General features: G+C 44.0%; 1 protein-coding gene across 1 annotated transcript; it reads left to right on the top strand.

The window, feature by feature from the left end:
* Nucleotides 1–15,149: 15,149 nt before the first annotated feature.
* On the top strand, nucleotides 15,150–104,249 carry LOC122919706 (mucin-5AC-like; the record flags this gene model as incomplete). The annotated part of the gene is made up of 6 exons (XM_044268889.1): nucleotides 15,150–16,404; nucleotides 24,527–24,584; nucleotides 26,747–27,531; nucleotides 30,864–30,955; nucleotides 32,125–32,230; nucleotides 103,198–104,249. Coding segments are annotated over 6 exons (3,348 nt in total), but the record flags the coding sequence as incomplete, so codon positions are not given.
* Nucleotides 104,250–144,179: the final 39,930 nt, after the last annotated feature.

The raw sequence follows: 144,179 nt of genomic DNA on the forward strand, positions 1-144,179 counted from the left end.
CCACGCTACAAAGACAATGTGCCCACCTTACTTCCTGCACTGGAGCGTGATAGGAAGATGCGCGAGTACAAGCGCACGTTGGTAGACGCGCTACTGAGAGCATTCCCAAATGTCACAGGGGAACAAGTGGAAGCCCAAGGCCAAGGCAGAGGAGGAGCAAGAGGTCGCCAAGGCAGCTGTGTCACGGCCAGCTCCTCTGAGGGCAGGGTTAGCATGGCAGAGATGTGGAAAACTTTTGTCAACACGCCACAGCTAACTGCACCACCACCTGATACGCAACGTGTTAGCAGGAGGCAACATTTCACTAACATGGTGGAACAGTACGTGTGCACACCCCTCCACGTACTGACTGATGGTTCGGCCCCATTCAACTTCTGGGTCTCTAAATTGTCCACGTGGCCAGAGCTAGCCTTTTATGCCTTGGAGGTGCTGGCCTGCCCGGCAGCCAGCGTTTTGTCTGAACGTGTATTCAGCACGGCAGGGGGCGTCATTACAGACAAACGCAGCCGCCTGTCTACAGCCAATGTGGACAAGCTGACGTTCATAAAAATGAACCAGGCATGGATCCCACAGGACCTGTCCGTCCCTTGTCCAGATTAGACATTAACTACCTCCCCATAACCATATATTATTGGACTCCAGGGCACTTCCTCATTCAATCCTATTTTTATTTTCATTTTACCATTATATTGCGATGCTACCCAAAGTTGAATGAACCTCTCCTCTGCCTGTGTGCTAGGCCTAAATATATGCCAATGGACTGTTGCAGTGGTGGCTGACATGAAGCCTGATTCTCTGCTATGACATGCAGACTAATTCTCTGCTGACATGAAGCCAGATTGTCTGTTACGGGACCTCTCTCCTCTGCCTGGGTGCTGGGCCTAAATTTATGACCATGGACTGTTGCAGTGGTGGCTGACGTGAAGCCTGATTCTCTGCTATGACATGCAGACTGATTCTCTGCTGACATGAAGCCAGATCGTCTGTTACGGGACCTCTCTGCTCTGCCTGTGTGCTAGGCCTAAATATATGCCAATGGACTGTTGCAGTGGTGGGTGACGTGAAGCCTCATTCTCTGCTATGACATGCAGACTGATTCTCTGCTGACATGAAGCCAGATTGTCTGTTACGGGACCTCTCTGCTCTGCCTGTGTGCTAGGCCTAAATATATGCCAATGGACTGTTGCAGTGGTGGGTGACGTGAAGCCTCATTCTCTGCTATGACATGCAGACTGATTCTCTGCTGTCATGAAGCCAGATTGTCTGTTACGGGACCTCTCTGCTCTGCCTGTGTGCTAGGCCTAAATATATGCCAATGGACTGTTGCAGTGGTGGGTGACGTGAAGCCTCATTCTCTGCTATGACATGCAGACTGATTCTCTGCTGTCATGAAGCCAGATTGTCTGTTACGGGACCTCTCTGCTCTGCCTGTGTGCTAGGCCTAAATATATGCCAATGGACTGTTGCAGTGGTGGGTGACGTGAAGCCTCATTCTCTGCTATGACATGCAGACTGATTCTCTGCTGACATGAAGCCAGATTGTCTGTTACGGGACCTCTCTGCTCTGCCTGTGTGCTAGGCCTAAATATATGCCAATGGACTGTTGCAGTGGTGGGTGACGTGAAGCCTCATTCTCTGCTATGACATGCAGACTGATTCTCTGCTGTCATGAAGCCAGATTGTCTGTTACGGGACCTCTCTGCTCTGCCTGTGTGCTAGGCCTAAATATATGCCAATGGACTGTTGCAGTGGTGGGTGACGTGAAGCCTCATTCTCTGCTATGACATGCAGACTGATTCTCTGCTGACATGAAGCCAGATTGTCTGTTACGGGACCTCTCTGCTCTGCCTGTGTGCTAGGCCTAAATATATGCCAATGGACTGTTGCAGTGGTGGGTGACGTGAAGCCTCATTCTCTGCTATGACATGCAGACTGATTCTCTGCTGTCATGAAGCCAGATTGTCTGTTACGGGACCTCTCTGCTCTGCCTGTGTGCTAGGCCTAAATATATGCCAATGGACTGTTGCAGTGGTGGGTGACGTGAAGCCTCATTCTCTGCTATGACATGCAGACTGATTCTCTGCTGACATGAAGCCAGATTGTCTGTTACGGGACCTCTCTGCTCTGCCTGTGTGCTAGGCCTAAATATATGCCAATGGACTGTTGCAGTGGTGGGTGACGTGAAGCCTCATTCTCTGCTATGACATGCAGACTGATTCTCTGCTGACATGAAGCCAGATCCTCTGTTACGGGAGCTCTCTCCTCTGCCTGGGTGCTGGGCCTAAATTTATGACAATTGACTGTTGCAGTGGTGGGTGACGTGAAGCCTGATTCTCTGCTATGATATGAAGACTGATTCTCTGCTGACATGAAGCCAGATTGTCTGTTACGGGACCTTTCTCCTCTGCCTGGGTTCTGGGCCTAAATTTATGAAAATTGACTCTTACAGTGGTGGGTGACGTGAAGCCTGATTCTAGGCTATGATATGAAGACTGATTCTCTGCTGACATGAAGCCAGATTGTCTGTTACGGGACCTTTCTCCTCTGCCTGGGTTCTGGGCCTAAATTTATGAAAATTGACTCTTACAGTGGTGGGTGACGTGAAGCCTGATTCTCTGCTATGATATGAAGACTGATTCTCTGCTGACATGAAGCCAGATTCTCTGTTACGGGACCTCTCTCCTCTGCCTGGGTGCTGGGCCTAAATTTATGACAATGGACTGTTGCAGTGGTGGCTGACGTGAAGCCTGATTCTCTGCTATGACATGCAGACTGATTCTCTGCTGTCATGAAGCCAGATTGTCTGTTACGGGACCTCTCTGCTCTGCCTGTGTGCTAGGCCTAAATATATGCCAATGGACTGTTGCAGTGGTGGCTGACGTGAAGCCTCATTCTCTGCTATGACATGCAGACTAATTCTCTGCTGACATGAAGCCAGATTGTCTGTTACGGGACCTCTCTCCTCTGCCTGGGTGCTGGGCCTAAATTTATGACAATGGACTGTTGCAGTGGTGGCTGACGTGAAGCCTGATTCTCTGCTATGACATGCAGACTAATTCTCTGCTGACATGAAGCCAGATTGTCTGTTACGGGACCTCTCTCCTCTGCCTGGGTGCTGGGCCTAAATATATGCCAATGGACTGTTGCAGTGGTGGCTGACGTGAAGCCTCATTCTCTGCTATGACATGCAGACTAATTCTCTGCTGTCATGAAGCCAGATTGTCTGTTACGGGACCTCTCTGCTCTGCCTGTGTGCTAGGCCTAAATATATGCCAATGGACTGTTGCAGTGGTGGGTGACGTGAAGCCTGATTCTCTGCTATGACATGCAGACTGATTCTCTGCTGACATGAAGCCAGATTGTCTGTTACGGGACCTCTCTGCTCTGCCTGTGTGCTAGGCCTAAATATATGCCAATGGACTGTTGCAGTGGTGGGTGACGTGAAGCCTCATTCTCTGCTATGACATGCAGACTGATTCTCTGCTGACATGAAGCCAGATTCTCTGTTACGGGACCTCTCTCCTCTGCCTGTGTGTGTGCTGGGCCTAAATATATGCCAATGGACTGTTGCAGTGGTGGCTGACGTGAAGCCTCATTCTCTGCTATGACATGCAGACTAATTCTCTGCTGACATGAAGACAGATTCTCTGTTACGGGACCTCCCTCCTCTGCCTGGGTGCTGGGCCTAAATATATGCCAATGGACTGTTGCAGTGGTGGCTGACGTGAAGCCTCATTCTCTGCTATGACATGCAGACTGATTCTCTGCTGACATGAAGCCAGATTCTCTGTTACGGGACCTCTCTCCTCTGCCTGTGTGTGTGCTGGGCCTAAATATATGCCAATGGACTGTTGCAGTGGTGGCTGACGTGAAGCCTCATTCTCTGCTATGACATGCAGACTGATTCTCTGCTGACATGAAGCCAGATTCTCTGTTACGGGACCTCTCTCCTCTGCCTGTGTGTGTGCTGGGCCTAAATATATGCCAATGGACTGTTGCAGTGGTGGCTGACGTGAAGCCTCATTCTCTGCTATGACATGCAGACTAATTCTCTGCTGACATGAAGACAGATTCTCTGTTACGGGACCTCCCTCCTCTGCCTGGGTGCTGGGCCTAAATATATGCCAATGGACTGTTGCAGTGGTGGCTGACGTGAAGCCTCATTCTCTGCTATGACATGCAGACTAATTCTCTGCTGACATGAAGACAGATTCTCTGTTACGGGACCTCTCTCCTCTGCCTGGGTGCCGGGGCCTAAATATCTGAGAATGGACTGTTCCAGTGGTGGGTGACGGGAAGCCAGATTCTCTGCTATGGAACCTCTCTCCAATTGATTTTGGTTAATTTTTATTTATTTAATTTTTATTTTAATTCATTTCCCTATCCACATTTGTTTGCAGGGGATTTACCTACATGTTGCTGCCTTTTGCAGCCCTCTAGCTCTTTCCTGGGCTGTTTTACAGCCTTTTTAGTGCCGAAAAGTTCGGGTCCCCATTGACTTCAATGGGGTTCGGGTTCGGGACGAAGTTCGGATCGGGTTCGGATCCCGAACCCGAACATTTCCGGGATGTTCGGCCGAACTTCTCGAACCCGAACATCCAGGTGTTCGCTCAACTCTAGTAAGGAGTATTGTTCATTATTAATTACACAATATTATTTTTTTTATATATAAATCCTACCGATCTTTTCATAGTGTGTAAAGTTTTAGGAATTCAAGTGGGACTATAACTTACAATATATATATATATATATATATATATATATATATATATGTATATAGCCAAAAAAAGATGAAAAATGTATTATGCATTTTGTAAAAATATTGGAACAAACCCCTTAACTAAGACACTTGTATTGATTGGGCTTAAAATTATTAACATTTTACCATGTAAATGTAGCCTAAGCCAAAAAAATACAGTACAGACCAAAAGCTTGAACACACCTTCTCATTCAAAGAGTTTTCTTTATTTTCATGACTATGAAACTTGTACACTGAAGGCATCAAAACTATGAATTAACACATGTGGAATTATATACATAACAAAAAAGTGTGAAACAACAGAAAATATGTCATATTCTAGGTTCTTCAAAGTAGCCACCTTTTGCTTTGATTACTGATTTGCACACTCTTGGCATTCTCTTCATGAGCTTCAAGAGGTAGTCACCTGAAATGGTCTTCCAACAGTCTTGAAGGAGTTCTCAGAGATTGCTTAGCACTTGTTAGCCCTTTTGCCTTCACTCTGCGGTCCAGCTCACCCCAAACCATCTCGATTGGGTTCAGGTCCGGTGACTGTGGAGGCCAGGTCATCTGGCGCAGCACCCCATCACTCTCCTTCATGGTCAAATAGCCCTTACACAGCCTGGAGGTGTGTTTGGGGTCATTGTCCTGTTGAAAAATAAATGATGGTCCAACTAAACGCAATCCGGATGGAATAGCATGTCGCTGCAAGATGCTGTGGTAGCCATGCTGGTTCAGTATGCCTTCAATTTTGAATAAATCCCCAACAGTGTCACCAGCAAAGCACCCCCACACCATCACACCACCTCCTCCATGCTTGGTGGTTGGAACCAAAGATCTCAAATTTGGACTCATCAGACCAAAGCACATATTTCCACTGGTCTAATGTCCATTCCTTGTGTTATTTAGCCCAAACAAGTCTCTTCTGCTTGTTGCCTGTCCTTAGCAGTGGTTTCCTAGCAGATATTCTACCATGAAGGCCTGATTTACACAGTCTCCTCTTAACAGTTGTTCTAGAGATGTGTCTGCTGCTAGAACTCTGTGTGGCATTGACCTGGTCTCTAATCTGAGTTGCTGTTAACCTGCGATTTCTGAGGCTGGTGACTCGGATGAACTTATCCTCCGCAGCAGAGGTGACTCTTGGTCTTCCTTTCCTGGGGCGGTCCACATGTGAGCCAGTTTCTTTGTAGCGCTTGATGGTTTTTGTGACTGCACTTGGGGACACTTTCAAAGTTTTCCCAATTTTTCGGACTGACTGACCTTCATTTCTTAAAGTAATGATGGCCACTCGTTTTTCTTTACTTAGCTGCTTTTTTTTTGCCATAATACAAATTCTAACAGTCTATTCAGTAGGACTATCAGCTGTGTATCCACCTGACTTCTCCACAACGCAACTGATGGTCCCAACCCCATTTATAAGGAAAGAAATCCCACTTATTAAACCTGTCAGGGCACATCTGTGAAGTGAAAACCATTTCAGGTGACTATCTCTTGAAGCTCATCAGGAGAATGCCAAGAGCGTGCAAAGCAGTAATCAAAGCAAAAGGTGGCTACTTTGAAGAACCTAGAATATGACATATTTTAAGTTGTTTCACTTTTTTATTATGTATATAATTCCACATGTGTTAATTCATAGTTTTGATGCCTTCAGTGTGAATCTACAATTTTCATAGTCATGAAAATAAAGAAAACTCTTTGAATGAGAAGGTGTGTCCAAACTTTTGGTCTGTACTGTATACCAGTAGTTTTTTTTAAATTGATGCAACTTATGGATATCATGATACAAAAAGTTGGCCCAAATTTTTGGAAAAATAAGAATTTATGGAGCGTTTTAGGACCAAACAATGGGGATGCAACTGACAACTTAGGCTACTTTCACACTTGCGTTCGGGGTTTCACTTGTGAGTTCCGTTTGAAGGCTCTCACAAGCGGCCCCGAACGCATTCATACAGCCCCAATGCTCCGTTCAGAATGCCTCAGTCTGGCACCGTTTGGCCTCCGCTCAGCTGAGCAGGCGGACACCTGAACGCTGCTTGCAGCATTCGGGTGTCCGCCTGGCCATGCAGAGCCAAACGGATCTGTCCAGACTTACAATGTAAGTCAATGGGGACGGATCCGTTTGAAGTTGACACAATATGGCTCAATTTCAAACGGATCCGTCCCCCATTGACTTTCAATGTAAAGTCTGGACGGATCCGTCTGACTAACTTTCAGACTTAGAATTTTTTCTGAAATATAATGCAGACAGATCCGTTCTGAACGGATTCCATCATCTGCATTATAGGAGCGGATCCGTCTGTGCAGACACCAGACGTATCCGCTCTGAACGCAAGTGTGAAAGTAGCCTTATAGTCATTTCAGTTCCATTTGAGTGGCTTAAGATAATGAAAATGAAAGTTAATCAAAAAAGTTAATTACAATAAAGTTAATTAATTAGTTAATTCACCACTTAGTTATTAAAAAATAAAGTAAATTAACGTAATTGAGTTATTATGAGTTGTCCCTAATACTAAGTACTAAGCTTCTAAATTAAATCCATCTTATTTTGAAAATATGTCTTAAGCAAGTAACCTCTCCGCCAATTAAATTCAAAATGAGCAAAGGATAAACAGTAGCCATATATATATATATGTAAAAATAAACTGATATCACTTACTATAATTTATGTATATTCCTTTTATATAAGGCTTCAATATTGAAGAACTTACATTTAAGAATAATTGGCCACTACAAGGTGTTGGTCTTAAAAATAGTTTTATGCATTAAACACTGGAGTCATAAATTTAAAAAAAGTTATCTGACTGCATATATAATGTAAGAGGACAAGAAAAGTAGATATCTCCTTGAATTCCATGGGTTTTTCTTATCAACAAACCTAGTTGACATTGTCTTTTCCAAGAAGAACTTCTGTGGATCAGTTTATGGTCACAATCAAATTTCCATTTCTTGTAAAAAAAACTCAATAAGAAATTCTAGCAACTGTCCAATGAATGTTGAAAATTAGTTGAATTTCCACAATATTGAACTGTAGAAGATCAAAGTTGACTAAAACAACAGACTTCCTTCCAGATAAAGCAAGGCACAGAGCTTGTCTGCTCTCTGTTCACCAGTATGACTTTCAGTATTTTAGTTACCAACAATGCTTATGTTCAGATAAGATACACCTAGTTTTACAGACCTGAGTCATGTGCTCTAGTTACAATAATTAGATGTAATTTAGCTTCCCACATCTAAAAATTGCATATAGTCTGCAGAATGCAGAGAAGGTACCTGAGTATTATTATCTGAAAAAAGGCTGCAATATGGTTGAAACACTAAGATTTATTTATATTAGTATACTTACTATAGACTTGTATGCATGCACTTAGCTTTCCTCTCATACAATTACTCTGTATGAGAGGAAAGTATATTTACTATAGACTTGTATGCCTGTCAGAAAAATAGGTAAACAACTGGTTCCCAAGTTGTAATGATTCGGATTGTTGCCAGATGTTGAATCCCTGCTACTGTAATATAACATTTCTAAGATACCCCGAAGAATGCGATTAAGAAGTTACGTCTTGTAGTTACACGTTTCTAAATATTTGTTTTTCCTATTTCAGAGGCACAAAGCGATACCCAGCCAACCACAACAACCACAAGCATTGTAGCCACAAAATCAGCCACAACATCACCAGCTATAACATCAGACACAACACCAGCCACAACACCACCAGCTATAACATCAGACACAAAACCAGCCACAACACCAACAGCTATAACATCAGACACAAAACCAGCCACAACACCAACAGCTATAACATCAGACACAAAACCAGCCACAACACCACCAGCTATAACATCAGACACAAAACCAGCCACCACTCCATCAGCTATAACATCAGACACAAATCCAGCCACAACACCACCAGCTATAACATCGGACACAAAACCAGCCACAACACCACCAGCTATAACATCGGACACAAAACCAGCCACAACCCCACCAGCTATAACATCAGACACAACACCAGCCACAACACCACCAGCGATAACATCAGACACAAAACCAGCCACAACACCACCAGCTATAACATCAGCCACAAAACCACCCACAACATCACCAGCTATAACATCAGACACAACACCAGCCACAACACCACCAGCTATAACATCAGACACAAAACCAGCCACAACACCACCAGCTATAACATCAGACACAATACCAGCCACAACACCAACAGCTATAACATCAGACACAAAACCAGCCACAACACCAACAGCTATAACATCAGACACAAAACCAGCCACAACACCACCAGCTATAACATCAGACACAATACCAGCCACAACATCACCAGCTATTACATCAGACACAAAACCAGCCACAACACCAACAGCTATAACATCAGACACAAAACCAGCCACAACACCAACAGCTATAACATCAGACACAAAACCAGCCACAACACCACCAGCTATAACATCGGATACAAAACCAGCCACAACCCCACCAGCTATAACATCTGACACAAAACCAGCCACAACACCACCAGCTATAACATCAGACACAAAACCAGCCACAACATCACCAGCTATAACATCAGCCACAAAACCAGCCACAACATCACCAGCTATAACATCAGACACAACACCAGCCACAACACCACCAGCTATAACATCAGACACAAAACCAGCCACAACACCACAAGCTATAACATCGGACACAAAACCAGCCACAACACCACCAGCTATAACATCAGAAACAAAACCAGCCACAAAACCACCAGCTATAACATCAGACACAAAACCAGCCACCACTCCACCAGCTATAACATCAGACACAAAACCAGCCACAACACCAACAGCTATAACATCGGACACAAAACCAGCCACAACTCCACCAGCTATAACATCGGACACAAAACCAGCCACAACCCCACCAGCTATAACATCAGACACAACACCAGCCACTACACCACCAGCTATAACATTAGACACAAAACCAGCCACAACACCACCAGCTATAACATCAGCCACAAAACCAGCCACAACATCACCAGCTATAACATCAGACACAACACTAGCCACAACACCACCAGCTATAACATCAGACACAAAACCAGCCACAACACCACCAGCTATAACATCAGACACAATAACAGCCACAACACCACCAGCTATAACATCAGACACAAAACCAGCCACAACACCAACAGCTATAACATCAGACACAAAACCAGCCACAACACCAACAGCTATAACATCAGACACAAAACCAGCCACCACTCCACCAGCTATAACATCAGCCACAAAACCAGCCACAACACCAACAGCTATAACATCAGCCACAAAACCAGCCACAACATCACCAGCTATAACAACAGACACAACACCAGCCACATCACCACCAGCTATAACATCAGCCACAAAACCAGCCACAACACCAACAGCTATAACATCAGACACAAAACCAGCCACAACACCACCAGCTATAACATCAGACACAAAACCAGCCACAACACCACAAGCTATAACATCGGACACAAAACCAGCCACAACACCACCAGCTATAACATCAGACACAAAACCAGCCACCACTCCACCAGCTATAACATCAGACACAAAACCAGCCACAACACCAACAGCTATAACATCGGACACAAAACCAGCCACAACTCCACCAGCTATAACATCGGACACAAAACCAGCCACAACCCCACCAGCTATAACATCAGACACAACACCAGCCACTACACCACCAGCTATAACATTAGACACAAAACCAGCCACAACACCACCAGCTATAACATCAGCCACAAAACCAGCCACAACATCACCAGCTATAACATCAGACACAACACTAGCCACAACACCACCAGCTATAACATCAGACACAAAACCAGCCACAACACCACCAGCTATAACATCAGACACAATACCAGCCACAACACCACCAGCTATAACATCAGACACAAAACCAGCCACAACACCAACAGCTATAACATCAGACACAAAACCAGCCACAACACCAACAGCTATAACATCAGACACAAAACCAGCCACCACTCCACCAGCTATAACATCAGCCACAAAACCAGCCACAACACCAACAGCTATAACATCAGCCACAAAACCAGCCACAACATCACCAGCTATAACAACAGACACAACACCAGCCACATCACCACCAGCTATAACATCAGCCACAAAACCAGCCACAACACCACCAGCTATAACATCGGACACAAAACCAGCCACAACACTACCAGCTATAACATCAGACACAAAACCAGCCACCACTCCACCAGCTATAACATCAGACACAAATCCAGCCACAACACCAACAGCTATAACATCGGACACAAAACCAGCCACAACACCACCAGCTATAACATCAGACACAAAACCAGCCACACCACCAGCTATAACATCAGCCACAAAACCAGCCACAACATCACCAGCTATAACATCAGACACAACACCAGCCACAACACCACCAGCTATAACATCAGACACAAAACCAGCCACCACTCCACCAGCTATAACATCAGACACAAATCCAGCCACAACACCAACAGCTATAACATCGGACACAAAACCAGCCACAACACCACCAGCTATAACATCAGACACAAAACCAGCCACACCACCAGCTATAACATCAGCCACAAAACCAGCCACAACATCACCAGCTATAACATCAGACACAACACCAGCCACAACACCACCAGCTATAACATCAGACACAAAACCAGCCACAACACCACCAGCTATAACATCAGACACAATACCAGCCACAACACCAACAGCTATAACATCAGACACAAAACCAGCCACAACACCAACAGCTATATCATCAGACACAAAACCAGCCACAACACCACCAGCTATAATATCAGACACAAAACCAGCCACAACACCACCAGCTATAACATCAGACACAATACCAGCCACAACACCACCAGCTATAACATCAGACACAATACCAGCCACAACATCACCAGCTATAACATCAGACACAAAACCAGCCACAACCCCACCAGCTATAACATCAGCCACAAAACCAGCCACAACACCACCAGCTATAACATCAGACACAAAACCAGCCACAACACCACCAGCTATAACATCAGACACAATACCAGCCACAACACCAACAGCTATAACATCAGACACAAAACCAGCCACAACACCAACAGCTATAACATCAGACACAAAACCAGCCACAACACCACCAGCTATAACATCAGACACAATACCAGCCACAACATCACCAGCTATTACATCAGACACAAAACCAGCCACAACACCAACAGCTATAACATCAGCCACAAAACCAGCCACAACACCAACAGCTATAACATCAGACACAAAACCAGCCACAACACCACCAGCTATAACATCGGACACAAAACCAGCCACAACCCCACCAGCTATAACATCAGCCACAAAACCAGCCACAACATCACCAGCTATAACATCAGACACAAAACCAGCCACCACTCCACCAGCTATAACATCAGCCACAAAACCAGCCACAACACCAACAGCTATAACATCAGCCACAAAACCAGCCACAACATCACCAGCTATAACAACAGACACAACACCAGCCACATCACCACCAGCTATAACATCAGCCACAAAACCAGCCACAACACCAACAGCTATAACATCAGACACAAAACCAGCCACAACACCACCAGCTATAACATCAGACACAAAACCAGCCACAACACCACAAGCTATAACATCGGACACAAAACCAGCCACAACACCACCAGCTATAACATCAGAAACAAAACCAGCCACAACACCACCAGCTATAACATCAGACACAAAACCAGCCACCACTCCACCAGCTATAACATCAGACACAAAACCAGCCACAACACCAACAGCTATAACATCGGACACAAAACCAGCCACAACTCCACCAGCTATAACATCGGACACAAAACCAGCCACAACCCCACCAGCTATAACATCAGACACAACACCAGCCACTACACCACCAGCTATAACATTAGACACAAAACCAGCCACAACACCACCAGCTATAACATCAGCCACAAAACCAGCCACAACATCACCAGCTATAACATCAGACACAACACTAGCCACAACACCACCAGCTATAACATCAGACACAAAACCAGCCACAACACCACCAGCTATAACATCAGACACAATACCAGCCACAACACCACCAGCTATAACATCAGACACAAAACCAGCCACAACACCAACAGCTATAACATCAGACACAAAACCAGCCACAACACCAACAGCTATAACATCAGACACAAAACCAGCCACCACTCCACCAGCTATAACATCAGCCACAAAACCAGCCACAACACCAACAGCTATAACATCAGCCACAAAACCAGCCACAACATCACCAGCTATAACAACAGACACAACACCAGCCACATCACCACCAGCTATAACATCAGCCACAAAACCAGCCACAACACCAACAGCTATAACATCAGACACAAAACCAGCCACAACACCAACAGCTATAACATCAGACACAAAACCAGCCACCACTCCACCAGCTATAACATCAGCCACAAAACCAGCCACAACACCAACAGCTATAACATCAGCCACAAAACCAGCCACAACATCACCAGCTATAACAACAGACACAACACCAGCCACATCACCACCAGCTATAACATCAGCCACAAAACCAGCCACAACACCACCAGCTATAACATCGGACACAAAACCAGCCACAACACTACCAGCTATAACATCAGACACAAAACCAGCCACCACTCCACCAGCTATAACATCAGACACAAATCCAGCCACAACACCAACAGCTATAACATCGGACACAAAACCAGCCACAACACCACCAGCTATAACATCAGACACAAAACCAGCCACACCACCAGCTATAACATCAGCCACAAAACCAGCCACAACATCAACAGCTATAACATCAGACACAACACCAGCCACAACACCACCAGCTATAACATCAGACACAAAACCAGCCACAACACCACCAGCTATAACATCAGACACAATACCAGCCACAACACCAACAGCTATAACATCAGACACAAAACCAGCCACAACACCAACAGCTATATCATCAGACACAAAACCAGCCACAACACCACCAGCTATAATATCAGACACAAAACCAGCCACAACACCACCAGCTATAACATCAGACACAATACCAGCCACAACACCACCAGCTATAACATCAGACACAATACCAGCCACAACATCACCAGCTATAACATCAGACACAAAACCAGCCACAACCCCACCAGCTATAACATCAGCCACAAAACCAGCCACAACACCACCAGCTATAACATCAGACACAAAACCAGCCACAACAGCACCAGCTATAACATCAGACACAATACCAGCCACAACACCAACAGCTATAACATCAGACACAAAACCAGCCACAACACCAACAGCTATAACATCAGACACAAAACCAGCCACAACACCACCAGCTATAACATCAGACACAATACCAGCCACAACATCACCAGCTATTACATCAGACACAAAACCAGCCACAACACCAACAGCTATAACATCAGCCACAAACCAGCCACAAACACCAACAGCTATAACATCAGACACAAAACCAGCCACAACACCACCAGCTATAACATCGGACACAAAACCAGCCACAACCCCACCAGCTATAACATCAGCCACAAAACCAGCCACAACATCACCAGCTATAACATCAGACACAACACCAGCCACAACACCACCAGCTATAACATCAGACACAAAACCAGCCACAACACCACCAGCTATAACATCAGACACAATACCAGCCACAACATCACCAGCTATTACATCAGACACAGAACCAGCCACAACACCAACAGCTATAACATCAGCCACAAAACCAGCCACAACACCAACAGCTATAACATCAGACACAAAACCAGCCACAACACCACCAGCTATAACATCGGATACAAAACCAGCCACAACCCCACCAGCTATAACATCTGACACAAAACCAGCCACAACACCACCAGCTATAACATCAGCCACAAAACCAGCCACAACATCACCAGCTATAACATCAGACACAACACCAGCCACAACACCACCAGCTATAACATCAGACACAAAACCAGCCACAACACCACCAGCTATAACATCAGACACAATACCAGCCACAACATCACCAGCTATTACATCAGACACAAAACCAGCCACAACACCAACAGCTATAACATCAGCCACAAAACCAGCCACAACACCAACAGCTATAACATCAGACACAAAACCAGCCACAACACCACCAGCTATAACATCGGATACAAAACCAGCCACAACCCCACCAGCTATAACATCTGACACAAAACCAGCCACAACACCACCAGCTATAACATCAGACACAAAACCAGCCACAACATCACCACCAGCTATAACATCAGACACAAAACCAGCCACAACCCCACCAGCTATAACATCAGACACAAAACCAGCCACAACACCACCAGCTATAACATCAGACACAAAACCAGCAACAACACCACCAGCTATAACATCAGACACAAAACCAGCCACAACACCAACAGCTATAACATCAGACACAAAACCAGCCACAACACCACCAGCTATAACATCAGACACAAAACCAGCAACAACACCACCAGCTATAACATCAGACACAAAACCAGCCACAACACCAACAGCTATAACATCAGACACAAAACCAGCCACAACACCAACAGCTATAACATCAGACACAAAACCAGCCACAACACCACCAGCTATAACATCGGACACAAAACCAGCCACAACACCACCAGCTATAACATCAGACACAAAACCAGCCACAACACCACCAGCTATAACATCAGACACAAAACCAGCAACAACACCACCAGCTATAACATCAGACACAAAACCAGCCACAACACCAACAGCTATAACATCAGACACAAAACCAGCCACAACACCAACAGCTATAACATCAGACACAAAACCAGCCACAACACCAACAGCTATAACATCAGACACAAAACCAGCCACAACACTACCAGCTATAACATCGGACACAAAACCAGCCACAACACCACCAGCTATAACATCAGACACAAAACCAGCCACAACACCACCAGCTATAACATCAGACACAAAACCAGCCACAACCCCACCAGCTATAACATCAGACACAAAACCAGCCATAACATCACCAGCTATAACATCAGACACAAAACCAGCCACAACACCACCAGATAAAACATCAGCCACAAATCCAGGCACAACAACACCAGCTATAACATCAGCCACAAAACCAGCCACAACACCACCAGCTATAACATCAGCCACAAATCCAGCCACTACACCACCAGCTATAACATTAGCCACAAAACCAGCCACAACACCACCAGCTATAACATCAGCCACAAAACCAGCCACAACACCACCAGCTATAACATTAGCCACAAAACCAGCCACAGGAACAAGTCCAGGTACAACAGGTACAGCCACACTGGCAACAACATCTTCAAGCACTGCAAAAACAGGAAGTACTAGTCCTTTCACTGGTAACCCCTCTGCGAACACTGGAAGCACTAGTATCTTTACCGGAAGTACATCTACAGGAAGGACTACTGATGTGAATGTTTTAGCAGAACAAAATACACAGAATGCAATTAACGTTGGTAAGTAAAAAAAAAATCTAAGCAGTTATTTGAAATTATATGCTTTTTTTATAGTAACACTAGCAGAAGAACTTGGCTTTGCACGGGTATATTTAATGTATTTCATTTAATGAATGTTCTGTGTGTCGTTAAAAGATATCGACAGTATGCTCCATAACAGTGACCTCTACAGCACCCCGCCCCCTAAACAGTGAACTCCTCTGCCCCTAACTCCTTAACACTGACCCTCCCAAAAGTGCAGCGCTTTCTTACAATGGGTCGTCTATAGCAGCCCGTGCCCTTAACTTTGAGCTTAACAGCAGCCCACCCCTTTAACAGTGAGTTTCACAGCATTTCACTCTCTTGACATTGACCTTCTCAGGGGCATGCCCCCTTAACAGTGACCTATACAGTACCCTGCCCCATTAACAGTGACCTCCACAGTGTCTGCCCTTTTAATAGTGACTTCCTCAGTGTCCGTCCCTTTCTCAGTGACCTCCACAGTATCCATGCATTTCTCAGTGACTTTCACAGTGTCTGTCCCTTTAACAGTGACCTCCACAGTGCCTGCCCCTTTAAGTGACCTCCACAGAGCACGTCCCCTTAACAGTGACCTTTACAGTACCCATCCCTTTAACTGTGACCTCCACAGTGCCTGCTTCTTTAACAGTGAGCTCCACAGTGCCCGCCCCTTTAACAGTGAGCTCCACATAGCCCTTCCCTTTAACAGTGGCCTCCACAGTGCCCGCCCCTTTGACAGTGACCTTAACAGTGCCCACCTCTTTAATTGACCCAGACACTGCCTGCCCCTTTATGTGACCTTCACAGTACCAGCCCCTTTAACAGTGACCTGCACAGTGCCAGCCCCTTTAACAGTGACCTACATGGTGGCCGTCCCTTTAACAGTGACCTCCACAGTGCCCGCCCCTTTAACATTGACTTCCACGGTGCCCACCCCTTTAACAGTGACCTCCACAATGCCTGCCCCTTTGACAGTGACCTCCACAGTGCCCGCCCCTTTAACAGTGACCTACACGGTGCCCCCGCATTTAACAGTGACCTCCACAGTGCCTGCCCCTTTAAGTGACCTCCTCAGAGCACGTCCCCTTAACAGTGACCTTTGCAGTACCCATCCCTTTAACTGTGACCTCCACAGTGCCCGCCCCTTTAACAGTGAGCTCCACAGAGCCCTTCCCTTTAACAGTGGCCTCCACAGTGCCCGCCCCTTTGACAGTGACCTTCACAGTGCCCACCTCTTTAAGTGACCCAGACATTGACTGCCCCTTTATGTGACCTTCACAGTACCAGCCCCTTTAACAGTGACCTGCACAGTGCCAGCCCCTTTAACAGTGACCTACATGGTGGCCGTCCCTTTAACAGTGACCTCCACAGTGCCCGCCCCTTTAACATTGACTTCCACGGTGCCCACCCCTTTAACAGTGACCTCCACAGTACCAGCCCCTTTAACAGTGACCTGCACAGTGCCAGCCCCTTTAACAGTGACCTACATGGTGGCCGTCCCTTTAACAGTGACCTCCACAGTGCCCGCCCCTTTAACATTGACTTCCACGGTGCCCACCCCTTTAACAGTGACCTCCACAATGCCTGTCCCTTTGACAGTGACCTCCACAGTGCCCGCCCCTTTAACAGTGACCTACACGGTGCCCCCGCATTTAACAGTGACCTCCACAGTGCCCGCCCCTTTAACAGTGACCTACACGGTGCCTGCCCATTAACAGTGATCTCCACAGTGCCCGCCCATTAACAGTGACCTCCATAACGCCCTGCCCCTTTAAGGCTAGGGCTACACAATGACATGTGTTGTGCGACATTTTGTCTCAACAATTTTTATAATGATAGGCTATGGTGTCGCACCGAGACATGCTGCGATTGAAGCACGACAGTCGCAAAAAATCCATCCAAGATGGATGCATGTAGCAGTGTAGATATGCCCTATGTGTCGTGCGATTTGGGTTGGCTGGGTTGTTATGGAAACCTAGAATAAAGCTGTGTATGTGGAGACTAAGGGCCTGCGAGCTACTATTGGCTGATAAGGGACATGTGACCGTGTGTATGGCAGTTGGCATATAAATAGAAAGACAATCAGTCTTGTATTGGCTAATGCAGGTCATTTTTTAGGAATATCTCAGGAACGTCCTAGAGAGCTGAGACCCCCACAAGATTTCTTTCCAGGTAGCAAGGGATGTGTATACCAAGTTTCGGTGAAATCGAAGGTTGCGTTTTTGAGTGATCGGGGAACATATACACATACAGTACATACATACACACATATATGCATGCATATGTCCTTTTTTATATATATAGAAGATTATGGTGTGCACAGCAATGATTATGGCCCGATTATAAATTAAAGCCAAATAGCCAGGAGCAAAGGCTGAAAAGGGTTAAGAAAACGTATTAAAACATGAGCAAACAAACAGCAGATGTAGAATACAGTCACACCCTGAACACGCTTATTATGGAGATCTCTATTTGTTAATAGACATGTTGATCATGTGACGTTGGTCTTCAGATCCCCAGAAATTTCATTACAGTGTCTCCAAATCTTCAAATATTATATTACTGTGCATATATACAGTATTTTTTTTGGTCACTGACCTTAAATTGATTGTTCTAAGTGTACTAAACCTGTTAATAGGTCCTGTGACATACATCTTTAGTAAAACAACATAGGTAAAATACTAAATATAGGGACATCCACCCAGGGGAGCACCGAGGAATTTTGTCTAGGGGGATATGAGGAGAAACAATTTTTGACCCCGCCCATTATTATAAGCCCTCCCATGAATTAAAATGTGGCGCGCCACACATAAAAATGTTGGCCCCACTCATTGCTATAAGCCCCTCCTACAAACTATTCTTACCCCTCTGTGACTGGAATCACCACCAATTTCTGTTTCAAACACTGCCCCCCACGTAGCTCCGTGGCAGGAGCTATACCAATTTGCACATCCTCCCTCCTATTCCTGAAGTCCCGAAGAGGAGTGGAAGAGGAGCTGCATGATATTTAAGGTGTGTAGGCCCGGGTGGCCTGGCTCAACACATTATACGGAGAGGGGAGGGTCTGCCCTGGCTGCACTGCCTGCTTCACATTATATACAGTTGCAAGAAAAAGTATGTGAACCCTTTGGAATGATATGGATTTCTGCACAAATTGGTCATAAAATGTGATCTGATCTTCATCTAAGTCACGACAACAGACAATCACAGTCTGCTTAAACACACAAATAATTAAATGTTACCATGTTTTTATTGAACACACCATATAAATATTCACAGTGCAGGTGGAAAAAGTATGTGAACCCCTAGACTAATGACATCTCCAAGAGATAATTGGAGTGAGGTGTCAACCAACTGGAGTCCAACCAATGAGATGAGATTGGAGGTGTTGGTTACAGCTGCCTTGCTCTATAAAAAACACACACCAGTTCTGGGTTTGCTTTTGATAAGAAGCTTTTCCTGATGTGAATGATGCCTCGCACAAAAGAGCTCTCAGAAGGCGTACGATTAAGAATTGTTGACTTGCATAAAGCTGGAAAGGGTTATAAGTATCTCCAAAAGCCTTGCTGTTCATCAGTCCATAGTAAGAAAAACTGTCTATAAATGGAGAAAGTTCAGCACTGCTGCTACTCTCCTTAGGAGTGGCCATCCTTTAAAGATGACTGCAAGAGCACAGCGCAGACTGCTCAATGAGGTGAAGAAGAATCCTAGAGTGTCAGCAAAAGACTTACAAACGTCTCTGACATATGCTAACATCGCTGTTAGCGAATCTACGATACATAAAACACTAAACAAGAATGGATTTCATGGGAGGATAACACAGAGGAAGCCACTGCTGTCCAAAAAAACATTGCTGCACGTTTACAGTTTGCACAAGAGCACCTGCATGTTCTACAGCAGTACTGGCAAAATATTCTGTGGACAGATGAAACCAAATTTGAGTTGTTAGGAAGAAACACACAACACTATATGTGGAGAAAAAGAGGGACAGCACACCAACATCAAAACCTCATCCTAACTGTGAAGTATGGTGGTGGGGGCATCATGGTTTGGGGCTACTTTGCTGCATCAGGGCCTGGACGGATTGCTATCATCGAAGGAAAAATGAATTTCCAAGTTTATCAAGACATTTTGCAGAACTTAAGGCCATCAGTCCACCAGCTGAAGCTCAACAGAAGATGGGTGTTGCAACAGGACAACGACCCAAAGCATAGAAGTAAATCAACAACAGAGTGGCTTAAACAGAAGAAAATATGCCTGATCTCAACACGATTCAGATGCTGTGGCATGACCTCAAGAAAGCGATTCACACCAGACATCCCAAGAATATTGCTGAACTGAAACAGTTCTGTAAAGAGGAACGGTGAAGAATTACTCCTGACCGTTGTGCACGTCTGATCTGCAACTACAGGAAACGTTTGGTTGAAGTTATTGCTGCCAAAGGAGGTTCAACCAGTTATTAAATCCAAGGGTTCACATACTTTTTCCACCTGCACTGTGAATGTTTACATGGTGTGTTCAATAAAAACATGGTAACATTTAATTCTTTGTGTGTTATTAGTTTAAGCAGACTGTGATTGTCTATTGTTGTGACTTAGATGAAGATCAGATCACATTTTATGACCAATTTGTGCAGAAATCCATATTATTCCAAAGGGTTCACATACTTTTCCTTACAACTGTAATAGATAACAGCAGGCTACAGCCAGGAATCTCCACCCCGGATCCTGCTCGAAACCTATGGTTCCCTCCCATCCACCATCCACCCGTGGCCTGCTGCCCCCCTCGACTGCCCCCCCCCTCGACTGCCCTCACCAGGCTGAAGCCCCCTGCTCCATTTGCAGCCACCACCATGCTTTTAGCTACCCAGCTCTGAATCCTCCTTCTGCAAATGGCAGGGGGAGGAGCCGGAGAATCTCCTCTGCTACATAGTGCCACATACCTCTTACATCCAGTGATGTCACCTTTGATGTAGATGTTTCTCATCTTCTCCATTCAGTCTCTGCAGAGATTGACACACAGACATTAGTATCCCATCATCCTCATATCTTCTGAACATCCCATTCTGCCACCCCCAATACTGTGCTCCCCAATACTATACTGCAGAAACAGTCCCCCTAAAAGTACTTGTACCACAGAGATAGTGCCCCTTTCAATAATTATTGGCACACAATGCTCTCAAAAAAATAAAAGCACCCAGTAAATAGTGTACTGGACACTAATAGTATAAACATAATGTCCACAAAAAAAATATTGTTCTAAGCTGATACTGTGCCAGGGTGCCCACCAAAGTAATAGTGCTCCCCAAAATCCCACCGATAGAAATAATTAATCGCCAAAGCACACTTAGTAGCAATAATGCCCCAATAGTGCCCATACTAGTAATCAGGTTACAGAGTAGTAGTACAGCCCACCATAATGCCCCCTAGTAGTAATAATTCTCCTTATAATATAACAGTACAGAAAATACTCCCTCAGTTGAGCTAATGTCCCCATAATGTATGCCAGTATAAAATACCCCTATATAGTGCCCCAATAAATGCCCCCATAGTGCTCCTCTCCCCCTTCCCCATAGTGCCCCCTATAATATACCAGTACAAAAATGTCCCTTCTGAGTGCCCCCAGCAGATGCCCCTATAGTGCCCCCATAATGCGGCAGTAAAAAGTCCCCCTTCTTAGTGCCACCAGATGCCCCCATAATTCTCCTCTCACCCATAATGCCCCATAATGTGCCAGTAAAAATGCCCCTATTGTGCCACCAGATGCCCCATAGTGTTGCTCTCCTCTATAGTGCCTCCCATAATGTGCCAGTAAAAATGCCCCTTTAGTGCCACCAGATGCCCCCATAGTGCTCCTCTCCAGCCTAGTGCCCCCCATAATTTGCTAGTAAAAAATGCCCCTTTAGTGCCACACGATGCCCCCATAGTGTTTCTCTCCAGCATAGTGACCTCCATTATGTGCCAGTAAAAAATGTTCCTATAGTGTCACCGGATGACCCATTGTGCCGCTCTCCCCCATAGTGCCTCCCATAATGTGCCAGTAAATAATGCCCCTTTATTGCCACCAGATGCCCCATAGTGGTGCTTTCCCCTATAGTGCCTCCCATAATGTACCATTAAAAGAATGCCCCCTTAGTGCCACCAAATGCCATAGTGCCCCCTATAATGTGCCAGTAAAAAAGGCTCCTTTAGAGCCACAAGATGCCCCCATTGTGCTCCTCTCCCCCATAGTGCCCCCAAATAATGCCCCTATATTGCCACCAGATGCCCCATAGTGCTGCTCTTCCTTATAGTGCCTACCATAAAGTGCCAGTAAAAATGCCTCTTAGTGCCTCTCCCCCATAGCCCCCCTGTAATGTGCTAGTAAGAAATGCCCCCAGATGCCCCCATAATGTGCCAGTAAGAAATGCCTCCATAGTGCCCCCATAATGTGCCAATTAAGAAATGCCCCCAGATGCCCCCATAGTGCCCCCCCAAATGGGCCAGTAGGAAATGCGGTACCAGAGCGATCCGCTGATCCTCCCCTATGACTGCTTTTTTACAGGAGTTGCCTCTCATGAGGTTCTAAATAATATATGTGTGAAGGCTTTGGCCTGGATTTGTGGGAGGGGCTGAGGTCCGCCTCCAGCCATTTAGGGCACCCCTCTACCTGACTCCTGCACCGTCCGAGGTCTGAACTTTGAAGGAGGAAGTCGCTGGTGGAGTTACTGGAGAGTTACCTGCGAGTTGCTGAGTCTTGGAAGTTTTGCCCGGTATACTATGAGTCATCCATACGGTGCAGCTGGGGCCTCACGGTTGCCCCCTGTACCGGCTCATTTCATTTCACCAAACTTTGCACTCATGTCACAAATTCTCGTTACAAGTCACTATCATTTCATGTCTGCGGTACAGCACAGGGCCTCACGGTTGCCCCTGTACCAGCTCGTTCATTTCACTTTTTCCTTGTCAAACCATGTCACAGTTTCACTCCTGTCACGGTTTCATGTTGCTACGTTTTCCGATCATGCATGCACACGGTCACCACACCACATCCCCACTCCCAGCGCTGCCAAACACGTTGTACCAGATCCCCATGGCAGCCACCAACGCCGTTCCCCTCCTCACCATCATCCCACACTTTCCTTCCCCTCACACACAAATATATATATGCATCAGGCTGTCACGTGCATGGACCATTCTGTTACTTTGTTGGGCAAGTTGTTCCCCTCGCCCAGCTCAGCGGCACGCCCGCACTCTCACAAGTCACCAGTTGCTCACCGCAACCCGACCGCTCCACGCTCCCTCTCCACACACCACACCAGTGCCACGGTCCCTCTCTTCCCCGCGTCTCCGTCCTCCTGCCGCGCTGCCAATGGCGTCCGCCGCGTCCCGACGCCCGGTTTGCGCATGCGCGGCGGGGGCGCGGCGCGTGCACGGCCACGGCGCATGCGCAGTGACCGGCGGCCGGCCGGGTGCCGCGCGCGTGCGCTGTGCGGGGGGGAGGGGGAGCCGAGGGGTGCCTGCACATACACCCCTGCACCACGCACCTCAAGATTTCGGCTACCGCTCCCCTCCATCAGCCAGCACATTCAGGAGGGGGGCGCCACATCCATGTTACCAAATCCACTGCAATAAAAACCAAAACGCTTCACACAAAACCACCAGAACAACCCGCATTGGGAAATAGTAAAAAAAAAAAATATATATATAAACCCGCCATATTGAAAAACAGGGAAACCCGCCACGGAAAAAAAAAAAAAAAAAAAAAACCCCGCCATATGGAAAACAGAAAAACCCGCCAAAAAAAAAAAAAAAAACCCGCCATATGAAAAAAAAAAAAACACCCCCGCCACATGACAAAAAAAAAAAAAAAAAACCCGCATATGGGAAAACAAACAACCCGCCACAAAAAAAAATAAAAAAAATAAAAAAATAAAAATAAAACCCGCCATATGGATAATAAAAAAAAAAAAAAAAAAAAAAGAATGATCAAAACAAACTACCCCCGGTTCATTTCTACATTTCACACTACATCCACCATACCGGGTCACCATTGCAACTCATGGCGCAATCCCTCAGGTCATGCTAACATCCAGACCGCTGTCAAACTCTCGTCATAACACTTCTGTCTACCCCTCTTTCAGGCGGTCAAGCTCATTCTTATTTACGCTGCACGTATCCTGTGATTTTTCTTGCTACCAGGTACGTACACCTGCTCAATCGTCTATTTTTTCCTACATTTCACTCCATCCCGTTAGGGTCAGCGTGCTGGCATTAGGGGCGTCGGAATCCCACTAGAGTATCCCCCTCTCGGCTCCGCCATCAGTCAGTGGTCCGCGAGGCCAACACCCCGCCTCACACGCTCGGAGGCAGCCGCCCATCGCGCCACTCGTTAGTAAGCCGCCTCGCTGTTGCATAGAGAGGGCCTCACCTGTCACTCCCTTTCCCTAGTCCTGTCTTACAAGTCACCGAGAGGCCTCACACTCCTGCCACCACGTCAGTGGCCTCATCAACCCCTCGCGCCAACTCATAGATAGTGCCTCTCAAGCCGCTCGGCAATTAGCAGGGCCTCACCTGTCACCATCTTAGGCTTAATTATTTCGCCATCCGGCATAGCTAGTAGTGATGAGCGGGAGGTGCCATATTCGATTTCGCGATATTTCGCGAATATTCGAATGAATATTCGTGTTATATTCGTCGAAATCGAATATTCGTAATTATTCCAATTATCGCGAATAATATACGAATTTTTTTTCGCGTATTGCGATTATTTATCTTGATAGTATAAGGCAACGTTCCTATGCTAATTGACTATGGCTAGGCTAATATGTGTATTTTACGAAATTTCGTGATTTGCTCTAACTTCGTCTCTTAGAATATTACGAATATTCTAAAAGACGAAGTTAGAGCAATATTACGAAATTTCGTAAAATACACATATAGATTGTAATTTAGCTAATATACTGCTATAATCCCTTTTTTTGCCTCTAATTTTTTTTTTGCCTCTTCTGAACTTAAGTTTTGTAAAATAAGTACACTATTAAAAAATAATACTATAGCAGTATATTAGCTTAAATACAATCTATGTGTATTTTACGAAATTTCGTAATATTGCTCTAACTTCGTCTTTTAGAATATTCGTAATATTCTAAAAGACGAAGTTAGAGCAATATTAAGAACATTTGCAAAAGCCGAAATTGCGATGCGAGTAATATAATACGAAATAGTCGCATGAAGATTTCAACTTAGCACTGCTATATTCCATATTCTAGCCTAATATGGAATATAGCAGTGCTAAGTTAGCACTGCTATATTCCATACTAGGCTAGAATATGGAATATAGCAGTGCTAAGTTGAAATCTTCATGCGATTATTTCGTATTATATTACTCGCATCGCAATTTCGGCTTTTGCAAATGTTCTTAATATTGCTCTAACTTCGTCTTTTAGAATATTACGAATATTCTAAAAGACGAAGTTAGAGCAATATTACGAAATTTCTAAAAGACGAAGTTAGAGCAATATTACGAAATTTCGTAAAATACACATAGATTGTATTTAAGCTAATATACTGCTATAGTAATATTTTTTAACAGTGTACATATTTTACAAAACTTAAGTTCAGAAGAGGCAAAAAAAATTAGAGGAAAAAAAAAGGGATTATAGCACTATATAAGCTAAATTACAATCTATATGTGTATTTTACGAAATTTCGTAATATTGCTCTAACTTCGTCTTTTAGAATATTCGTAATATTCTAAAAGACGAAGTTAGAGCAATATTAAGAACATTTGCAAATTTCGCAAGTTGCGATGCGAGTAATATAACACGAAATAATCGCATGAAGATTTCAACTTAGCACTGCTATATTCCATATTCTAGCCTAGTATGGAATACAGCAGTGCTAACTTAGCACAGCTATATTCCATATTAGGCTAGAATATGGAATATAGCAGTGCTAAATTGAAATCTTCATGCGATTATTTCGTGTTATATTACTCGCATCGCAACTTGCGAAATTTCGTAAAATACACATATAGATTAGATTGTAATTTAGCTAATATGGAATATAGCAGTAAGTTGAAAACGCCACTGACTGGAGCAGCCAGGAAGCCAGGAATCCAAAGGACAGGTAAGAACAACTTTAGAGAAGTGGGAAAGAAAAAAAATATTATAATAAAAAAAAAAAAATACGAATATTCGAATTCGCGAATATATAGAACGATATTCTAAATATTCGCGAAATCTCGAAATTGCGATATTCGAGAAAAAAATTCGTAATTCGAATATTCGCGCTCAACACTAATAGCTAGCTTGCCAGCACGATCCTGTGTTTCCCCACACTAACAAACTATTCTGTTTTAGCATGTCTCTGGAAGGAAGTGAGAACTTTTCCCTTCCTGGCACTCCGGCCAGATCCATCACCTTAGCCCAGGGAGACGATCTTTCTAGCCCAGCATCCATCAGATCCTGGACAGTTCCGCGTATCACGACAGAATTGAGGAGACGGCAGATTCCCTTCCCCGCCACGGCAAGGAAAGCGGAGCTTTTCCGTCTACTGCGCACGTCAGCCAGTAACGCGGAGGCAGGGGAAGGACCCAGCCAGTCCAGCACGGGGGACATACACGCCATGCTGGCCTCTTTGATGACGTCCATGTACAGGGTCAACGACAGGTTAGAGAAGCTGGAGTCGGTCACCACATCCCTCTCCTTGGCAGTGCCACCACCGGCGGCGCCACCGGCACCAGCCGGATTGCCAGTGGCCGTGCCATCCATCAACCCAGATGACCAAGAAGTCAGCCCGGCGCACATGATACCGGAGCACTTGAGAAGTTACATTCTGGAAGCATTCATGTCTCAGCACCCATCCAGACATCTCACGGATTTCCTTGTGGCGGGTCTGACCGAAGGCTTCCACACGGGCATCCTGCACAGGCCGACAGGTACCCTGGAATGTCCAAATCTCCTATCCGCCCAAGGCAACCCCACCGCAATTGACGCCCTCATAGCCCTGGAAGTCGCAGAGGGCTTCGTGCTAGGACCATTCAAGACACCCCCATTCACCACATGGCGCACCAATCCCATTGGCATCGTCACCGGGAAGTCTTCCCAGAAACAGAGGCTAATCATCGATTTATCAGCACCACACGGTTCAGCCGACCCCAGTCTAAACTCCCTCATTCCATCGGAAGAATTCTCACTCCAATACACCACCATAGATCACGCCATCACCGCCATCAAGCAAGCAGGGGTCGGAGCATGGCTCAGCAAAACCGACATCGCCAATGCGTTCAAATTGCTACCAATCCACCCGTCACTGTGGCACCTTCATGGCATCAAGTGGTCCGGAAACTATTATTTTTCTCCCGGTTGACCTTCGGATCCAAGAGTAGCCCGGCCATTTTTGTCACATTCGCGGAGGCACCATGCTGGTTGCTCTTGAACGTAGCAAGATGCCCGATGGTCTTGCATTACCTTGATGACTTTCTACTCGTGGAGGAGAACACCTCCCCTCCCGCCAGCCTCAGGGCCACCATCAAGCTGTTCGGGGAACTTGGGGTACCCATCTCCTCCAAGAAAACAGAAGGGCCGGACACATTCATCACCTTCTTGGGCATTCAGTTGGATTCGGCCTCCATGCAAGCCAGTTTGCCACTCGGGAAGATCCAGGTTATTCTCAACCACATAGACAATTACCTTCAACTCGGCAACTGCAATCGCAAGGAGTTACAGTCCCTATTGGGGTCCCTGAACTTTGCCATGCGCATCATTCCCCAGGGTCGCTCGTTCATTTCACTGCTTCTGCACCTTTTCCCCCTTTTTCTTCACGACTCTCACAGGCTGCCCCTGGATGCCCACGCCACTGCAGATCTGGGTATGTGGAGGAGATTTCTGTCCGCCTGGAACGGCAGGAGCATGTTCCTCCCTCAGCTATCGGACTCTTCCCCATCTGTCTGGTCGGATGCGGCATCCACCACAGGCTTCGCGGCCATTTTTGGGAACAATTGGCTGTGGGGTAGCTGGCCTCCTGCGGTCCAGGGTTTGGAAGGATTCTCCACTACCTCGGCTCTGTTCGAGATCTACCCTATCGTGGCGGCCGCCGTGGCGTGGGGTCATTCATGGGCAAACAGGTCGGTCCGATGCTACTCAGACAACCAGGCAACCTGCCAGATCATTAACAAGGGTCGGTCCAAATCCCTCACAATCAGGAGGTTCCTGCGCAAGCTTACTTGGTTGACAGCTTGCAACAATTTCTTCATACACTGCTTCCACGTCCCGGGAAGGTGCAATACGGCAGCTGACAATCTGTCTCGTTTCCAATTTCAGGCGTTTCATCAGGCTCTCCCGTCAGCGTCACCCACGGCCTCCATCACCCCGTCATTTCACCAGCTCATTCTGGATTAGATGTCATCATGCGCCATAGCCAGTCATTATCCCACTCTGCACTATCAGACAACACACGCAGGTCATACAACAGAGCATTCGCACTGTTTAACAAATTCCGGTTGGAACACAGCATCACGCACCCATTTGTCATGACTTCCCGGCTAGGATTTGCTTCTTTTTGCCACCTCAAGCTCAAACTGTCATACAACACCATCAAGCTCTATCTCACCGGTATCCAACATCACATGCTAATCATACACCCCAACAACATCAGTTTCATGGCCTCACACCAGATCAAAACCATACTCAAGGGCATTCAGAAGACAGAACCCGCACGGCCGACACAGAGACTGCCCATTAACAGTCACTTTGTCAAAGCACTATCCGACTTATTAGACTCCAGTCCTTTTGAAGCTGATACCAACTCCATCATCAAAACAGCGATGTACCTGGCCTTCTACGGATTCCTGAGGCCCGGGGAATTCACCACGACCTCGGCGACCCAAACTACACATTGTCTGCTAGCCTCCCACTTGACGAAACACGGGGATCATTATATCCTAACCTTACCTCACTCCAAAAGCAGTCAGCTCTCACCCGTGAACATTCCATACTACCCTACGCAGAACAGATGGTGCCCAGTCGGGGTTCTGGACGCATACAAACAGCATCACAAGTTCCTACCCTGTCAGCCACTACTTCAACTGCGTGGGTCTGTACTTACCACCACCACCTTCATGACCTATGTCAGGTCATCCCTCACTCAACTAGGCCTCAACGCATCCAACTACTCTGGGCACTCCTTTCGGATCGGGGCCGCGTCCACGGCCCCCAGTGCCAACATCCCGGCTCATGTCATTAAGAGATTGGGGCGCTGGAAGTCGTCCGCTTTCGCACGTTACATCCCCAATCCAACACGGGAGTTAAGGAATGCTTTCCAAAACATGTCGGGTTGAGTTTTCCTGTATATCGAATACAATAAACGGTTTATCTCATTTTTGCCCTCTTCTTTCTCAGGCCTACCTCATCCTCGGTTTCGGCACACCACAACCGACTACGCTTATTCCCTGATTTCCTAGGTTCTTCACTGTACTACCGTAAGTGCCTCACACAAGTGTGAAGGCTTTGGCCTGGATTTGTGGGAGGGGCTGAGGTCCGCCTCCAGCCATTTAGGGCACCCCTCTACCTGACTCCTGCACCGTCCGAGGTCTGAACTTTGACCCTCCCACCACTCCACTCATTTAACAAACTCATTTCTTCCACATCTCTTTCCTTGGGTGGGCCCTCTTCTTTCTCAGGCCTACCTCATCCTCGGTTTCGGCACACCACAACCGACTACGCTTATTCCCTGATTTCCTAGGTTCTTCACTGTACTACCGTAAGTGCCTCACACAAATATATAGATATTGTAGAAAAGCACAAGGGACCATCATAGATGGAAGATATGTGTCACCGAGGTTCCCGGCCTCGGTGAAGTAGGAGCCAGTAGTGTATATGTCTGCAGCAGTTGCTGATGGACACTTTGATAGTTAGCATAGCTGTGAAAAGCTAATCCGGGCCGGCTCTTACTGGGAGCAGCCAAAGTGCAGGGGGGGTTGGCTGTTCCCCATGGTACAGGCCGGGTTTTGACGGGCTTATAAAAAGTCAGCCAGCAGGGTCAGGGGTGATTACCTGGCTGATGGTGGAGCTCTGTGTAGCTGTGTGTTTTTGGAGCCGAGTAAAAACCAGAGGGTCTCTGCCGAGAGACAAAGGACAAAGCAAGGTCCCCATCCACTCCGTGGGGAGTACGGTACTGTGCCCTAAAACTTTCTATGTGATTTTTCAGATTCAAGACTGAATAGTTTTTCTTTAAGTGTCACCTGAAGTAAGCTGATCCCTGCCGCCTGTTGAATTGTGGTGTGCCAACAATAAAAGACATTTATTACTTTGATTTCCACCACTAAAAGGCTACTGTGTATTTATCTGAAGGCTACCATTTGGGAAACACCTACTCTCTCTCTCTCTCTCTCTATATATATATATATATATATATATATATAAATTTTATACTTCTACCAATGTTTTGACTACTATTGACACCATTCTCTTGCTCCAGATCCTCAAAATTATATTGCATCCTGGAAGGTTATTCTTATAAGCCTTGGCGCGGTAGCAGCATTTTCCTTAATTGTGTTTCTTGCTTTTAAGGTAAGTTCTCTTCCAAGATGGTGCCATCTTGTAACATGTACGGTTGTTTCGCTTCATTTATTCTATAATACTATGTAATACCTTTTTCATCCACTGCCCTAAAATCCAAATCTAGTTCATCACAATGTTGTCACAACTTCTTTAGCTTTCCAAAAAGCAGTCTACTGTAATAGGGTGGATGTTAGATGTCAGGAAAAGGGGAGGCATCCGCAGTTCTTCATCCAGCTCTGGGTTTGTGAAACTGCGTACAGTATGAGAGAGGTGCTGCCCTACAATCCAAATCTGATTTGCCACAATGATTTTATGTCCCAATAGAGTTTCAGCAATTTCTTTAGTTTTCAAAAATAGTCTTCTACAATAGAGTTGATATTAAGCTGGGAGGAGGGGGATGTAGCTGCAGTTTTACATCTAGCTGTGCTTCTGTGGCTCATGTGTGAGATATTATGTGTCACAGCATAATGTGAGAGGGGAAAGAGAACAGAAGTGGGAAGACTACTGTACACTATGGGATGTGAAGCCAAAGCTTAACTATATCAAAAAAGGGCAAACATTCCAGCAAAAAGAGTTTTATTAGTTAAAAAAAAATGACTCAAAATATATGGGTAGAAGCACTACTACACCCAACAGCCATATATGTGTTAAAAATATTGTGTATGTTAGCAATAACTCAATGGGGTTGTCCAGCTTTTTTATTTATTTACATTTTTAAACCTAGCCTGCTGTTCCTGTGGAAAAAAAAAAAAAACATACTAGCCAGCTCCCTTCTGCTCCATTGTTGGCTCCTCGCTCCCTTCTCTGGTCTTCTGGATCTCATCTATCAACCTCCTCACATGGTTTGCACGTACTCTTGCAGTATTGATTGGCCTCAGTGGTAATGTGTCCCCAAGTGGCATTTTATTGCTGGGTCACGCTTTGGGGTGCATCACTGCTGAAGCCAGTTGTTGGCTGCAGCGACACACATGATCCTGTCCACCAGGAACTTTACTGACAGTGAAGGAAGCCAGGGAGCAGGAATGAAGTGGCGGGGAACAGAGTCATTTATTATTATTTTTTTTCTTTTTACAGAAGTACAGCAGACTGGTGTAAAAAAATTCTAATATTAAAAACAAAACCGAACATCCTCTTTAGATCAATGGGAACTTCTAACAATTCATTTTTGTCTCCTGCAGTTCTTGGGACCCTATTTCAGGTTTACCACAACAAACCCATCATCTTCATACTCTCCACATCGTCCTTACTCCACCAATGTAGAAATGAATGACATGGAAGGTCCACGTGTGGTCCGGTGCCACAGTTAATAGGAGTTTATATTTTGATACATTTTCATGGGTCTATTCTTTTAATTTTTTTACTGTGTTTTATAAGAAATGCAATCATCTGGGCAGCCCTGTGAGATTGGCAACTGAATTGAAAAAAATCAATATGCCTATCCTGTCAATCAATTAGCCTCATCATTCAAAGCTTTGGATGTTCACTAGGGTAATGGAGATGTTGCTTTGCCATAAATGGTACTACAGAACAAAAGAGTAAATGTTATATCGGGGATAGTATTTATTTCTAGTGTTGAGCGCAAATTTTCAAATAGCGAATTTTAATCTCGAATATCGGCACTTTGAAAATTTGCAAATATTTAGAATATAGTGCTATATATTCGTAATAATGACAAATATTCGTCAATTTTTTCCATCTGAAGTCATGATTCCTCCCTGCTTGAGTTGACTAATTGGCCCACAAGCAAGAAGCAGGGAGGAATCATGTGTTCAGATGGAAAAAATATTCTAAAAACAAATATATAGCCCTATATTCTATAGTGCTATATATTCATTTTTGACCCATGCCTCTATTGAGCGTGCAATATTCGCATATTACCCAATCATTACCTTGCCGATTGTGTAAAAAAAATAAGAATGTCGAATATAACAAATATAGGAATTCTTGAATATATGACGAATATGCTTCTAAATTTTCGCAAAATATCACAAATTCGAATATGACCCCTGCCGCTCATTACTATTTATTTCCTATCAGTATCAATGTCATTGAGGGCATACACAAAGGACTAGAACCCAAAAATATAGCAAGTTTATGGTCCCAACACTGCCCCCCAAAAAATGCATAGTAAACAACTGAGCTCACACTGTGAAAGCTTCTCCCCCGAGCACAAACATTTGGGCAATTATTAAACCTCTTAATTTCTTTTACTTATATAATGTCCTCTTGGTTTGACTGCCTTAGATTACCAATTCATTTGGGCAGATATTAGGAAAGGAATCACAGAATTCCTTCCTATCCTGTGTGATATTGTCTGCTGAGCCATGTATCTAATCCTATCCTGTGTGATACTGTCTGCTGAGCCATGTATCTAATCCTATCCTGTGTAATACTGTCTGCTGAGCCATGTATCTAATCCTATCCTGTGTGATACTGTCTGCTGAGCTGTGTATCTAATATCCTATCCTGTGTGATACTGTCTGCTGAGCTGTGTATCTAATCCTATCCTGTGTGATACTGTCTGCTGAGCTGTGTATCTAATATCCTATCCTGTGTGATACTGTCTGCTGAGCCATGTATATAATCCTATCCTGTGTGATACTGTCTGCTGAGCTGTGTATCTAATCCTATCATGTGTGATACTGTCTGCTGTGTATCTAAGTCTATTGTGTCATACTGTCTGCTGGGCTGTGCATGTCATCGTGTAGCCCTAGCCTAAAGCTGACTTATAGCAGTGAAGAAAAATGTCTGGGTTGTTATGGAAACCTGGAGCAAAACTGTGTATAAGTGGAGACTAAGGGCCTGCAAGCTTCTATTGGCTGATAAGGGACATGTGACAGTGTGCCTGGCAGTTGGGGGCTTGTATTGGCTAATGCAGGTCATTATTTGGTAATATCTCAGAAACGGTACGTCCTGGAGAGCTGAGACCCTCTCTAAAACCTTCCCGGACACCTGATGTACCTGTATGCCGAATTTGGTGAAGATCGGTTCAGTCGTTTGGTTGCGCATAAAGAACAGACAGACAGACAGACGCCCAGACAGACGTCCAGACAGGCAGAAACTATTTATATATACATATATATATATATATATATATATATATATATATGAGATATAATGTCATTTATTTATGTATGTAAAGTGAATTTTATTTTTTGTATTTATTATATTATAACTAACCATTGCAATTTTAATAAACTATTAAAAAATATGTTAAAGCTTCGAAATTCCTATTTTTTTTTTTTTATTATGATTTCTTCAAAAACATCATCAATGCTTGAATGAGAATGTTACTTTTGGGGTTAGCTTTGCTAAAAGATGTGGAGTAAGAAAATATCCTCCCCCCCCCCCCCCCCCAGCCTATTAGACCTGTCGGACCATCTGAAAGGCAGGAGAAAATACCATCTCCTAGCCTTGTAGCATCTTTGGATAGCTCCACTTCTAGCCAAGTTTATTTATACATTACATATGTCCAAAACTGCCTGTGAAAGTGCTTTCTGTATTCACTAAATCAGGGTCAAAGCATCCTGCTACGTAAGGATTATAAGTACTAGTATTATAAATTGCACATAGTAGGTAGGGACCCTGATGCTAATTTTGCATTAGGTCCTGGAAGCTTCAAGTTACTCCTCTGACCTCTATGGTGAGTATATATAAGCAGCCTTAGGTGAATAGAGAAATCACCATGTTTCTTTTTATGCACTGCAAACCATACATGATATAAAGAATAAAATCTTCCAGAAGATCAGGTATCCACCATTTATTTACCCACTACCTCAAAAATCCTCAAATCATTCCTGACGATGTATTTTCATGATGAATGATATATTTTATATTTCTTCATGCACGGTTGAATTCTACCAAAATAGAGACCCTACAGTTCAGTATAGCACCAAGAACACTGCCAATTTATGACCTTCAACGTTCCATCTTTGGGTCATGAAGCCAGTGATTTCAGTGATTTAGAATAAATGTTTATGGAATTCCCAAAATATCACCAACACTAGAAATGAGTCAACTTCTTGAGATTCACTTTGTGTCTGATTCAGCGAATAAAAAAAAAAATTCAGATCACTGAATTGATCTGTTACAATTTGAAGTTGCTCCAATTGACCTATAAAAATGCTATAAAACACCCTCTAGTCTCCTAGGGCTCAGCTTTTTATGAAAAGATTGGATCTCTGTTAATTTTTTTATGAATTTTCACTCTTTTTCTCCTTCCTCCCCACCTTTTAAGCTCTTGAATGCAATGACAGAAATAGCAAATAGGGTAAACGCCTGTCACCAACTTACCTGTCCGAGGTCCAGTGCCACGGTATGGAGCTCGGGCACGGCAGCACTGTGTCAGACATGCTAACAGGCCGTGCTTTCCGTGATTCGCCGCCTGGGCCATGCCTCCAGGTGATGCGTCACTTAGACCACGTCCCTCGTGCTGTCCCACTTAAGCCAGGCCCCCTGGTGATGTGAGCGCACATGCTTGCTGGGGGAGATATGTTTGTGATGCAGGCTGAGTGACTGCTCAGCCTGCTTATCTCAGGACTGCTTGTATTCTGGTCCAGTGGGGCACTGAGTCTCTGGACCTATTATGTTCTGTTCCAGGGACTCGGTGCTCTATTTAAACCCCCTGCTGGGTGTCTTGGATGTTTGCTATTGGATCTGACTTCGGCTTGCCTCTAACCTCTCTCTGCCTAGTGATTTTGTACCCTGTTTCCTGTCCGGTTTTGTCTCTTGGCTATTTTTGACTACTCTCCGTTCTGTGATTTGGTACTGTATTGATCTCCTGGTTTTGACCTATTTCTGTACGACCCTTCTCTGCGTGTTTGTTTGTTTAGGGTTCTGGCTGTGTGAACAGGTTCCTGCAGTTTTTACCATGGGGTGCTTGGTTTGCCTCCTTGCACTTACCATCATAGGGACAGTCAACCAGCTGCGGACTTGCTGCTTAGGACTTGCTATGCAAGTAGGCAGAAACAGGGGGTTGGTTTCAAGTTAGGTCTCACCGTGTGAGTGTGTTTCCCTGTCTACAGTTGTGACAGTGTCAGGGAAAGGCCACAGTTATTTACAAAATAACTGGACAGAAATACATATTGGTGAAGATGCGAAAATGTGCCACTATGGAACTATGGACACATGACCAAAAGTCTCAGTGATGAAATTTGGCAAAAATTGTGGCAGATTGCGTAGAGAAGTATACAATTTTACAGAAGTATAAAATTTTGGTGAAAGTGTGGAATCCTGACACTATGAACACCTGACCAAAACTCTCACTGGAATTTGCCAATGTAGATGTAAAATATATAAGAAAAAAAACTGGATCGCACATCCGCCATATTATGCTTTTATCTAATAACTGCTTTTCAGCATAATTTACATTGCTTCTTAGCACAATATATCGTATACTTACCCCTATGCTGCATGCTATACATGAGGCATTAGTATACAATTTGATCAAAAAGCGTAGGCCCACTCACCACAACAAAATTGCCTCTTTAAAATGGGACCCTATTCTAAATTTGGCGCAGCGCTGCACGGTGACCACCAATACCGCAGCACCACACCAGCGGGACCCAGCAGTAAAACAGCGCCCCTGCTGTCTGGCAAAGCCACCCTGGCACTGGGCCCCACCAACCCACCAGCACAGCACTGAAGCAACAATGGCCGCCGAGCAGTACTGCACCATGTGAACAGGTGTAAAACTCACCCTATCACATACTCTAACCATGTGAATAGGCGTGGCACTCACCCCATCACATACTCTCAGGAACTCCAACTGAGAGGTAGGAATTTATACCCTTATGCAGACTCCTGCCAATTAAAAACACCTGGGCCGAATGGGGAGGAGTGCTGATACCAGGAGGGAAAAGAGCATAGACTGTACGGTACATGTAAAATATATAAGAAAAACAGTGTCATGTATATGTATACCAAATCTTTATTGCTGAAACAGTATTTCACAACAAACAGAACATAGAATAAAACTCGTTCAAATGTGTCACAGGTCAGATGTCTGCCGTTTCAAGCAGAGGGGTTTCCCATCAAATGGGAGGTGAAGATGGCATAACGTCTATCCATGCCTTCCATTGCGCCACATATCTAGTTATGGTCTTTAAAGGCTAAAAGCTTTTCGTATTGGCAAGTGGTGTTAACTCATGATATTACCTCAGACATGGTTGGGATGTCTGTACTCTTCCAGTTCTTGGTGATAGCCAATTTTATTGACAGAAATAGATGTGCTACAGGAATGCGGTGGGATATTGGTATAGACCTTGTGTTCATAAAGAACAATGCCCATAGTGGCGATTTGGCAAAAGGAGTACCGCAAAATCCACAGTGTCTCCAAGCATGGGCATGACTAAAATTCATGGAGCAGAGTACCTTTTGACCCACAGTTTCTCCAACAGCAATGGGATGAGCATGGATATATAATACTCAGTCTCTCTGCGGTGAAGTACCATCTCAGGCAAGTTTTTATAGCTGCCTAATAGTGAGTGACGCAGTAGAAGGTGGAAGACATGAAACGAAGTGAGAGGGGCCATTCGTTGGCTGGGATGACCATTTGTAATTCTTTGTCTGAGGCCAAAAAGGGGGCAGACTTGCAAAAGATGTATTTTGAGACCAGAGTCCTGTATAATGGACATCTACCTCATAATGCCTTTGGTATGTTCGGATTGGACCAGAGTACCAGGAGATCTTTATGGGCTTTTACTAGACAAGTATCGGCATGAGACAAGAGGTGTCTGATTTACAAGTATTTGTAAAAGTCTTCCTTCGGAATGTGAAAGTCTGATTGTAAGGCCTGAAAAGGTTTGAGTCTAGCATGATCAAATAGTTGAGAGATAGATATAAAACCTTTATTTCGCCACCCACTAAGGTCCAGACCTGGTATCTTAAGCTCCAACACTTGAGTGGGGGCAATATGAGATAACGACATTGTGCTTCCAGTAATGTAGCGACGACGCCACCAAATATGGCAGGGAAGAGGCTCTGATGGGATCAATACTCAAGCCATTAATCAGAAGGGCCTGTGAATTGTTTGAAGGGGGAATGGCCTTTTCAATGTTAAACCACTGGGCCTGCCTGTGTCACGGACGGTGTACAGGAAACAAGACAGTGCAACATGCATATATGACTCACTGGATCCAAAGCTAAGGAACCAAAAGGGAGACCCCTGCACAAGACCTGGCACTTTCCCTGGCTGCTCAGCCTATGCAAAAATCCCAAAGTTGGATGGTTGCATATCCACGTACCTCGACTATATAACACCTGAACACCCTACAATAGTGAGGGGACACGACCACCGGCTCCCTACACCAGACACGGAGGGAGTCAGGGTCACCTGGGATCCAGCAAACAGAAAATAACAGATAAATGTACAGCACTTAACTTAGTAGCAGACTGGGAAATAGGATCAGAATGCACACACACTCCAGGAAGAAGTATAAGCCGCCCAGTAATGCATTATGGGGAGGAATTTAAAGGGAAGCAATCAGTCCAACTACATGACAGCTGAGAGAGGCTAACGAGATGAGGAACTGAACACCACAACAAAGAAAACTCAAGGAGGAGGTTCTGAAAGGCTTCTGTCAGAGCTTCTCAGCTGTCTGGTTGTGACAGCCTGCTACTCATCCACCACTCTTACAATTGCTGAATTTGGGTAGCAAGAAGGTAGTCTGATATATTGGGGAGGCTCAATTCACCCACTCCGTTATGTCTGGTAAGGCTGGAGGAAGCAATGTACGATTTTCAACCTGGCCACACAAAGGAGATTACAATTTCTTGGGCTTTCTGCAGAAATATCTGAGGAACCCTTATGGCGACTGTCCTAAACAGGAAAAGTAGTTTGGGTAGCAGTAGGGTTTTGAAGGCCGCTATGCAGCCAAACATGTTGCCTCCTGCCTGCCATATAGGAGTGCATCCCACCTCAGAGCATCCAAGGTAGAGATGTACAGTCATGTGAAAAAATTAGGACACCCTTTGAAAGCATGTGGTTTTTTGTAACATTTTTAATAAAAGGTTATTTCATCTCCGTTTCAACAATACAGAGAGATTAAAGTAATCCGACTAAACAAAGAAAACTGAAGAAAAGTCTTTTCAAGATCTTCTGTAAATGTCATTCTACAAAAATGCCTATTCTAACTGAGGAAAAAGATAGGACACCCTTGCCCCTAATAGCGAGTGTTACCTCCTTTGGCTGAAATAACTGCAGTGAGACGGTTCTTGTAGCCATCTACCAGTCTTCGACATCGGTCTGAGGAAATTTTACCCCACTCCTCAATGCAGAACTTTTTCAGCTGTGAGATGTTTGAGGGGTTTCTTGCACGTACAGCCCTTTTCAAGTCACCCCACAGCATCTCAATGGGATTCAAATCTGGACTTTGACTTGGCCATTCCAGGACTCTCCATTTCTTCTTTTTCAGCCAATCTTTGGTTGATTTACTAGTATGTTTTGGGTCATTGTCATGTTGCATGGTCCAGTTCCGCTTCAGCTTTAATTTTCTAACTGATGGTCTCACATGTTCTTCAAGCACCTTCTGATACACAGTAGAATTCATCGTGGATTCTATGATGGTGAGCTGACCAGGTCCTGCTGCAGCAAAGCAGCCCCAAACCATGACACTTCCACCTCCATGCTTCACAGTTGGTATGAGGTTCTTTTCTTGGAATGCTGTGTTTGGTTTACGCCAAACATGTCCTCTGCTGTTGTGTCCAAATAATTCAATTTTGGACTCATCTGTCCAAAGAACATTATTCCAGAAGTCCTGGTCTTTGTCAACTTTATCTCTGGCAAATGTCAGTCTGGCCTCGATGTTTCTCTTGGAAAGCAAAGGTTTCCTCCTTGCACACCTCCCATGCAAGTTAAACTTGTACAGTCTCTTTCTGATTGTAGAGGCATGTACTTCTACATCAACAGTAGCCAGAGCCTGCTGTAGTTCTCGAGATGACACTTTAGGGTTTTTGGAGACCTCTTTTAGCATCTTGCGGTCTGCTCTTGGGGTGAACTTGCTGGGGCGACCAGTCCTGGGCATGTTGGCAGTTGTTTTGAAAGCCCTCCACTTGTAGACTATCTTCCGGACAGTGGAATGGCTGATTTCAAAATCTTTTGAGATCTTTTTAAATCCCTTCCCAGACTCATAGGCTGCTACAATCTTTTTTCTGAAGTCCTCTGACAGCTCTTTTGCTCTCACCATGGTGCTCACTCTCACTTCAACAGTCAGGAGCACACCAAACTAAATGTCTGAGGTTTAAATAGGGCAAGCCTCATTCAACATGCAGAGTAACGATCTACTAATTATGTGCACCTGGTGTGATATACCTGTGTGAGATCTGAGCCAATTTAAGAGGGAATACATGTGAAGGTGTCCTATCTTTTTCCTCAGTTAGAATAGGCATTTTTGTAGAATGACATTTACAGAAGATCTGGAAAAGACTTTTCTTCAGTTTTCTTTGTTTAGTTGGATTACTTTAATCTCTCTGTATTGTTGAAACGGAGATGAAATAACCTTTTATTAAAAATGTTACAAAAAACCACATGCTTTCAAAGGGTGTCCTAATTTTTTCACATGACTGTAGTTATATTTGTATGCAAGTGTAACTGAGGTAGGTATATGTATGCCTAAATATTTGATGCAAGACCCTTGCCAGTCCAAAGAAAAAGATGACTTTAACCTATTTATAGATGTAGATGGCAGATTAAAAGGCAAGGCTTGAGACTTAATCTTGTTAATCTTATAATATGATAGTTTGCCAAATTCCTCTATCAAGGATAGAGCTTTGTCCAGGTAATCTGCAAGTATTAGGATGATATCATTCGCATATAATGAAACACAATGTTGTGGGGAGCCAATTTGTATGCCCACGTACTTCAGGGTGATTTCTGAAGGCTTAAGCCAACAGCTCTATAGCCAGAATGAAGATTAGTGGTGAGAGGGGACACCCCTGTCGGGTGCCATTGGTGATTGTCAATGGAGCAGTGTCTGGAGAATTCACTAACACCTTAACTGTCGTGTTAGAATACAAGGCTTTGATTGCCAATATAAAAAGGTCGCCAACACCGAGAAGGCGTACGACTAGTTCAAACGGTCAAATGCCTTCTCGGCGTCAAGTATTACCATCAAGGCCCTGGTGTGTGATCTCTAGTGATGAGCGGCATAGGCAATATTCGTTTTCGCTACACTATATCACTATCTAACCTACACTGACTATCTCCCACTAACTATCTGTATTTTATATATGAGCTAACTAACTATCTAATGTAATTGGATAAGGAATAGGATCCAGATGAAAGCACAGCAATGACACTGCAGTCTCTCTCAGAACTGCAAAAGAAAACTAGAAAATGGCTGCTGGGGTGTTTCTTATATAGTAAGGGGTAGGCAACTTTCCTATTGGTTGCTAGGGATTTTGCTAAGCTCTGACAAAGATATTGCAGCCTTATCATTGGCCCACAAGCAAGAAGGAAGGTTACTGATGAAAAAAATAATATCTAGAATATTTGCTATTACAAATATATAGCACTATATTCTACATCTTCGTGAATTCTCGAAGTGCCGATATTCGCAAACAATAGTGATCTCTCCAGGAAGTCACCAATTTTGAGGATCCTCCTAGTATTGTCGGTTATTTGCCTCCCCTTAATGAAGCCTGCTTGATCCGCACCAATCAGAGAAGGCAAAACCATAGAAAGTCTGTTAGCTAAAGCTTTGACATAGATCTTTAGGTCTGTATTCAGTAAAGATATGGACCTAAAGTTATGTGGACAGACTGGGTTTCTTTCTGGTTTAGGTAAGGCAACTATAGTGGCCTCCTGCATTTCTTTGGGGAGTGCGCCCTCGTGGAATGCCTTATTTAGTACCGCCAGGAGGTGGGGCACAAGGATGGTTTGGAAAGTTTTATAATTGGAGTTCAAGAGTCCATCAGGACCTGGAGACTTTTGCATAGGGAGGAATTGGATTATTTTGACTAGCTCAGAGTTGGACAATGAGGATGACAACACCCCTCTCTGCACTGAAGATAAAGATGGGAGCTGTAATTTGGAGAGATAACTCTGTATGGATTTCAATGGAGCCAGATAAGTCTCTGGGGATTGATTTAGGTTATACAAAGATGCATAGTAGTTAGTGTTGAGTGAACGCAAACTGTAAAGTTCGGGTCCGTACCGAACTTTGCAGGTTCATGTACCCAGACTGATGGCATGGCTGTGATTGGCCGGTGCATCACGTGACCCAGCTTCTATAAAAGCTGGATCACATGTAGCACCACCCATCAGCTCTGAGTATTGCAGGGACAGGAAGCAGGCAGCTGAACTGAGGGAGAGAGTTAGGAATCCGTCTATTTGTTTTGTGGGTGACCTACAGTATAAAGATTTTTTGTGGGTTCAATACACAAGCTTTGCACCCCTGACACAGAAATATAATACTAAATCTGTCTGTTAATTCTGTGGGTGACCTATAGCGATCTTTTGTGGGTGCAATGCACCATCTTTGCACCCCTTACACAGAAATATAATAATTAATTTGACTGTTAATTCTGTGGGTGACCTATAGAGATTTTTTTTGTGGGTGCAATGCACCATCTTTCTACCCCTGAAAATATAATAGTTAATCTGTCTGTTAGTTCGGTGGGTGACTGTGAGGAATATGGATTAATATTTTATGTCCGACATGTTCCCACACCAGCCATCAGCTGAAAGGTAGCAGAGGTAGTGAGCTCCACAGGGGGGCCCTGCTTCAAAGCCAGCAGATGACAGAGACCTCTAGCAGTCCACCAGTGTTTACAACCTTTCACACTTCCATTCAGCCAGCCAGGTACCCAGCTAATGAAACAGGAAAAGCGTCCCTGCAGGGGGTTTAAGCCATTCTTCAGTTTAATCAAATCTAGCAGACAGCATGAAACCAGAGATTTATAAGGAATTATGAATCGCCCAGCCATCAGAGGCGCAAACTGGATATATATTTGTGTCCCTGTGGTCACAATGAACAGGCCCTTGGTCATAGTCTGGCGGTGGGATGCCAGGGAAGGGAGATATACATATCTCCCCACAGAAACGAAATAACAGTACCATGCTTGGACTCTACTTGTTGCCAGAACCCAGGCGGGTCTGTTGGTCCCAGAACCATATCCCTGTGGCCTTCTGGTCTGGAGATATGAACCCTAAAGGGTTTTGTGGGTCATTGAGCTGCCAGGATCAGCAGGGAGGGGGGGAGGCCCTTCCCAGAGGCGGGAAGAGGAGGGGTCAGCTACAGTTTAAAAAGCTTGTGCCAGCAAGCAGGTGTGTCTTTCTCTGAAGGAGGGTCACATCATGCCATGTTGTCACGGCTGAGGATGGGGAAAAGCCTCAGCCGTGCGATGCCAGAAGATGTTACGCGCTGCTTGACCAGGACGACAGTATTAGGGAGCAGGTCACCTCCTATCGCGTCCCTAAACTGACCCTGGCTCCTATCCATATGAGTCAACCCTGAAGGTGGGAGGACTCATACACCGGATGCCTTGGGGTCCCTACTAGCCCTCAGGATTGCCCTGGAACAAGGAGCAGGGTAAGACGGCCTGTTCCTTCTGGACACAGAGGAACAGGGGTCTCACTGGCCAAGCTGCAGGGAAAGGAACATAAACAGCCTATGGATATGGCAGGAGGCTGAAAAGCACTTCCACACCTACCTGCCACAGACACACAGACTGGATCCCGTGCAAGAGAGCAAGTGTCCACACCCAAACACAAATGGACACAGTACACACATAAACACACAGGAACCCAGATCCATAGGTGTATGACATAACAAAGGAAAACATCAAATGGACATCAACATAAACTTAAGAGTCACAGTTAGTTTATGACCACAAGGGTGGCCCCCACTGGCAGATAGAATGCACAGGAGGCTGCTCCAGCTAAGCATGGCTGAAGCAACCCACTGAGGCATGCCAAACACAGAGGCTTTATAGGCCTAAGTGGCCACACCCACACAGACACACCCAGTGTCTCACACACACAGAAAGAGAGTTAACCCTTCCACCACAGGGAAGGGAAAACACCACTTAAGGGGAAATGCACACAATACATAAAACCAAGTGCACACATAAACATATATCACACGCAACCGCATGCACAACATAGCAAGCTGCAATGACACAACTCAGACCGCTATGCTGCCACATACACACTCTTGCCAGCGGCAAACACAGGTGAGGCAAATACCACAGCCCTCACCTCTGATTGACAACCAAACCAAAGACCGCTGACAACCGCATGCGGTTCAGGAGTCACAACCATAACCATGGCCGTGACACATGTGTTTAGAGGGACCTGCTTACATCACTTCCCTCCATGTGACTACAGCAAAGAACTCATCAAAACCAAAACGACTGATCCATCTGGTAATCTGACTTTTGCTCTGTTTAATCCTGTTTGTACCATACCACCTGTATTTGTAACCTCAGACCACTGTATATATTCTTGTGTGTATAGTGTACTGTCTAGTGAGCCCTTAAGCGAATAAATATAACTTTTAATCTTGTGCTGTCTGGTATCTTGATCACAAATCCCCACGTCCGTGTTTCGACCTAGCAATACACTACCGCGGGTTGGTTTCTTACCCTATATAATCCCGTTAGCAGACCGGGCTTATATCAAACAAGAAACTGGTGGCAGTCTTCCCTGGCTGAGAACGCGCTGTTTCACTGGGGCAGTGAAAAGGCTCTCTCAGCTTGTTGCCTCACTGTGCCCGTGTGGACAGAAGGAGTCTGTGAAAACTGTACCAAGACTGACCTTACACGCTCCTCTAGGGTGTGTAACGTCACGCCTTGGTAACCAGTGACCATACCGTATCTCGTGAGCTAGACGTACGGTAGTTGACGTCCAGCGTCAGTCGGGGCACGAGGGGTACGGTATTTGTCACAATGACATATACCCATTTATTGTGTGAAGTAAACCTGCACTGCATACGTGACTGTGAAATTTATATAGTTAAACAGTTTGTTAGTTCGGCGTGTGACATATACCCATATTTTTGGTGAGGTACACCTGCATTGCATACGTGATAATGAAATTGATATTGTTAATTTGTCTGTTAGTTCGGTGGGTAAAATATACCCATTTTTTGTGTGAGGTACACGTGCACTGCATACATGACAGGGGAAGTAATATAGTTAATCTGTCTGTTAGTTCGGTGGGTGACATATACTCATTTTTTGTGTGAGGTACACCTACACTGCATACGTGGCAGGGAAATTAATATAGTTAATCCGTCTGTTAGTTCGTTGGGTGACCTCAAAGAATGAGAAGAGCATCAAATAAGGGACATGGCCATGGTTGTGGTGCTGCTGGTGTTGGTGGAGCTCCTGATGCAGGGAGAGGACGTGGTCGATCTGTGCCAGCTACACGTCCAAATGATACACCTTCCTCAAGTGAACGTAGATGACAATAACTTCCGAATGCTGGTGTACGAATGGTAAGGCCAGAATAAGTAGAGGCGGTAGTAGATTCAGTGGCTGACAGTGCCTCCAGTTCCTTCACATTGTCTCCCACCCGGTCCCCTGCTGAAAACGCAGAATTGGCACCTGCAGCCCATGGGCATCTGTCTTTCAGCTCATCCCCTTGCAAATCAGCCAAGCAGTCTGAGCCCGAAGTCATGCAGCAGTCTGTTATGCTTTTTGATTACTCTGCTGGCAGGGTTTCTATGGGCTATCCACCTAGCCCTGCGCCAGAAGTGGAAGAGATTTCAGTGCCCTGCCCCAGAAGTGAAAGAGATTCCTCCTGCTCCCTCTTCTGCTGCAGTCTCGGCCTCTTCCTCCCCCTCTGGAGTGACAGTGGCACCTGCCACCCAGCAAACTGAGGATGTGGCAGCAACGCCACCACCTCCGTCACCATGCATCTCCACAATGTCCAATGGAAGCGTTCAGCTGTCCATCTCCGAAACACTAGAGAGAAAGAGGAAGTACCCCCCTACCCACCCGTGATCCCTGGCCCTGAATGCCAGAATTTCAAAAATCCTGGCCTTTTAAATGCTATCATTCTGTCTGGTGGAGACAGAGACTTTTAAAACCTTTATGGCGGTGGCTGTCCCTCAGTACGTGGTTCCCAGCCGCCATTACTTTTCCTGGCGAGCCATCACTGCCCTGCACAACCTAGTGGGGGACACAATTAGGTGTGTACTGCGCAACGCCATCTGTAGCAAGGTCCACATAACTACCGATACGTGGACCAGTAAGCACGGGAAGGGACGTTATATCTCCTTAACTGCACACTGGGTAAATGTAGTGGCGGCTGGGCCTGAGGCGGATAGCAGTCTGGCGCATGTCCTTCCGCCACCGATGATTGCAGGATGTTTTTCTTTGCCTCCTGTTGCCTCCTCCTCCTGCTCCACTTCTTCCTCTACCACCTCCTCATCCGGTCAGCGTAAGACTTCTGGTTCTCCAAATTGGGCACATGGCCTGAGCTTGCCCTTTTCGCCTTGGAGATGCTGGCCTGCCCTGCGGCCAGTGTATTCTCCGAACGTGTGTTTAGCACAGCTGGAGGGGGGGGGGGTGATCACAGACAAGCGCAGCCGCCTGTCCACAGTCAATGTGGACAAGCTCACGTTTATTAAAATGAACCAGGCATGGATCCCACAGGACTTGTCCATACCTTGTGCTGAGTAGACAAGTATACCGGCAGCACCTAGCCATTGTTATACTCCAGCGCACTTTCTCTTTGCATTCTCTTTTCTATTTCTCAATGTTTTGGGGTCTTCCTAAATTTATAAAAAAATAAAAATTAGAAAACAACAGAAGAAAAACAACAAAAACAGTGTTGGCTACCTCCTCCTCCACCGCCGCTTCCACCTACACCACCACGTCCACCGCCTTCTCAACCTCCTACTCCACTTTGACCTCCTAGTTTAAGATGATTTATTTTTTATATTTTTTTAAAGTAATTTCCCTATCCACATTTGTTTGCAGGGCGATTGTCCTGCTCTTACCCCCATTTTGATTCCTTTTGCAGCCCTCTAGCCCTTACTATGTCTATTTTACAGGCATTTTAGTGCCCCAAAGTTCAGGTCCTAGGGTGACCACATTTCCTAACTGCCATTCAGGGACACTTACTTTCACAAGTGCATTTCATCAAACTGAGTGCAGGTCTCAACTAGCACACGCAAGTAAATGTACAAAAACCAAGTACCATATAAAACCAGATTTAAAGCATAGATGGCAAGGCGGATTACTGCATACTGTACATAAAATGTACCCCCATATACCCCGCATCCCCTGACGAAGCCACAGCTGGTGGCGAAACATGTCGGGAGGGGTGGTATAGGGCGACTTTTAACACAGTGAACAGTGTTAGGGAAACTGTCAACAATATGCTGCAGTTAGCAGCTGAATAGATAAGGGGAAAGTGTGAGGCTAAAGTAATGTAGATTGTAGCGGCTACTCATTAAGTCAGTAATAGAGGACGCAGTGCAGTGTCAGCAGAGTTTAGAGAGGAGGACAGATAGTGGTTAGGAAAACTGTTGAATCCTTGAAAGCTCCGTGGTGCATACAAACAGCTACAAACACGAGATTAGCAACATTGTTAGCTGGTTGGTAACCTTGTACATAGGGACCACCCAGTAAAGAAAGTTTGGCAGGAGTGATATTCACATCAGCGTTCCGAATCTGCCTAATAACTGCCAGCGTCAATATCATCCCACATTTAATGGTGGGATGAGGTGTACCCTATTAAGGGTTCCTATCAAACTACTGTGCACGTAATTACATCTTGAGAACTGCCAATCAAACTACTCCGACAAAATCCCATGCAACACTGTGACACTGAAAATTTTAATTATTCATTTCTTTTTTTTGTAGTGTGTATTGTCAAATAATAATAAAGTATAAAAATTTTTATAAAATTGGTTAGGGACCCCTACAGGGATTCAAGGTCTATTGCAGGCCATTGTTGTATATATATAAATATCCCGAGGGTCCTTAAAAGGGACTTTGATTAAAAATATAAAGGTCTCAACTAGCACACGCAAGTAAATGTACAAAAACCAAGTACCATATAAAACCAGATTTAAAGCATAGATGGCAAGGCGGATTACTGCATACTGTACATAAAATGTATGGAGGTTACACCATGTCGGACAATGTAACCTCTGTGCTATGCTGTACAATAAACAATATAACCCCTACACAGTGTAGAGGTATACTGTATATTGTGTGGCACAGTGTAGCGATATATTGTGTGGCACAATGTATGCTATATGTGTATAACATAAACATACTCCACATGAAAACTTACAATTACTTGGCTTGGCCCTTGGGGATCTCGGACGCCACTTCAACACTTTGGCCGGGGGCTCGGCGGAGCTGATGTTGTTTTATCCCAATGAGAAAGATTTCATAATAAGGATTTGGAGAAAGGGCAGAGGTATAGCAGAGCAGGGGTGCTGCTACTAGGGGGTCATACCATGGGGGAGTAATTAAAGCCACCATAATGCCCCCCCAGTAGAAATATTTCTCCTTATAATGTGCAAAACATACCCCCTTGTAATGCCGCCAGTTGAGCTAATGTTCACATAATGTGCCAATATAAAATACCCCTTCTTAGTGTCCGCGTAGATGACCCCATAGTGCTCCTCTCCCTCCTTCCCCATAGTACCCACCATAATGTGTCCCAGTATAAAATGTCCCTATATAGAGCCCCCCATATAAAATACCCCTTCTTTTTAGCCTCAGTAGATGCCCCTATAGTGCCACCCAATAATGTGCCAGTAAGATGTTCCCCCATAGATGCCCCCAATCATGTGCCAGTAATAAGAGACCCCCACCATCATGTGCCAGTAGTCAGAGTGCCCCCCCTATCATGTGCCAGTAGCCCCCTTATGTGCCGGTCGCCCCCCCTATCAAGTGCCATTAGCCCCCCCTTATGTGCCAGTAGCCCCCCTTATGTGCCAGTCACCCCCCCATCATGTGCCAGCAGCTCCCCTATTAAGTGCCAGTAGCCCCCTATCAAGTGCCAGTAGCCCCCTTATGTGCCAGTAGCCCCCTTTATGTGCCAGTAGCCCCTCTTATGTGCCAGTAGCCTCCTATCATGTGCCACTAGCCCCCCTTCTATGCCAGGAGCCCCCCTTATATGCCAGTAGCCCCTCTTATGTGCCAGTAGCCTCCTATCATGTGCCAGTAGCCCCCCTTCTATGCCAGGAGCGCCCCTTATATGCCAGTAGTCCCCCTTATGTGCCAGTAGCCCCCGTTATGTGCCAGTAGCTCCCCTTATGTGCCAGTAGCCCCCTTATGTGCCAGTAGTCCCCCTTATGTGCCAGAAGCCCCCTTTTGTGCCAGCAGCCCCCTTATATGCCAGTAGCATCCTATCATGTGCCAGTAGCCCCCCTTATATGGCAGTAGCCCCCCTTATGTGCCAGTAGCCCCTTATGTGCCAGTAGCTCCCCTTATGTGCCAGTAGCCCCCCTGATGTGCCAGTAGCCCCCCTTATGTCTGTGCCAGTAGCCCCCCTTATGTGCCAGCAGCCCCCTTATGTGGCAGTATTGTAATTTGTACACATATATATATATAAAAAAACAACTTATATATACCTCCTCTCCAGGATGCGATGCAGGCCTCTTCTGGCCTGTGTCCCACGCTGGCTCAGGCAGCGCGATGACGTCGTTGCGCCGCCTGCACCAGCCTCTGATAGGCTGCCGGCCTTATGCTGGCAGCCTATCAGAGGACAGGGAGGGGACACACCTCTCCCTCCCCTGCCAGCTGCCGCAGCACAGACATTTGTATCGCCGTCCTGAGGACTGCGATAAAGATGACTATGGAGATGAGTGAGCCCTTCCACAATGGAAGCGCAGCGCTCAGCTCCTGCTGTACCCTGCCAGCGCCCCCCTTCTGACAGCAGCGGTCGGCAGCTCAGGTGACTCATTCCGGGAGTCTGGGACACTGCATTGTCCCGGAATGAGGGTGACCGGGACCCGGAACAGACTCTCCAAATGCGGGACTGTCCCGGGCGATCCGGGACACGTGGTCACCCTATCGGGTCCACATTGACTTTAATGGGGTTCGGGTTTGGGTCAAGTTCAGCTCAAGTTTGGGTCCCGAACCCGAACTTTGAGCCAAAGTTCAGCCGAACCTGGCGATCCGTGTTCGCTCATCGATAATAGTAGTTCCTAAATTGGTCTGCAATTGCCTTAGGGTCAAGAATTTTCCAATTGGTGGTCGGGTGTAGTAGAAATGATATTCTTGATTTAGCAGCTCTAAATTTGAGGCGACAGGCAAGTAGACTCCCTGCCTTGTTGTTTTGGGAGTAATATCTTGCTTTTAAGGAAGTTAGGTGTTTTTTATATTTAAACAGAAGGCATTCTCTCAATTGCAGTCGGTGTGTCGAGATTTGAGAAGACCTAGCTTGGTCTACCTTAATTTTGTTTAACTTCTCTAGAGAAGCAGGTCTGGTTAGATTATCTTGTATTTTTTCACTCTCTGTCTTTCTTCACTCTATGTCTCTGCTGAATAAACATACCTCGCATACATGCCTTATAGGCATTCAATAGACTATATGGGATCGACACAGAGGCAGCATTGATAGAGAAGTAGTCTGACAAGGTGGACGTCAAGGCCTCTTTAGAAGAGGGATTCGTTAGGATATATGGGTTGCATCTCCACAGGGTCACTCTAACATTTAATGTCTCTTGAATTGAAAGGGATATAGCAGCATGGTCGGACCATTTGATAAAATCTATAGTGGAGTTGGTGGCTAGTTGTAAGAGGGACCTGCTCAGGAGGAATAAGTTAATGCGGGAGTATGTATTATAAGCTGTAGAGAAAAAGGAATATCCCTCTCTGTACCATGGTGTAGTCTCCAGATGTCATATAACGCTTCCTGTGTGAGGAAGGTGTGCAGGCAGTGATGTTGAGTTCTATTAGGGGCAGTAGAGTCCATTTGAACATCTTACACTGTGTTACAATCTCCACAGACCAAGTGGCCTTGTTTCACGTTAGAGGCCTTCTGCATAATCTTGGATAGAAACCGTGGTTAGTGGCGGTTTAGGGCATATAAGGCTATAATAGTGTAAAGAATATTATTGATATTACAGACCAAAATGACATATTTCCCATTTGGGTCAGTTACAGAGGAGATAGGGTGAAATGCTACTGTATTTCTTATAGCCAAAAGAACTCCCCTTTGCTTTTTGAAGAAGTTTGCTTGATATATATGGAGGAATGAGGGATGGCGTATCCTGTTGCATAGGCTAACATAATGTGTGTCTCTTGGGCACACAGTATATCAGCAGATAGCTAGATCGCCTCCGCCCACATATGAGATCTTTTGTGGGGGCTGTTTAGGCCCTTGGTATTCACTGAGACCAGCTTAAGCACCATCAGAAAACTTCAAAAAGCTTATTCCCCACCACCACCACCACCCCACAAGCCTGACCACACTGCCAACCGCCCCTCCTGACCCATTCGACCCATAACCTGTGACATAATAAATGAGAATCAGAATATAAAGCATCCAAACACATATAAAGGAAGACATAAAATAAAGTATTATCTGGTAAGGTGGTTCAACAACCAGCAGAATGCAAAAATGAGCGCACTGGGGGAGAGAGTTCAGCATGATCCCGGAGTACTGAACGCCACCCGATGGCACAAAGTGTGGTTATTGACAATTCAGCGCTTTGTTCCCGGTTTAGAGGTAACAGTGTGCCACTCTTGGTCCAGATGTTGTGGAGAGTGACCAGGTGGTGCTGTCTGGGTAGAAGCTTTGATGTTCCACGAATCCAATAGCGAATGCCCCGCTTCCACAGAGGAGACTGTGTGTTGGACGCTAATGAGAGTAATCACTAGCTTCACCGGCCCCATTTGTAGAGGATTTTATGCTCCCTGAGGGAAGCTGTGATAGGGGCCAATATGCAGCGTTGTCGTAATGTAGTGGTGGACAAGTCTGCATACAGCTTGACCGTTTGAAATGGTTGAGGTAAGGTAGGAGATTTTCTGACGGCATTCATGATGCGCTCTTTAATGTGAAGGAAGTGAATGCGCACCAACACGTCCCTTGGAGTAGTTTCGGTAAGGTGGCAAGAGCGCGGGATCCTTTGGGCCCTATAATTGATGATGTCGTGTTCTGAGCACGATGGGAGAATAGCTATTATCAGAGCCTGTAGGTGAGAGGTTATTGTTCCAGATTGTATGTCCTCCGGGATACCCCTGAATTTGATGTTATTCCATCTGGAGCGGTCCTCTAAATCAACCAGCTTGGCTTTAACCTGCTCCATTTCCTCTGACTCATTGTGAGAGTCAACTAGTTTGTTATGGGACGTTGCAAAGGAACCCATCTTAGTCTCCACGTGCGAGACTCGAGAGTCTAACTCTGTGATAGAGGCTTGTAACAGGGCCAGGAGGGAAGAAAAGTCAGTTTGCAATGAGCGGCTAAACACCACCAGCATGTTCTATAGCAGGTTACCTGAGGCAGGTGCGTCTGACGTAGGAAGGTCCTGCAGGGCCTCTGAGAGGTGCCAATCTGCTGGGCCCTCTCCCAGTTAAGGCTCAGTGGGATGTGTGATTTAGGCCGCTGCTTGGCTGGGCTCCTCGTGTCTGGGGAGTGAGGAGATGCTCCATCGCTGGAGGTTTGGACTTCAGAGGGCATTCTGGGTGGCACTATCGGTGAGGTTGTGATGCGGTGCCATGGAGATAGTTGCGTACCGCTGCCCGGAGACATGGGCTCTCCCTGGTGCATCAGGGGAGACGGCGGGGCTGATGTTGAAGATTGCTGATGTTAAAGGGGAAGTTCCCAAACCCGCACCTTCCTGGTCCGCGTCTTTCACAAAATAGAAGTCTAGTTTCCCCTGTTTGGGGAGCTGTTGCTTACCCCTGGTCATCATTGAGTCGAAAGGATAGCTGTCACACCCTGCCCTGTGGGTGTTCTGAGGAGATATGCCAGAATTGCTGCACGTGACTCGATCTGACAATTTGTTTTGTTGTGGGTTTGAACAGAATCCCACCTTCCCCCAGGTGTTATTCTTTAGGTAATTAGTGAGGCTATTTATTCCTTCCTCTCCCTATAGCCTTTGCGGGTTATAGTTCTTCCTTGTTTGAGCTCTGGAAGTTTTGGTGGATCGTCTGCTCCAACTCATCTATAGATAAGTCCTTTTCCCTTTTTCCTTCTGTGTGATGCTAGCTCTTTCGGTTGTTGAAGGAGCTGGGTGTCTCTTTCCCTCTTCCCTACAGCTGAGGGTTTGGTCCAGTGTGTTACAGCTTTAGGTACGTGGGCATGTGCATATCTACCATCGAGATATGCACATGGGCATAGCAGCTTAGGGAAAAAGTCTTTTAGGGATTGCTAAGAGGTGACCCCATTTTTCACTAGCTTTTGAGGCCTAGTCAGTTGTTTTGTTTGCTTTGCCGTGTTCTGTTTTCGTCCCTTATCTTACCTACCGTGACAAGGGCACTGTGAGCAAATTAGAGAGCATTAGGTGCAGGAAAGAGTTGCTTTTGTGCCAGAGCGAGGAGGTCAGGCGGCCATTCCAGCCGTATTCCTGGCAACTGGACGCTGGTAGCCCTGCAGAGGAGTGCCTCTGTTGATGCTGGTACCAGACACTGGGTCTTCGTTTTGCACTCTTTCAATCCTGCTGGAATCCAGGAGGTCTCTCCATTTCCAAGAGCTTCTGGATGTTCTGGGAGACTTAGTAAGTATGAAATTGCAGATGAAATATGGTAGACTGGTAATATATATCTAGAAAGGAAAAATAAAGCACAGGTGTACACCTGTACCGACATAAAGCACATGCATAAATGCATGTATAGACACGCATATTCTAAAGTACAATGACTGGCAGGCAGCTGGAAGCCAAGTATATGTTATTGTAGTTATAACATGATCTATGATGATTAATTATATAATGGGTTGCAGCACAAGTGACCTCTAGTGTATGATATATGTAATTCAGCTTCTAGTCTTTAAAGGCACCAAATGTGCATAAAACATGTAAGACAAAAGAAATGTACAACAGACATCCATATTTACTGTATTATTGGCAGCAAACCAATTATATATGAGAGTCACAAGCCAGAAAAGTGTCAGGTGGTAGTGATAGCCTAATAGATAAAAATCATTGCTAAATAAAACTGTAGATGGTACTGTATATGCCAAATGTTGCATGAGATTAGAAAAAACTGCATTTCTTTTTTTTCCAAAAAGAGGGCAACTCCTGTCTAAGACTATTTGTGGAATTGAAGCTCTGTTCCTTTCACTGGCATAGGATAAAACTGCTATATCAGACATAGAAGAAAGAAGTTATACTTGACAAAATACAGTACAGTAGAAGAGAGCTGTCTAGGGGTTATGCATTATCAGTCGCTGGGTATGTCAATGAAAGTTGAGGGCCAGGAAAAGTATTGAAATTAGAGATGAGCGAATTTCTTGAAATTTCTAACAAATTGGTCAGAAAATTAGAGTTTCATCTGAATTGATTCCACCGATTTAGCAATTCTTATTCATATCACACGTGGCAGAAAAAAAATCTGCAGCTGAAACTGCCCCGTGGTGCAGATTCTAACTCTTCAATAGGTCAATTTATACGGTGGATTTTATCCATTCCAACAGAAAAGATTAACATTTCTGTCTAATAGGCAGCATTTCAGCAATAAACAATTTTTGCGAACAGAAATGCTGCAGACATAGGCAGGCACACCCTAATCAAGCCTGCTGGCCAGTGAATACTAATGAGCGCTTCCAATTTGGAAGTGCTCATTAGTACTGGAGGACCAGGAAGCTGTGAACGCTATGTACTTACCGTTTTCCAGTCCTCGGCTGTGCCGGGCTGCGCACAGCATGAGGCACTTTGTGATGTCATGCTCTGAGTGCTAATTCAGAGCACAGCCGACAGCAGGAGGAAGAGGATTGCGGGCGGCGAGGAGCGGCGTTGTCCAGGAGCAGAGAAGTACCGTATTTTCCAGTGGAAATATAGGGTTTGGGCTATACTCGCCGTATAAGACTACCCCTCCAACAACATTTACTTTGGCATCAAGATCTGCAGGTAATTGTTGCGCAATTTTCGTCTTTTGCCCCAGCACCATATGACGCCTTTCCAGGAATCTACTACAGGGTACAGCGGCCGTACATCTGTTGCTGTGATCGGGTTACATTGGGCCACTGAGGTGCAAACAAACGTATTTTATTTTGTGTCACTACATAACCGTTTTGGCGATGCTCATTCACCGTGTCTGCTACATGTTTTTTGAGTTCTGGCCAATGTAGGGTGCCTCTCCTTAATGCACACTTACCCCGGGGCATACTCTTTAATGCTTTTAATTTGCTTTCCAGTTGCAAACCATCTTTTCTGTTACTTCATATTGTCTTGCAGCAGCGCAGTTATTATGTTCCATGGCAAAGTTTACAACTTTAAATTTGAAACTGGCTTCATATTTCTTTCTTCTTGCTGGTAGAGCCATGATGGGGTCTTGACTGTTAGCCATTTGTATACTGTACTGTATGTACTGGTGCTATACTGTATGAACCAATGCATAATACTGGTGCTGTACTGTATGTACAGGTACAGATACTGGTGTTGTACTGTATTCACCACCACATGTATCTGCTCCCCAGATAGACTCTGTTTATTCACCACAGATAAGATGCACACCAAACTTCATTAGCTATCCGCCAACATTAGAATTGGCTGAAGTGCAGAGGCTCCTGCTCCCCCCCCTGCCTTCCCTCAGAATCGCCAACCCAACCCAGTATACAACAACCAGCCAATCACAGCAAGCGATGTACCGGTATTTTCTGTGCACACTGCATACAAAGCCTGCTTGGATTGGGTGGGTCAGCTCTCCCTGCCTGCCCGGCCGTCCTTGTCTCCAAGACGATCGGAGCAGTAGTACACAATGTGATACTGCCGGCATGAGAAAACCACTGAGAGCAGGAAGAGGGGGCTGCTTCAGGAGCGGCTGGCCGGGATGCAGCGCACGGTGGCTCAGCTAGAGGGCGCCTGTCCCTGAAGCTGGAGAAGGACAGCTTCTCCAGTCTTGCTAGGAAGTAAGTTTCAGCACGCTGTATACCGGCATACGAGACGACACCCGGCGTATAAGACGACACCCGACTTTTCAGAAGATTTTCATGTGTTAAAAAGTAGTCTTATACGCAGGAATATACAGTAAGTGTTGTTTTTATTTGATGAAAAATGAGGCTGCTGGGGGCATAATGGAGGCTAATGAGGCATAATGGGGGCTAATAAGGCATATGGGGGCTAATGAGGCATATGGGGCTAATAAGAGGCATATAGGGGCTAATGAGGCATAATGGGGACTAATGAGGCATAATAGGGGCTAATGAAGCATAATGGGGACTAATGAGAGGCATAATGGAGGCTTATGAGGCATATGTGGGCTAATGAGGCATATGGGAGCTAATGAGAGGCATAATGGGGGCTAATGAGGGATAATGGGGTCTAATGAGGCATATGGGGGCTAATAAGAGGCATATAGGGGCTAATGAGGCATAATGGGGGCTAATGGCATAAAGGCTATATATATATATATATATATATGTATGTATATATATATATATATATATATATATAAGTAGCAAAAAAATGAGGCAGCACTCCAACGTAAGGTGAAAGAAATCGTGGATCCTTTAATCCCCTCTGCAACGTTTCAACCGCTCATTGCGGTCTTTATCAAGCATGGTTTACAAGTGTCATCCAGGGGTATATATACCCAGAGTGCATTGTGACAATACAAGTGAAAATTATTCAATTACATAAGTATAAACATAGAAAAACAACTTAATAGAACAAAAATTATCACCGGAATAAAGCCAGCATCACAGTAATAACATACAATTTGTGCATATAATGTGAAATATTAATATACATGATCATATTAATGCCGTAGCATAAATACTCTAAATAGGGCTCATTCTACCAGTGATTCACCACATGTGTAGACGTGTTGATTATAATCCTGATTAAAAACATAAAACAAACTCACACAGCAGTGGATGACTACCGGCGCCAAAATCCGCGTCCTCATACCCCAGCCGCGCATGTCCAGACGCCTAGCAACACTACCCAAACAAAACAAGCCAGGAGGCGTCACGCAAGCCACGGGACAGATCACATGATCCACCACATGACTATCGCAACCCCCGCCTGACACGTCAGAGGGCGGCGCCGGACAACGTCATCAGGGAGAGGGAGCGACGAAAGTCAAAGCGCAACGACGTCAGCTAACTGGCGTCGTTGTCACGGTAACCATCCGCACACCCCCGCCCACTAGACGCGTCCAAGCTAAGGAGGGACATGCGCAACAGGAACATACAGGGAGTAGGAGAAACAGAGGGCACAATCTGATTAAATAATCAGCAAAACCGAGATATAAATATAGATATAAATATGGATGTCCACATCAGAAATGTGTGGACTAAATGAACATGATCGCTGTGATAGCAGCTCAGAAACAGAGTGATCGTGGTACACAGTATATAAGCACCATATAAGATCTATCAAGATCGGTGCCATACAACTCAATATGCTAAAGAGAAAGAGAAAAAGGAGGGAGGAGCCAACGGTTATCTCATTTCCATGATCATAACCAGAAGCTCATTAAAGGTAAGAGGCCAAGGACATATCAGTGCCCCGTACCCCAACACCCAGTTACACCCCGTATTCTCAAAGGGATAAAAAAGAGAAGACCACCACTCAATATATAGAGCCATCAACAGACAACCAGCATAGTAATCATAAATATTTATTTTCATATATATCTCAATTATATAATATATGGTTATTGTGCCCCATGGCTCCCCCCAATCACAAGATGACGTAAACGGAGAACCGCAGGATTCCGGAACCGCAGTACATCAAAACTGCTGCCAAGGCATTGATAGAAGTAATCTAAAAGAGAAAAACAAAAAAAGGTTTAAACAATAATGTAAAACCAATAGTTGTAACAAATGGTGAGATAGATGACACCTATACATCTCACACATACACAAGCACAATAAAAAAAAGAAAAAAGCAGAGCCGTCCAGCGAGCTCCGCATTATACCACACTCCACTTGAAGTCAACATTGAGACTAGTGGGTCTCAGGGTGTTGAGGCGATGGATCCATCTAAGCTCCCTCTGTTTGAGAGCCCTTATCCTATCACCTCCCCTCCTGGACTGAGTGATCTGATCCAGAATCATAAATTTAAGATCCTTCTCTTTATGATTTGCTTCAACAAAATGTTTGGGGACTGGCAAATCTTTTCTCTTACGTCTAATAGAGAAACGATGATTGTTGAGACGTGTCTTCATGTCACATGTGGTCTCCCCCACATAGAGGAGACCACATGGACAGGAAAGCACATACACGACAAAAGAACTGTCACATGTCAAGTAGTGACCAATAGCATAGGGGACTCCTGTTTGAGGATGGATGAATCTCTCTCCCTTGATCATGTAGGAACAGTTTACACAACCAAGACAAGGATAGCTACCTCTTTTACGTGATCCAATGTACGTTTGTGTCAAAACTTTAGTTGGAATATCAGCCCTAACAAGTTTATCACGAAAACTGGTGGGGCGTTTATATGAAAAAAGGGGGGGTACAGTAAACGCTGTGATATTTGGGAGATTGCTCTTGAGTATGGACCAATGTTTGCGAACAATTTTAGCAATACATCCACTTTGCTCTGAATAAGTGGATATAAATGGAAGTCTCTCCACCTTATTTTGTGTCACCACTGGTGACCCCTGCTGTGTACTTGGGTCTCAGAATAAACCAAGGTGAATGTAATGTCAGGATCCACTCCATTCAAAAAATGATGAAATGACTCCAGTGAAACTGGGTCACCATGCCAAATGAGGAAGACATCGTCTATGTATCGCCACCACCCCAGTACCTTACTGAAGTGGTGGGACACATAGACAAGGTCCTCCTCAAGGGCCGCCATGAAGACATTGGCGTAGGTGGGCACCACATTTGACCCCATAGCGGTCCCTCTCAATTGCAGATAGAAGCTATCTAAGAACAAAAAATAATTGTTCCTTAGAACCAGATCCAACAACTGGACAATGAAGTCCTGACAATCACAAGAGTAGTTACCTCCGGATAATTGTCTCCGGACAGCAGACAAACCTCTTGTATGGTCGATGGAAGTGTATAAACTGGTAACGTCAAAGGACGCCACCAGACATCCATCGGGTTATCTGATACCAGAGATCTTGTCAAGAAAATCCCCAGTGTCCCTGATGTAGGATCTGGCACCAACTGCATAGTGGCGAAGCAAACGATCCAAAAAAATGGAGATGTTAGAAAAAATGGATCCGGTGCCAGCAACAATAGGCCGGCCAGGAGGATCTATCATAGATTTATGTATCTTGGGTAACAAATATATGACAGGTGTCCGTGGCTGTGGTATGATCAAAAAAGAATAAAGCTCATTGTCAATAATGTCCTGACACAAAGCTGCATCAAGGACCCTCTTGATACAACGGGCAATATCAAATCTCGGATCACCTGTCAGGACCCTATACACATTCTCATCACTCAGTTGTCTCCTGATCTCCTGTATATACTTGGGGGTGTCCATGACAACAACCGCACCCCCCTTGTCAGCAGGTTTTATCGTGAGGCTGTTGTCATGGCAAAGTCCCTCAAGTACAGCAATCTCAGAAGTGGTCATGTTAGGATGCCTCAATGGCATATCAGCAACCTCATTGCGTAGGGCGGCCATCTCAACAGAAATAGCCTTTTTAAAGGTGTCGAGTACAGGTAAATTACTGGATGGTGAAAAATCACTTTTGGTGAAAAGACCAACTTCTTTCTTTTTTGGTATTTATATATATATATATATATATATATACATACACGTGTGCACGGTGTGTGTTTGTGCTTGAGGGTGCACACCCTAATGCAATAGGCTGCGCACGCAGAATTGAAGCAGCTAATCAGTAATCCTTCATCAATTTTTTAAGGACAATTTTATGCAATTTGGGTGAAAAGTAAACTCAAGATCTTTTCATCAATTGTTAGTGATGATCGATCATGCTCTGCCGAACACCTGTTCGGCTCGAGCATCTCGATGCTCGGCATACGGCGGTACTTGGCCGAGTACTGCATGTGCTCGAGCTCCATGCTCGAGTCTCATCCCGGCACGTTTCTTGGCTTCTGGCATTACAGTAATTGGCTGGCCGGAACTCATCATCGGATGCTATATAGCACCCAATGACGTATGTTCGGCTCATTTGTAGACAGGAAGAGCTGAGGATAGGATGGGACAGAGAGTGTAGGGAGTATAATTTAATATTTTTTTGGTACCAAAACATTTCAGAGACCCAAAAGTCCTTGTAAGAACTATTGTGTGTGACAGCAGCAATAAATGTTTGTAGCGCAACCGGCGCTAAATTGCTCAGTGTTAGGGAGAGCTGTGCATAGGAAGGGACAGACAGTGTAGGGAGAGTAATAGGATGATTTTTATACAAAAAACTTTTCACAGACTCAAAAGTCCTTTTGTGTGTGACAGCAGCAATATATATTTTTAGCGCATCCTGCGCTAAACACCATGTAATAGGCCGCTGCGGACAATTAAATTATTTGCACCACATCTCCTGTGTAAAGTGTGCACATCCCTAAAATATCAGTGACATCCAGTGCACTTTTTCTGTAGACGGTGTTTGCTGCGGACAGTTAAATTATCAGCGCCACATCTACTGTTTAAAGTCTGCGCATCCCTAAAATATCAGTGACATCCAGTGCACTTTTTCCGTAGACGTGTCCACTGCGGACAGTTAAATTAGCCGTGCCACGTCTCGTGTTTAAAGTGTGCCATCCCTAAAATATCAGTGACATCCAGTGTACCTTTTCCGTAGACACTGGGAACAGTGACATTACCTGTGGTATCTGTCCTGTATAACATTTTCTACTTTATCTAGAGAGGTAGGGTGTCCTCTCCCTGGACTTGCAGCACCATACCATAGGCTATATAGGAGAGCAGCCACCACCATTACTATATAGTTCCTAATCACAAATAGCTTAGTAAAAAATTTTTGCGCATACCCTTTCAAATCCTCTGCTACTGTATATGTGACATACTTTCAAGCATATATCACATTTAAAATGAAGAAGGCGAGCAGTAAGGGCTGGGGAATTGGCCGTGATGCTGATGGTGCACGCAGAGGCTGTGGCCCTGGGCGCAGAGAAACTGTGCCTGCTGCCCGAGCACAAGAAAAACAATCATCCACGATACCTAGCTTCATGTCTCAGTTTGCAGGGCGGCGCAGGACACCACTCTCGAAGTCAGACCAGTGCGACCCGGATTGCAGCAGATAATGCTTCCAGTCGGTTAAGCACCACCCTGTCTTCCACCAAGTCCAGTCTCAGTAGCCAGGAGTCTGGTCAACACAATACTCACCCTGATCCTCCTTCCTCCCACCATGTACAGTCTGGCCAAACAAGGGATCCCACACTCGGATATTCCGAGGACCACTTTTCATCACTATTACTTGATTTGGCCCTCTCCAAGCACGCTTGAAGAGGGACATGAGATCTTGTGCCCTAATTCCCAACCTCTTGAGCATCCACAGTAACAAGAACATGATGGTGGGGAATGGCAATTAGTGTTTAATGAGGTGGATGATGATGAGACACAGTTGCCAATAAGTCAACCGCAATTACTGCCTCAAGAAGTTTATGAAGAGGATGAGACACAGTTGTCAATCACTGAGGTTGTGGTTAGGTCAAAAAATCAGGAGGATGATCAGAGTGAGGAAGTGGAAGAGGAGGTGGTGGACGATGAGGTCACTGACCCAACCTGGGAAGTTCGAAAGCTGAGAGTGGACAGCAGTAGAGAGGGGGAGGGATCCGTAGCACCGCAACAGGCTGGAAGAGGCAGTGGGGTGGCAAAAGGGAGAAGGGGAGCCACACCAAACAGGCCCGCAATTGTTCCTCAGAGCACCCCCTTGCACCAATCTCCTTTGCCAAGGGGTAGGTGTTCTGCAGTCTGGAGCTGTTTTGAGGAAATTGCAGACGATAAAAGAATTGTCATTTGCAACCTATGCCGTACCAAAATGAGCAGGAGCATGAACACTAGCAACCTCACCACCACCAGCAGGATCTGCCACATGGCATCAAAGCACCCTAATAGGTGGGCCGAATGCCTGGGTCCACAATCAGTGTCTGCGGGTCACACCACTGCCTCCTCCTCAGGTGTTACAGGCTGGACAATCTCCTGTCCAAGATGCAGGCCCAGATGCCTCCCGCCATGCACCTGGACCTTTGCAAGCACCATCAGCTAGCACATCCACTTCTGTGTCCCAGCGCAGCGTAGAGATGTCTATACCCAAGTCCTTTGAACAAAAGTGCAAATACTCAGACCCCTCCCACAGGCCATAGCAGTATATGCGCACCTTTCCAAATTGCTGGCCCTGGAAATGTTGCCATTTAGGCTTGTGGACACTGAGACTTTCCGCAGCCTGATGGCGGTGGACATTAAGCGGTACTCTGTCCCCAGCTGCCACTATCTTTCACTGTGTGCAGTCCCAGCCTTACACCAGCATTGTGTCCCATAACATCACCCATGCCCTGATCAACGCAGTTATTGGAAAGGTCCACTTAGCGACTGACACATGGACAAGTGCTTTTTGCCAGGGATGCTACATTTCCCTGACGGCACACTGGGTGAATGTTTTGGAGGCCGGAAGCGAGTCGCACCGACGTCAAGGATTGCGGGCCCTACTTCCATCAGGGCTTCCGCCACCACCTACGTTAGTGGCTGCAACCCCCCCTTCTCCTCCTCCGCCACCTCCTTTACTTCCACCTCTGAATTATCATCTTTCAGCACCAGTCAGACATCAGTCAGTAGCTGGAAGCAGTGTAGCACTGCAGTGGGGAAGCAGCAACAGGCCGTGCTTAAACTGATCTGCTTAGGTGACAAACAGCACACTGCCGCAGAGCTGTGCAGGGGAAGAGGGACCAGACTTAGCTGTGGCTCTCGCCACTCAACCTACAACCAAATAATGAATAGAATGAAGAACCACACTCAATTCAAATGTCCCTGGTGCCAATCAAGGGCTGCGAACAGCCAGTATATATGTAGCGATAATTGAGGCACTCAGGTTTAGGTTATTGCAATCCAAACTTTTTTATATTATTTTTTCAAGTTGTTGCAGTAGTTTCATCCAAAAAGCCTGATTAGATCCTTTGTACAAACAGTATATTTAAGACCAGATGTTTCGGTCATTTCAGACCTTCATCAGTGGTCACATTTTTTATCTGAAACAATATATAGTACAAAACATGAGCTGGTATGAAAACAACTGAAAATTCATTTTTTTGTATAAAAAAAGGGGGACAATTATTATGTACATGTATATAATAATCTAATTTGTTGCTGGGTACTTAGCTGAACTGACACATAACGGAACATTTTACAGACATCTTAGGATGGAGAAAATTTAGATCATGCAGAATACATGGTAAGAGAAAAAGATACATGGAGATATTACTGCGCAGGGTATGGTCAGATAGACGTTGTCAAGGACACCCGTATAGAATAACATGGTGGGATACCTAGAAATTTCCAGTACTCATGAAAGTTAAATTCCATCTGTTCAGCGTGGATGGGTAGAAGAGGAGGAAGAGGATGAGGATATTGAGAGTCATCCTCCTGATGAGGACAGCGAAGTCTTGTCTGTTGGGTCCCTGGCACACATGGCTGACTTTATGTTAGGCTGCCTTTCACGTGACCCTTGCATTTTCACGCATTTTGACCAACACTGATTACTGGTTGTTCACCCTTCTCGACCCCAGCTACAAAGAGAACTTCTCATCTCTCATTCCTGTGGTGGACAGGATGAGCAAAATGGTGCAATACCAGAAGGTCCTTGTGGAAAAATTGCTCCAAAGATTTTCAGCTGAAAACGCTGACTGCATAGTACGTAGTTCCTTGGGCAACTGAGGAGGGGAGACGAGGAGAACACACAGCAGTTCCAACAGAGGCAGGCCTGGGACAGTTCCAACACTCTTCAAGGCCTGGGACAGGTTTATGACACCCTGCCAGCACCCTCAAAATGATGCGTAGCCTAGTGTCACAAGAAGGGAGAAATTTTGGAAGATGGTGAAGGAGTACATAGTACAGACGTGGACAAAATTGTTGGTACCCTTTGGTCAATGAAAGAAAAAGTCACAATGGTCACAGAAATAACTTTAATCTGACAAAAGTAATAATAAATTAAAATTCTATAAATGTTAACCAATGAAAGTCAGACATTGTTTTTCAACCATGCTTCAACAGAATTATGTAAAAAAATAAACTCATGAAACAGGCATGGACAAAAATGATGGTACCCCTAGAAAACACAGAACATAATGTGACCAAAGGGACATGTTAATTCAAGGTGTGTCCACTAATTAGCATCACAGGTGTCTACAACCTTGTAATCAGCCATTGGGCCTATATATATGGCTCCAGGTAATCACTGTGTTGTTTGGTGATATGGTGTGTACCACACTCGACATGGACCAGAGGAAGCAAAGGAAAGAGCTGTCTCAAGAGATCAGAAAGAAAATTATAGACAAGCATGTTAAAGGTAAAGGCTATAAGACCATCTCCAAGCAACTAGATGTTCCTGTGAGTACAGTTGCACATATTATTCATAAGTTTAAGATCCATGGGACTGTAGCCAACCTCCCTGGACGTGGCCGCAGGAGGAAAATTGATGACAAATCTAAGAGACGGATAATCCGAATGGTAACAAAAGAGCCTAGAAAGACTTCTAAAGAGATTCAAGGTGAACTTCATGCTCAAGGAACATCAGTGTCAGATCGCACCATCCGTCGTTGTTTGAGCCAAAGTGGACTACATGGGAGACGACCAAGGAGGACACCATTGTTGAAAACGAATCATAAAAAAGCAAGACTGGAATATGCCAAACTACATGTTGACAAGCCACAAAGCTTCTGGGAGAATGTCCTGTGGACAGATGAGACAAAAATCGAAGTTTTTGCCAAGGCACATCAGCTGTATGTTCACAGACGAAAAAATGAAGCATATCAAGAAAAGAACACTGTCCCTACTGTGAAACATGGAGGAGGCTCTGTTATGTTCTGGGGCTGCTTTGCTGCGTCTGGCACAGGGTGTCTTGAATCTGTGCAGGGTACAATGAAATCTCAAGACTATCAAGGAATTCTAGAGAGAAATGTACTAGCCAGTGTCAGAAAGCTTGGTCTCAGTCGCAGGTCATGGGTCTTGCAACAGGACAATGACCCAAAACACACCGCTAAAAACACCCAAGAATGGCTAAGAGGAAAAAATTGGACTATTCTAAAGTGGCCTTCTATGAGCCCTGACCTCAATCCTATTGAGCATCTTTGGAAGGAGCTGAAACATGCAGTCTGGAAAAGGCACCCTTCAAACCGGACACAACTGGAGCAGTTTGCTCATGAGGAGTGGGCCAAAATACCTGCTGAGAGGTGCAGATGTCTCATTGACAGTTACAGGAAGCGTTTGATTGCAGTGATTGCCTCAAAAGGTTGCGCAACAAAATATTAAGTTAGGGGTACCATCATTTTTGTCCATGCCTGTTTCATGAGTTTATTTTTTTACATAATTCTGTTGAAGCATGGTTGAAAAACAATGTCTGACTTTCATTGGTTAACATTTATAGAATTTTAATTTATTATTACTTTTGTCAGATTAAAGTTATTTCTGTGACCATTGTGACTTTTTCTTTCATTGACCAAAGGGTACCAACAATTTTGTCCACGTCTGTATATTGTGTCAGGGTCCTTAGTGATCCCTCTGTGCCCTCTATGCCTTACAAATATTGGGTCCCCAAGCTGGACATGTGGCACAAACTGGCGCTCTACGCCTTGGAGGTGCTGGCCTTCCCCGCTGCCAGCATTTTGACAGAGCGTGTATTTAATGCTGCTGGTGGCATAATAACTGATAAGCGTATCCGCCTGTCAACTGAAAATGCTGACCGGTTGACTCTTATAAAAATGAAAAAGGCCTGGATTGTCCCTGACTTCTCTACTCCCTCAGATTAAAGTAGCGTAATATAAAGGCATTGCAAATGTGGCTTTTTTGGTGTAATGAATACACTGTATTCCCATGCACCCCTTCCACCACTAGAAATGGTATATGGTTCAATCTCCCTTTTCTCGTCCTCATCCTCCTCAATCATATCAACATGCTCATTAGGCTTCAGCTCAGCAGCAGAACCTCACCACTAATGTTTTAGATGGTCACCTCAGCAGCAGACCCTCACCCTAATGTTTTAGACGGTCAGATCAGCAGGGCCCTTGCTCCAATACTTTTTAAGGGTCATCAGCAGGCCATCAATCATAATTGTTTAAGGCTGTGCATGATTCCCTCCTTTATGTATATAAAGGGTGTATTGTAGTGCTGATTCCTTGTCATTTTTGGCAGCCCTTTCTCTTAGTGCATAGGCTTTATGAGTGTAGGAGTCCCACTACCTGAACAATTGTACCACAATGTGAATGAGGCCTTCCTTTATGTGATATACAGGTTGTATCGGATTGCCTCTTCCTTGTAATTTTTGGCAGCACTTGTACTTTATATACAAGTAAATAAACAGGAAAGAATGTTTCCTAACACTTTTTCCATTGTAAGGTATGCTGACTAAGCCTATCATCTGTGTCATGGGTAGATTGATGTCTTGCACATACCTGGCTTTTGGCATACAGCCTCTGTGTGGTTGCCTATTGTATGTTGTACATAATAGGAGTCTAAGACACATCCAGCTATCCTCTTATTGCTATTTTCAAACAATGTTGATGGGGTTTCCATCAGTTTCTAACCTTTTTTTTTATGAAACAGACACCCTCTTCTCTCCCAAGCCTGGTTGTCTCCCATTGACTTCCATAATACTTGGGTGCTCGGCCGAGCACACGAATACTTTGATGCTTTCTCATCAGTAGCAAAGAAATTACGGTTTGGGACTCTCCACCTCAGCTCGGCACAAGCCATCAGTTCTCTGAAAGGTGCAGAGTCCACCACTTGGAAAGGGAGGGACTGCAGCACCAGCAACCTGGACAGGAGCACGTTCAGCTTCTGCGCCGTTGGATGAGTGCACGCATACTGTTGTCTCTTGGCAATAGCTTCGGTGATCGATTGGTGACAGAATGACTGACGAGGAGGAGGAGGAGCATCAGGACCAGCAGATGATGGGAAGGACAGACAGCTCCCTTTGGCTGAGGTGGTGGAGCATTGACTGCCTGAAACCGGCTGTGTGCCACTGGGTGATGCAGCGGTTTCTGTGGCAGACTGGACCACCACATCGGAGCCACGGTTCTCCCAAGCTACTTTATGGTGATATATATTTTATATATATATTTTAATATATATATTTTTTTGAAAAATATATTTGCCGTTCAGCGGTGCAGTTATATGTTCTAAAGCCTTTTGTGGAATGTATAAGTAGAAAAATAAAAATATATTTGCCGTTTAGCGGTGTATATAAGTTGAAAAAAGGGCCTATTTGCCATTCAGTGGCGCAGTTATATGTTCTAAAGCCTTTTTTGTTGTGTATTAGTGGCAAAGAAAAATATATTTGCTGTTAAGCGGTGCAGTTATATGTTCTAAAGCCATTTTTTGCGTGTATTAGTGGCACAAAAAAAGTATTTGCCGTTGTGTGGTGAAGTGGGATAGATAGATAGCTAGATAGAGCCCTTTTTGGCGTGTATTAGTGGCAAAAAAAGGCTTATTAGCCGTTGTGTGGTGAAGTGAGAAAATTACAGACTTTTTTTGGATGTTTTAATTTCGTTTTTATTTATTTATTTGATCTAACAGTATGTCAGACAGAGAAGTGCCAGGCCATGCACAGGGGAGCGGCAGAGGCCTAAATGATTCTGGGGCAGGCACAGGTCGCAGCAGAGTAAGGGGGCGTGGCAGCAGGAGTCGCAGCGAGGCATACGGGACGCGCCTACATATTGCAGTCATTTTTCCCCTTGCCTTGTTAATATTACGAGTCCATTCATTGGTCACCCCTTTGAGGATGGGCGTCGCACGAGATCTCGCGTGAATCCCCTCCTCCGGACTTCGGCGTTGGCGCGCGCTCCCAGATCGCATGGCGGGAGGTCCATGCGCCATACAGTGAACGGCGCTAGCTGAGTCTTTTACTTTCAGGTGAGGCCTGGTTTGTAAATCACCCTCTAACCTACGGGCGCTCTTTGGGCATAGGTGCCAGGTTTGTGATTGGCCAGATACGCTATTGCGATGGCCTCTTTTGCCCTATTTATACCCCTTGAGGAAGCAGTACGCGAAACGCGCGTCGGGGTGTGGACTGGTGTTGCCTGTCTGTGGTGGAATACTCTCTCCTGGTCAGTATAATGCCTATGAATATGACTTACTATATGTTGGTCAGTACTCTTATCTAGTGTTGTGATCTATCCACATATTATCTATGTATTCAGCCTGGTGAACCCTGCTTATCTCTGCTGAGATTTTACTATATGGCATTGATGCATTTAGCTGTGCTATTTTGCACAATGGTGTAAATCATAACCATCGTTACATTCATTTTTGTGTATTCAGCTTAAACCCTCGCTTATTACTTGATAGTCTTTGAGGAGACTTTATTATATGGTATTGAGGCATTTACTCTTGCTATTTAATAATTGTATGATTCACACTCATTGCTATATTCTTCTCACTATGGATGTATGGGTATCTCTTAGGCACCCTATCTAGCTGCAGTCATTATATCTCACAGCACTGTTTGAGTTAGATGTTTATCAGTGTATTTACTGACTATGATACATTCGCACTAGCACTTTATGTATTTTTCTGCTTACAGTCATGGACCACCAGTCATTTGTGTTTTAATATTTTAATTGTTGTGAATTGTCAATCATGTGAAGTGATAACTTAAAATGATGTACTAATAAATATATGTTTTGATATGAACATGGTGTTAATTTAGTTCTTTATATGGAGACTCGTATATATTTTCTGTAGGTTTTCCAGTTCCAGATTGGCCCCACATCTAGGACCATGAAAGAAACATTAAAGGGGTTGTGTTACGAAACATATTCTACATTGTTTCAAACTAGCACTTGAAATTGAATACTTTTGTAATTGACTGTAATTAAAAATTTAGCATAGCCAATGAGCTATTCAATAAAATGTAACCGTATAGCGCCACCTGCTGTTTGTTCATCCATCTCACTGAGCTGGTCAAACATGTTTAGTTTAACTCTTCAAATGTTCTGTTAGAAGCTGTGGCATTTACAGGGGAAAGTCTGCAGCAGAAAGGAAATGCCCCCTGAGTTGCCAGGCTGAAGATAACCTAGCAGAGTAATTGGAGCAATGAATGGGGAGATCTCTGGATCCATGTGAGGTACAGGGCTGGTTCTATTTTTGCCATGTACTATATGTTGTCTGATTTTCATTTTTTACATCAATCTTAGCATAACCCCTTTAAAGGTGATTATTTTGTTACCCATTCTAGTGGGCCGTGCAATAACAGGGAGCTCTAACAGCCGGTTCAGACCTGTGCGTACTGACCTGAGCGCTGTGTATGCGCGATTCTCCGGCGTCTCACATACGCGGCTCCGGTAGTATGCGAACGCCCATTGTCGCGCGTTCCCGGCAGTCTATGTACACGAACGCGCGACAAGACGCCCCAAAGAAGCTTCTGTACTTCTCGCGGCGTCGGGCGTTTTACAGCGCGATCGTACGCGCTGTAAAACGCTGAGGTGAGAACCATTCCCATAGGGAACCATTGGTTCTTGCCTGTTGAGCGTTTTACAGCGCGTAGGAACGCGCTGTAAAACGCTCAGGTCTGAACCCAGCCTAATAGCGCCGCCCTGTCATTGTACCCTTCAGATGCCGCGTTCATACATCATCGCGGCATCTAAATGTAAAATAAACAATAGAAAAAAATAAAAAATAAATTACCACCTGCATTTGCTCGCAACGGGCCATCTGCCACCATCTTTCTTGAAGTTCTCGGCCGAAATCCTGTGCGGCGCAAGATTACGCCATCACGCTGGCTGATGATGTAATCTCACGGATTTCGGACAAGATTTTCAAGCCAGGTGGAGGCTGGCGGCCCATTGCGAGCAAATGGAGAAGGTTGTTTTTTTGTACTATTTTAGGTTAAATCGATTCGCTGGCACGAAGCACGAGGAAATTCGGCTTCTAGGCAAATCAAATTTATCCTGAAATTCAGATCGAATTCCACTTCGTGGGATTCGATTCGCTCATCTCTAATAATTCTCTTATACCAGCTGGTGAAGAATTCAACTTCTGATGAGGACACAATGTTTTGGGTGTGCCCACAGCATTCATTTGTCTGTAGCTTGTACCTCAGTAATTAATGTCTAAGCACATCAAAGCATTTTTCACTGATATAATATTACATTCCTTTCATTATTAAAAAATGCAAATCAAGCAGACAGTCATAGTATGCAGCCAGAGCCAAACACTAAAAATAGTATTACCACGATTACTAGAAATGGTGAACATGATTAACCTTAGGTTTGTTTTGCTGTCAAACCAGGTGAACATAAATGTAAGGAATTTTGAGTTTTTATGGTGTGGGGTCCATGTTGAGAACCCTGATCCATTAGAGAGGATACATTCTGTTACAATGACATTTCACGTGTTGCCAACTTGCCATTGTACTGTGCGCGCAGGCACAGGCTTCTTGTTTGCTGAATTGTGCCGTTGTGTTCAATGGCTGTTCATGTTTCCACTGTTCGGTACGTACCTGTGGCTTGCATCTCTCCTCAGTTCGGAATTGCGAGGGTTAATCTCTTCCTGGCTGAGTGTGTGTGTGCATCTGCTCATCTTATTAAGTCTGCTATATATTTCCTGAGTTTCCGTGTCTGTCTGGTATATGTTTCTTGACCTCTGTGACTTGCCCTGGTTGTGCAACATGTTTTACTTGAATCTGCTTAGATTCTGTCTGTGTCCTGTGTTGGAGCTTTGTCTGCCATTATCTATAGTGTCTCAACTAGGTCTTGTGACCATGTGAGCATCTGGTGCTTCCTTCTGTCTAGAACTATTGATCGCTGTCATCCGGAATCTGCTATTTATGTACAAGTTCCTGTGGTCCATATGTTTGGTTCTTGTAGCCTGTTTGGGTTCCTGTTTGTTCTGTCAACGTACCTGTGTTCTGTGTTTTGTCTTATGCCTGTATCTGTTTCCCTCTGATTCACCTGTATTCTGCCTGGTTCTGGGTCAGTGCCTTGTCTGTGCCTCTGTTCCTTTGCACTTCTGTCAGCGGCCAACCACACTGGAACTATTCCAAGAGGTAGTGGCCTGGTGGCTATCTGCTGTGAAGTTCAGATCCCTATATAGTGGTTAATGGGTGAAAACCAGGGGAACGTTAGCGTTATGGATACAGTGATTATGTATCAAGACGGATGAGTGGTAATGTGGAACTACTGTGCTGAGTAACCGGTTTGACATTGGGCCATTATTCTGGCTTCTCCCTTGTATTCACCCTTTAACCCCTATATAGGAATATGGACTTTGCTGTTGGTTAGCGACCAGACTGCTACCTCCTGGGATGGCCCAGGTGTTCTTGGCTGCAATCCCTCTGATACGATCAGGAAATGCACAAAACCACAGGCAAAGTCTGTATAGGAACTAATACTAGAACACAGGACTCTGGAACATCACAGCAGGCAGACTGGAACAAGAGCAGGGTAACACAGACAGACCACGGCAGGAACTCAGGCAGGAACAAGTCAGACATGACAACGGACACAGGTCAGACATACAAACTGACAAATAATGGACAGAGCAACAGAAGCAGATACAGCAACTATTGCTGGGAACTAGGGATGTCCCGATACCGTACTTGTACTCGTGCAAATGTCGCCGATACCACGGCCGATACTTCATGGCCGTTCAGCGGGTCCCGTGTCCCAGATCAGCGGTGGCGACGGCTGTGGTGGCGTGTCCCATCTTCTCTTCTGGGCGGTGGCGGTGGTGGCACTGCTCCCAGCCGATCAGTGTGGGGACAGCAGCGTGTCCCAGCTGATTGGAGTGGGGGTGGGACTTGTGTGTGCGGCAGTGTTTTAAGTCCCATGTGGTTTCTTAGCACTGGGAGGAAGTTTAAGCCACTTCCTCAAAGTACTCTGGTGCATCTGCATGTGGAGGATTGCAGCAGGCCAGGTGGGCATGGTGCATGAAATGGAGGATGCATTCAGTTAATTTCTCTCCATTTCATGTTAAAACAGACAAACAGTGAATAATAAAATAAGGTTGGGAAGGAATGGGCATGAAATAGTGATCCCCAACGAGTGTGCCTTCAGCTGTTGTAAAACTACACCTCCCAGCATGCGGGCAGGCTGGGAGTTGTAGTTTTGCAACAGCTGGAGGCACATTGGTTGGGAAACACTGTTATATGCCCATTTATTAATGTATTAACCCTTGTACAAAGGAAAAGTAAAGCAGTTGTCCAAAGCAACCAAATTCCAGCTTGAATTTTTTTCATTGCTATCAGCAACTGTGCCGCTGTTTCTTTGTACAAGGTTTGATAAATCTCCCCTATGACTAAATTAAATAAAAAAATTGCTGTAAAAACATTACCACACCATAATTAGTATCGGTAATTGGTATCGGTGAGTACTTAAATAAAAGTATCGGTAATCGTACTCGGTCATAAAAAAATGGTATCGGGACATCCCTACTGGGAACTATTGCTGTTGCTCAGCCGAAGGGCTGGATACACAGACAGAACTTAGGGAGCATTCACACGACCGTGTTGGTTTTGCGGTCCGTAAATCACGGATCCGTGTGTTCAGTATGTCGTCAGTTATCTTTCCATTTCCGTTCCGTAAGTCTGTATAATACGGACGTGGTGCTTCCGTGTGTCATCCATTTTTCACGGTCTGCAAAAAAAACCGGAAGGGTTAAAATTGACTAATTTAAATGCCCAACCTATGTCCAGCTAATGGGTCAGCTTGCTAGAATTAACGAAGTTAACGAATATGGAATATAGCAGTGCTAAGTTAAAATCGCAATGCGATTAATATAACTTGAAGTAATCACATTGCATTGAAGCGATTAATATAACTTGAAGTAATCGCATTGCGATTTCAACTTAGCACTGCTATATTCCATTTTCGTTAAATTTGCTAATTCTAGCAAGCTGACCCATTAGAAACCCAGCTCTAAGTTGAAATCGCAATGCGATTACTTCAAGTTATATTAATCGCTTCAACTTAATGCGATTTCAACGTAATTCTCAAATACGACAGTATATTCTAGTATGGAGACGTTCCCATGGTGATGGAGATGCTCCATGAGCACGGAAGTCGGCAGAAGCGGCAACCAGTTCTGACCTGGTGTCCCATAATAGGGGCCGTTCTTGTACAAGAATGATGAGCTTCTCAACATTGATGATGGCCATGATTCTCTTGCAGCCTCCTTTCTCTACTTCCTGCTCCTAGGTGCATCCACATGTGACTAAAATGGGGTTTCCTAGAATGTTTTCAGTCCAGGGGTCCACAAAAAGCGGATGACATACGGATGCATTTCTGTGTGCTATCAGTTTTTCACGGACCCAATGACTTTCTATGAGGCCACGGACCACAATTTGCGGCCAAGTATAGGACATGTTCTAAAATAAAATGAATGGACACAAGGAACGGACAGCACACGGATGAGAATACAAGGCATTCCGCAATTTTCGCGGACCCATAGAAATGAATGGGTCCGTGCATTGTCCGCAAAAATTGCGGAACGGTCACGGAAGTAAAACACGGTCGTGTTAATGCTCCCTTATACTGTACTGTAGCTGAGCTTGTTAGCCCACATTACCCACAGGTACACACAAACATAAAGAGGAATGAACCTGTACATGGAACACAGAACATACTGCAAGGGCAATTAAACCCTGCCTTGCTGAAGAGAGCAGAGACATTCCAATGCTCATGTTCGCACCACAAAGTATCCAGGCCAGTACCCACAACACAGAGCAAATATGCACTGCTACACCAACACATAGCCCTAGATACATTCCACCACCAGCCCACACAGCATTTAATGGGACACCACATGTATCCATGGCCAGTACACACAAGATAGAGGTGGGTGTGCACTGACACATGACCTTAAATACACACCACTAGAGATGGCCTTGCAGTTTGCCCGGCGGTCGTTTGTGGCAAACTTTGCTCGTTCGTGATTTTCCAAACATGCGAACATATGGTGATGTTGGCATGGGCCATATTATTTTGCATTGCACCGAACTTTGACCCATGACACATCCATCAGGTGGGACAGGACAGAAAATTGAGATGTTTCAGCACATGGACACAGCCCCCACCCTATAACAGAACCCGATCTGGCAGCCATTTTACATTCTGTGTTTTGCCAGTGTAGAGAGAGGTTGCTTTGTAGAGCAAGGGCAAACTGTTAGGGACACCAAACCCTACCTAATAGGGCCACAAAAGTCCTTTTAGGGACTGGTATAGGTGTGCTATCGATAGGTGTGATATACTGAGGGGTGTGATATACTTAAAATATACTTTGTAACATAGAAAGTATATTATAGTGCATTTGTATTGTACAGCAGTTGTATACGGTTTTCCTGCGATACCGCAGCTATATAGAGGGACAAACGCTATTGGAACAACTAATTGCAACTGGTGTGATATTCTTGTTGCCCCAAAAAAACTGATTGAGGGGTGTGATATACCTATAATATACTTTCTAACATAGAAAGTTTATTATAGTGCATTTGTATTGTGCAGCAGTTGTGTGCAGTTTTGCTACGATACCGCAGGTATATAGGGGTGCGATATACCTGCTCCACAAAAGATTGATTAAGGGTTTTGATATACCTGCTTCCACAAAATACTGATTAAGGGGTTTGAGATACCTGCTTCTACAAAATAAAGAATTAGGGTTGCGATATACCTGCTTCCACAAAATACTGATTAAGGGGTTTGATATACCTGCTTCCACAAAATACAGATTAAGGGGTGCGATACACCTGCTTTCACCAAATATTGATTAAAGGGTACTATACACCTGCTTCCACAAAATACTGATTAAAGGGTTTGATATACCTGCTTCCACAAAATATAGATTGAGGGGTGTGATATACCTGCTTCCACAAAATACTGATTAAAGGGTTTGATATACCTGCTTCCAAAAAATATAGATTGAGGGCTGCGATATACCTGCTTCCACAAAATACTGATTGAGAGGTGCGATATACCTGCTTATTGTTGAGCACGAATATTCTAATAGCGAATATCGCCACTTTGAGAATTTGCGAATATTTAGAATATAGTGCTATATATTCGTTATATTGAATATTCAGCATTTTTTTCCATCTGAACACATGATTCCCCACTGCTTCTTGCTTGTGTGCCAATGAGAAGGAAGCAATGTCAAGTAATCTGTAGTCTTCATGCTAAGTAATCTGTAGTCTTCATGCTAAAAAAAATATTCGAATCACTGCCGATTAGCGCAATCGTCAATATATTGGAGCACTTGACTCTATCTGCATATAAAGCTATTCTAATGTTCTGCCATGCCAACCATTTTCTCCACTCTTATACCAGCTTTAAAAATGTAGCCAAAGTGACCCACACCTATATTTTGCGTTACGAATTTGCATTACGCAATTTTTATATTGCCGATTTATCGCATTCAATAAAATAATCTTGCAAATATATGATGAATATTCTACAAAATATTAGTGAAATATTGTGAATTTGAATATATAGGAAGACTCATCACTATACCTGCTTCCACCAAATATTGATTGAGGTGTTCTATATACCTGTTTCCACAAAATACTGATAGAGGGGTAGGATATACCTACTGCTACAAAATACTGATTAAGGGGTCCTATATACCTGCTTCCACAAAATACTGATTGAGGGGTAGGATATACCTACTGCTACAAAATACTGATTAAGGGGTCCTATATACCTGCTTCCACAAAATACTGATTGAGGGGTGCGATATACCTGCTTCCACAAAATACAGATTGAGCGGTGCAATATACCTGCTTCCACCAAATATTGATTCAGGTGTTCTATATACCTGTTTCCACAAAATACTGATTCAGGGGGTGCGATATACCTGCTTCTACAAAATACTGAATATAGACAAGGGGGTGCGGTTGTGGTCATGGACACTTACAAATATATTATGGAGGCTCAACGACAGTTAGGGGATACCTCAGTATATTTACAACTCAATAGGGATCTAAAGTGGGACTATGAAAAAAAGAAGAAAAAAAAAGATCCAGCATATATTACAAGACGTTTTTTTGGCTGGGTACATTGATGAAAAATTAAAAGATTTCCTCACTGTTACTCATCCTAGTACACCAATTTTGTATTCATTACCTAAAATACATAAGGATCTGCTAAATCCTCCTGGCCAATTGTGTCTGGCACAGGATCGTTGTTTAGCAGCATCTCTATAGTTTCATATAAGGTGTTACGGTCGTATGCCATCTCTGCTAAATCATATGTGCAGGACACCACTGATTTTCTTAACACATTAATGAATACGGTCATACCTACTGATGCTATTTCGGTATCCTATGACATCGTTAGCCTCTACGCATCTATTAGGCTTGAGTTTGGTATTCGGGTTGTCAAGGCGGCATTGACAAATTCAGATTTTTCTCCTGCTTACTTGTAATTATTTTTTGTTTGGTGATTATTTTTATTTACAGTGAACAATGCAACTGAATGCAACTTTGGATAGAATGACTCAGCCCTTTGTAAACCGGGGTTTTCCTAAATCTGTATTAAACTCTCAGTTAACGGTAACTCCTGCACACAGCAGAGACAATCTACTGAAGAGATCAACAGCTAGAATAGCTTTAAATAAAATTCCACTGGTTACAACATACACAGAGGATAGCTAGAAAATCAATAAGCTAATTAATTAAAATTGGTCTATACTTAGTAGTGGACATGAAGATGTTAATGAGTTTAAAACACATCGCTTGTTTTCATATAGGAGACAGAAGAACTTAAAAAATAGACTTGTCCATACAGATATTGGGCCCCCCCAAAAATCAAGACAAACTGTCCTACGTACACAAAAAATGAACTGTTTTCTATACCTTAATTGTATTAACTGCCAATTTATACAAAAAGGGAGGTTTTTCATCTATCCTGTTACAAACAAGAGGTTCCCTATTAGACACGTTTTAACCTGCGACTCAACTTTCGTTGTTTATATTCTGTGGTGCCCATGTAATATGCTGTATGTGAGGGAGACGTCTTTAGATTTTAAGACGAGATGTAATCAACACCAGTACACCTTTCGGAAAAAATGCAAGGATCTTCCGGTGTCTAAACACTTCACTGATTGTGGACATAAAGAGCGTGACCTCAAATGTATGATAATTGATCATGTCCTAGTTTCCCGTAGAGGAAGTAATTGAGTCTCGACCCTTAAAAAACTTGAGATCTGTTGGATTTCTAAACTCAACACATTAAAACCAGGAGGTTTAAATGTTGATTATAAACCTTGGATTTTGGTTTAATCTAGTCCGCATTACTTTAGCATGATGATATTGTCAATCTTTTGTCTTGATTTTTGGTGCTATTTTGAGACTAATTTTAATTTTTTCTTGTTTTACTTGCAGTATATTGGTGAATTCGAGGGGATCAACTTAGCCAGAGTGGATTTATTTGCTTTTGTTCTTCTTACAAGATCTTGTGTGTCTTACAAGCTTCCCAATGTTGTAGTTTTCAAGCTACTTATATTGTGTTGTATGTAGAGTTGGGTGAACCTGAACTGTAAAGTTCGAGTTCATACCGAACTTTAGGTTTTTCGGCACCCGGACCCGAACCCGAACATTTACGTAAAAGTTTGGGTTCGATGTTCGGCGCTTTTGTGGCGCTTTTTGAAAGGCTGCAGAGCAGCCAGTCAACAAGCGTCATACTACTTGCCCCAAAAGGCCACCACAGCCATGCCTACTATTGGCATGGCTGTGATTGGCCAACTACAGCATGTGACCCAGCCTCTATTTAAGCTGGAGTCAAGTAGCGCCGCCCGTCACTCTGCTCGGATTAGTGTAGGGAGAGGTTGCAGCTGCTGTGAGGGAGAGATCAGGGAGCGATCTTATCAAGAACTGGTTTTTGCGATCTACAGAAAAAGTGTTTTGTGGGTGCATTGCACAATTTTTTTAAGCCTGCCCTGAGCCAACTACTGCTGAAAACAACTTTTTATTTTTCAGTTAGTCAATATCAATACATGATTGGCAGCCATTTTATGCAACGATAGTGCACCAGCACAGACTTTCTGCAAGTCCAGAAATTCAGATTTGTCATACTGGTGTGAAAAAAGCATCTGATATACTGCACATCTGGCATTAGACAAGCATAAGTGTCTGTCACATTTAGGACAGAAATACAGCTTTTTGGTTAGGGTGAAAAAACCCTCTAATATACTGTACATCTGGGATTACACGTGCATAAGTGACTGCCACATTTAGGACAGAAATACAGCTTTTTGGTTACTGGGGTGAAAAAAACCTCTAATATATTGCACATCTGGGATTACACCTGCATAAGTGACTGTCACATTTAGGCCAGAAATACGGCTTTTTGGTTACTGGGGTAAAAAAAACCTCTAATATATTGCACATCTGGGATTACACCTGCATAAGTGACTGTCACATTTAGTCCAGAAATGCGGCTTTTTGCTTACTGGGGTGAAAAAACCCTCTGATATACTAAACATCTGGGATTAGAAAAGCATAAGTGTCTGTCACATTTAGGCCAGAAATACGGCTTTTTGGTTACTGGGGTGAAAAAATCCTCTGATATACTGCACATCTAGGATTAGACATACATAAGTGACTGTCACATTTAGGCTAGAAATACGGCTTTTTGGTTACTGGGGTGAAAAAAAGCCTCTGATATACTGCACATCTAGGATTAGACTTGCATAAGTGACTGTAACATTTAGGACAGAAATACAGCTTTTTAGTTACTGGGGTGAAAAAAAAAACCTAATATACTGCACATCTGGGATTAGACAAGCACAAGTGACTGTCACATTTAAGCCAGAAATACGGCTTTTTGGTTATTGGGGTGAAAAAAGCCTCTAATATACTGCACATCTTGGATATGACGTGCATAAGTGAGTGTCACATTTAGGCCACAAATACCGCTGTCATATAGAGTTAAAAAAAAAAGTATTTTGTGCAATACCCTACATAAGGGTTTATATTGGTGGATAATTATTTTTAACATACTTAAACACTTTTTACTTTGCTTTGTGAACGCTAACTATGAGGCAAACATCTAAGAAGGAACAGGGTCATGGTCGTGGTGGTGGTGTTGGTGGAGCCTCTGGTATAGGGAGAGGACGTGGCCGTTCTGCCACAGCTACACGTCCTACTGAACCTACTACCTCAGGTCCCAGTAGCTGCCAGAATCTACAGCGATATTTGGTCGGGCCTAATGCCGTTCTAAGGATGGTAAGGCCTGGGCAGGTACAGGCATTAGTGAATTGGGTGGCCGACAGTGGATCCAGCATGTTCACATTATCTCCCACCCAGTCTTCTGTAGAAAGCGCACAGGTGGCGCCTGAAACCCATGCCCATCAGTCTGTCACATCACCCCTGTGCATATCAGGGAACCTGTCTGAGCCTCAAGTCATGCAGCAGTCTCTTATACTGTTTGAAGACTCTGCTGGCAGGGTTTCCCAAGGGCATCCACCTAACCCTTTCCCAGGGGTGGAAGACATAGAATGCACTGACGCACAACCACTTATGTTTCCTGATGAGGACATGGAAATACCACCTCAGCACGTCTCTGATGATGACAAAACACAGGTGCCAACTGCTGCGTCTTTCTGCAGTGTGCAGACCAAAAAGGAGGTCAGGGAGGAAGAAGATGCAGGGGACGATGAGGTCCTAGACCCCACATGGAATGAAGGTTGTGACACTGACTTTCAGAGTTCGGAGGAAGAGGCAGTGGTGAGACCGAGCGAACAGCATAGCAAAAGATGGAGCGGGGTGCAAAAGCAGAGCAGCCGTCGCCAAACCAGTTTGCCTGCTACTGGCCACCGTCACCAGGGACCGAGCACACCACAGGCAGCTTCAAGGAGTTCCCTGGCATGACACTTCTTCACACAATGTGCTGACGACAAGACCCGAGTGGTTTGCACGCTGTGCCATCAGAGCCTGAAGCGAGGCATTAACGTTCTGAACCTTAGCACAACCTGCATTACCAGGCATCTACATGCAAGACACGGGCTGCAGTGGAGTAAGCACCTTCAAAACCAAGAAAGGGCTCAGGCCCCTTCTGCTCCCTCTTCTTCTGCTGCCTCAGCCTCTTCCTCTGCCTCTGGAGGAACATTGGCATCTGCCGCCCAGCAAACAGAGGCTGTGCCACCAACAACACCACCTTTAGCATGGCCGACATGTGTTAGCATGGCCGACATGTGGAAAACCTTTGTCACCTCGCTGCAGCAACCGGCCACAACTGCTGATATGGAGCATGTTAGCAGGAGGCAGCATTTGAACAACATGGTGGAACAGTACCTGGGCACACGACTACACGTACTGACTGATGGTTCTGCCCCATTCAACTTCTGAGTCTCCAAATTGTCCACATGGCCAGAGCTTGCCCTGTATGCCTTGGAGGTGCTGGCCTGCCCTGCATCCAGTGTACTCTCTGAACGTGTATTTAGCACGGCAGAAGGCGTCATTACAGAGAGATGCAGCCGCCTGTCCACAGCCAACGTGGACAAGATCACGTTCATTAAAATGAACCAGGCTTGGATCCCACAAGACCTGTCTGTACCTTGTACAGAATAGACATTTATACCACCATCAAACATACATTCTTATACTCAAGTCAAGTGCAATGATTCTTTTTTTTTTTTTTTTTTATTTGTCCCAATATGTTAGGGCTACCTACCCCAATAAAAAAGGAAAAAAATCATTGTTGACTACATCCTCCTCCTCCATGGCTGCCTCCACCTACAACACCACATTCACTGCCTCCTCAACCTCCGACTCCATATCCACCTCCTTCTCTGAGTTGCAGGTTAATAATTTGTAATTTTTAGTTATTTTATTTCATTTTAAGTTATTTCCCTATCCACATTTGTTTGCAGAGCAGTTGCCATGCTCTTAAGCACATTTTACTGCCTGTTACATCCCTCTAGCCTTTTCAATTACTATTTTAGTGCCCTAAATTGAAAAAAATCTTATTTTCAATTGTCGTGCGACATTATACCATTGTTGGGGTATACAAACCCCTGCTGTGCCTAGGTGACAGGGGCCTAAATCTCTCAAAATCCTCTGTTCTATTGCTGGGTGACATGAACCCCCTTTTGCCGTGAGTGAACCCCTGCTGTGCCTGGGTGACAGGGGCCTAAATCTCTCAAAATCCTCTGTTCTATTGCTGGTTGACATGAACCCCCTTTTGCTGTGAATGAACCTCTGCTCTGCATTGCTGACAGGGAACTAAATTTAGTGAAAACATCTGATGCTGATCGGAAGATGCGCGACTACAAGCGCACACTGATGATAGCATTCCCACCTGACAGCAGGGCCAAAGTGGAAGCACAATGTGAAGGCAGTGGAGGAGGAAGAGGTCGCCAACGCAGCTGGGGCACCGCTAGCACCTGAGAAGGCAGGGTTTGCATGGCCCAAATGTGGAAAAGCTTTGTCAGCCTTGGAGGTGCTGACCTGCTCTGCAGCCAGTGTATAGTGTGAACGCGGGTTTAGCACGGCAGAGAGCATTATCACAGGCCACAGCCAATGTGGACAAGCTTACGTTTATTAAAATGAACCAGGCATGGATTCCACAGGACTTGTCCGTACCGTGCGCAGAATAGACATTTATACCAGCCTCAACCATCCATTCTTGTACTCAAGTGCACTTATTCTTTGTTTTATTTTGTTATATGTCCCAATATTTTGGGGGATACCCCAATTTAAAAATAAAAAATAACACAAATCAGTGTTGGCTACCTATTCCTCCTTCACCACCGCTTCCACCTCCACCGCCACATCCACCCATCCACCGCCTCCTTAACCTCCTACTCCTGGATCCAGATTGTTATTTTATTTTTTCTGTACTTTATGTTATTTTAAGTGATTTCCCTATCCACATTTGTTTGCAGAACAGTTGCCATGCTCTTAAGCACATGTTGATGCCTTTTGCAGCCCTCTAGCCCTTTCCAGGACTATTTTAGATCAATTTTGACTTCAATTGTGTTCGGGTTCTGGGTCAAGTTTGGGTCAAGTTCGGGTCCCAAACCCAAACTTTTTTTTCAAGCTCGGCCGAACGTGCCGAACCCGAACATCCAGGTATCTGCTCAACTCTAGTTGACAGCACAGGCTACAGATGGCAACACTATTGTCTGCAGCTGACACGTTAAAAAAATCCCACACTGCGGAGCCATGTGCCGGCGTCCTGGGAGCACCAGATGTGACTGTGCATTGAAGATGGCTCGTTCCAGATACATTAGCAGTCAGTTTTTTGCCTCCTGTGCACTGTAAGTTCTGCATGCTTCTCCTCCGTCTCCTCCCTATCTGCTGCTCCGTCTCTCCCTCTGAACTCCCCTCCTCTTCCTCTTTTGTGGGCACCCACGTGACGTCCATCGACACGTTATCATCATCACCTTCACCACCACTGACATTTCTGAGATCTCGGAGTAGGCAGCAACAGCGGGGACCACCCTCCTTTGGCTGATCTGGGTACTGTTCTCAGACTGCGGGGTGGCAACCGTTGATACCTCCCCTTCCTGATCCGATGCCATGAATGACTGCACGTCGGTAAGGTTTTGGAATGAATGGGAAAATAATTCCTCTGATTTGAGGGGAGGAGATATGGTGGTGGTGGTGTCTTTGGGGGTGCACACAGCAGAGAGTGAAGAGGGTGCAGATAGAGAAGATGAGGAGGGTGCAGAAGCGGAAGGCTGAGTGAGCCACTCAACCAACTCTGGTGCGCAATCGCACGCACCTTCTGCAACTTCCCACTTAGGCTCCATCCTGGTGCACCTGTCCGACCCCTACCACCCCTGCGGAATGGCCTGCCTCTTCCTCTGCCTGCAATTTTCAAAATGACCCTGTGACAAAGTCCCTATAGAAGAGCAGTATTTGTGGAAGAAGGTTTATCACATCCCTGCCTCAATCAGTTTTTTGGGGGGAAACAGGTATGTATATCAAACACAATTAGTTGTTCCAATAGCGTTTGTCCCTCTGTGTAGCTGCAGTAACGCATCAGAACCGCACACAAATGCTGCACAAAACAAATGCACTATATAGAAAGTATATTATAGGTATATCACACCCCTGCCTCAATCAGTTTTTCGTGTCTGAAAACAGGCGTTGTTCAACTATAGAACAAAAAAAGAAGAATGGCGCACCATAGGGTAATAACGTTGAGATTAAAGATAAAAAGGTATCTCCACTGGGGAGGCTCACCTGATGGAGTTGTTCTACTTTAGGCACAACTCTAATGTGGACGTGTATCAAGTTGCCATAAACTCCTCATAACGGATGGTGTGCAGCCCGGGATGGATGCTTCTGTTCAGGGATGCCTGGAGTCCCGCAGAAAGCCAGTAGTTCAGAAAATAGAAAAGATGTCCCACGGCGCACAAACCACCCAAAAGTTGGAGTGATAAGGTTAATAATTTATTAAAGCAAGTGGTACAACGCGTTTCAGGGTTTAACCCCTTCTTCAGGTACAATAGGCTTGCATACATACAGAAAGAATTGTATACATATAAATACAGTAAAAAACCGCCAAATTCGCACAGGGGGCGGGGTAGGGGCGGGTCAGTGGGCGGTCCTGGACAGGCTCTCAGGGTTTTGTGAACAAAAGAGTTAAAAAGCTTTAATATCTATCAAACTTGATTTTGATGCATGGGTTTATTGTCCCTATTCAAGGGCAGATCAGTATTGGTATTCCGATTCCTGCATATTTATTCCAATATAGAGGAATTTGTACGAGAATTAGGGGTGATGTAGGACCTTGTAAAGTCATGTGATGTGGTCACATGACCGCTGTCAGGATGGGGTCATGGGCGTTCCTGCAGCCCTGGTGATGCGGTGCAGGGCGGTCACATGACTGTACCATGTGACCGCCGTCTCAGAGAGATGGTGAGCTTGAAGGGGAGGCGGCCGCTGGGAGCGATGGGCGGTCGCATAGAGCTGCGGCCGGTCACATGCTGGGAGACGTCACACTTCTGTCTCCTAGCAACCAGACGCTGCTATTGTATCGGAGAGGGAGAGTGTCATAACGAGCAGACTGGTAAGCAGTGTGTTCGTATTGTGCAAACTAGGAGCGATCGGACCTAGATAAAAACCTGATTCTGGGCTAAAATAAGATAAAAAGACACAGATGAAAAGAGCAGATATAAATAAATGTATAAAAGCCAATATCTGAAAGGCAATTAGAACTAATGAACCTAGTATAAGGCTAATTTAGGGAATAAATTTTATGCACCTTTAGACCCAAAATTTATTCCCTAAATTAGCCTTATACTAGGTTCATTAGTTCTAATTGCCTTTCAGATATTGGCTTTTATACATTTATTTATATCTGCTCTTTTCATCTGTGTCTTTTTATCTTATTTTAGCCCAGAATCAGGTTTTTATCTAGGTCCGATCGCTCCTAGTTTGCACAATACGAACACACTGCTTACCAGTCTGCTCGTTATGACACTCTCCCTCTCCGATACAATAGCAGCGTCTGGTTGCTAGGAGACAGAAGTGTGACGTCTCCCAGCATGTGACCGGCCGCAGCTCTATGCGACCGCCCATCGCTCCCAGCGGCCGCCTCCCCTTCAAGCTCACCATCTCTCTGAGACGGCGGTCACATGGTACAGTCATGTGACCGCCCTGCACCGCATCACCAGGGCTGCAGGAACGCCCATGACCCCATCCTGACAGCGGTCATGTGACCACATCACATGACTTTACAAGGTCCTACATCACCCCTAATTCTCGTACAAATTCCTCTATATTGGAATAAATATGCAGGAATCGGAATACCAATACTGATCTGCCCTTGAATAGGGACAATAAACCCATGCATCAAAATCAAGTTTGATAGATATTAAAGCTTTTTAACTCTTTTGTTCACAAAACCCTGAGAGCCTGTCCAGGACCGCCCACTGACCCGCCCCTACCCCGCCCCCTGTGCGAATTTGGCGGTTTTTTACTGTATTTATATGTATACAATTCTTTCTGTATGTATGCAAGCCTATTGTACCTGAAGAAGGGGTTAAACCCCGAAACGCGTTGTACCACTTGCTTTAATAAATTATTAACCTTATCACTCCAACTTTTGGGTGGTTTGTGCGCCGTGGGACATCTTTTCTATTTTCTCAATCAGTTTTTTAGGGGGGGGGGGAGGGGAACTGGTATATAATTCCAGTTGAAATTATTTGTTCCAATAGCATTTGTGTCAAGAATAGGGGGTAGGAAGTAGTGCACCCCAGACTGCCATGCACGCCTTTGTCCCTGCCTACTTGCCCTTACCCGTCCTAGATAACGGTACACAACTAGGCGGCGGTCCCTAACTTAAGTAAGTGCGGGATAGACAAACAAGACAGACAATACGGAAAGTCAGATAGCAAAGTCAAAACCAGGAAGTTGCCGCAGTACAAAGGAGCAGGCACAACGAGTCTAAACACGAGCCAGGAGTCCAACCAGGAGACAACAACAAGATACAAGGAGCAGGCAAAGAAGAGTCAAAACACGAGCCGAAAGTCAATACCAAGAGTTACCACAATACACATGGAGCAGACGAGGACGAGTGAAACACAAGCCGTGAGTCAATACCAGAAATCAGAGGAAATAACACAGCAGTATACACTAGGTAAGAACCTTAATCACAGGCCACAGGCTGCCTGTTAAATAGTGAGGAGTAGAAGTCATGTGACATGGCCAGCGTCACATGGCTCACTCTCCTGCATCCAGCTCAGACTCAGCCCTGTTACTATGGGAGCGGAGGACGCCAGCCACGCTGGAGAGACGTGTGCAGCTGGGTCCTCCCCGCCCCTTGTTACTCTGGAGATGAGGACACCACGCGTGTCCTCACTCCGATGTCACTGCAGGGCACCGGCGATGCTGGGGAGATGGAGCGCCCCCGACAGTACCTCTCCTTCCACGAGGGGCCACCGGACTCAAAGTCACCAGGGATGTTTTTTCAGGATGAGCGAGATGGAATTTCTTTTATCAACCTGGTAGCATGCATCATATTCACCGGCTCCTAGTTTGGAACTTTCCAATCATTGTCGGATGGGCGTGACCATTGATAAAAAATTTGACATCATAACCTTACCCAGAATGCACTTTTGCTACTGTTGTAATGTCACCTACTCATACCTAGGTGGCACTGCTGTGTAAGCTATTTGCATCATAGTATAAAGGGTTAACTTCTGTAAGTCTGAATAAAGGTATAATATACAATTGACCTTAAAAGCTTTAATTCAAGGCTATAGGGATTAACTCTGACACTTGTAGCAATTAGAGACAGACCTCTAGGCGTCTCTCTGAATGTTTCTCACACTGTTTATTTGTGCGTAAATAACTTCAATGGCTTTGTTTTCTCAGAGATATCAGTACCTCCTCTCATACCAAAGAGGTGAATAATTGTTACAAAACACACATCTTCACAGACACTCTTTTAGAGACAAAGATTCTCCTAATGAGAAATATATATAATATACTGGATACATGTTGTCTTCATCACATATAACAGTATAATATATATTATATGTTCTACTGATTGTCTTATGCTAAGGACTAAGGCTCATTAAATGAATACATGCATATTATATATTTTGCTTCATTAATAAATGCCTAATTGTATAGGTAATTATCACCAGCTGCATAGAGCTTATCTTTACCTCCCTGTCATAAATTTTAAAGTAGACAAGGAGTATTCTTCTCAGACTGGTACCTTTATGAGAAGAATGTTAAACAAAACAAGGAATGCAACAGCTCACTGCAAACCAAATAAAGTACAAAATTGCATCATAATATCAAATGCTGAACTAATAAGTTAGAGATATTTGGCAAATCGTTTTGTACAAAATTATTTGAGCCCGTCTGCCGACCGTCAAGGCAATCTCTAGTTAGACGGGTTCCTAACACTAAATATATCTGTTATGTGCCATAGCAGCTATCATACAATTCAGAAAGTGCAGGTTCCACTTACATGCTGGATCCGCCTGAATTTCCGTCATTTTCGGTGCCAAAATGGCCTCCACTATATCCAGGGAAAGCAGTCACCAGCATGCACGCCGGGCCCACTCCACACCACCCCCGGCGCCACATGGTCACCAAGGACTGCAATGAGAGTCCACACACTATCTCTCTCCTGGTGCCATGTGGCTTCAGTGAGTGATGGGGAGTGGGCCAGGCTATATACTAACACTAATTAAAATCAACCTGTGGGACAAACGAGCTGGTCAGGAGTGCACGACTAAAGAGGCAGCCACACCTCCAGCACAAACTGCAGAGAAAAAAGGGGGTCAGTCAGCACATCCCAAAGCGCAGGGGCACGTTGCTATGGCTGAGAACAAGACTGTTAAACAAAACAAGGAATGCAACAGCTCACTGCAAACCAAATAAAGTACAAAATTGCATCATAATATCAAATGCTGAACTAATAAGTTAGAGATATTTGGCAAATCGTTTTGTACAAAATTATTTGAGCCCGTCTGCCGACCGTCAAGGCAATCTCTAGTTAGACGGGTTCCTAACACTAAATATATCTGTTATGTGCCATAGCAGCTATCATACAATTCAGAAAGTGCAGGTTCCACTTACATGCTGGATCCGCCTGAATTTCCGTCATTTTCGGTGCCAAAATGGCCTCCACTATATCCAGGGAAAGCAGTCACCAGCATGCACGCCGGGCCCACTCCACACCACCCCCGGCGCCACATGGTCACCAAGGACTGCAATGAGAGTCCACACACTATCTCTCTCCTGGTGCCATGTGGCTTCAGTGAGTGATGGGGAGTGGGCCATTATGAGAAGAATAACACTAAAAAGTTGAAACCTTCGTGTGACCTTACTTTGGCCTTCTCAAGACATACAAAATTGTAACTATAGTCGAGCATGGCTCTTAAAGGGAATGAACATTCATCTTGACTAAAATAATTGGATATCAATGCATTTACCTATGAAAAGGCACAACACAGTCTTACCCATGATTGCGGTTTTGAGTAATGAACCAGGCTGGGAGTTTTTAAAAACCTCAGGAATCTTTTGCAGGTGTTTAGAGTTAATTAGTTGATTCAGATGATTTGGTTAATAGCTCGTTTAGAGAACCTTTTCATGATATGCTAATTTTTTTAGATAGGAATTTTGGGTTTTCATGAGCTGTATGCCAAAATCATCAATATTAAAACAATAAAAGGCTTGAACTACTTCAGTTGGTGTGTAATGAATCTAAAATATATGAAAGTCTAATGTTTATCAGTACATTACAGAAAATAATGAACTTTATCACAATATGCTAATTTTTTTAGAAGGACCTGTGTATATATATATATATATATATATATATATATATATATATATATTATACTGGATACTTCTTGTCTTCATAACATATAACAATATAATATAAAGTAATATATATATATATATATATATATATATATATATATATATATATATATGTCCTACTGATTGTTTTATGCTAAGGACTAACTAAGGCTCATTAATTGAATACATGTATATTATATATTTTGCTTCATTAATAAATACCTAATTGTATAGGTAATTATTACCAGCTGCATAGAGCTTATCTTTATCTCCCATCATAAATTTATAAGTAGACAAGGAGGCCTCTTCTCGGACTGGTACATTCATGAGAAGAATAACACTAAAAAGCAGAAACCTTTGTACGACCTTACTTTGGCCTACTCAAGACACACAAAATTGTTAATTTAGTCGAGCATGGCTCTTAAAGGCAATGAACATCCATCTTGACTAGAATGAATTGGATATCAATGCATTTACCTATGATAAGGCACAACACCATAACCCTTCCAATGGACAAGGTATTGAAATGAATTTCAAATTTTCCTGACATCCAAGATCTTGGACATAATATATTCATTTTGTCCGTCCACCTCTACCGGAGAAGGGAACTACGGGCGAAACATATTTCTTAAGCAAGGATTTGTGGAATACGTTGTGAACACGAAACAAGTTCGTCAGCTTCGACCTAAATGACACGGGATTTATAATGTCGACAATTTCATATGGTCCAACAAATCTCGGCACAAACTTCCTAGAAGACACTTTTAACGCCAGTTTTTTGGTGGACAGCCAAACCCTCTAGCCGACTTTAAAATCCACCCCCTTAGAAAGCTTCCTATTAGCTTTTATTTTCTGAACCTCCTGGGCTTTTTCAAGGTTCAGTTGAACCTGAGCCTAGACTGTGCACAGCTCTGAAGTAACACTATCAGCCTCAGGGTTAAGTGAGGAAACAGAAGAACAAGAATGTAATCAAGGATGGAAACCTAAGTTAAAGAAAAACAGAGATACTCCAGTGGAAGAGTTCAGAAGGTTATTAATTGCGAACACCGCCAAAGGAAGATATCTTTCCCACAACCGCTGATGTAACAACTTAAAAATTGTTCAACAGCCTGATTCAACCGTTCCGTTTGACCATTGGTCTCAGGATGAAAGGCTGACGAAAAGGATAATGAAGTGTCACATCTTTGACATAATGCTCTCCAAAACTTGGAAATGGACTGGACACCCCTGTCCGATACAATGTTCTCCGGAACTCCATTCAATCGTACAACTTGATCAATAAATAAAGAAGCCAGGGTCTTGGCATTAGGGAGCTTAGCCAGAGGAACGAAGTGCACCATTTTACTGAACCTATTAACCACTACTTAAACCACAGACTTACCCTCAGATGGTGGCAAGTCAGTAATAAAATCCATAGAAAGATGTGACCAGGGTCTACTAGGAATGGGTAGTGGTCGTAATTTACCAGCTGGACGTGTTCTGGGAGTCTTGGACCTGGCACATACCTCGCAATCAGACACATACGAACTGATATCCCTCGATAAGGTGGGCCTCCAGTAGTATCTGGACACGGGTTCTCTGGTGGCATAAATACCAGGATGACCGCATTAAAACAGAATTATGGCACTCACCCAAAAGTCAGAGACGGAAATGCCCTGAACGAATAACTTATCTGTGGGTGTCTGTGCAGGAGCTAGGTGTTGTGCTGCCTCAATATCAGAAGCAAGATCAGATGATACTGATGCCACAATTATGTTTGCTGGCAAAATGGGTTCAGGAGGAGTGTCTGGAGGTTAAAACGCACAAAATCTTCGAGACAAAGCATCCGCCTTCGCATTCTTACTTCCTGGCCTGAAAGTAATAGAGAAGTTAAATTGCGTTAAGAATAATGCCCATCTAGCTTGCCGAGAATTAAGATGTTTAACAGAATCGAGAAAAAATAAATTCTTATGGTCAGTAAGAACAGTGATACAATGTTTGGCCCCCTCCAAAAAATGTCTCCACTCCTCAAATGCCCACTTAATGGCCAGCAATTCACGATTTCCAATGTCGTAATTCCTCTCAGTGGGAGAGAACTTACATGAAAAGAATGCACAGGGTCTTAGGTTAGTGAGGTTAGAGGGTCCCTAAAAAAGAACTGCCCCCACCCCATCCTCGGAAACATCAACCTCCACCACAAAAGGTTTCTTCTGATCCGGCTGAATCAAGATTGGGGCATTCTCAAAACACTTCTTAAGGGTTTCGAAAGGCCTCAATGACCTCCACAGGCCAGTTTACAAGATCCGCCCCTTCTTAGTTAAGTCGGTTAAGGGTCTAGCAATTACCGAAATTTGGAGTTGGAGAACCCTAGAAAGCACTGTAATGCTTTAAGGGAAGATGGCCTCACCCAACATTTAATCGCCTTTAACTTTCCTGGATCCATCTTAAACGAGTGTGGAGTAAGGACATACCCTAGATACAACATTTCTTGTACCCCAAATATACATTTCTCCAACTTGGCAAACAATTGATTAGATTTATAGAATTTGGAGCACCTGCTTGATATGAGTAACATGGGAATCCCAACTCAAAGAAACAAAATCTAAATATCGTCAAGCTACGCAATCATAAATCTACCAATAAATTCTCTGAATAAGTCATTCATGATATTTTGAAAAAACTGCCGGAGCATTACTGAGTCCAAAAGGCATGACTAAGTATTCAAAGTGTCCCCCAAGAGTATTAAAAGCAGTTTTCCACTGATCTCCTTCCTTAATTCGAATTAAATTATATGCCCCTCTCAAATCAAGTTTAGAAAACCAAGATGCCTCAGAACCTGATTAAACAAATCTGGAATCAATGGAAGGGAATATTGATTTTTAATAGTGATCTTATTCAATTCTAGATAGTCGATACAGGGTCTGAGGCTCCCGTGCTTTTTTTCAACAACAAAAAAAAAACGTCCCCATAGGGGAAAAAGAGGGTCTAATGTGCCCTTTAGCTAGGCTCTCCTTAATATATTCCTTCAAGGAATTACGTTCGGGACTAGACAAATTATATAGTCGACCCTTAACGAATCTAGATCCTGCCACTAAGTCAATAGTGCAGTTGTAAGGTCTATAGGGCGGAAGACTCTCTTGGTCAGATGTGGAGAAAACATCAAAATATTCCTCAGTAAATGGAGGTAAGGTCTTATTTTCAGCAGAGACCCCCGCTTAAACAATGTGAAAACAGGAGTTACATTTAGGACCCCATCTTTCAACCTCCCCATGGTCCAATTGATAACAGGATTATGTAACTGGAGCCAAGACATACCTAAAACCACTTCTACGGGAAAATTTTCCAAAACCAGAAAAGAGCAATTCTCAGTATGACACGACCCTACGGTCAAGGTTATTTAGGAAGTACAACACTTGACCGTTCCACCCAACAAAGGAGTGGAATCAATGGCTACAATGTAAATAGGGCTAGGCAGGGCTAAAATAGGTATCCCTACATGAACAGCAAACTTGAGTTCAATAAAGTTAGAGGCCAAACCAGAATCAATAAAGGCATTACCAGAACTCCTATAGGACCCCAAAGAAATAACAATAGGAACTAGAAACTTTTTTCTTACCACCCCAGGGAGTACCTTGTCCTTAGATCCCTCAGATTTGGGTGATCTTCCAGAAGGAGGAACCTTGGGACAGTGTCGGATACAATGATCAGAGTTGCCACAGTAAAAACATGTACCCCGGCGTCAGCTTTGGTCTCTTCTGGTCATCCCAAGCTGCATGGGTTCATAAGTCGGAGTCTCTGACTTGACCCCCAAAGGACAAATCTCTGGTTTGGACAGACCTGTGGAAAAAACAGATGTTCCCACTGTCTTTCCCTAATACGTCTGTCCAGTCTCACAGCAAGAGTCATGGTTTGTTCCAAGGTCTCAGGACAATGATAACACACTAGCATGTTTTTGAGATTTTCCGACAGGCCTGACCTAAACTGACTTTTGAGAGCAGGTTCATTCCAACCAGAGGGAATGCACCACTTTCTGAATTGAGTACAATAATCCTCTACTGGCTAGTCACCCTGCACAAGAGACTTAGGCTGACTCTCTGCCACGGTCGCCCTGTCCAGTTCATCATACAGAACCCCAAGAGTGATCAGTGAGACTTTGCAGAGGGTCCATGGTAATATATGGCCTGTGATTCTGTCACAAATAGGGGGTAGGAAGGAGTGCACCCCTGACTGCCACCCACGCCTCTGTCCCTGCCTACTTGCACTTACCCGTCCTAGATAACGGAGCGCAACTGGGCATCGGTCCCTAAATTACATACATGCGGGATAGACAAACAAGACTGACAATACGGAAAGTCAGATAGCAAAGTCAAAACCAGGAAGTCACGGCAGTACAAAGGAGCAGGCACAGCGAGTCTAAACACTAGCCAGAAGTCAAACCAGGAGATAACAACAAGATACAAGGAGCGGGCAAAGAAGAGTCAAAACACGAGCCGAGAGTCAATACCAGAAGTTACCACAATACACATGGAGCAGATGAGGACGAGTCAAACACGAGGCGAGAGTCAATACCAAAAATCAGAGGAAATAATGCAGCAGTATACACTAGATACGGACCTTAATCACAGGAAACTTGTGGCCAGCAGGCTGCCTGTTAAATAGTGAGGAGTAGGAGTCATGTGACGTGGCTAACTTCACATGACTCGCTCTCCTGCATCCAGCTGAGCGCCAAGTGCCCAGCTCAACGCTATGACTCAGCCCTGTTACTATTGAAGCAGAAGACGCCAGCCACGCTCGAGAGACGTGCGCGGCTGGGTCCTCCCCACCCCTTGTTACTCTGGAGTCGAGGACGGGGGGAAACTGGTATATCACACCAATTGAAATTATTTGTTCCAATAGCATTTGTCACTCGGTGTAGTTACGGTGACACAGCAGAACCGCACACAAATGCTGCACTACCCAAATGCACTATATAGAAAGTATATTATTGGTATTTCACACGCCTGCCTCAATCATTTTTTTTTTTGTGGGGCAACTGGTATATCACACAAGTTGAAATTATTTGTTCCAATAGCGTTTGTCACTCGGTGTAGCTGCGGTATCTCAGCAGAACCACAAACAAATGCTGCACAACCCAAATTCACTATACAGAAAATATATTATTGGTATATCACACTAGTATTGAGCGTGAATATTTGAATATCGCAAATTCGAGAATTCGCAAATGTTTAGAATATAGTACTATATATTCTTTTTTTAGGATATTCATCTTTTTTTTTTACTCGAAAAATGGGCAATGTAATGATCTTGTAATATGCGAATATTACACGATCAATACAGGCATAGGTCAAAAAGGAATATATAGCACTATATTGAATATAGAGCTATATATTTGTTTTTTAGAATATTCATAATTTTTTTTTCCAGTAACGCAGCAGAACTGCACACAAATGCTGCACTAACCAAATGCACTATATAGAAAGTATATTATAAGTATATCACACTCTTGCCTCAATCAGTTTTTTTTGGGGGGGCAACTGGTATATAACACCAGTTGAAATTATTTGTTCCAATAGCGTTTGTCACTCTGTGTAGCTGCGGTAACACAGCAGAACCGCACACAAATGTTGCACTGCCTAAATGCACTATATAAAAATTATATTATTAGTATATCACACCCCTGCCTCAATCAGTTTTTTTGTGGGGCAACTGGTATATCACACCAGTTGAAATAATTTGTTCCAATAGCGTTTGTCACTCTGTGTAGCTGTGGTAACGCAGCAGAAATGCAAGCAACTGCTGCATTACCCAAATGTATACAAAATGAAAAGAATGACGTGGTATTAAACAAGCAGGAAGTGCTTAAACCCACATGCATGTGATAATCAATATAACAAAATAATAGCAAAGACAGGTGCACTCTGCGGTCTTACTAAACCCTCAAACTGATTTTAAATTTGAGAGATTAGCCAACATGTCCTACTGTGTAGGACATGTCTGAGCCCGAGCACCGCGCCAAGGTTTCTCAAGTAGCTCGGGACCTAATACTCACCTACCTGTGCCTATGTGGGCAATACCAGGGACCAGTGGGCGAATTACAGGATTATTAGCATCGTCATTAGCAACGGGCCACAAGTGCAGGATTTGCTCCCCTGTACATATATGCACAACTGCATGTGGGTTTGAGCACTTCCTGCCTGTTTAATACCACGCCATTATTTTTCAGTTTGTATTTATAGAGATTCCTGGAGGTGTATAAACTCCAATTTAAATATGCCTGTTCTCCATCTACAGGTTTGATTTAGGTGCACCTGTGAGGCCTGGGCCATATCAGCCAGTCTTGAGTGGGACTCGCAGACTCCTTCCTCCTCCCATTGCTAGCATGGTTAGAGGTAACTGGTGAATTGTCTGTGAGTCGGCCTCATGCTCCTGTAATTTGCCCACTGGCTCCTGGTATTGCCCACATAGGCACAGGTAGGTGAGTGCTAGGTTCCAAGCTACTTGAGAAAACTTGGCACGGTGCTCGGGCTCAGACATGTCCTACACCGTAGGACATGTTGGCTAATCTCTCAATTTTAAAATCAGTTTGAGGGTTTAGTAAGACCGCAGAGTGCACCTGTATTTGCTATTATTTTGTTATATTGCACTACCCAAATGCACTATAATATACTTTCTATGTTAGAAAGTATATTTTAAGTATATTACACCCCTCAGTATGTCACACCTATAGATTGCACACCTATACCAGTCCTTAAAAGGACTTTTGTGGCCCTATTAGCTAGTGTTTGGTGTCTCTAACAGTCTGCCCCTGCTTCACACAGCAACCTCTCCCAACACTGGCATTAGACTGAATGTAAAATGGCAGCCAGATCGGGTGTATTTATAAGGAAGGGGGTCTGTTCATGTGCTGAAACATCTTGTACCACCTGATGGATGTGTCATGGGTCAAATTTCTTCACAATGTGAAAGAATATGGCGCCGGCGGATATTGCCATATGTTCGACCATTCTGCGAAACGCGAATGCGCAAAGTTTGCCGCAAAACAACTGCCGGGTGAACCGCGAGGCCATCTAGCAGACATATTGCTAATTTGATTTCAACAGGAATCTTCACTGCCATAGTAGCCCAACTCATCCCATGGCAGACTTCTTGGCACCTTTAAGGTTTTATATGGTCAGGGTCAGAATCACACAATAAGGTAACAGATATAGGAACACCCGGCATATACATAAAAAATTATACAACGGATAATAAATACAATATCCCACAAATTTTGCCTAAAATCTTATACAGATATTAGAGACAGGCCTCTATTTATCACAACCCTCATCTAAACAGAGAAGAGAGCAGCTATAACTAGCATCTTTCTCTTTCCAGCATTACATGGATAGCACTTCAATTTCGCGACACATGTCATGCTTCATTTTCTCTGTGATAGAGCCATAGGGAACTAGAGCATTTGATGATTGACTGGTAGTGGGATTTGTTTATTCTACGTGGAATAAAAGGGGTGATCTAAAGTGGACAATTACTTAACATTTTTGGCCTCATTCAAAAAATAATTTTTACATGATGTAGTCATTAGTGAGCGAAAGGAAACTAATTTTTACCAACCATGTAAGATTAGATAATCCCTGATACATTCCATTGTGACACTTAAATTCTGCATGGAAATCATAATTGCTTAAGTAATCTTCTTGACAATTATTCTGAAGCTTATGTGAAGCTTGAAAAGGGTTGTCTGACTGACAGATTTAGGTCACGTGACACGTCAGACATTGTTTCTGAAGTTCATCTCATCATAAATAGTATATAAAGATGTTATTTCTAGTAATGATCGAGCACCCAAGTATTTGGGTGCTCGGCCCGAACACCCTGTTCTAAAGAGGGGACGGTACCTGGTCCATTGGAAAAAGTCAGAAAGTGACAGAAACACCACCGAAATGGATCGGGAACAGCATGGGGACGATGTCTGGATGTATCTTGGACTCCCAGGTCACTGCTGGGAACCATGTTGTCCGAGTTGTACGCCACTTTTACAGACTGACAAAAATACACACAACCCCCCCCCCCCCCCAAAAAAAAAAAATTTACAGAAAAAATTGTTAGGAAACATTGTTTCCTGTATATTCAATTGTATATAAAGTGCAAGAGCTGCCAAAAATTACAAGGAAGAGGCACTCTGATACAACATGTATATCACATAAATGAGGGCCTCATTCACATTGAGTTGCGGGCCTGCAGGTGAGCTGACCCTGTAAAAGATTTTAGGTTTGGGCCTGCAGGTGAGCTGACCCTGTAAAAGATTTGAGTTGCAGGCCTGCAGGTGAGCGAACCCTCTAAAAAATTTGATGTGAGGGCCTGCTGGTGAGCAGACCCTCTAAAAAATTAGATGTGAGGGCCTGCTGGTGAGCAGATACTCAAAAAAATTAGATGTGAGGGCCTGCTGGTAAGCAGACCCTCTAAAAAAATTATATTCAAAGGCCATATATGCGAGGGCATTATATGTGACGAATAAGAAATGCATGTTGGTATGATGGAGGAGGAGGAGAAGAATGCAAAAAGGAAGATTTAACCATATACCTTTCTTTGTGGTGGAAGGGGTGAATGGGAATACAGTCTATTAACTACATTAAAAACAACACATGTAAATTGCCTTTATGGTAGTCAGTATTCCTCTGGTGGAGTTGAGAAGTCATGGGAATTAAAGTTCCATGGGTACTGCCCTCTGTAGCAGAGGCAACTGTCTCCAACTTTTCCTCCTCCTCCTCTTCATAGTCCAATTTGCGCTGAGAAAACAAACTGAGGGTGTGCTGGCTCCCACCCTGTGTAATGTCCTCTCCCATTTCCTCGTCTGCCATATTCAGAGCATCGTACTTAATTGTGGGATGGTTACGCTGATAATAGCGTTATTGCCACTAACCATCTGTGTGGATTCATCAAAGTTTTTTAAAACCTCACAGAGGTCTGACATCAATGCCCACTCCTCGCTTGTGAATAGTGGCAGTTAACTCGAAAGGCGACGACCATGTTGCAGCTGGTATACCATAACTGCCCTCTGCTGCTCACAAAGCCTGGCCAACATGTGGAACATAGAGTTCCAGTGCGTGCTCACGTCGCTCAACAGTCGGTGAGCTGGAAGCCGAAAGCGCTGCTGAAGCGTTAACAGACCGGCTGAATCTGTGGACGACTTACGGAAATGGGCGAACACGCGGCACACCTTCACTAGTAGCTCTGGTAAATTGGGGTAGGTTTTGATAGACTGCTGAATAGTGATGTCCCGAACTATTCGCCGGCAAACAGTATCCCGGCAGATACAAAAAATTATATTTAAAATTTTTCTGTGATATAATCACATTTGCACGCCTGTGTGTGTCAGGCCAACACATGCTGTATTGTGGCCACTGGCTAGGCCTCCACTCATACCGTTACAGGGTGTCATTCACTCAAATACCTTGCAGATAAAAAAAAATCTATTAAAAACTGTTCTGTGATATAATCACATTTGCAAATTGCAAGCCTGTGTGTGTCAGGGCCACACAGACTGTATTGTGGCCACTGGCTAGTGGCTAGGCCTCCACTCATACCGTTACAGGGTGTCATTCACTCAAATACCTTGCAGATAAAAAAATATTCTATTTAAAATGTGTCTGTGATATAATCACATTTGCAAGCCCGTGTGTGTCAGGCCCACACAGACTGTACTGTGCCCACTGCCCACCACTTATATAGGGTGGCACAGTACCTTGCACACATAGTAAAACTTATCTAAAAAAAATGACAGGCAGAGGCAGGCCATCCCACAGGGGCCGTCGTGGTCGTGGTGCTGTGATTTCCACTGGCCCTGGAATAATGCAGTGTTCAGAGGCCACATACCGTACCCTGAACCCAAAAAATTCTGAGAAAATAGTTGACTGGCTCACACAGGACACCCAATCTTCAACAGCTTCCGCTAAGAACCTTGACGCACCATCCTCCTCCAGCTCAGCTTTGGTCACCTGCTCTCAAGTTACCACTCTCCTGCCCGCCGCCACCACCACTACCACCACAGCCACGACAGCCGCTTCACTTAATCCCTCAGAGGAGTTATTTACACAACAGTTGGATGAAATTAGTGATGCGCAACCATTATTGCCAGGGGATGTAGATAACAGGGATATGTCTCAGTCAGGCAGCATTACACACATGGACGTACAGTGTGATAATGATGATGATGTTGTACCCGCTGCTGCTTCCTTTGCTGAGGTGTCAGATACAAGTGAAGTGGTTGATGATGACGATGTGTCCATGGATGCCACGTGGGTGCCTGCTCGAAGAGAAGAAGAAAAGGGGGAAAGTTCAGAAGGGGAGACAGAGAGAAGGAGGAGACAAGTTGGAAGCAGGGGGAGGTTGTCGCAAGGAGCTGGTGGCACAGTCAGACAGCATGTATCGGCACCCGGGGTCAGCCAGACAGCACGCCAATCAACGCATGCTGTTGCCACCACCAGAATGCCGTCATTGCAAAGCTCAGCAGTGTGGCATTTTTTTTGTGTGTCTGACTCTGACAACAGCGATGCAATTTGCAACCTGTGCCAAAAGAAACTGAGTTGTGGGAAATCCAACACCCACCTAGGTACAACTGCTTTGCGAAGGCATATGATCGCACGTCACAAACGCCTATGGCATCAACACATGATGATGAGTAGAAGCAGCACACATGCTCAAAGCCACCATCCTCCTCCTGGTCCAGCATCTTCAGCCACGTCAACTACTGCTGTCCTCCTTGCCCCCTCTCAACCACCCGCCACTCCGCCTCTCACCGAGAGCAGTTCCATCTCATCTGCCCACAGTCAGGTGTCTGTAAAGGAAATGTTTAAGCGTAAGAAGCCAATGTCACAGAGTCACCTCCTTGCCCGGCGTCTGACAGCTGGCATGACGGAACTCTAAGCCTGCCAGCTTTTTCCATACCAGCTGGTGGAGTCTGAGGCCTTTAAAAAATGTTGTCGCTATTAGGACACCACAGTGGAAGGTACCCGGACACATTTTTTTTCAAAAAGGCAATCTTAAACCTCTACTCAGTGATTGAAAAGGAAGTCATGGCATCTCTGGCATACAGTGTTGGGGCAAGGGTCCATCTGACCACTGATACCTGGTCTGCAAAGCACGGTCAGGGCAGGTATATCACCTACACTGCGCATTGGGTCAACCTGCTGACGGCTGCCAAGCATGGAATGTGTGGCTCTGCAGCGGAGTTGGTGACACCGCCACGACTTGCAGGCAGGCCTACTGCCACCTCCTCTACTCCTCCTACTCCATCCTCTTCCATAACCTCCTCGGCTGAGTCCTCTTCTGCTGCGGCATTTGGCTGCACATCAACTGAATTCCCCCAGCTCCCCAGGGGCTATTCCACATCCCGGATACAACAGTGTCATGCTGTCTTGGGGTTGACTTGCCTGAAAGCAGAGAGCCACACCAGATCAGCACTCCTGTCCACCCTGAACGCACAGGTGGATCAGTGGCTGACCCCGCACCAACTGGAGATCGGCACAGTGGTGTGTGACAATGGAAGCAATTTGTTGGCGGCAATGAATTTGGGCAAGTTGTCACATGTGAGGTGCATGGCACATGTGTTGAATCTCATCGTACAACGCTTTGTGTCTAAGTACCCAGGCTTACAGGAAGTCCTCAAGCAGGCCAGGAAGGTGTGTGGCCATTTCAGGCGTTCCTACACGGCCATGGCGCACTTTTCAGACATTCAGCGCCGAAACAACATGCCAGTGAAGCAATTGATTTGCGACAGCCCGACACGTTGGAATTCAACACTCCTAATGTTCAACCGCCTGCTCCAACTAGAAAAAGCCGTCAACGAGCATTTGTATCACCGGGGTGCTAGGACAGCCTCTGCGGAGCTGGGAATTTTTTTGCCACATTAGTGGACGCTCATGCGCAATGCCTGTAGGCATTGTGACAAACCTAGTCAGTCGCACCGAAGGCACCATCAGCAACCTCATCCCATTTGTTTTCTTCCTGGAGCGTGCCCTGCAAAGAGTGCTGGATCAGGCTGTAGATGAGCGTGAAGAGGAAGAGTTGTGGTCACCATCACCACCAGAAACATCCTTGTCATCATCACCTGCTGGACCTGCGGCAACGCTGCAAGAGGAGTATGAGGAAGAGGAGTCAGAGGAGGAATGTGGCTTGGAGGAGGAGGAGGAAGACCAACCACAGCAGGCATCCCAGGGTGCTCGTTGTTGTCACCTATCTGGGACCCGTGGTGTTGTACGTGGCTGGGGGGAAGAACAGACCGTCAATGACATCAGTGAGAAGGAGGAACGGGAAATGAGTAGCTCGGCATCCAACCTTGTGCAAATGGGGTCTTTCATGCTGTCATGTCTGTTGAGGGACCCTTGTACAAAATGGATGAAGGAGAACGACCTGTACTGGGTGGCCACGCTACTAGACCCCCGGTATAAGCAGAAAGTGGCGGAAATGTTACCAAATTACCGGAAGTCAGAAAGGATGCAGCAGTTTAAAACCAAACTAAAAAATATGCTTTACACAGCTTATAAGCGGGATATCACAGCATAACGGGAATCTAACAGGGGAAGAGGGGAAAGTAATCCTCCTCCTACCATGACCACGGCAGCAAGGACAGGATGCTTTACAGATGTGTTGTTGATGGAGGACATACAGAGCTTTTTCAGTCCTACGCATCGCCACAGCCCTTCGGGATCCAGCCTTAGAGAACGACTTGACCGACAGGTAGCAGACTACCTCGCCTTAACTGCAGATATCGACACTCTGAGGAGCGATGAACCCCTTGACTACAGGGTGTGCAGGCTTGACCTGTGGCCTGAACTATCCAAGTTTGCGGTAGAACTTCTGGCCTGCCCCGCTTCAAGTGTCCTGTCAGAAAGGACCTTCAGTGCAGCAGGAGGCATTGTCACTGACAAAAGAAGTCACCTTGGTCAATAAAGTGTTGATTACCTCACCTTCATTAAGATGAATGAGGCATGGATCCCGAAGGGACTGACAGTGGGGCATACGTTTGACTAACAAAAGACCTGATGACATGCCTTGGCCTCAAAATGGTCCCCACGCTGCTGTATTTAATGTCTGCATACCGGATGACTTTCGTAAATTCTCCGCCACCAACTAGGGTTCAAGCCGCAATGTTTTAGTCACCTTTCTGACTGGAAAACATTAATTTTTCCGGTTCAGCGGCTGCAACAATACCTAATTTTTCAGGCATGTGTACATGCCTAATTTTTCTGGCCTCTAGTGCTGCACTGTGGCTGCAAAAACAAAACAAAAAAAAGGCACATACATGTGTCAATTCCCCTTCGTGATCAGTACCTTGTTGTGGTGAAGGGGCTTGCGTATCACAATGAAGCGATCATCACCTCTATGAGTGTGTTGGCAATGTTGTCACATCCCAGATAAGGCCGTTGCTTCATTATGATCAGACTAAAAGCGATCGGCTGGATAAAAACATTATTTTACTTTCTTTTTTTTTTGTTGTATGGGTTTTTAATACATAAAATAAAAAAATCATAATAAAGTCTCTTAATAGTTTATTAGAAATAATGCAGACAATTTAAAAAATCCCCATCAATTCCAATACAAAGCAAGTACAGAGCTCAGAACAAAAATTATTTCAGGATGTCGTTAATTCGACAATGATTAATCAATTCAACACACGTCCCCGGATAGGGGACATAACAGGGATTAAACTGATGAGAATAGTACTACAGAAAATACCACTCATATCGGGTTTGACAGTAAATTGCACGGCGCAGACGCAGTGACTGTGGCGTGGATTCAAATAAAGGGGAGGGAGCCAGTGTTTTTTTTAACCATCTCCCCGTTCGAAAAATCTATTTAGTAAATGGACCCAGATTGGGGATATTACGTAACAGGGATTAAACTGATGAGAATAGTACTACAGAAAATACCACTCATATCGGGTGTGACAGTAAATTGCACAGCGCAGACGCGGTGACCGTGGTGTGGATTCAAACAAAGGGGAGGGAGCCAGCGTTTTTTTAACCATCTCCCCATTCGAAAAATCTATTCAATTCACCTTTCTGTGACCCTTGGTGTTGTACGTGGCTGGGTGGAGGAAGAAACCTTCAATGACATCAACAGGACATGGCTAGCTTGGCATCCAACCTTGTGCAAATGGGGAGTTTGCTGTTGGGCAAATGGACTGTTTGCGGTTGTTTGCGGTGCATTAAAAGGGGAGTTTGGTCTGTCAATGTCTGTGAAGCGGGCGTAACCCTTACACTACCTGATCGATACATCATACCTGATCGTATACACACACTGGATGTTTTAAACCACGTTGTTCCCAAACAAATTGGATTGTTAGGTGATTTATGCCCTTTATGGATTAAAATCCAACTCTGCGTCAACTATGTAACTACTGTGGGAGTTTTGCCATGGATCCCCCTCCGGCATGCCACAGTCCAGGTGTTAGTCCCCTTGAATCAACTTTTCCATCACTACTGTGGCTAGAAAGAGTCCCTGTGGGTTTTAAAATTCGCCTGCCTATTGAAGGCAATGGCGGTTCGCCCGGTTCGCAAACATTTGCAGAAATTTGCGTTCGCCGTTCGCGAACGGAAAATTTTATGTTCGCGACATCTCTACCCACTACTACTGAAGCTTCAATTGCTACTGAAGCTTTAACTACTACTGAAGCATCTGTTAGTACTGATGTTCCAACTTCTACTGAAGCACCAACTACTACTGAAGCATTAACTAGTACTCAAACTGCAATTACTACTTACCCCATGAGGGATAAACTACTACTGAAGCTCCAAGTACTACTGTTGCTCAAACAACTACTGAATTGACGACTACAGAAGCTCCAACAATTACTGAAGCTCCAACTACTACTGAAGCTCAAACTAATACTGAATCTTCAACTTCTACTGAAGCACCAGCTACTACTGAAGCTCAAATTACAACTGGGGCTCCAACTTTGACTAAATCAACTGCTACTTTAGCTCTAACCTCTACAGTTGCAGTAACTACAGCTGAAGCACCAAATACTACTAAAGCTCAAACTACTACTGAAGATACAACTTTTACTGAAGCATCAACTACAACTGAAGTTCAACCTACTGCTGAAGCTTTAATTAACACTGAGGGATCAACTACTAGTGAAGCTTCAACTACTACAGAAGCTCCAACTTCTACTGAATTACTAACTACTACTGAAGCTCAAACTACTGCTGAAGCTCCAATTTCTAATAAAGCGTCAACTTCTACTGAAGCTCAAACTACTACTGAAGTTCCAACTTCTTCTAAAGCACCGACTTCTAATGAAACACTGACAACTAGTACTGAAGTTCCAACTACTATTCTAGCTCAAACTAATACTGAATTGACTACTACAGAAGTTCCAACTACAACTAAAGCAGCAACTACTACTGAAGCACCAAATTCCACTGAGGATTCAACTACTACTGGAGCTCAAAGTAAAACTGGGGCTCTAACTTCAACCAAATCATCAATTGCTACTGTAGCTCTAAATTCTATGGAAGCTTCAACTTCTACAAATGCACCTATGACTACTGAAGCTCTAAGTTCCACTATAGCACCAACTATTAGTAAAGAACCCACTACTACTGAATCTCCAACTACTACTGAGTCCTTAGCTGCCACTGAGGCATCAACCACTATTGAAACTTCTTCTGAATCAACTACTGCAGAAGCTCCAACCACCACTGTAGCTTCAACCACTACTGAAGCTCCAGCTGCTACAGAAGCTCCAACCTCCACTGCAGTTCCAACTTCTGCTGAAGCTCCAACTGCCAATGAAGCACCAACTACTACTGAAGCATCAAGTACTAATGGTGCTCTAACTTCTACTGAATCACCAACTGCTACTATAGCTCTAATTTCCACTTAAGCACCAAATGCAACTGAGGCTTCAATTCCTACTGAAACATTAACTACTACTCCATCTCAAACCATTTCTCTAGCTACAACGACTACAGAAGCTCCAACCACTACTGGACATCAAACTACTTCTGAAGCAATAACTGCAACTGGGGATCCAACTTCTACTTAATCACCAACTGCTACTGTTACTCAATCTACTACAGAATCTCCAACTACTACTGAAGCACTAAGTACTACTGGGGCTACAACTTCTACTGAATCACCAACTGCTACTGTAGTTCTATTTACTACTGAAGCAGCAACTACTACTAAAGCACCAACTACAACTGAATTTCTAACTTCTACTAAAGCACCAACTACTACTGAAGTGTCCACTACTACTTAAGCATCCAGTATTACTGAAATGTCCACTACTACTGAAGCATTGACTACTAGAGAAGCTCCAACCACTACTGAAGCACTGACTACTACAGACGCTTTAACCAGTACTGAAGCTCTTATTGCTACTGAAGCAACAACTTCTACTGAAGCTCCATCTTCTACCGTGACACCATCTACTACTAAAGCTCCAACTTCTTCTTTATCTAAAACTGCTACTGAAAACATAAATTACTACTGAAGCACCCACTTCTACTGAAGCTCCAAATAATACTGAAGTACCATCTTCAACTACTTCTAATCCTCAAGCCACTAGTGTAGCACCAACTGCTACAGGAGCACCGACAGCTAGTGCAACTCTAACTACTACTACTGAAACAGTAACTACTACATAAACTTACTACTGGAGAACTAACTATAATCACACTCCCAACTATTAACAAGATATCAGCTACTAATGTAGCATCAACCTCTACTGCACCTCCAGCAACTAGTGAATTACTATCTACTACTAAAGCAGCAACTATCACTGAAGCTCCAAGTACTCCTGAACCACTGACTTTCTGAATCATCGACTAGCAATGAAGATTAAGGCTACTTTCACACTTGTGTTTGGTGTGGATCCGTCATGGATCTGCACAAACGCATCCGTTCAGATAATACAACCGCATGCATCCGTTCAGAACGGATCAGTTTGTATTATCTTTAACATAGCCAAAACGGATACGTCTTGAACACCATTGAAAGTCAATGGGGGACTTATTTGTTGTCTATTGTGCCAGATTGTGTCAGTAAAAATGGATCCGTTGCCATTGACTTATATTGTGTGTCAAAACGGATCCGTTTGGCTCAGTTTCGTCAGACGGACACCAAAACAAAGAGAAATAGAGTTGGAATAGAGCCAAACTGAGCCAAACTGATGCATTCTGAGCAGATCCTTATCCATTCAGAATGCATTAAGGGCAAAACTGATCAGTTTTGGACCGCTTGTGAGATCCCTTAATGGATCTCACAAACGGAAACCAAAAACGCCAGTGTGAAAATAGCCTTAACTACTACTGAAACTTCAACATCTATGGCACCTTCCACTACTACTGTACCTCCCACTATCACTACAGCTACTTCTGTATCTCTAACTACTACTGCAACATTGACTACCACTGAAACAGCAACAACTACGTTAACAGTGACTACTGCTAAAACACCAACTGCTACTGCTCCTCCAACATCTACTTCAGCTCCAACAACTACTTCAGCACCAGCTACTACTGCACCTGCAACATCTACTGCAGCTCCAGCTTGTAATGCATCTCCAACATCTACTGTACTTTCTACTGTACCTCCAACTACTACTGCATCTACAACATCTACTGCTGTTTCAGCTACTACTGCACCTACTGCAGTTCCAACTACTAAACCTACAAGATATATTTCAGTTCCTCTACTGAACCTACAACTACCACTGCACCTACAACATCTACTGCTGTTTCAACTACTAAACCTACAACATCTACTTCAGTTCCAACTACTACTGCACCTACAACTACCACTGTTCTTCCAACATCTACTGTAGTTTTGACCAATACAGTAGCTCCAGTTATTCCAATAGGTCCTGTTACTACCATAGGACAAAATTCTACTACCACAAAAAGTAAGGATAAAATGTTTTTGTCACACTATGACTTTTATTTATTGCATTTTTTCCACTTATATATTGAAAAACGAAAAGGAACTTAACTTTTTATATAGATTGTATGTGCCCCAATTTGTTAAATAAAAAAGCAAAAAAATAAATAAAATTCTACATACAGTAAAGTGCCTAGATGGGCTTTTGAGATTCATTACTGTATCAGAGCCTGGGCCCACCGTAGGATCCAGTTTCTTTGGTGGGTCAGTCCAAACCAGTGGAGAACTGTAAATTCAATGGAGAACATTTATTAAATATAGCATTTTTAAAACCAATTTTATAAGAAGAAACTGTATATGCATGATATGCACAAAATTTATCAAATGCTTTGATAAATTTGGTGAGACTTTGCTTCACTTTCTAGGCCACCCCTTTCCTGGAGTAACCTTTCAACAATTTTTTTAACTTTTTAAAAAGTCACAGTTGATAAATCTGGCCTAACCATGTCACCTTCCCACATATTTTTAAAATTATAGTTTTTGTTTTTCAGAGTGAAAATGTCACTGTTGAGCAAATAAACACAAAAAGTTGTAAAGACCTTTTCTGCAAGTTTTTGAAGCTAAAATTCTCAATTACAGGACTTGATAAACTTGGCATCACAGATGAGCAAATTGTTGTGTCCAAATGTTGTGCTCGATTACCTAATTTGATTATTATTATCTTGATTTTATCATAAAATAATCTGAAACCAGGAAAATAGATTCATCCAAAAGGTAAACTCAAAACACCCAAGTAATATCTCTACTAGGTGAAGGACATTTCTTTCCAACCAGCCTTTAGAGTATGATTATATGTCTCAATGGCAGATTAAGGGTAATATAGGCCCCGGGCTTTTTACACAACCTGCCATATCTACAGTCAGCAGCACCAGCCCCAGTAATCACAATGCCAAGGTTGGTGGTGAGATGACAAAGAAGACCCATCCACTTAGGATCAGACACACTTTGCCCTGCCTTTTCCCCCTAACCCTAGAGAATTTTGTCAAGCAGCCTGTGCCCACCCCAGCTGGCCCCCTGAGCATAGTGCATTGTGGACCCTATAACCTCCCCTTTTCCCCCAAGGACTGAGCCACCATGCAACCTGTGCTCTTCCCAGTTGCCTTACCTGAGAATAGTGCATTACTGCCTGAGGAATCTTGATCTCTCCCTCCCCCCAATGAGTGTGCTTTGGGGCCTGTGCCCTCTCCAATTCTCCATGAGGACTGTGCATTAAGGCCTTTGTAACCTTATCCCCAATCCCTTTAAGGAGCTGCTCATTGCCTATGCAAGCACCCTGCCTCCCTTTCCCATGTGAATTGCGCATTGGAGCCTGCTGCATAACCCCACACCCCAGTCCTCCCTCGAGAATAGCTGTTGAGGGAAGTGTTGGATTTAAATATATATGTATATATGCCCTTACATATATGCATGTATATTGGCCCTTTTATATTGTGTATATGTACATGCATGTAGATGTGCCCCAAACATCTATATATGTGTATCTGCCATGGCTCATCCCCAGGTATATATATATATACAGGTCCTTCTCAAAAAATTAGCATATTGTGATAAAGTTCATTATTTTCTGTAATGTAATGATAAACATTAGACTTTCATATATTTTAGATTCATTACACACCAACTGAAGTAGTTCAAGCCTTTTATTGTTTTAATATTGATGATTTTGGCATACAGCTCATGAAAACCCAAATTTCCTATCTCAAAAAATTAGCATATTTCATCCGACCAATAAAAGAAAAGTGATTTTAATACAAAAAAAGTCAACCTTCAAATAATTATGTTCAGTTATGCACTCAATACTTGGTCGGGAATCCTTTTGCTGAAATGACTGCTTCAATGCGGCATGGCATGGAGGCAATCAGCCTGTGGCACTGCTGAGGTGTTATGGAGGCCCAGGATGCTTCGATAGCGGCCTTAAGCTCATCCAGAGTGTTGGGTCTTGTGTCTCTCAACTTTCTCTTCCCAATATCCCACAGATTCTCTATGGGGTTCAGGTCAGGAGAGTTGGCAGGCCAATTGAGCACAGTAATACCATGGTCAGTAAACCATTTACCAGTGGTTTTGGCACTGTGAGCAGGTGCCAGGTCGTGCTGAAAAATGAAATCTACATCTCCATAAAGCTTTTCAGCAGATTGAAGCATGAAGTGCTCCAAAATCTCCTGATAGCTAGCTGCATTGACCCTGCCCTTGATAAAACACAGTGGACCAACACCAGCAGCTGACATGGCACCCCAGACCATCACTGACTGTGGGTACTTGACACTGGACTTCAGGCATTTTGGCATTTCCCTCTCCCCAGTCTTCCTCCAGATTCTGGCACCTTGATTTCCGAATGACATGCAACAGTCCAGTGCTGCTTCTCTGTAGCCCAGGTCAGGCGCTTCTGCCGCTGTTTCTGGTTCAAAAGTGGCTTGACCTGGGGAATGCGGCACCTGTAGCCCATTTCCTGCACACGCCTGTACACGGTGGCGCTGGATGTTTCTACTCCAGACTCAGTCCACTGCTTCCGCAGGTCCCCCAAGGTCTGGAATCGGTCCTTCTCCACAATCTTCCTCAGGGTCCGGTCACCTCTTCTCGTTGTGCAGCGTTTTCTGCCACACTTTTTCCTTCCCACAGACTTCCCACTGAGGTGCCTTGATACAGCACTCTGGGAACAGCCTATTCGTTCAGAAATTTCTTTCTGTGTCTTACCCTCTTGCTTGAGGGTGTCAATGATGGCCTTCTGGAAAGCAGTCATGTCGGCAGTCTTACCCATGATTGCGGTTTTGAGTAATGAACCAGGCTGGGAGTTTTTAAAAGCCTCAGGAATCTTTTGCAGGTGTTTAGAGTTAATTAGTTGATTCAGATGATTAGGTTAATAGCTCGTTTAGAGAACCTTTTCATGATATGCTAATTTTTTGAGATAGGAAATTTGGGTTTTCATGAGCTGTATGCCAAAATCATCAATATTAAAACAATAAAAGGCTTGAACTACTTCAGTTGGTGTGTAATGAATCTAAAATATATGAAAGTCTAATGTTTATCAGTACATTACAGAAAATAATGAACTTTATCACAATATGCTAATATTTTGAGAAGGACCTGTATATATATATGGGCCTATAACTGCCCATGTATGCCCCAGGTTTATAATGAGTATATATATGTATATAGATGCGCCCCAAGTATCTATATACATATATATATACACTCACCTAAAGAATTATTAGGAACACCATACTAATACGGTGTTGGACCCCCTTTTGCCTTCAGAACTGCCTTAATTCTACGTGGCATTGATTCAACAAGGTGCTGATAGCATTCTTTAGAAATGTTGGCCCATATTGATAGGATAGCATCTTGCAGTTGACGGAGATTTGAGGGATGCACATCCAGGGCACGAAGCTCCCGTTCCACCACATCCCAAAGATGCTCTATTGGGTTGAGATCTGGTGACTGTGGGGGCCATTTTAGTACAGTGAACTCATTGTCATGTTCAAGAAACCAATTTGAAATGATTCGAGCTTTGTGACATGGTGCATTATCCTGCTGGAAGTAGCCATCAGAGGATGGTTACATGGTGGTCATGAAGGGAAGGACATGGTCAGAAACAATGCTCAGGTAGCCCCTGGCTTTTAAACGATGGCCAATTGGCATTAAGGGGCCTAAAGTGTGCCCAGAAAACATCCCCCACACCATTACACCACCACCACCAGCCTGCACAGTGGTAACAAGACATAATGGATACATGTTCTCATTCTGTTTACGCCAAATTTGGACTCTACCATTTGAATGTCTCAACATAAATCGAGACTCATCAGGCCAGGCAACATTTTTCCAGTCTTCAACAGTCCAATTTTGGTGAGCTCGTGCAAATTGTAGCCTCTTTTTCCTATTTGTAGTGGAGATGAGTGGTACCCAGTGGGGTCTTCTGCTGTTATAGCCCATCCGAATCAAGGTTGTGCGTGTTGTGGCTTCACATATGCTTTGCTGCATACCTCGGTTGTAACGAGTGGTTATTTCAGTCAACGTTGCTCTTCTATCAGCTTGAATCAGTCAGCCCATTCTCCTCTGACCTCTAGCATCAACAAGGCATTCTCGCCCACAGGACTGCCGCATACTGGATGTTTTTCCCTTTTCACACCATTCTTTGTAAACCCTAAAAATGGTTGTGCGTGAAAATCCCAGTAACTGAGCAGATTGTGAAATACTCAGACCGGCCCGTCTGGCACCAACAATCATGCCACGCTCAAAATTGCTTAAATTATCTTTCTTTCCCATTCTGACATTCAGTTTGGAGTTCAGGAGATTGTCTTGACCAGGACCACAACCCTACATGCATTGAAGAAACTGCCATGTGATTGGTTGACTAGATAATCGCATTAATGAGAAATAGAACAGGTGTTCGTAATAATTCTTTAGGTGAGTGTATATACTTAAATTCCCCCCATAGGTACAGCGTTCAGGCAGTTCCTGCAGGGGGGTGGATATGTCTCAAGGTGGCTGGTGACTTCAAAGGCTAAGGGATCAATAGATCTGAGGCCTTTTGTTGAGTTTATCAGCCTAGTTACTATGCTCGGGCCTAGTTACCTTATGTTTGTGACATGGCTGGGCGTGTGGTGCTGCTAGCCTCAGGGGGCCAATTGGCAGGCATACGTCACAGTCACTCTATGATGTCACATCCCTGAGGAGGGGGAGGTGGGCTGTTTCTGAGGCTGATATAGGAGCCTGAAACCAGGAACAGGGGTCTCTTGCAACCAGACTAGAATCAGAGACACATGGGAGAGAGCAGCTACATGATGACCACCTGGAAAAGGCCTACTAACTCTGGAAGGATTAAGTATCTACCTGTCTAGCCCCTATCTACCCCTCACTTACCCCCTATAACCCCTTCCCTGCCACCAACACATCCCATTGCAATAACCCCTGACCTACACCCCTGATGGCACCCCTGCATACCCCTGCAGCACAGAACCCCTGCATGCTGCCCTGCCTCACACCACCTCACTGTACACTTGCAGGGTATTAACCCCTGCATTGCTGTACAGCCCCGATCACCCCCATTGTTAACCCTTCCCTAATCTACTTGTGTTTGGGGTCTGCTTACACCCCTGTAAGACCACTGTTAACCCTCGTCGTACCCCATAGGAATAGTGAATAGAACCAGGTGGGTGGGCTGTTAATATGTGTATGTGTGAACTGTATAGTTAGTTTATGGGTGGAATTTGGGAACGTGTAGTGTAGTTGAGTACTGTATATTTAGTGCTGTATTGTTAGTGTATTGCATGCTTAGTTGTCACGGCTAAGGATGGTGAAAACCCTCAGCCGTGCGATGCCCGGAGATGTTAAGCGCTGCTTGGCCAGGACGACAGTATTAGGGAGCAGGTCACCTCCTATCGCGTCCCTAAACTGACCCTGACTCCTAACCATATGAGTCAACCCTGAAGATTGGGAGGACTCATACACTGGATGCCTTGGGGTACCTGCTAGCCCTCAGGATTGCCCTGGAACAAGAAGCAGGGTAAGATGACCTGTTCCTCCTAGGCACGGAGGAACAGGAGTCTCACTAGCCAAACTGCAAAGGGAAGAGAACATAAACGGCCTATGGATATGGCAGGAGGATGAAAAGCACTTCCACACCTACCTGCCACAGACACAGAGACTGGATCCCGTGCAATACAGCAAATGTCCACACCCAAACACTACTGGACACAGCACACACACAAACACACAGGAACCCAGATCCATAGGTGCATAACATAACAAGGAAAACATCAAGTGGACATCACATAAACTTAAGAATCACAATTCGTTTATGACCACAAGGGTGGCCCCCACTGGCAGATTGAATAACAAGGAGGGTGTCTCCAGCAAAGCATGGCTGAAGAACCCCTCAGCAACTGATATGCAAAGAGGCTTTATAGCCCAAAGTGGCCACACCCACACAGACACACAAGGAGAGGGAATTAACCCTTTCAAGACTAACAGGGAGTGAAACCACTAAAGGGGAAGTGTCCAAATGCACAACACACTGCAGCTGTTACCGCAGGCAACAACATGGGTGGCAACCATGTCCTGGGAGTCAGCCAGAAGGCCGAGACACTGCCACCACATGTACATAAACCAAACGTTGCCACGGGCAGCTACAGTGAAGGGAAATGTCACAGTGCACACCTAACATAAGACCTCGTGCACACCAGACATACAAAGTGCATACATAAACACACAAGCCAAGTGCAACCGCATGCACTTACAGCAAGCTGCCTATCAACAGCTCAGGCTGCTATGCTGCAACAGCACAACATAACTTGTTGCCCGCAACCACAAGTGAAGCAGCAAACTAGCGGCCCTCACCTGTGGTTGAACACCTACATACAAACCGCAGGCAACAGCCTGCGGTTCAAGAGTCACGACCATGACCATGGCCGTGACATTAGTGTATTAGGTTTTAATAAATACTGTGTTTTATGTACAACTATCTGTGTAACGTGTTGTTATTAATGATAGTTAGTTTAGTAAGGCGCATGCAGCTAGCATAGTGATTAGTGTAAGGCAAAGTATAGTCAAAGCATTGTATTGTTGTTATATAAAGGTATAAATAGGCAGAGTCATTAATAGATAGCTCCTCCTATTTATGAATATTAATTTATCGATATTTGCATAAATATTGGTGATTAATATTCCCCCTTTACATTGGCGAGTCAGGCCCACTGCTTAGATTTTGAAATCTGTGTTTGGCAGCAGAGTGTGGACTGTGTTCTTGTGTTGTGGGGTCCTGGGGAGCCAAGGCATGACTATGCCATTGGTTCTGCGGGCCTCCACAGGACAGGATCACAGGGGGGAATCAGCCTGGGTACACATGAGTGGACGGGGATAGGGTGCCATCAATAACAAGATGGTGCTTTGTCCACAGCACTTCAGTTATCCTAACCTAGTAGGGTGGCCATCCTTATCTGTTGGTGCAGAGGGATGTGTAGCAGAGGACGCGATTCTCTGAAGGTAGGGTGTTCAGACACCAGTGTTGGGATAACACTGGTGTCCTTCCTCAATAGTGAAAAAGCAATGAATTGAATTTGTTGCCTTTTCACCACTGAGAGAAGAACTATAAGTTCCGAAACGCGTCTGTTGGCAGTTCCTGAACGGACAGTGTGGATTGTCACTTATTTAAAATTTCGGCACAGTGGAACTCCAGTTAGCTGTTGGCGTCTCGGCAAGTCCAACACGCATGCGTTAGAAGACGCGCAGCAAGGAGCGATACAATCAAGCCATCACGATCCAAGGCTGGTTGGAGGAAAAGCAGCGCAGACTGCAACACGATCGTGAGTAATTTATACAGCAGTTGTGGACTAACAATAATGTTCTACTAATATATGTGCATAAGAAAGAGCTAATTGAGAATTGGCACTGGACATTGAAACAATATGGCAGATCGTAAGGACACTTTGCAAGTCTACAACTAATTAAGAGAACTGTGTAATTCAGTGAATGCAATTAAATAACAACTAACATTATCAACCACACACCCAGAGTAAAGAAACAAATAAGGTAAATGTGCTTTTTTATATTTCTACATATTTTTTTTTTATATACAGTATATGTGTGAGCTTCACATTTAAAGAGATCTTGTTCATGAATTGTGTTTTTTTAGATATTCATATATCTGCAAATGTAGGGATAGTTTTTAATGTATTGTGTTATATATATATATATATGTATATATATATATATATATATATATATTAAAAAGCAGAAGTGTGTGGAAATTACTGTGAGCCAGACAATTGTATTATTATTATTATTAGAGATGAGCGAATCGAAACTGACGAAGTGGAATTTGATCCGAATTTCAGGAAAAAATCGATTTGCACCGAATGCTAATTTCCTCGCGCTTCGTGCTGCACATGTGAGGACATGGAGAAAGGAACTCTGGGAAGACGGGATCACCCATAATGCCATGCAGCCAATCAGCAGCCATCCAGCCCTGTGATGTCACAGCCCTATAAATAGCGCAGCCATCTTATCCTTCTGCCTTTTACCAGTGCACTTAGTGCAGGGAGAGACGTCTGCAGGCGCTAGGGACAGTGGTAGAAAAAACATCATTGTGCCAAGAAAAAAGAAAAAATAATAATAGTTTACAAGTGCAGGGAAATATTATTCAAAATTTCACTGGTATAACTGATATATGGTATACGTTCCACCTATCAAAATCAAATCACTGTCGTTTGGAACGCTACATTTCTGTTAAAACTGTTACTTTATTAATCAGAAAAACAAAAGGGAAGGGGGACTAACCTATATTAAAATTCTAGGACACCATCCATTCAGTATAGGGTCGATATGAGGACCTATAAGCCGCATACACGGTAATTGCAGCTGCGGATGGGGTCACTAGAAATGCCGCAGGCTAGTGCTATACTGCAAGTGAAAGCAGAGGGCCATGGGGCCATGCTAATTGATTCCACAGAAGTAAGCACTAAGGTGCGGTCAGTGTGCTCTGAATCACTACCAGCTCATGGATCCCTCGACTAAAGTTATGGATAGACTAATCCAGTGATAAACATCTGCCTGCAGAAGCCGATCTCAATTGAATCCATCCGTTCATGTGAAACGGATGTCTAAGAATCGGCCCTGCAGACACGAATCACTGGATCTAAGCTAAGCTGGGTGAAACAGGCAGATCTGGATTGCTGTTGCTCATCTAACTGCAGAGGGCTGAGAACCGCAGACCTCAACTGCAGTGTGAGCGCAAAGCAGATACAAATGAACATTGATTCATCCCCACACCACACTCAACGCGTTTCGCCATAAGGCTCGTCAGGAGCGTGTATCTGTGGTTCGCAGGATAAATATTCAAAGCTGCTGAGCCTCCATTACAGAGGCTGCAGCTGTAAGTACGAGGTGGCCGAACGCGGCCGCTCAGGTGCACAGAATATGAGGAGAGTCCTCCTCCCCTCAACTGAGCCCCGCCTGCAGAACGGCCAATGAGGACGCAGGAGGCACGGCATCGCCGCATCATCCATCCCGCCCCCATTGTGCCGCCCCCTCGATGAGACCGGCCCAGATGAATGTAATAACATTCTACATTAAAGTTAGAGTAAATATATACGGCGACTTACTACCCTGGCAACGTTTGTATAGCTCCGATCGGGACAGGGATCATGAAGTGGTATGAACTACATTGTATTTTTTTTTTTTATTTATTTATTTTATTTTATTTTTTTTATTATTTTTTTTTTTATTTAATTAATTGAGGACATCAATCGGTGGTGGTGGAGACAATACAGGAGGGTCAGGAAGGACCCAGCAGCATTTTTACTAGACGGCAATACTGTGATCAGGCTGATTTAAAGGGGCAGTGTATGGTATAATGTGGTATAAGTAATCCACAACCAATAATTACACTATCACACCCCTGGTATCTCCTAGCCCCCTCAATTGCCTAGGTGATCTAATGACATAGAGTCATTAGTAGTCCATGCCGCTGAGACACACGGATCGTGGGCAGTATGTCATCACCCCTAATGTTCCCCCGTTGCACCTCAGCTCCAGGGATCTAGAGAAAACACACAAAGGAATTATACTCATTTAGTCCCTGGGGCTGGAGCGCACATAGGCGGTAAATCCACTGTGTCTCTTTTTGCAATAACCGCCTATCAAAGTCGCCTCCTCTTGGCGCTCTTCTGACCACCTCCACAGCCTGAAATTTGATGACATCCACATCACCGTTGTGCATGGTCGATATGTGTCTAGCAATCGGGGTATCCGCCCCTTTGCGGATGTCATTTAGATGTTCTGCTATTCTTCTACGGAATTCTCTTGTGGTTTTACCCACATATTGCTTTCCGCAAACACAAGTGGCCAAATATACCAGGCCTCTTGTTTTGCAATTGACAAATGATCTGATAGTAAATCTCTGTTCAGTGACGCTACAGATAAATGTAGCGCCAGTCTGGATTGCAGGGCAAGCCACGCAGCTGCCACAGCGGAAGGTCCCTTTGAGGTTGGTACTCAGCCATGTGGATGTAGTCGGGCCCTGAAAAAAGCTGTGCACCAGGCGATCTCTCAAACTACGTCCACGTCTGTACGTGATTAGAGGTACATCGCCTATCATATCCCCAATATCTGGGTCTGATTTAAGAATACCCCAGTAGGTCGTCAGCAAGTCACGCACTGTGTTGTGTGCTTCATCATATGTGGCTATGATGCGCAACTGGTCCATTCCAGCCGATCCCGACCTAGGGGTAAGGAGGGCATCCCGGTTTTGTGCCAGTGAATGCTGGTACGCTTTAGTTAGTACATGTTGTGGGTACCCCCTACTCCTAAATCTGGTTCGTAGATCACTGGATGCCGTTCTGAAATCCGACATACTGGAGCAGTTACGCCTTACCCGAAGGTATTGCCCTTTTGGAATTCCCCTCTTCAGGGGCAGGGGGTGGCAACTGTCCCAACTAAGGAGGCTGTTTGTTGCAGTCTCCTTGCGGAACAGCCGTGTGCCAATATTGCCCATCCTGTCCCTGAAGATGGTTAAATCCAGAAAGTTGATTTGAGATTCCTGGATCTCTGATGTAAAAAATAATCCCATAGTGTTTATGTTCAGGTCTGAAACAAACCGATTGAAGTCCTCAACACTCCCAGACCATAAAATCAATACATCATCGATGAAGCGTAACCACAAATTAATGTGGTCAGCCCATCTCTGATTATCCGCGAACACAACTTCACGTTCCCACCAGCCCAGGTAGAGATTGGCGAAGGTCGGGGCACAGGGGCTCCCCATCGCCACTCCCCTGAGCTGGTGGTACATGCGATGATCAAAGATAAAACAGTTGTGCTCAAGGATAAATTTCATTAGTTCAAGAATAAATTCGTTATGCTGCCAGCAATGGGTGCCACGTTGACTAAGGAACGAGGCCACAACTCCACACCCCCTATCATGGGGTATGGAGCTGTACAAGGCCTCAACATCCAGGCTGGCCAGCATAACGTTCTCACCAAGATGTATTCCTTCCAATTTTTTGATTACATCCATAGAATCACGTACATACGAGGATAGGGACACCGCAAATGGTCGTAAAATCCTATCCACGTATGTACTGATTGGATGTGTCAAACTCCCAGTCCCTGACACAATAGGACGTCCCTTTAAGGGGGTAAGTCCCTTGTGCACCTTGGGTAACCCATAGAAACAAGGGATCTGGGGATGTTTGGGAAACAAAAACTCAAATTCAGATCTACTGATAAGGGCATGATCGTGTGCTGTGTCCAAGAGGTCCTTCAATTGCCTCCTGAACATCTCAGTAGGATTTGATTCCAGCACACGATAACATGATTTATCACTGAGAATGTTCAGACACATGATCTTATATTGGTCACAGTTCATTACGACAATATTCCCTCCCTTGTCCGATGGTTTAATGACAAGGGAGTTGTCGCGTTCCAGTGAAATTAGGGCCTCAATCTCCCTTTTCCGGAGATTGGACTCAGTCCCCTTCAATGTGTCGAGCTTTCTCAGTTGGTCTGTGACGACCTTGAGAAAAATGTCAGGTGGTGTGCCATCACTAAGGGGCGGGTTTTTAGTAGAGGACAATTTGAGGTCCGTAAATGGACCCTCACCAATCTCCCTACTCCCTTCCTCCATAAGGGATGCCAGTAGTTGGATATCCGGCAGGTCATTTATGTCCACACCCAATTCATTGCACTGTTGTTGATTATGTGTAGCAAAGAATTTTTTCCATTTAAGTTTCCTCACGAATAAGGTCAAATCCTTGACCCATTCGAAGGAGCTAAAGGAACAGGTGGGAACAAATGATAGGCCCTTGCTAAGTAGTTCCAGTTCTACCTCCGTAAGTGACCTATCAGACAAGTTAATAATTTGTAACTTGTCCCTGGACCTGTTTTTTCCTAGAGGGTTTACAGTCTCGTAATCAGCTGCACCCATTCTATGATGGTGTACTATTGGTTCTTGCTGTTTCTGAGACTGTAGGACCTCGTAGTTTGGTTCCCTAAAAAACCTCCCCGTGATCTGGGGTTCCTACCTCTGCCTCCCCTTCCTCTAGATCCCTTATTAGAGGGTTGGAAGATGGGGTATTGGCTATTCTGGTAGGAGGTACCTTCCAATTCAGTCTCCACCACCACCGATTGATGTCCTCAATTAATAAAAAAAAAAAAAAAAAAAAAAAAATAAAAAAAAAAATAAAAATAAATAAAAATAAATAAATAAAAAAAAAATACAATGTAGTTCATACCACTTCATGATCCCTGTCCCGATCGGAGCTATACAAACGTTGCCAGGGTAGTAAGTCGCCGTATATATTTACTCTAACTTTAATGTAGAATGTTATTACATTCATCTGGGCCGGTCTCATCGAGGGGGCGGCACAATGGGGGCGGGATGGATGATGCGGCGATGCCGTGCCTCCTGCGTCCTCATTGGCCGTTCTGCAGGCGGGGCTCAGTTGAGGGGAGGAGGACTCTCCTCATATTCTGTGCACCTGAGCGGCCGCGTTCGGCCACCTCGTACTTACAGCTGCAGCCTCTGTAATGGAGGCTCAGCAGCTTTGAATATTTATCCTGCGAACCACAGATACACGCTCCTGACGAGCCTTATGGCGAAACGCGTTGAGTGTGGTGTGGGGATGAATCAATGTTCATTTGTATCTGCTTTGCGCTCACACTGCAGTTGAGGTCTGCGGTTCTCAGCCCTCTGCAGTTAGATGAGCAACAGCAATCCAGATCTGCCTGTTTCACCCAGCTTAGCTTAGATCCAGTGATTCGTGTCTGCAGGGCCGATTCTTAGACATCCGTTTCACATGAACGGATGGATTCAATTGAGATCGGCTTCTGCAGGCAGATGTTTATCACTGGATTAGTCTATCCATAACTTTAGTCGAGGGATCCATGAGCTGGTAGTGATTCAGAGCACACTGACCGCACCTTAGTGCTTACTTCTGTGGAATCAATTAGCATGGCCCCATGGCCCTCTGCTTTCACTTGCAGTATAGCACTAGCCTGCGGCATTTCTAGTGACCCCATCCGCAGCTGCAATTACCGTGTATGCGGCTTATAGGTCCTCATATCGACCCTATACTGAATGGATGGTGTCCTAGAATTTTAATATAGGTTAGTCCCCCTTCCCTTTTGTTTTTCTGATTAATAAAGTAACAGTTTTAACAGAAATGTAGCGTTCCAAACGACAGTGATTTGAAATATTATTCAAGGTGTAGGGAAAGGATAGGGAGGAATCATTCCACTGCATTTATGTAGACCAGGGTTCAGTAGGGGAGGCTACAGCCTGGGTAATAGGAACAATCCTATTACACCTTGCAGCACTGACTGAGGACTAGAGATGTCCCGAACTATTCGCCGGCGAACAGTTCCCGGTGAACATCATTTGTTCGCGTTCGCCACGGTGGGCAAACATATGCGATGTTCGGTCCACCCCCTATTTGTCATCATTGAGCAAACTTTGACCCTGTACCTCACAGTCAGCAGACACATTCCAGCCAATCAGCAGCAGACCCTTCCTCCCAGACCCTCCCACCTCCTATCAAAAAGCAAGGACAGCATCCGTCGTAGATTCATTCTGAAGCTGCAGTGTTAGTGAGAGGAGGGACAGTGCAGCTGCTGCTGATTTAATAGGGAAATCGTTCTGTTCTGTGTCCACTCCAGTCCTCAAAGACTCATCTAATCTGCTGTAAGGACAGCGTCCTGACAGAACCCCAAAAGGCCCTTTTTAGGGCTAGTACATCAGTCTGCTTTTTTTTCTTCTTTGTAATATAATTGCAGTTGCCTGCCAGCGTGTAATGTAATAGAGAATCCCAGCAGACGTGACTTTAGTCTTCAAAGAGTTTTATTTTCACAAATCAAATATGTCCCATCATCAAGGATGCGTTTCGGCAACTGCCTTTTTCAACAGGTAAATTTACATGGTCAGGAGCACATATATATACAGGCATCAATGATTAAGGATAGGGAGTCTCCCAGTGTCATCACCGCCCGTTAGTCACTCAAGTGGGCGCCCCACTTGAGTGACTAACCCTTGATTTGCATACATAATTGAAATGTACCACCCCTTATGGGCGGTGATGACACTGGGAGACTCCCTATCCTTAATCATTGATGCCTGTATATATATGTGCTCCTGACCATGTAAATTTACCTGTTGAAAAAGGCAGTTGCCGAAACGCGTCCTTGATGATGGGACATATTTGATTTGTGAAAATAAAACTCTTTGAAGACTAAAGTCACGTCTGCTGGGATTCTCTATTACATTGCATGTGGAACTGGTCCTATCCCGCGCGGCGTGCACCTCTGCAAGTGCTGGTCTACTCACTGCCTGCCAGCGTGTGTCAGGCCCACAGAGTGTACTGTGCCCACTGCCAGTGCCCACCACTCATATCTGGTGGCACAGTAGCTTGCATTTAAAACAGTAAAACCATTTTTTCTCTGTAATATAATTGCAGTTGCCTGCAGTGTGTGTCAGGCCCAGAGTGTACTGTGCCTACTGCCAGTGCCCACCACTCATATCGGGTGGCACAGTACCTCGCTCGCATAGTACCACTAATCTAAAAAAAAATGACAGGCAGAGGCCGGCCACCCCGCAGGGGCCGTTGTGGTCATGGTGCTGTGATTTCCTTTGGCCCTAGAATAATGCCCAGTGTTCAGAGGCCACGTATCCTGAACTCGAAAAGTTCTGAGGACATAGTTGACTGGCTAACAGAGGACACCCAATCTTCTACAGCTTCCTCTTGGAACCTTGACACACCATCCTCCTCCAGCTCAGCTTCGGGCACCTCTCAAGTTACCACTCGCCATCCGCCTCCACCACCAACACTAGCACCACAGCTGCTTCACTTGATCTGTCAGAGGAGTTATTTACACATCAGTTGGAAGAAATGAGTGATGCGGAACCATTATTGCCAGAGGATGTAGATAACAGGGATATGTCTCAGTCAGGCAGCATTACACACATGGACGTACAGTGTGATGATGATGATGATGTTGTACCCGCTGCTGCTTCCTTTGCTGAGTTGTCAGATACAAGTGAAGCAGTTGATGATGACGATGTGTCCGTGACTGTCACGTGGGTGCCCGCTCGAAGAGAAGAAGAACAGGGGGAAAGTTCAGATGGGGAGACAGAGAGGAGGAGGAGACGAGTTGGAAGCAGGGGGAGGTTGTCGCAAGGAGCTAGCACAGTCAGACAGCATGTACCGGAACCCGGGGTCAGCCAGACAGCACACCAATCAACGCATGCTGTTGCCACCACCAGAATGCCGTCATTGCAAAGCTCAGCAGTGTGGCATTTTTTGTGTGTGTCTGCCTCTGATAACAGCAATGCCATTTGCAACCTGTGCCAAAAGATAATGAGTCGTGGGAAGTCCAACACCCACCTAGGTACAACTGCTTTGCGAAGGCACATGATCTCACATCACAAACGCCTATGGGATCAACACATGATGACGAGTACAAGCAGCACACAAACTCAAAGCCACTATCCTCCTCCTGGTCCAGCATCTTCAGCCACGTTCTTGCCCCCTCTCAACCACCCGCCACTCCGCCTTGAGCCTTGAGCAGTTCCTACTCATCTGCCCACAGTCAGGTGTCTGTCAAGGAAATGTTTGAGCGTAAGAAGCCAATGTCACAGAGTCACCCCCTTGCCCGCTGTCTGATAGCTAGCTTGTCGGAACTCTTAGCCCACCAGCTTTTACCATAAGAGCTGAGGCCTTTAAAATATTTGTAGTTATTTGGACACCACAGTGGAAGGTACCCGGCCAAATTTTTTTTTCACAAAAGGCAATCCCCAAACTGTACTCTATTGTGAAAAAGGAAGTCATGGCATGTCTGGCACACAGTGTTGGGGCAAGGGTCCATCTGACCACTGATACCTGGTCTGCAAAGCACGGTCAGGGCAGGTATATCACGTACACTGCACATTGGGTAAACCTGCTGACGGCTGCCAAGCATGGAATGCGTGGCTTTGCAGAGGAGTTAGTGACACCGCCACGACTTGCAGGCAGGCCTGCTGCCACCTCCTCTACTCCTCCTACTCCATCTTCTTCGCTAGCCTCCTCAGCTGAGTCCTCTTCTGCTGCTGCATCTTTCTCCACATGAACTGCACCCCCCCAGCTCCCCAGGGGCTATTCCACATCCCGGATATGACAGTGTCACGCCGTATTGGGGTTGACTTGCCTGAAAGCAGAGAGTCACACCGGACCAGCACTCCTGTCCGCCCTGAATGCACAGGTGGATTAGTGGCTGACTCCGCACCAACTGGAGATCGGCAAAGTGGTTTGTGACAATGGAAGCAATTTGTTGGCGGCATTGAATTTGGGCAAGTTGACACGTGTGCCGTGCATGGCACGTGTGTGTAATCTGATCGTACAACGCTTTGTGCATAAGCACCCAGGCTTACAGGACATCCTCAAGCAGGCCAGAAAGGTTTCTGGTCATTTCAGGCGTTCCTACACGGCCATGGCGCACTTTTCAGAAATTCAGCGCCGAAACAACATGCCAGTGAGGTGCTTGATTTGCGACAGCCCGACACGTTGGAATTCAACACTCCTAATTAGTGATGAGTGGCAGGTGCCATATTCGATTTCGACGAAATTCGCGAATATTCAATATAATATTGGTTTTATATTCGTCAAAATCGAATATTCGTCATTATTCTCGTTATCGCGATTAATATGCGATTTAAATAATCACGTATTGCAATTTTTACTTAAAGGCCACTCTCCTATTGAAATAGCAATGCGATAAAATCAAGTTATAATAATCGAATTGCGATTTCAACTTGGACCTGGTTTACTATGGTTGGCTTGGTAGAATTAGCGAATATGACGAATATATTCGTTATATTCCATAAAACTATGATAACTAAGTATTCTGCATCTTCGTTTTAGCTACCTATTCGTCAACTTCGCTAATTCTAGCAATCATATAGGAAAGTTTACTATAGAGACAGCTAAGTTTAATTCGCTATGCGATTATATTACTTTTTTTTTAAATAAATAGAATAATTATAATACCTGATAATTATTATAATTATTCTATTTATTAAAAAAAAGCTAAGTCATATAATCGCATAGCGAATTAAACTTAGCTGTCTCTATAGTAAACTTTCCTATATGATTGCTGGAATTAGCGGTGTTGATAAATAGGTAACTAAAACGAAGATGCAGAATACTTTGTTATCTTTGTTTTGTGGAATATGACGAATACATTTGTTATATTCGTTTTGTGGAATATGACGAAAACATTCGTCATATTCGCTCATTCTACCAAGCCAACCATAGTAAACCAGGTCCAAGTTGAAATCGCAATTCGATTATTATAACTTGAATTAATCGAATTGCGATTTCAGCTTAGCGCTGCTATATTCCATATTAGGCTGGAATTAACGAATATGGAATATAGCAGTACTAAGTTGAAATAGCCATACGATTACTTTGAGTTATTTTAATCGCATTGCGATTTCAACTTAGCACTGCTATATTCCATATTAGGCTACAATTAACGAATATAGAATATAGCAGTGTTAAGTTGAAATCGCAATTCGATTATTATAACTTGAAATAATCGAATTGCGATTTCAACGTAATTCTCAAATCCAACAGTACATTCTAGTATATGGAGACGTTCCCATGGTGATGGGGACGCTCCATGAGCATGGAAGTCGGCAGAAGCGGCAACGGGCACTGACAACAATAAAAAAAAAAAAAAAGGAATACTCTAAATATCAAATTTATAGCGCTATATTCGAAATATTCGCGAATTAGCGAAGTGCCGATATTCCCCAAAAAATCGATATTCGAATATTCGCGCTCAACACTACTCCTAATGTTCGACCGCTTGCTCCAACAAGAAAAATCCGTCATCGAGTATTTGTATGACCGGGGTGCTAGGACAGCCTCTGCGGAGCTGGGAATTTTTTTGCCACGTTCCTGGACGCTCATGCGCAATGCCTGTAGGTTCATGCGGCCTTTTGAGGAGGTGACAAACCTAGTCGCAACAAAGGCACCATTAGCGACATCATCCCATTTGTTTTCTTCCTGGAGCGTGCCCTGCAAAAAGTGCTGGATCAGGCCGTAGATGAGCGTAAAGAGGAAGAGTTGTGGTTACCATCACCACCAGAAACAGCCTTATCAGCATTGCTTGCTGGACCTGCGGCAACGCTGGAGGAGGAGTCTGAGGAAGTGGAGTCAGAGGAGGAATGTGTCTTTGAGGAGATGGAAGACCAACCACAGCAGGCGTCCCAGGGGGCTTGTTGTCACCTTTCAGGGTCTCTTGGTGTTGTACGTGGCTGGGTGAAGGAAGAGACCTTCAATGACGTCAGTGAGGACAACGAACGGGACATGGCTAGCTTGGTATCCAACCTTGTGAAAATGGGGAGTTTGCGATTGTGCAAATGGACTGCTTGCGGTTGTTTGCAGTGCATTAAATGGGGAGTTTGGTCTGTCAGAGTTTGGTCTGTCAATGTCCAAAGGGCATAACCCTTGCACTACCTGATCGATACAACATCATACCTGATCGTATACACACACTGGATGTTTTAAAGCACGTTATTCCTAACAATTTAGGAATGTTAGGTGATTTATGCCCTTTATGGATTAAAACCCGACTCTGCGTCAACTACGTCATTTTCCATGGGAGTTTTGCCATGAGTCCCCCTCCGGCATGCCACAGTCCAGGTGTTAGTCCTCTTGAAACAACTTTTCCATCACTATTGTGGCCAGAAAGAGTCCCTGTGGGTTTTAAAATTTGTGAAAATTCGCATTCGCTGTTCGGGAACGGAAAACTTTAAGTTTCGTGACATCTCTAGTTTACGACCACAAATGGGGTGTTTCTGTAAACGACAGAATCAGAGCCATAAATATTGAGTTTGGTTTGGATGTTAACCCTTGCTTTGTAACTGGAAAAAAACTTATTAAAATTGAAAATCTGCCAAAAAAGTGAAATTTTGTAATTGTATCTCTATTTTCCATAATTCTTGTGGAACACCTAAAGGGTTAACAACGTTTGTAAAAATCAGTTTTGAATACTTTGAGGGGTGTTGTTTCTAGAATGGATTTTCTGAAAAATTTCAAGATTTGCTTCTAAACTTCTAAGCCTTGTAACATACCCAAAAAATAAAATATTATTCCCAAAATTATCCAAGCACGAAGTAGACATATGGGGAATGTAAAGTAATAACTATTTTTGGAGGCATTGCAATGAATTATAGAAGTAGAGAAATTTGGTATTTTTTTATAAATAAAATTTTTTTTTTTTTACTTCATTTTACCAGTGTCATGAAGTACAATATGTGACGAAAGAACAATCTTAGAATGGCCTGTATAAGTCAAAGCGTTCTAAAGTTATCACCATGTAAAGTGACACTGGTCAGATTTGCAAAACATTGCCTGGTCCTTAAGGTAAAATAAGGCTGTGTCCTAAAGGGGTTAAATGCATGAAAAATCGGATGGCATGGTGTGTTTTTAAACAGGGTGTTTGCTACCACTGTCATCTATGAATTTACACATAGTTGTGTATATCAGTGTCACTCTGGCATTATTTACTATTGCTGTCTTTGCTGTCTTGAAAAGGGAGAGATAGAAAGAGAGAGAAAAAAGAGAGACAGAAAGAGAGAAAATATTTTTTAAGTTCTAGGAGACCTCCAAGAGAAAATTTTATTTGGATTTTGGACCAAAACTAATTTCTACAGTCCTGAAAAAAATGTCAAGAAATGTGCTAATCTCTAATCATGATTCTCCTCATTGAGTATGGTAAGAAGGAGTCAACCACTGCAAACAAGAGAAAACTGCTATGTAGAACACCAGACTGAAGTCTTGAATAACATGTTCAGTCTCGAAGTCTCTCCACTTTTTCCCAAGTGACATCAGAATTAAAGGGAACCTGTAATCAACTTTATGCTGACCTCACTGAGGGCAGCATAAAATACTGATAGAAATACTGATTTCATCGATGTGTCACTCATAAGCTATAAGTGAGTGGTTGATGAGAACCAGCATCATGATCATTGCAGTCCAGGCGTTGAAAAGAGTCAAATCTACCTAAGAAGAGTCACGGTTATTCCTAATCTCCTGCTCTCCCCGTCCAATTGCTGATGACTGGCAGTTATTTCCTAGAGAGAAAGGGAGAAAACTAGGCAGAAGGCTGTGAGTCATCAGCAGGTGGGCAGGGAGAGCAGGAGATCATGAATGGCCATGACTCTACTCAGGTGTCCGTGACTCTTTTCCAGGCCCAGTCTGCAATGATTGTGATGTTGGTTCTCAGCAACCACTTGACTTTAACTTATAAATGACAGACCGCTGAAATCAACTCACCGGTCTCTACTTTATTCTGCCATTAGTACGGGCTGCATAAAGTTGATGACAGGTTCCTTTTAAGTCCTCCACTAGGCATATCACTGACACTCCTAAAGTCCTATATATTAGCTCAATGAAAGAAAACTAAATGAAGTTTGCTAAGCAAGGAACATGATAAGTCCTCCTTTCATTGGTCATACAATATCTTCTACTGAATTTGCTTGTTACTCTTTTTTTTATCTCAGAAATCTTCAATAGAAAGTTAAAGTTTATATATTTTTTCTTATTATGGCTAACTCCTACTTGACCAGGACCTCTCAATGGCAGAATAAAACACTTCAGTGGGGTCATGCCAGCTGTGCATAAGCTACCGAGTCATGAATAATCCAAGTTCTACACTAGCCATAGACACTAGGAAATACATCTATATTAAGCATATTTCAGGCACAGATAATGGTGCAATGGTTAGTTGTGCCACAATCTGTACATTTTGCCACAAACCAGATCTAAAAAAGTGGGTGTGGCATGGACGGGTAAGGGTACTTTCACACTTGCTGTAGAGTGATCCGGCAAGCAGTTCCATTGCCGGCAAAACGTATGCCAACTGATGGCATTTGTAAGACTGATCCGGATCCTGATTCGTCTTACAAATACATTGAAATGCCGGATCCGTTGTGTCATCCGGAAAAACGTATCAAGCATTTATGCACAGACCGGAAGGACGGATCCGGCACTAATACATTCCTATAGAAAAAAATGCCGGATCCGGCATTCAGGCAAGTGTTCAGTTTTTTGGGTCAGAGATAAAACGGTAGCATGCTGCGGTATTATCTCCTTCCTGATCAGTCAAAAAGACTGAACTGAAGACATCCTGAGGCATCCTGAACGGATTGCTCTCCATTCAGAATGCATGGGGCTAAAACTGATCAGTTCTTTTCCGGTATTGAGCCCCTAGGACGGAACTCTATGCCGGAAAAGAAAAACGCTAGTGTGAAAGTAGCCTTAGAGGGTACTTTTACAGTTGCGATGTTTGATTCCGGCAAGCAGTTCCATTGCCTGAACTGCCTGCCTCATCAGGCAAACTGTATGCAAATGCATGTAATTTCTTCTGACTGATCAGGATCCTGATCAGATGGAAAAATGCCTGATCAGTCAGAAAAATGCAATGCAATACCAGAATCATTTTTCCAGTGTCATCAGGCAAAACGGTTCCGGTATTTATTTTGTTCACATTTTTAAAGCTTTGCGCATGCGCAGACCAGAATACCGGATCCGTCAATGCGGCAATTGTTCCTTTTTTTGGGGCCAAAGATTAAACGGTAGCATGCTGCAGTATTATCTCCGTCCTGAAAAGTAGAAAAGACTGAACTGAAGACGTCCTGATGCATCCTGAACGAATTACTCTCCATTCAGAATGCGTGGGGATGAAACTGATCAGTTCTTTTCCAGTATAAATCCCCTAAGAAAAACACTGGTGTGAAAGTACCCTAAGGGGACTGTTTTAGGCATAGAAAAATGACAAAATGTCAGACAGCAAGGAAGATGTCTTAAATTTAGAAGCGGTAGTGAATGTGCCAAAATTGTGAAAAGGCCGGCGTCTCTTCATAACTCTGGCAGATTCACCTCCTGGTATATGGGGTTTATTAAGATTGCCGTCTAAAATGCCAGTCCTAATAAATGATCCTTCTAGATACCTTCTTGATTTGGGTGGAATCCCTGGCAATGTGAGGTCTCTCCACATATCTCTCATTCAACAAGCATTTGATTGCTTTGATTGTTATCTCCCCAACTTAATCGCTTTCCCTAAAATAATGCTGATGGGAAGTTGCCTAATGATATATGGCCGTCTTTAAGCCCATTCCATTAGGCAATATAAGATATTAGCTACATGACATATTAATTGTCGATTGATTCACCCAAAATGATATACTGATGAAAGGAGAGGTATCGTAGATTTAGCTCTCTACACCATACGGTACCTCCACTACAACAATAGAAACTATTTAAAGCTGGTAATTTAGATGAAATAACTTGTTAACCGCGCAGCTCTACCATAAACATACATGGCTAAGCTTCCATGTTCAGGGGAATAAGTATATTTGTGTTACTTACCATAATATCGCTTTCTGATCCATTCATTGGGCTGCCAAAAAAGTAGATCACTGCTGTTTGCCACCTCGCCAATGAACAGACCAACATCCTCGCGCTATAGGGAGGGAAGGAATAAAAGAAAACGGGAAAGAAGAAAGGAGAAGCTAGAAGGCTAGACATTGTGCGCAGTACTGGAGGCCATAACTCCAGAAGGATATAGATACTCTAGAGAGAGTTCAGAGAAGAGCTACTAAACTGGTACATGGATTGCAGGATAAAACTTACCAGGAAAGGTTAAAGGACCTTAACATGTATAGCTTGGAAGAAAGAAGAGACCGAGGGGATATGAGAGAAACTTTTAAATACATAAAGGGAATCAACTCGGTAAAGGAGGAGAGCATTTTTAAAAGAAGAAAAACTGCTACAAGAGGACACAGTTTTAAATTAGAGGGGCAAAGGTTTACAAGTAATATAAGGAAGTATTACTTTACTGAGAGAGTAGTGGATGCATGGAATAGCCTTCTTGCAGAAGTGGTAGCTGCAAATACAGTGAAGGAGTTTAAGCATGCATGGGATAGGCATAAGGCTATCCTTCATATAATATAGGACCAGGGACTATTCATAGGATTCAGATATATTGGGCAGACTAGATGGGCCAAATGGTTCTTATCTGCCGACACATTCTATGTTTCTATGTTTCTATGTTTCTAGGGAGGAGGCCATGTTCTGTGGATACTTACCTGTCTACCACAAAGGTGGTTCTCTGACTTCTCCTTTAGTGTACTGCCCCTTAGTGAGGAAAGCTACACTGGTACCTGGTGGAGGTACTAAAGTGTGAAGTACTGTAACCCTGGGCTGGTGAGAAGCCTTGGATTTGGTCATCCTCCATACCAGCTTCTCTTCCATGAGCTATCCTGTGCCTCCAATGACACAAGCCATTCCTAGACCCCTTTGTGGGAGCAATTGATTAGAAATGTTGAAATCCAGCCTACAAATGCATTAGATCATAATTGATGATTCTCACCAAAACCAGTGGGTTTGATTGACATTTATTCTGTGGATTTGAATAACTGTAGAAGAGAGATTTGGCTATATATCTGTGTCCCCAAAATCTTTTCCCTGTTCTGTATTATTTTTTATTGTTTCTCCGTGTCCTCTGCAGAGAAAAGGGTAATTTTGGATTCTGTCCACTTCTGGGAGCAAAAGAAACTACATATAGACCAAATATTTACCAATACGTGTGCTCATAACGAATAGCCATATCAATGAAGCAAAATATTTATTGGTGGGAATGTTGTGCTGCTTAGAGATGGCCTTGCCATTCACAGAAAATGCGAACATATGGAGAAATTCGCGCCCGCCATATACTTTTACATTGTGAAGAACTTTGACCCATGACATATCCATCAGGTGGTACAGGACAGCCAATTGAGACGTTTCAGCACATGGACATACCCCCTACCTTAAAACCTGATTTGGCCGCCATGTTACATTCAGTGTTTTGCCAGTGTAGGGGGAGGTTGCTGTGTGGAGCAGGGGCAGGCTGTTAGGAACACCAAGCACTAGCTAATAGGGCCACAAAGTCATTTTTAGGACTGGTATAGGTGTGCTATCGATAGGATTGACTTACTGAGGGGTGTGATATACTTATAATATACTTTTATAATGAGTCAAAAACACATAGATCTATATAGTGATCACCTGGAAGTCAGGGGCCTAGGGGCTTACTAGGGCCATTTTTATATAGGGTAAGGTTCCAGACGGGGTCGCTCTTATCTGGGCGGGTGGTCTGTGGTTAGGCTATCAGGGCCAGAATAGCACCCCCCTGTAGGGCAATATCAGGGACAGTTCTTTGCCCACCCTGTCCTTCAATACCACATCATCATCTAGCCCAGGGATGGATGTTTTTTGCACTGGAACCCCCCGGATTGTGGTAGAACATATGGTTTCTGATTTGTTGCCGAGCACCTGATTTAGTGCCGCCGAGCACTTGTTATTGCCGACCACATCTATGCTTTTTGCCTAACTTTAATAATTTAATTTATTTTCATTTTGAGCGAAATCATTTCCATTCACACGTCCGCAAAATAGGTCCGCATCCGTTCCACAATTTTGCAGAACGGGGCAGCCCCATTCATTTTCAATGGGGCCAGAATGTGCTGTCCGCATTTGCAGATCCACATCCGCATTTGCGGATCCGCACTTCTGCATCTGTGCTTTTGTTTCCGCAAAAAAATACACGTCCTATTCTTGTCCGCAATTGCAGACAAGATTAGGCATTTTCTATTATATGCCGGCGATGTGCTGTCCGCAAATTTCAGAATGCACATTGCTGGTGTCGGTGTTTTGCGGATCCGCAAAACACTTACGGACGTTTGAATGGACCCTCATAGTAACATTATTAAAGGTTATGTTTTATTTTCATGTATATTTTAATGGATTGCCTTCCTTGTACAATGTTATAATATACTTTCTATGTTAGACACTATATTATAGTGCATTTGTATTGTGCGGCAGTTGTGTGCGGTTCTGCTGCGATACTGCAGGTATATAGAGGGACAAGCGCTATTGGAACAAATAATTTCTACTGGTGTGATATACCAGTCGCCCCACAAAAAAACTGATTGAAGGGGGGTGTTATATACCAATATACTTTCTTTATAGTGCATTTGGGTACTGTATAGCACATTTGCGCATGCGCGCACGCGAAAATTACATTGCCAATATTTTGCATTGAAGAAAAAAAATGAATGAAGATCGCAATTTGAATAATACATCTGGTATGTCACTGTCCATGTTGTGAGACAATTTTGCACTTCTAGTAATTATTTCTTGGCTGCAAATATCAGCCGAAGGTTTTTCAGGTTCGCCTGCCACTAAAATGAATGGGACCCGCCGCGAACTTGCTGTTCGCGAACATGTGATCGCGTTCGCGAACTGTCCAGACAGATGTTCGTCCACCACTAGTGCTGCTTACAGATACTGAAGAACAGAACATCCCAAGTAGGAATATATGTTATACTGTATATCTGAAAACTTAGTCCAACTTTCTGCCACTGAATTAAGCTTGAGAGATCCATGCCAATGAAATACTTTAACTGGCTTAAGGCATATACTTGTCATTTACGAGAACTTCAAAGTGTTTTATTTCCGATATAAATTATCACCTGTTACATAAAAGCTTCACATAAAGGAACAGTCGTCCTGCAAGTTTGTGTTTATTGCCGACATGTGCAAACACAAGATAAAGTCTCACGGTAGTAAAGAACATCAGAAGGAAAATTGATTTTAAAAAATTTAATTAGGGGTAGGTTTCCAGACAAATTCAGGCATATGAACTGTGACCACTTTGGTAACTCTGTAAACACATTACACTAGAGATGAGCGAACGAATCACTGAAAATTCTATTTGGGTTCGATTCAGCCAAATCGGACGACTGATTCAGGTTCGAATCGATTCTATCCAAATTGAAAGTTCCACTTGGTCTTAATATTTGTTTATTACGCTGACATCTTTTTCTCTTTTGTCTCTCATTTAAAGAAAAAATACATATTCATTTTCATTCTTTAGGCATAGAGGGTATAACGGTATAACTTAAACTTTTATATTCATAGATAAAAAAAACATTAAAATATGGAGATAACACAACGGGACCTCACAAACAAGAAGATAATAAGCCAATGGAGTGACAGGGATCCTGACCCTAACTAGACCCACATTACCCCAATTTACAAGGAAACACCCTGATGGTGGGTCTACCCTCTGCTGTATCATACCCCTGATATCACCCTAGTACGCCCTAAAAATTTGGGACATTTTAGGGTGTGCTAGGGTGATATCAGGGGTAGGTTCCAGCGCAGGGTACACCTACTATCAGGGTGTTTCCCTGTAACTAGGGGTAGTGAAGGTCTCCTTGGGGATAATACCCCTCCCTGTCCGGACCCCTGCTGACGTAGACCCCGGTCACTCCATTGGCTTATTATCTTCTTGTTTCTGAGGCCCAGTGTGTTATCTCCATATTTTGATGGCTTTTATTTATAAATATTAAAGATTACGTTTTTAAATGTCATGCCCTCTGTGCCTAATTTTGATTAGCATGACTTCAGTTATCATAGTGTCGCTTTGTCAGTGATTTAATATTCTATCTTTACGTTAACTTGTTTTGATCCCTAGTGACAGCCTACATTATACTCCAGAGCTGCATTCACAAGTCAGCAGAATTCAGAATTTACTTCACAGTATTCCTCTCTTGTTCAGTGCCTACAATGGACATGTTTTTGTGATCTCTATTCTTTTCTCTTGCCACTCCTCCATAAGCTTGGCATTTCATTATGTAAAGGTGTTCACCTGCAATTGAGGTCACTTTTAGAGATTAATATTTATTCATTGCAAATTAAATATGTGATTCATACCCTGATTGCCCTTAGAAATAATTTGAATCATTGCATATGAATGACATTTCAAAAATATTCCGGTAGTGATGCATTTCATCCTTAATTTAGAGGATACCTGATAGGATTTTGTTTATTTTAACCATAATTGTTTCCTTTTTTCAACAGCAGTTTTTTTTTTCAATTAAAGGTAGAAATTTCAGATGTTGCCCCATTTTGTAATATTATGGAGATTCTGACTATGAATTACCTAATGACATCAGGTGCTCTGCAGCACGGAGACTTATGCTGCAATAATACTGTACTGTAGGCCTAAAGTGGCTTCTGTACATAATGCTCTGTTAGATTCATTGCATGATGGACACCCCAGACGCCTGACAGTGTCAATTTGCTTATAATGGAGTCCACTGGGTTCTGTCAAGGTGTCCATTGTTTTGACCAGAAGAATAACCATGCATGTGCTATATTTACCAGCATCTGCAATAGAGACTCTAAATGGAGTCTTTGCCACAGGTATATTTTTAAATGCCCTCTCCAGCCTGTAGTACTGTATCTGTGGAAAAAGCCATATTCACTTGTGACTTCTCTTTTCTGAGTCCTTGGCTTTCTTCACCGGTCTTTGGGTAAACATCTGTAAAGTTTCAGATGGAAAAGATCATAGGCACAACAGCAACCAAAGACTGGACTCAGTAGTGACATGTCTATAAATAGCACATCAATGCTGGGTCATATGCTGCTTAGGGACATATCCCTGCTGAGGCCAGTCATTGACTGCAGCAGCACATATGACCTCATCCATGTTTATAGAGAGGTACTCATGGGCGTATCTATATGGGGTTCAAAAGTACCAGTAGCTACCGAGCTCAGAAGCCTGAGGGGGCCCAAAGACCATTGTGCCACATAAAAGACACCAGTATTATAGAAAGTGCATGCTGGAAGGGCTCTTTCATAGATTTTGCACCGAGACCCAGAATGTTCAAGTTAATCTTTTGGCTGGAGGGAAGGGGTTAGGTCAAGGATTTGGCATGTGGAGGGGGTGCTGTTTCAATATTTGCCTCAGGCAGCAGAAAGAATATGTGCTCATCTGCCCCTTGCCACAAAGCACTGAGGGACGAGATCCTTTAGCTACGCCCTGGATGTACTAGAGAACCAGTATAGAGAGCCAGAGAGACGTAAAGGGGTGGAAGACGCATCAGGTTGGAGTCTCCACTGTAGCTGATAGCGGTTCCAAGCTAGGTTCTAACCTCTACAACATTGTTAGGCAACCTTCGCCACTCCAGCTGTTGTGAAGCTACAACTCCCAGCATGCACCCTTGCTCTTCTCGGAACTTACATATAAATGAGTGGAGCATAATGGAAATTGTAGTTTCACAACAGCTGAATTGCCAAAGGTTGCTAACCTGTGCTCTACAGCATCAATATGCTCTATAGTAGAGGACTTCAGTAGGCTCTAGATTAAAAAAATAAAATGGAAGGTGTAAATCTTTCCATAGAAATCAATACTGTTATGCTGACCTAAAAAATATGGCTAGTTCACACTATCGCTTATTATCTGGCGGGCTGTTTTGGCAGCGGTTTGCTGGGTTGTGGCCAGATCTTCAGCAGTCCCCATTACAGTTAATTCAGTGGTCTTACCCAGTAGATATGGTGTCTCTAGTTTGTGGGCTTGGTCTCTCTGACTGCAAAAAAAAGTTTGATCTCCCTCAAGCCCCTTTTAACTTTGTTCCTTTCCTTTCTTTGTTTAACACAAACAGAAGTATCTTGGTTGGTTCATGAGCATCATAATAATGTTAGGCAACCGGTTACAGGCATACAATGATGTTACCAAGGTTATCATCTCCTGTGCTAGCTATAACTGACCCACCTGGAATTAAACAAAGAGCCTTGGTATAAATGCCTTTTTTGGAAATTGGGTGGCAGACCCGACCAAAATCTGTATGGGCTCCACGTAACTTTATTTTCATAGGTTTCACTAGAAGTATTATTCTTATTATTTCAAACTTCTTCGCAGTGATTTCTAATCAAAAGTCAATTAATCTTTAAATATCATTACAGTTAGGAAACCAGGCAGTCATGATGCATCCATCTGGAATGTATGTCATGTGTCAGACATGGAGAAGACATATACCATACCTTGGAAGAAAATCATAATTGCATAAAATTAAACTGTAGGTCAATTTAAAAACATAATAATGGTTGTCCAACAGTATGGTATTTAAGATGTGACACATTAGACATTGTTTATGAAGTCTATCATCCTGTCACAAACACTATATAAACATGTATCCTATATCCAATTTCCAAACTTTGGGATATTGCTTATCTACATCTTCAAGGCACACACAGCTTAATGACCGACACCATGGGGACTGGAAGGAGGCTCAATGGACTTTTTTTCTTAATCTGTTTATTGCTAAAAGGTGAGTACTGTACACATTGGTTTAATTCCAGATATAATATATAAGATCAGAACAAATTAGCAGTATTAGTACAGTAATTGGCGATTGGTAAGCTTAATAAACATGCTAACAAAAGATAAAGCATAGTGTAGAAGCTACAAGTCATTATGATTTTTCAGTTATACATTTTGTACTTTGGTAGAGAGAAAAGAGATTAATTGAAAAGAGATGAGAGATTAATTGAATATAGTATTTGGGTTAAAGAAGAATTAATCAATTTGTTAGAATCAAAATTTGACTCAGATTTTTTAAAGAAAATTCTGATTCTATCAGAATTCCTTCATAGTCATTTTGGTACAATGTTTCCAGAGAAATGAGAGATACATTTTCCAGGCATTTAAAACACTGTAAATTCAAGTAGAATCAATTTGTACATGAATAGAATGTCTTGACCAATTCAGACAAATTGGAATTTGCCCATCTCTAATTTGGGTTTGATTCAAGTTGAAAGTGCTCCGATTGTTCCAACACTCTGCGGTCTCCTAGAACCCAGGATATGTTTTCTATCTTGTTTCTCATTTTTTAAATTCATTTTCTTTCTTTCTCTCTCTCATTCTCTCCAAAATTTGTCCCAATCGAATCATTAAAAAATTGTATTTGGATGAACCTTGTAATTTTACAAAATTCATGTCTAATCTAATCTGTTTAGAATTGATTTGCTTGTCTCTACTGCAGAGTCAAAAAGAAGATAAAATATATAAACTAAATATATAAAAATAAGTAACCAATCTAGTCTGATTACTGATAATCTGAATATTTTAAGAATATTAAGGCTTTAGGCTGATGGGTTCTCCTCTATTCTTAATCTTACATATAGCAGTATTCTAGGAGAGGTGGAGATGTATTCAGTTCAATGACATACTACACAGGTGCAAGAGTAAGGTCAGAAACTCTGATCACAAAGCAACTTCAAGTTAATTTATTTGTAAATCCAAAATGCAACAGTTTGAACGGAAACCATTGCCACTGGAGATGAGAGTAGATACGAGCTGGAGCTATACCAGTCAACACTCAATATAGTTCCAAATAGTATCTTCTCTGATCTCCAGAGACAATTGTGTCTGATGAAGGGCCTTAATATTAGTATGTGTTGGATTGCCTGCAATGTACTAATTACTTGAAACTATGATGCATTCTAGAACTGGGCAAAATATATTACCATATATTAGAAGTCACAAGAATGTCAGAGACTTAATATGAACTTTTCAGATGCCCCACCCCAAAAACTACAACACTAATAAGAACATGAGCTTAAGAATGTAATTAGTTATGGAAACTAATTCAAATAAAAAAATAAATTAGAATAGTTTGCATTCCTTTGTATTTCATATATTATGTGAATTTTAATTTATGCATGATCAATATTTAACATGTTTAATGTAGATTCACATTTATTCCACATCCATATATTAAACAGTGTACACTATAAAAATTCCCTCTACATCAGTTGAAAAATTGTTCTAAGCAATCAAGTAGATATTTCAAGTGGCCAACTTTAATATAAAAATGAATATACTACATAAAAATAGGAAATAATATGCTAAAGAAAACAGAGCTTTACATGATACATGAAATGCTTCTAAGGGTTTGACATTTATTTGATATTCTACTAGGAATTACCTTTACATCCCAGTAGCAATAATTCTGTTTTCTAAATTTTTCTCTGATTATTTTTATCTGATGATGGACAGCATGCTCTCTCACAAGGTCACCCCATAGATCTTAAACTTCATACACTATTTTAAATACTCCCCTCAACACACAAGCCCATTGGGACCTATTAAACACACAAGCCCATTGGGACCTATTAAAGCTAGTATATTACCTGCTCCCCATTGCTCAGTTCCTGCTCAGTGGGTCCACCAATGTCTTCACTGTGCTTTGGTCTCTGCATGTAAACTTTTGGTATGGATTTGGTCATGTGCACTGCTGCAGCCAATAAATGACCATAACTGTGATGTGTCCCTAAGCGGAACATCACTTCTGTGTCATGTTCCACTTGAGGACACGTCCAGTCATTGCTCACAGCAGCACAAGTGACCCCATCTGTGCTGGACGTTTATATGTGAGGACCACGGGGCAGGGGTGACAGCAGTAGACCAACACAGCAGGAACTGAGCATCTAGGAGCAGGTGAGTATACTCCTCTCGACAGGTCCTACTGGGTGGGGGTGAGGGTGGGGGTAGGGTGTGAGGTATTTCAAAAACTATATGAAGTTGGACAAACCTTTTACAGAACTGCATGAATTGACAATGTGCATTCTTGATCGCTGCTCCATTAAAAATCTCGATGGAGGTAGTCTTCTCCAATTTAACCAATCAGTGGAAGTAGATAATGCACAACACAATACACAAAAAAGCAAAAACATGAAGAATGTTTGTTTATGTAAAACTAATGACATGATAGAGAGATTTCGATAAGGCTACTGTTCCAAAAACACATGTAAAATAGTGGAGATGGTATCTTCTGTATGACAAGAGACTAAGAGAGAACAGAGAAAATGTTTAGTCTATAGCCCTTCCCTAGATTTAACTACCTAAGCAAAGCAGAGTGACTTTATGGCACTCTCATGACAACATATGGGTTAATGGGAGCCCAACAGCCATAAGTGGAACCAAAGCTCTCCCAGATCCCACAAATTTTAAAGCTGTGTTCCCTACCTGATAGATGCTGCCGTTCTCATTATTACACAGCTGACTCTGAAGTTTCCTACACAGGTCTAAACATATAATTAAGTAGAGTAACATCAATCCTTAATGACTTGCTAGAAATGAAAATGTGTTCTTCTTCTTTGGAAACACCCTTCATACAAGTATTGTCAAGCACACAAATATGAAGAAAATGAGGCTGCAGTCATTCTACTGTAGTTCTTTGCTGCAAAGATAAAACTTGAAGTTCCTGGGCTCCCATGTAAAGCTGTAACAAGGTCCTTCTTGCCAAGTGGCATTTATAATATTTGTGTCTTTTTATGTGGCAGAGATGATGCTAGGAAGAGATGAACTTCAGCAGGTCTGCAGAATTTTCCAAAAAGATTTGATTCGATCTGAATTTATTTGCGGCGAATCGCGTTAAAAAACTGCTATTTTATGGCTGTAGAGAGCCTTTATAGTGGTGTAGAACACTGTGCCTTGCAGTAACACGCATAGGGAGTCTGCTATAGTAGTTAAACAATACTGTGACTCAGTATAACACGCACATGACAGGCATCGCTCTTAGAATCACTACGCACTTCACTTATTTGGGCAGTCACAGGGCCAAAACTGACCAAATAACTCATGTGTGAACTCAGCCTTATAGGTCGATGTTAGCTCCAGGTATAAAGAACTGTGCAGAGGCCCAAGATCCTATTGTAGCGTGAAAGAGTGCACTCCTTTTACAACGTTGTCAGCTGATTCCACATAGATGTCTACAGAACCTGTTCTATTAAACGCTTATACAAGTAGAGCCCCCCGACAGAATGGAGAGGGTGTCGGCAGTAAGTTTGTGTTGACGTCACTGATTATTTTGCCCTTCCTCTGATCCGTCAGAACAATAACCCCCCAAAAAACCGATCCTATTTGTTGAGCATCCGCCTTCCCTTGGTCAGCATTTGGTCAGTATCCATCAGTATTGCTAAAGCAAAAAAATAAGCAGGAGTGGATCCAAAACAGATGACACATGAATGAATATTTGCATGTCTTCTGTGTTTTGTACCAACTCCTGCTTTTGGCTACCAACCCTTTTGGACCCAGGAGATTAATGCTTATTCGGTTCAGTAGCCTAAGGCTAGATAGTTCCCGTTTCTGGTCAAAACATAACAGTTAATTTATTTTTTATTTAAAATGTCAAAGAAAAAGAGGATCAATAATAAAATTATATATGGCTGGGCTCTGTGACTGGATAACTTCACCAAGTCCTTCTCACTCTCCAATTGGAGTACTATATTTTAGAGTGTACTCATATGGGGACTCGCTATCACAGCAACCATTTACCCCTGTATATTGTCAGTCAGTGCTAGGGGGTCAATAGGGTATTGTAATTTTCAAGTTCCTCGGCTTACTGACTACATGCCCCTTTGCTTGTGGAGTTCTTAACTAGATACCCCTATACTTAATTTGCTTTGAGGAGCTATTATCTGGTTCCTGCGATTCTATCCTAGGATTGTTCCTATCCTCGCTACTCTTCCCCTATGAGTATGTTTCCCTGTCGCCTATGTCTGCATGCAGTATGCCTGCAGTGCACACAGATGCCAAACACGTAACAGCACAGCCATACAATTTAAAAACTAAATTGCAGCTCCCCCAACATGTTTTGCCACACATGTGGCGTCCTCAGGAGAAATGGAGCTACTATCAACTATAGCATCATTATTATCGAGTACTCTCTGCATGTCACTGATGTCCTCCTCAATGGTCTCTGAGTCCGAAGCCTGACCGCTCGCAATACCAGATCCCACACCACTCTCCTCATCACTACTTGCCCGACTACTGGAGAAAGCGGTGGATGTCTCCTCCAGATCTTGGCTGGGCAGTAGCTTCTTACTCTCCTTCAGTAGCTAGTCCTCGCTTTATAGTGGAGCTGAGCCCACAGCATATAAAACTTCTCTGGCTGTGGGAACAGAAAAGGACAGAGGCAAGTTGAAGACAGGTGAGGGCACAGGGCCTGCTCATGGGCCATGCCAACAAAGGGTTGTGTCTGATGAACCCACCGACTCTTGACTGGGAGTGTCTGTTGTCACTTGGGATGAAGTGGATGATCGAGTCAACCATTCAAGAATTGCTGGGTTGCTGGTCAAGACACGACCACTAGATGACACCGGGAGCTCAGGCCTCTTGAAGTGACCCCTGCTGCCATGCCCCCTTACTCTGCTGCGACCTGTGCCTGCGCCAGAAACATTTAGGCCTCTGCCCCTCCCCTTTGAAGGGCCTGTCACTTCTCTGTCTGACATACTGTTCGATCAAATAAATAAATAAAAAGGCAATTAATACACCCCAAAAAAGGATATAATTTTCTCAGTTCACCACATAACAGCAAATAACACTTATTTTGCCACTGGTAAACGCCCAAAAAAGCTTTAGAATATATACGTAACTGCATAGCTGAATGGTAAATAATACTTTTTTTGCCACTAATACACGCCAAAAAAGACTTTAGAACATATAAATGCACCACACAAGGGCTCTTAAGACATAGAAATATTTCCTAGTAATACACACTGTTAATGGCTGTGTCGCACAGCACTTGCACCCCAAAAAAGAGAAGGTTTTCTGGAATTACAGAGGTATTACAAACCTAAAAGCAGCAGTATAATTGCAATTTGGATCCCCAGTCAGTGCAGCAAGGTGAAATAGGATTGTTCCTATTACCCAGGCTGTACACTCCCCTATTGGACCCCGTTCTGCTTCAATACTGTGGAATAATTCCTCCTTATCCTTTACTTACACTTCTAATGCTCTTTCCCTGAACTTCTATTCAGCAAAATAAAGTTTTCAAATCTTTCCTAGCACTGTCCCTAGCACCTGCCGACGTCCCCCTCTGCAATAAGTACGCTGGAAAATGGCTAAATCCAAGATGGCTGAGGCTATTTATAGGGCTGTGACATCACAGGGGCTGGATTGTTGCTTATTGGCTGCATGTATGGCATTGCGGGTGATCCCTCTGTCCTAGAGTTCTTTGCTCCATGTCCTAACGTGCAGTAGCCATTTTTTTTTTTTATGTGATTCGTTACCACAAAGCATGAGGAAATTCGGATTTGGTGCAAATCAAATTTTTCTTGAAATTCAGATTCTATCTAGTCAACTTCGATTCGCTCATCTCTAATGCTAGGCAACCTTTGGGAAAAAAAGAGCTGCAACTCTTAAACGCCTATAGTTATAAGACACCACCACAAGGGAACCTTACCTACTAGTACAAGCAGAAAGCTATTCTAAAGAGTAACTCTAAACCAGACATCAGGTAGAACTACATACTGATGTTGACATTGTTTGGACATGCAATGCCACAGTGAAACATCTAGTAGATGACAAACGTCTACTCTAGTAGTACAGCAAGATGGTGGAAGTCAGACAGCAGGTATTAAAACATGAATGACCATGCTCCATTCAACAAAATCTATATTTTAGAAAACAAATTTTAGATTCTATATGGAAGTAATATTTTTAAAGCTTTTGAAAATATTTGCCAATACTAATGTCTTCTGTAAAAATTACTACTGCAGCTCCAACCATTTGTGAAGCACAAAGTAGTGATGCAACTCCAACAACACCAGCAGCTACAACACCTGCCACTATAACTACCACTGTAGCTACAACACCTGCAGTTACAACTACCACTGTAGCTACAACACCCACAGCTACGACTACCACTGTAGCTACAACACCCACAACTACGACTACCACTGTAAGTACAACAACTCCTGCAGCTACAACTACCACTGTAGCTACAACACCTGCAGCTACAACTACCACTGTAGCTACAACACCTCCTACAGCTACAGCTACTACTGTAGCTACAACACCCACAACTACGACTACCACTGTAAGTACAACAACTCCTGCAGCTACAACTACCACTGTAGCTACAACACCTGCAGCTACAACTACCACTGTAGCTACAACACCTCCTACAGCTACAGCTACTACTGTAGCTACAACACCCACAACTACGACTACCACTGTAAGTACAACGACTCCTGAAGCTACAACTACCACTGTAGCTACAACACCTGCAGCTACAACTACCACTGTAGCTACAACACCTCCTACAGCTACAGCTACTACTGTAGCTACAACACCCACAGCTACGACTACCAGTGTAAGTACAACAACTCCTGCAGCTACAACTACCACTGTAGCTACAACACCTGCAGCTACAACTACCACTGTAGCTACAACACCTCCTACAGCTACAGCTACTACTGTAGCTACAACACCCACAGCTACGACTACCAGTGTAAGTACAACAACTCCTGCAGATACAACAACTACTGGAGCTACAACAACTACTGCAGCTTCAACTACTACTGCAGCTACAACAACTACTGCAGCTACAACTACCACTGGATCTACAACAACTACTGAAGCTACGACTACCACTGGAGCTACAACAACTACTGCAGCTACAACTACCACTGGAGCTACAACACCTGCAGCTACAACTACCACTGTAGCTACAACACCTCCTACAGCTACAGCTACTACTGTAGCTACAACACCCACAGCTATGACTACCAGTGTAAGTACAACAACTCCTGCAGATACAACTACTACTGGAGCTACAACAACTACTGCAGCTTCAACTACTACTGCAGCTACAACAACTACTGCAGCTACAACTACCACTGTACCTACAACAACTACTGCAGCTACAACTACCACTGGATCTACAACAACTACTGCAGCTACAACTACCACTGTAAGTACAACTCCTGCAGCTACAACTACCTCTGGAGCTACAACACCTGCAGCTACAACTACCACTGGAGCTACAACTACTGCAGCTACAACTACCACTGGATCTACGACAACTACTGCAGCTATAACTACCACTGGAGCTACAACTGCTGCAGCTACAACTACCACTGGAGCTACAACACCTGCAGCTACAACTACCACTGGAGCTACAACACCTGCAGCTACAACTACCACTGGAGCTACAACAACTACTGCAGCTACAACTACCACTGGAACTACAACAACCATGACCAGTATGTATAATATTATACCATCCAGTGTATTCATATTGACATGTTTTGTACCTTGATCAGATCTTAAAATCCATGTTACAACTAATGAAAACTTGAATTTTTTTTTTTATATAGATAAATCTTCGGCAATATCTTATTTACTTTGTACTTGACTTCTTTACCATTTTCAAACATTGCTAACTAACATTCTTGTAAATTTCCAGAGGCTGAAAACCTGTACAGTAATGATACTTCTCACAGTCCACCAGTATATTTTTTTCTGTTTGTTACAGTGTGTCAGTTTAGGCAAATTTATCAGTCTGGAGTCCATGATGTTTAAGAAATTGCCTAGAGAGGATTTAATTTTTGCAAGCATGAGAACTATTAGGTCTGTGTAAGTCTTTAGTCTCTGGCTGTAAACAAGAATGTTGAATTTTACTGACAGCAAGCACAGATCTTGAAATTGGTGATGAACTGAAACACAAAGTAAATTACAAAGTAGCAGAACTTTTCATTATCCATTGATAAGCGTTATGTTCATAAAACTCTTTTAAAGTATCATTCAGGAGATACATTTCTTATACATCAGCTATTTTTTACAGTGTGAACTTTTTGACTAGCATATGTTGTATTGTACTGCCACCCAGGGAGCAGTCTGTAAAACTACAGTTTTGAAAACTAAAGTGGAAGATTAAAGAGGTTGTCACAGCTCATATAGCTATACATATCCCCTGTCCAGAAGATAAGGTAAGTGTCTGATTGGTGGCCATCTCACTAATGGGTCCCCCAGTGATCACTTGAATAAGGACCCATGTTCCTCAATCTGAATGGAGTGTCAGACACATATGTACGCTCCCTCTCCATTTGACTTTTTGGGGTGGCCAGAGATAGCCAAGCACTTGTACTCCACTGTCTCTGGCTGTCCCATAGATTTTAGTGGAGTGGAAGCAGCGTGCCTGAAAAAGTTCATTGTGATATGTAGC

This window comes from Bufo gargarizans, chromosome 9 (assembly GCF_014858855.1).
Source record: "Bufo gargarizans isolate SCDJY-AF-19 chromosome 9, ASM1485885v1, whole genome shotgun sequence".
NCBI lineage: Eukaryota > Metazoa > Chordata > Amphibia > Anura > Bufonidae > Bufo > Bufo gargarizans.